Raw genomic sequence first — 102500 nt, 5'->3', positions numbered from 1 at the left:
ATAGATAGATAGATAGATAGATAGATAGATAGATAGATAGATAGATAGATAGATAGATAGATAGATAAATAGATAGATAGATAGATAGATTGATAGATAGATAGATAGATAGATAGATCGATTAATAGATCAAAAGATAGATTGATTAATAGATCGATAGTTAGATAGATAGATAGATAGATAGATAGTTAGATAGACAGATAGATAGATAGATAGATAGATAGATAGATAGATAGATAGATAGATAGACAAAAGATAGACAGACAAAAGATAGACAGACAAAAGATAGACAGACAAAAGATAGACAGACAAAAGATAGACAGACAAAAGATAGACAGACAAAAGATAGACAGACAAAAGATAGACAGACAAAAGATAGACAGACAAAAGATAGACAGACAAAAGATAGACAGACAAAAGATAGACAGATAGATTAAAAAGACGTACCTACCTATGTAATGTACTTAACACTAATAGTTAGAGTAGGGGAAAAGCCTTGGCCCTAAAACATGCACAACCCATTACCATATGCATAGTAAGGACTTCAAGACAAAGGTCGAGTGCAATCAAAGAGTTTTACACTGGTCCACAAAGTTTTCTTATTCATTGGCTTAAAAACTCTACACACTTTATTGAATTTGCATAGGTTGGCTCATTAAGTTTAAGTGACCAAATGTTTGAATCACTAATTTTGATTTACAGAAGGGATAATTTTGTGTATCATCAGAGGTGATGTACATTTTATGGGCCATTGTCTTATCCCTGATGAAAGACAAATTCAGTGCTTTTACTTAAACCTATTTTGTTACAAAACTGGAATTAATTTTATGATTTTTATTTTATTATTAGTGGAAAATTGTCCGTACCACGATGCTATACATGGTGTTTCAGTATGGCTGAGAACTGGTTCTAATCCAGCGGATATTAATCGATTTGGAAGCCATACTGGAAATTTCTTTTAAGTTTTATACTATCGTATTATAGACAGCTATCCACGGACATTAAATGGATAGTATGGCTGAGAACAGGTTCTAATCCAGCGGATATTAATCGGTTTCATAACCATACTGGAAAATAAATATCTACCTCCAAGTAACATCATATCAATTTATAGGCCATTGTCTTATCCCTTTAGATCCCTGAGTTTTATATATCTATTTATAGCATCGTATTATAGACAGCTATCCGCGGACATTATGCGGATAGTATAGCTGAGAACAGGTTCTAATCCAGCAGATATTAATCGGTTTTACAAGACTGTTGTTTGAACCTAGAGTTTTCAAATTCATTGTGCAGCTCATTTCTTGAAGGTCCGGCCATTTTAATTTAATAATCTGAAATAAATACAAATCCGCTTACAATCCGCTGGATTAGGACCGGTTCTTAGTCATACAATCCGCGGATAATGTCAGCGGAAAGTTGTCTATGATACTAATTTAATAATCTGAAATAGACAGGGTTCTCACGGGATAAGACAATTGGCGATAAATTGATGTACATCCCCGATCATGATACACATAATTATCTCTTCTGTATTTTAAAATTAATGTTTGAAATGTTTAAACACTCAACTTTAAGAAACAATCATTTAAAATTTACTAAAGTCCCCAAAGTTTTTAAGCTAATGAATAAAATAACGTTATCATAAAACTTTGGGGACTATTGTAATAAACAGCCCATTGTCCCCTCCCTCCCTACTTTTTAATATCGTTTTTGTATCCGTTGGGACTTTGGGGACTTTTTAATTAATTTTGATTGGTTTATTAAATTGACTGTTCATACGTTTCAACCACTAATTGTAATCTAAATAAGGGGTAGTTTTGTGTATAAACATTGGGGATGGACTTCAATTAGTTGGCAATTGTCTTATCCCTTTAGATCCCTGTATTCAACTAACTCGTTTTAAGGTTAGTCTGTCTTACGTTACAGTTAGCTCTAAACATTAATTTATTTAGGCATGTTAGAATTGTTCTAACAGTTTCAAACTTTGCATTTAAACATTTGATTTAGCACCTCTATAATTGTTATAAAAAAAACTTTTTTAGATTTACTTCTTTTTTGGATTTGATAACGATACTTTTTTTTGATTACCACCTTCATGGCGACTTCCATAAAAGCTCTGAAACAGTAGGACGAACACAGTAATAGTGTCTGACTGATTATGACGTAACAAAAAAAAATAGCCAATGAGAGGCCACTATAAATTTTACCATTGGTCAATAGCGGCCTCTCATTAGCTAATTTTTTTTTTGTTACGTCATAATCAGTCAGACACTATTACTGTGTTCAGTAGGACAAACAAACATTAATAGAGTGTCAGAACTTAGTAAGCTGAACATTTATTTGTAAGTCTTTATAAAATTGTATATAAATTAGGTGCAACATTGCTTGAATACAGGATACAGTAAAAGGACATAATATCATTTTTAGAATTTTATTATAGAGATGTCTCGATTATAATATTGTTCTTGGAATATTATTTCAAAAACAAATGAATAGGATAATTGAAGGAGGATTTAATAGAAAAAGTTTTTGTCAAGAAAGTAAAAAATACAGAATTTTTTAAATGGACGTACAGACTTTCTGCAAACGATCGTAGAGTTGCTACGCTTCCTAAATCTAACTGTGATTAGAAATCATCATGCAAAGTTTGAAATCGATAGGACAATTATAATATGTCTAAACAAACTGTTTCGGACGGACGTACGGAGCGACCCTAATTATAGGAAAGATTTTAATGTTATTTTGATTACAGTTTAATTAAACATTAATTGAATTTCTTATTTTTTAGACAGAAAAAAAATATTCCAAAACTTCAACTAAAAAAAAATTAGAAGATTTTTTTTACAAATTGATAATGAACAGACAAGACCAAAAACAGTTATGGATGCGTAAATGTATTATACTTTGTTAAACTTTTTAAGCCAACAAATAAGAAAAAGCTTTTATAAAACTTTGGGGGATAGTGTAATAAACAGCCCAAAATGTCCCCTCCCTTACTGAATTATTCATAAATTATCTTTCGAAAATGCCCAAAGGCGTTACGACGAACAGGCAATAATTATATCAAAGCTCTGTTTAAACAAGAATGAAAATATCCATAAAAGCAAACCTGTTAAACGGTAGGAAAACGAACATAAACACTTGTATAATGTCAGAACTGAATAATGATAAAAATGTATAAAAGTCGAAACAAAATTGTAAGTAAATTTGTTAAAAACTGCTTTGATACATGATTTAAGGACATACTCACATTTTTAAAAGCTGATTATAGGAATGATTCGCTTACAACATTGTACTTTGTTGTCCTAGGAATCAGTATTTCAAAAATCTGATCAATCAGAAAATTGTAACTTATAAAAATTTGTTGTTAAAGTCAGCATGTTTAAATGGACGTGTGGGTATTCTGGTAATTAACGATGAAAGCTATCCGTTCCAGACGGACGGATGTACGGACCGACCCTGATTATAGAAAAGCTTCGCTAAAAAAAGAACATTATAATTAACACAAAAGAACACTTGTTCTCTGAATGAACAAACTTTAAAACTTTAAAAATTCAAAAAATTTCTCCTTTGCTCTTTTACATTTTTATTCTTTCTCTCTCTCTCGCTCGCTCTCTCTCTCTTTCTCTCTCTCTATCTCTCCCTCTCTCTCTCTCTTTATTTAACTCTTTTTCTATATTTTTTTTTAATTTTCTCTTTCCCTTTCCCCCTCTCTCTCTCTCTCTCTCTCTCTCTCTCTCTCTCTCTCTCTCTCTCTCTCTCTCTCTCTCTCTCTCTCTCTTTCTTTCTCTATAAATCGTTATAAACCTAAGAGACTAATGAGCTTCACTAAATAAGAAGAACCATATTGGTTCAGCATTTACCGAGATCCTTCAGTACACACACACTCACACACACACACACACATGCACAAACACACACAGTCTAACAGACAGCCTATTACCTTTTTAAAAGGATAAAAAAAATTTACTGACCCACCTTTGATTTATTTATTTTAAAGCATTTAAACAAAGGGCTCGGCAGCTGCCCATGTTAGCAGAGAGAGAGGGGGGACAATGCGCTGTTTATTAAACCAGTCCCCAAAGTTTTATAATTAAGTTTCCTTACTCGTTGACTCAGCAACTTTAGGGACTTTTGAAAAATTTTGATGGATCTTTGACAATGTAGCCTCCGGACAAAGCAGCCATTGGGACATTTACTTAAGAAAATTAGCCTCCTAAGGAAAGTAGCCTCCACAGATAATAAAGGTAATGGCTGCAGCGCTCGGCCTCCTGGCCTGGCTAGCCGTAGATGCTCGGCCCCCTAACCTATCCCTTTAGATCCCTGGTGAAATTGTCATATTATTAAACTTAAAAATTTTAATCTAAACCTGTTCCAAACGCGGCGGCCAAGCCCTGTTTTAAACATCCGAGCATTGTTTTGTTTTTTCCTGTTTTAGCACGCATAACTTGTTTTACAAAGCTTTCATTTTTGGGGGGCAATTAAATTAGGGATCTAAAGGGATAAGACAATGGTCAATTCATTAATGTACAATTACATCCCCGCTGATGATACACAAAGTCATCCCTTCTGTTGATTAAGATTATTGGTTGAAGCGTTTGAACACTTAACTTAATGAGCCATCCAATCAAAATTCACTAAAGTCCTCAAAGTTGTTAAGAAAGCCAACAAATAATAAAACATTATTACAAAACTTTAGGGACTAGTGTAATAAGCAGCTCATTGTCCCCTCTCTCTCTCCGCATTTGTTCAACTTTTAAGTATATATCTAACAATATCTATCTATCTATCTATCTATCTATCTATCTATCTATCTATCTGTCTATCTATCTATCTATCTATCTATCTATCTATCTATCTATCTATCTATCTATCTATCTATCTGTCTAACTATCTATCTATCTATCTATTTATCCATCTATCTATCTATCTATCTATCCATCTATCTGTCTATCTATCTATCTATCTATCTATCTATCCATCTATCTGTCTATCTATCTATCTATCTATCTATCTATCTATATATATATATATATATATATATATATATATCTATCTATCTATCTATCTATCTATCTATCTATCTATCTATCTATCTATCTATCTATCTAACTATTTCTCTCTCTCTCTCTCTCTCTCTCTCTCTCCCTCTCTCTCTCTCTCTCTCTCTCTCTCTCTCTCTCTCTCTCTCTCTCTCTCTCTCTCTCTCTCTCTCTCTCTTAACTCTCTCTCTCTCTTTAAATGTGTTAAACATAACTTTCTTAGTTTCTTACAATTTCTTATCTTTTAAATAAGAACCATTTACCCCCCCCCCCCTCCCCCCCCCCCCCCACCTCTTGACATACCGGCAAAAAACCAGGGTTAATCTTACCATCATATCCTATTATATAAAGAAGTAAGTTTTTTTTGTCTTTAGCAAAGGATCTCGTTGACCGCTGAACCGATATAATTCTTCTTTATAACGTTTAAATATATTTTTGGGGAGGGTACTACCACTCTCCCAAAAAAATCATTCAATAACCCAATTTGGGGATAATTTTTTTAGGGGCGATTTCTCTTGGAAGGGTGGCGATACACTCCCTCAATGTTTATAGTTATAAACCTTCCCAGAACCTATGCGAAGCGACCCTGTAAAGGAGAACCTTATCGGTCTAGCGGTTAGCGAGATCCTTTGGTACAGACAAACATCCTGTTACTTTATTATAAGGATTTCTTATAAATTGGAGGATATAAAAGGTGGGGGGGGGGGGGGGGGGTTAGTTAAAGTCTTACAAAGTTATAAGATAATATAGGAAAATGTTTTTAATCTATTTTTGACATTTTTAAGAAAACAAACATTTGAAGTATAAATAAGTTCATTGCATATAACAACAGAAAAATTAACAGTTTTAAAAAGTCTATAATAATAAAACATCAAATATAGAAATATTAAAATTCTCAAAATGCAATTTTTTTTCCTTTTTTAGAAGCGAAGCTACTCTATAATTTGAAATGTCCGTCTGTCTGTCTGAAACGTTTAAGGGAAAACGTGATTTTCTCAGCTCCTACAAAAGATACACGGCTGAAACTTCTTGTCAACATTCCCTTCTTTATGCTCCATATGCATTTTTGCAGAGTTTAGTTGCATTTTTTAAGGTTTCGTGATTTGAATTTTTTTTTGCATATTTATTTGCACATTGTCTCTCTTTCTTTTCTTTGTTATGATAACAGTTAATCTGCTTTATAACTCACTTTGTCCGTTTGTCTATTTCATTATAGATTTTGTGCTTCGCTACTTATGGATGTTGTTTGATTAGATTCTAATGATAATGAAACTTGAAAATGAGGTAAAAAATTAAAATTATGCTCAAATATCAAAATCCAACCATTTTAATCAGAGATCTAAAGGGATAAGACAATGGCCTATAAATTAATGTACACTAGGGTGGGTCGATTTTAGAATTTCACATTAGTACACATTAGCAAGGGTTACTGGGCCAATATAAAACGCTGTGAAACTTGAAAGAGGTTTTTTAATCCAAAAACAACGGGCGCGCGGGGGGTATAAAATGTGCCCGCCCCCTTATAAAACCAAAATTTGAAATTCCTTCAAACACAGGCATGTTGCATATCAAAATGACCGCATTGAAATGCTGATTGCAGATCTGAAAACCGTTTTGAAAAATATTGATTCAGTCTGAAATAATTTCCAAATAACCTACCAAAATGAACAATTTTGACTAAATTAGCTGTTTTTTGGTACTTTTTTGTTTTATAAGGGGGTGGGCACTTTTTATACCCCCCGCGCGCCGGCAGCCATAAGTGCCAAGTCACTTTTGAAACTTGAATGGGGCTTATCATACATATATATGACTTCCACTGATAACAGTAAAATCTAAAAAAAGGGAGAAATGGACCCACCCTAATGTACATCCCCGATGATTATACACAAAATGCTCCTTCTACAGATTACAGTTAGTGGTTGAAAAGTTCGGAAACTTAATATAATGAAATATATTTAAAATAGTCCCCAAAGTTATTAAGCCAACGAATAAGAAAACGTATTATAAAACTTTGGGGACTAGTGTAATAAACAGCCCATTGTCCCCTCCCTCCCTGCCTTTATTACTAAATTTAACTATGCGAAACAAAAAAATGACATAGATAGATAGATAGAAACTGGTTCTTTCTTACGTCTTGAAATTTATAGATAGATAGATACTAAGATACATAGATAGATATATGTATAAATAGATAGATTGATAGAAATACGTATAGATAGATAGATAGATAGAAACTGGTTCTTTCTTACGATTTATAAATAGACTAGAGGCCTCTAGTGGCACTTTAAATGTTGTTGTTTGTTAAAGTTAATTTTTTATGTACGATACCACCTTATTTGACGTTGAAGTCTCCCCTAAATTTAAATTTTTTTGTTTTTTTTGTCATTTCTCTTGGGAGGGTGGTGGTACCCTCCCCCAAAATAGTTATAAACCTTCCCGGGACTTATGAGAAGCTACCCTGTTAAGGAGAACCCGATCGGTTCAGCGGTTAGCGAGATCCTTGTGTACACACAGACAGACACACAGACAAACATCCTGTTACTTTAGTATAAGGATAGATAGATACTAAGATTAACAATAAGGTATAAATATAAGTGTAGCAACTCTTTCTCCGTTACCAGAAAGTCTGTACGTTCATTTGAAACTTTTTTTACATCATTTTCTGTATGATATATTCATCTGAGTTTTGAAATAGCGATTTCTAGGACTACAAGGTACAATATGATAAGAGAAGCATCTCTATAAATAAGTCCAAAAAATGTAAGTATGTCCTTAAACAGTATCCTGTATTTAAGCAACTATTTCTATCACATTAATATTTAATTTTCCTTGCATATACTAATTAATAATTTATGTTTGTTTGTTTATTCTAAAGCTTTTATGGATTTTGTCATCCTTGTTTTTAAAAATGTGTATTTGAAAAAAGAAAGTCAAAACAAAATTGTAAGTAAATTTATTGAAAAACTGCTTAAATACAGGGGAATGTTTAAGTGTTTAGGGACATACTTACATTTTCAGACTTAATTATAGAGAAGCTTCTCTTATAACATTGTACTTTGTTGTCATAGGAATCAGTATTCAAAAAAATCAGATCAATCGGATGATTATATCACATAATTTTTCTTAAGTTAAAAATTCAACATGTTTAATATGGACGTATGGACATTCTGGTAATGATTATAGAGTTGCTATGCTTCCTAATCGTACCTAACTGTTCAAGGAATCATCATGCAAAGTTTGAAATCAATAGGACAGTTCTAACATGCCTAATCAACGAAAAAAGCGCTATCCACTACGGACTACTTATAGAAAAGCTTCGCTTTAAAAATGTGTTCTTAAAACAAGAAAGCATTGTTAAACATATTTTCGAAACCGATTATTATCCGATGCATTTGAACCGGTTTTAATCTTATAATTGTACATTTCATATCCGCGGAAAGCTGTTTATAATACGGTTTAAAACAAGAAAGCATTGTTAAATTGAATGCAAAACATTTTTTTGTCTTTTCTTTTTCTCCTGGATTCTCCTTTTTATCTTTAGTTTTTAAGGAGCGCGGCCATTCTATAATTAGGGTCGGTCTGTACGTCCGTCCTCACGTTCGTACGTAACGGATAGCTTTTTTCTGTAATTTAGGCATGTTAGAATTGTCCTATCGATTTCAAACTTTGCATGGTGATTGCTGTAGTAGTTAGGTACGATTTAGAAAATGTAGCAAGCAACTCTATAATCGTTACCAGAATGTCCGTACGTCCATTTTAAACATGTTTTTCTTTTTCTTTTTTAATAGCAATCTTTTATGTGATAAAATCATCTGATTGGTCTGATTTTTGGATTAATGATTCCAATTACAATAAGGTACAATATTATAAGTAAATCATCTCTATAATCAAGATCTAAAACTGTTAGTATGTCCTTAAACAGATTTCTGTAATTAAAAAGTTTTGCAACAAATTTATATATTTGTCAAAACTTATATATATTTATATTTTGTATATTCTGTTCTGACACTCTACAAGAGTTAATGTTCGTCTGTCAATTCGTTTCAGAGCTTCGCTTTTATGGATGTTGTCATAAAAAAAATAACTATTGAGGAAGCGGACATTGGGCTGTATATTAAACTCTAGTCCACAAAGTTTTATAAAAACGTTTTCTTATTTGTTGGTAGTTTAACAACTTTGGGGAGTTTAGTGAATTTTGTTTGGTTGGTCATTAAGTTTGGTGTTCAAACGTTTCAACCACTAATCTTAATCTACATAAGGAGTTATTTTGTGTATCATCATTTGGGATGTACATCAATTTATCGGCCATTCTAGAATTAACAAGGGAGGGAGGGGACATTGGGCTGTTCATTACACTCTAGTCCCCAAAGTTTTATAATAACGTTTTCTTATTTGTTTGCTTAACAATTTTGAGGACTTTTATTGAACTTTCGTTTGAGTGTCCAAACGTTTCCACCAATAATCTTAATTTTATAAAGGGTTATTTTGTGAATCATCATTTGGGATGTACATCAATTTATCGGCCATTATCTTATCCCTTTAGAGCGGCTATTCAAGAATTATCAAGGGATGGAGGGGACATTGGGCTGTATATTACTCTCTAGTCCCCAAAGTTTTATGATAACGTTTCCCTAATTGTTGGCTTGGTTCATGGAAAGAAAACAAAGTAGCGGGTTTATTAGTATTTTTCACAATTGCCTCTTTCCTAACCCCGCGGAGCAATCATTAACATTTACCTAACCTAACCTAATATATACTAACATGTAAAAAGGTACTGTGAAAACACGACAAATCCCGCTACTTCGTTTTCTTTCCATGATCCGTTAGCTTAACAACTTTGGGAACTTTTATTTAGTTTTTATTGTTTGGTTCATTAAGTTGAGTATCCAAATGGTTCAACCACAAATTATAATCTACAGAGGGGGCCGGGTATTTATTGGGTATGTAAATCAGTTTATATCATCCATTGTCTTATCCCTTAGGTCCTTGAGAATAAACAGAGATATACATATTGGTTAAGCAAGGACGTCCAAGCTTTTATTTTTATTGGAGGAGGGGGGAATGGTAAAAATGTGGATAAGTCAGTACTGTAGATTTGTGGTTGAAACGTTTGAACGCTCAACTTAATGATTCAACCAATGAAAATTTATTAAAAGTTCCCAAAGTTGCTAAGCCAACAAATAAGGAAACGTTATTTAAAACTTTGGAGACTGGTGTAATAAACATTCCATTGTCCCCTTTCTTCCTGATTTTTATACAAAATATTAGTACATAATAATTTTATGTTGTTTTCCAACTAGTTTTGCCCTTAGTCTCTAGGGGTGGCAGGATATGGATATGGAAAATAGCTTGAAACCATCTCAGGGTCTAGTTAAAGCTTCCCCAAAAAGAAGAACTCAATCAGTTCAGTAGTTATTGAAATCTTATACTTCAAACGAAAAAAAACCTTACTATTTTATATAATAGCTCATGTTTTTATGTCTTTTTACTACATTAATATCAAACTTTGTCTTTTTTATCTTTTCTAGCAGCTACGCTCCTAGAGGCCTTAAGGGGCACTTGTGGTAAGGGGTTGGGGGGAAATTGAACCCCATTTTTGATTTTAGTTTTTAAAAGAAAAAAAATTGGAGGGATGGGTTGATTTGTTTTAGGGTCGATATATATTTCCAATAGTTATAAACCTTCCCAGGATCTATGAGAAGCTACATTGTAAAGGAGAACAATATCGGTTCAGTGGTTGGCGAGACAGACAGACAGACAGACAGACAGACATCCTGTTATTTTTGTACAAGGACACTAAAGTAATCTATCGGTCTATATTTTTATGAACATAGAGTAAGATCTGGCAGGTTTTTTTATCTGATTCCTCACCCCTCCCAAAATTCTGTTTATTCTAACAAAAACAAGGATGACAACATCCATAAAAGCGAAGCACTGAAACGGTAGGACAAACGGACATTAACACTTGTATAATGTCAGGACTGAATAATCAAAATATAAATGTATAAGAGTCGATGCAAAATTGTAGGTAAATTTGTTGAAAAACTGCTTGATACAGGATAATGTTTATGGACATTTTTAGGACTTGATTATAGAGTTGCTTCGCTTAATCTATTGTACTTTGTTGTCCCAGGAATCAAAATTAAAAAATCAGATCAATCAGATAATCAAATCACATAAAAATTTGTTGTTAAAAAATTTAAAAAATCAACTTGTTTAAAATAGACGTACGGACATTTTGGTGTTGATTATAGTGTTGCTACGCTTTCTAAATCGTACCTAACTACTACAGGAATCACTATGCAAATTTTGAAATCGATAGGACAATTCTAACTTGCCTAAATTAACGAAAAAAGTCTCGGACGGACGGACATAAGGACTGACTGTAATTATAGAAAAGCTTCGCTTTTAAAAAAGAGATGACATTGGACTGTAAATTAAATTAATTACTAAAAGTTTTAAATCGATATCTTTCTTGTTAGCTTAAAACCTTTGGCAGGTTTTTTAAAAAATTATGATTGGTTGGTTTACACTCGAATTGTCTAAGTTTGTCATCTAAAATGTTATTTTTAAAAGCGAAGCTTTTCTATAATTAGGGTCGGTTCGTACGTCCGAACAGATAGCTTTTTTCTTTAATTTAGGCAAGTTAAATTGTCCTATCGATGTCCAATTTTGCATACTGATTCCTGGGACAACAAAGTACAAAATTATAAGCGAAGCAACTCTATAATCAAGTCCTATAAATGTTAGTATGTCCATAAACATTAACCTGTATTAAGCAGTTTTCAAACAAATTTACTTATAATTTTGCATCGACTCTAATACATTTAAATATTGATTATTCAGTCCTGACATTATACAAGTGATAATTTCCGTTTGTCTTACCGTTTCAGTACTTCGCTTTTATGGATGTTGTCATCCTTGTTTTTTTATGAATAATTTAAGGTAATTCTTCTGATCTTCTTTTTCTAAGACAATAAGGTACAATGTTATCAGCAAAGCATCTCTGCAAAGAGTTCTGAAAATGTATTTTTTTTAGAGGGGGGGGGAATTTCATTTTTGGGGGGGTTGGGGGTGTCCCACCTTCCAAGAAAATAGCTTAAAACAACCACAGGACCAATAGGTATATACCTTAAAGAGTAGAATCCAATCAGTTAAGTGGTTACCGAGATCTTAAGGGACAGACGGACTGACAGACATCAAGCTACTTTATTATAAGGATATATGTAGGTTAGTTTACATATCTGTTATAATAAATATGTTGGAATAGCTTGGGGGGGAGGTGGTGATTATTCCATTAAATTTTAATTTGAGTTTTGAAAAATAAGAACATAAGATCTTAATAATCGATTTCGAAGGGTAAGCTTCATATAGTCTTGTGATGGTTTTAGGCTATTTAATTTTCAGATTTATCGTTTCAGATATTCGCAATTATGGGTGTTGTCATCCTTGTTTTTAATGCATTTTTTCTGCAAGGTCACTTTTCTCTCACTACAATAGTAATACTCTTACACTAGTGTCCAGAAAATTACTAGAAAAAGACAGCACTAAAATACACCAGGAATCTAAAGGGATAAGACAATGGCCGATAAAAATTTATGTACATCCCCAATAATGATGATATATGTAAACAAAATTATCCCGTGTTTAGCGTAAAATAAAAAAGTTTAAACACTCAATTTTAATGAAACAACGAATCATCATTCACTGTTAAGACAACGAATAAGAAATCGTTAAAATAAAACTTTTGGGACTAGTGTAATAAACAGTCCATTGCCCCCTCTCTCTGAAAACACATTGTATTTATGTATATGTATATTAGTAGTACGTAGAATTGGATCATTTTCAATTACAAAAACCTGTTTCAAAGATTTTTACAAAAATCATTGGAGGATTTTTCATGGCATAATTTAAATATAATATAAGTTTGCTTATTTGTTGGCTTTACAACTTTGGGGACGCATTGAACTTCCTTGATGGTCAGGTTACAAGGAACCTAAAGGGATAAGACAATGAACATTAAAATGATCAATATCCCCAATGATGATACACAAAATTCTCTCTTCTATTGATTACAATTATTAGTTGAAATGTTTGGACACTCAACTTAACTAAACAACCAATCAAAATTCATCAAAAGGGCCTAAAGTTGTTAAGCCAAAAAATAAGAAAACGCTATTAAAAACGTTGAGAACTGGTGTAATAAACAACCCATTGTCCCCTTCCTTCCTGTCAGGTTTGTGTACTTTAGCAAGACACAATCAGAGGGACCTCTATTACATATTACATGAATATATATAAATGTACATACATACAGACTTTCCCATCACAACAATTTCAATTTACTAAAATGTAATTTTTGTGCTCTGCGAGTTTTTAGTAGTGAATCTACTTTATGATTTACTTTGTCTGTTCATGTGTCAGTTAGTCTATCAGTCTGTCAGTCAGTCAGTCTGTCAGTCAGTCTGTCAGTCAGTCTGTCAGTCAGTCTGTCTGTCAGTCAGTCTGTCAGTCAGTCTGTCAGTCATTTTTCAGTCAGTCTGTCAATCAGTCTGTCAGTCAGTCTGTCAGTCAGTCTGTCTGTTAGTCTGTCAGTTTATCTATCTGTAAGCCTGTCTGTCAATCCATTTATAAATGTGTAATTGTGATTTTCTCTGCTGCTATTTGAGATAGAAAGCTTTAATATTTGGTAAAGATTTTCTAACTGTATCAATGAGCGTCCAGTATACAATTTATTTGGGATATTAGTCCAAAAGACAAAATAATTATTCATTTAAATAGATTTCATGATTTTCTATGAATAAAAACTTTGTAATCTGTCTATCCATGATTTTGTGTTTGGCTACTTATGGATGTTGTCATCCTTGTTTTACACATGTTGGTAAAAGATAAATGGTTATGTAAGTTAATTAACATTTTAGGATTTATTATAATTTATTGTACACAGTGTAAAATCTCGACAAATATTGTACACAGTTTAAAATATCAATGTTCATGCATCCATAGGATGCCATCAAAACTTGCTGGATAGTTTGCTGAATATTTTTGTATTAAAACCTCCATCAAAGTACCCTCTACAAGATCTTGTCTTACTACTAAACTTTTTTTTGTGTGTTCAGATAGAAAAGGAGACACAGCACCTGGTTGAAATGGATATAATTATCCTTGTCAAATAGTCTTTCATTTCTGTTAGAATAGTAGAAATAAGTAAATTGCACATTGATCAAATTATTTGATTAGCTTTTCATCTATCTATTCTAGTAGGACACTCTAAGTGTTATCTTATTCTTAAAAAAATTAAAATTTAAATTCTAAATTGTAAGAAAATAGGCACTTTCTCTTAAACCAGTTCAAGCACAAAAAAATCACCCTGCATCTCTTATTTAAAATAAGATGAAAATAAATGCGGTGAGTTTTACTTTTATGGTATTTTGCTTTAAGTACAGGTTTTTGTCTAGTTGCAAAAGTAGTAATTGTGTTATAAATATGAAATGTATGCATAATTTTTCCTGTTTGAAATATAATAAATATATATTTGTTATGAAAATATTTAATTATTCTTATTCAAATGACTCTATTTACTTTCCTCTTTTTTTTTAAGCAGCTCTTTCAAGATAGTATCTCTATGACTACACAAATACTTTGGTAATTCATTAATCTGAACAATACTTTTTTTTGCAATTGTTAGCATTTTAAATTCTTTAATGTTGATACACAAAATTACCCTTTATGTAGATTACAATTATTAGATGAAATGTTTGAACAATGAACCAACCAATCAAAATTCAAATAATGTCCTCAAAGTTGTCAATGGTCAATGGTCAAGAAAACCTTACTATAAAACTTTGGGTCTAGCGTAGAAAACAGTCAAATAGCCCCGTCCCTCCCCTCCCTGCTTTTAATAGAGATATAGGCTTAGAATATTGGCTCTGAAAAACTGATTAATATCAGCTGGATTAAAACTTGTTCTCATCAAAACTGAAAAATCAAATATAGTATCATAAAATATCCAGTTTTTACAGATCTTGGACAAAGTAGCTTCAAACAAAGTAGCTTCAGGACATATACTTAAGGAAAGTAGCTTCCTAAGAAAAATAGTATCTAATAGTAATAAAGGTCATAGCCACAGCGCTCGGCCCCCTGGCCTGCCTTCAGTTAGTAATGATTGTGTGTGAAAATACTCCCAAAGTCATGCTTATTATATAAAGGGGGGTAATTCTGTGTATCATTAGTGGGGAAGTACATCAATTTATTGACCATTGTCCTATCCCTTTGTCAAATGTAAATCTTAGTAAAGGATATGTACCCGACTAAACCAACTTTTGTTCACGAAATTATTACTTTGTCAGAATTCTAAAATAAATGTTGTACAAATGGGTTGGATACATTTTAGGAAAGCCTGAGTATATTAACCAGTTAGTAACGATTGTGTGTGAAAATACTCCCAAGGTCATGCTTATAACTTACAATAACACCAAAGTTATAAAGGGGACAATGGGTTGTTAATTACACTAGTCCCCAAAGGTTTACAACAACATTTTCTTATTCATTGGCTTAAAAACCTTGGGAAATTTTACTAAATTTTTATTTGTTGATTCTTTGATTGTTAAAACGTTTAAACCATTAATTATAATCTACAAAAGGGATAATTTTGTGTATGATAATTGGGGATATACATTAATTTATCGGGGAAGCCCAACAAAAAATCTACAGTATAAATAAAGTTTAACTTTAGAAATCGCTAAAAAAAAAGGAAAGCTAAAGAATTTTAGCGACAAAGGATAGATTATCTATACATTTATCTAATTTTATGTCTATCTATCTGTCTATCTGTCTATCTATCTATCTATCTATCTAGATATATATTTATCTATCTATCTATTTATCTATATGTTTATCATATAATTTCAAATAAATAAGTTTATTTGTAATTTTAATTTTTAAAGAAATCCGCTAAATTTTTTGGATAAATCTGTAAATGCTATTGTTTCTATCTATCTATCGGTATTGTTAGATAAATTTTGGGTTTTACATTTAATATTTTGTAATTAATTCTATCTACATATCTATGTTTCTATTAAATTTCAAATTATAATTAATTCCCCCATATTTAAAGAGTATAGAAGACTTTAACAAAGTTTTGATAACTAAATTACAAGGAATACTGAAATATCCTCAACTAGAGGCACTTGAGGAGGGGGTTGTTGAATACCAAAACTCATTTATTTTTTAAAAATTTGGGGGAATCGATTAATCCCCCCCCCCCCCACCCAAATCTTTTATTTTATTTATTTATTTTTTTTTTTTTTGGGGGGGGGGGTTGGTAATATTTTCTAATTTTCTAGGGACGATTTCTATTGAGAGGGTGGTAATATCCTTCCCCAAAATAGTTTTAATCCTTCCTGTGACTCATACGAAGCTACCCTGTTAAGGAGAACCCGATCGGTTAAGCGGTTAGTGAGATCCTTCGGTACAAAACAGACAAACAAACAAACATCCTTTTACTTAATTATAAGGATATGAATTTAGAAGTGTATGCTGATCAAAGATTCCAGGTATAATCCTGCAGGTCCAGACCCTCCAGGCCCCCAGCAAACTTAGTTCCTTTGATATAAAATAACAACACTTCTAAAGACAATGGCCGATAAAATTATGTACATCCTCATTAATTATACACAATATTAATCATTTTGTAGATTAAAATTAAAACTTAAATTAAAACAAATTAAAACAAACATCCCAATTTCAAAGTTTATGTCTACATGACGTTTTTAAAAAGTAATTAATCCTTTGCTTTTAATTAAACAAAAAAATATATAACTTAAATTTTACAAAACAAGGATGACAATATCCATAAAATCAGAAGGTAGGAAAAACGAACATTAACACATTCAATAATTCGAATATAAACAAATACGTCTAAACAGAATTGCTTAAATATTATATAAGGACATACTTACATTTTTAGGTATTAATTGTATAGATGCTTCGCTTATTATATTGTACATTGTTCTAGGAATCATTATTCCAAAAAATAGATCGCATATTTATATCATACAAAATATTTTCCAGTATGGCTTTGAGACCGATCAATATCCACTGGATTCGAACCGATTCTTCGCGATACTGAAAAATCATGTATAACATCGTATTAAAGACAATTTTCCACCAATATTAAAATAAGAATCATAACATTAAGGCCCAGGCTAACAAAACTAGTTTTAATCCTATAATATTTCAATTTAATATCAGCGGAAAGCTGTCTATAATACGATCCCTTTATGAAATAAAAAAAAGAGATAAAACTAAAGTTTATTTTTAACAGTTAACAAAAAAAAACTATAACATTAAATAAACTATTTAGATTAAAATTAAGATTAGATTAATTTAACATTAAAGTTCAGAACTCATAGGGTAGATTTTTTAATCATCAAGAATTACCAGGGATCTAAAGGGTTAAGACAATGGCCGATATATTGATGTACATCTATAAAGATGCTACACAAATGTCACTCTTATATGGATTCCTATTAGTGGTTGAAACATTTGAACACTCAATTTAATGGATCAACCAATCACAATTCACTTAGGTACCATATAACTTTGGGGACTAGTGTAATAAACAGCCCATTGTCCCCTCTCTCTCTCTAGTACATTATACTGGTACCCAAAGCTTTATAATCATTTTATCTTATTCATTAGCTCAGAACCTTTTTGCAAATTTACTGAATTTAGTGTCCAAATGTTTCAACCAATGAATTTAATCTACAGAAGGGGTATGTATTGTTTATTATCATTGGGGATGTGTATCAATTTATTGTCCATTTACTTATCTCTTAAGATTATTGGTAAAACTATAAAACTTTGGGGACTAGTGTAATAAACAGCGACACACAGAAAACTGTCCCGAATTTGTATTAATTTTGAGGAACAAGACTCCAGTTACGTCATATTTTTCTTTCCCGAAAAAGGGAAGGGGGAAAGAAAAAAAAGGGAAGGGGGGAAGAAAAAAGAGATGGGAGAAAAGGGGGTTTTCCCCATCTCTTTTGAAGAGATTTTCTTCCCCCCTTCCCTTTTTCGGGAAAGAAAAATATGACGTCACTGGAGTCTTGTTCCTCAAAATTAATACAAATTCGGGACAATTTTTTGTGTGTCTAAACAGCCCATTGTGCCCTATCCCTCTCTCTCTCTTTAATTATTGTGACTTCTTTTCAGCGGGCTGTTCGTTTGTGCCAATGACTAGGGGGGCAACACCACGCTCCAGGGGGGTGAAGATATCCACGGGGACCCCCAGCAGTGGACCAACCTAGATAGATAGATAGATAGATAGATAGATAGATAGATAGATAGATAGATAGATAGATAGATAGATAGATAGATAGATAGATAGATAGATGTATTTCAACATAAGCATACAAAATGATAATAATATTTCTTACACATATTTACAAAATTTTATGCATAGTTTGGTACTTTCATAACCTGGGTTGGCCGTTGCAAAAGCTGGAAGTACCGATTTAAGACAAACATATTCAAATGATTTTTTAATGTTTCTAGCTACATAGAAATTTTAATCAGATAATTAAATTGGATATATACATATAACATATAAATAGGTTTAAATAGTATAAATAAATAGTAAGGTATTAATGATGCTATTTACACTATGATACAATGGGGTTAGAGAAATTCAAATTTTGATAGTAAATTAAGGCAAATTTTAATTATTTTTACAGACAAAACATTTTTGCTTATTACAATTAAAACTCTTATATTTATCTAAAGCTTTCTTTTTGATGAGATTTTTAGTGGAATTTTTAGTTTCAGCACACCTTATAGCAGTGTCTAGGTTGTTCCATATTTTAACAAAGCAAACATTAGGAAAAGTTTCTAGAGCTTTATGTTTAGGTAAAGGTACTTTTAATTTCATTACTCTGTTGGATAACATTGGTTCAAAAATATTATTGAATGAGTCTGGCATTTGTCCTGCAAGGAAACTTTTTACAAAGCTACCTATGTTAACAGTCATAATATCTTCAAGTTTAAGTAAATCAAGTTTTTCAAGTAATGGATCTACATGAGCATTGTACTTTGCATTAGCGACATATCTCACAGATTGCTTTTGTTTTAATAATAATCTACTCATTCCCTCACATTTAGCATTACCCCATGTTATAATAGAAAATTCCAAGTGCGATTTTACAAGGGAATTATATATAGATTTACGAATTTTAGTTGGTGCAAACTTTTTCAATTGATTTAATACAAAATTAGCACTAGATACTTTGTTAATAACTGAGTTTATATGGTGTTCCCACGTTATAAACTCATCTAGATGAACACCTACAAATTTAAATGATTTAATACTACAATCATTTCCAATTCTTTCAATCTTTTCACCACCAATTTTTATGACTAGAGAATCTTGGACACACTGCATTTTTTTGGTTCTAAAAACCATAAACTTAGTTTTGGCAACATTAAGTGAAAGTTTATTTGCTTGAAACCAAAGTTTAGCTTTTTCTAGTTCAATATTAACCCTTTCCTCTAATCTTTTTAAATTGCTATCACTGTGTGCAAAAATTGTGTCATCAGCAAAAAGTGAAGAAAATATATCAATTGCATTTGGCAAGTCATTTATATATAATAAAAACAGTATAGGACCCAGAACACTACCCTGTGGGACTCCATGGGTTATGTTTTGAATAGATGATTTGACACCATTAATTTCTACATATTGAGAACGATTATTTAAATAAGAATGAAACCATTTATTTGATAAACCTTTAAAACCATAATGGTTTAGCTTGGTTAAAAGAATTTGGACATTGCAAGTATCAAATGCCTTTTTTAAGTCAATGAAGCACCCCAGTGTGTATTCTGGTGTTTGAGAATCAAGACCTTGGTATATTTTATTCAATAATTGAATTAAGGGCTGTGTTGTGTTGTGCTTGGGTCTAAATCCATACTGATGTTTATAAAGAATATTGAACTTATTTAAGTATTTAAACATTTGACAGGCAACTATTTTTTCCAGTAGTTTAGAAAAGGCATTTAATATACTAATAGGTCTATAGTTATCAAATGAATTATTCCTTCCTGATTTAAAGATTGGCAAAATTTTAGCGCATTTATAATTGTTTGGAACAAAGCCATGTTTAAATGAAAGATTAAATAGGTGAACAACAGGATCTATAATACTTGGCATAATTTCTTTTAAAAGTTTAGTAGAAATATTGTCAGGTCCACAACTTAGTTTAGGTTTTAGCTTATTGAGAGTAGAAAAAATTATTTGAGGGGTGATTTTTTGAAAGACAAAATTTTCATTGACTGGAACCCCAAGGTAGTCATTAAAATCATTTTCGCAAAATGGAATTTCATCTGCTAGGCTGGGACCAACATTAATAAAAAAATTGTTAAAACCCTCACAAATATCTTGAAAGTTTTCATAAGATCTGTTATCATCAGTAAAAAGATTTGGGATAGAATGCGTTTTTTTATTCTTGTTAATAAGTTGATTAATTGTAGACCAAGTTTTTTTCATGTTAGACGAAAATTCATTGAATTTAGAAAAATAATACTCTTTTTTGGCTTTCCTAACTGCAGATTTATAAACATTATTTGCAATGACAAATTTTCTATTGCTATCAACGGTTTTATCCTTAAATTTTTGTCTTAATAACATTTCTTTTTTCTTTCTTAGGTTTAATAAAGCTGGTGACATCCAGGGATTTTGGGGGATAACTCTTTTGTTGGGTTTTATAGTTTTAAAAGGGAAACATTTTTCAAAGTTTTCATTGATAACATTAGAAAAGTTTTCAAAAGCACTCTCTGGATTACAATCTGTAGTTATGTCAGACCAATCAAAAGAGGATAAGGATTGCTTAAATATTTCAGTATTTTCATTAGACATATTTCTTTTTTGTATAAAAGAATCTTTGTTTTGCTTAGGATTACTAACATTTAAGTAAAATATTGGGAGATGGTCAGATAGACTTGAGTAAATAAGTCCGGCATTGTAATTATCCATCCTTTTATTTGTAAAAATATTATCAATCAAAGTGGCACTTGTTGGTGTAATTCTGCTAGGTAATGTAATAACTGGTAAAAAAGAATGAGAGATTAACATATTTAAAAAGTCGTTGGTTGGAGAATGTTCATTATATTTAAGCAGATTAATATTTAAGTCAGAGCAAAGAATTATTTCTTCTGCATTCATAATTTTGAGAGAAGTTAGAGTTGTATTAAGCCAATCAGAAAAAAATTGTATATTGCTATTAGGTATTCTATAAATATTTGCGATTATCTTAAACTTGTTTCTTGAAATGTAAACTTTAATTATTAAAGATTCAAAATTGTCATTAAAGCACGAGAATTCTTTGATAATTTCATAGTTTTTTAAGTTAGATAAATAAATAGCCAAACCCCCTCCCCTCTTTACTTCCCTATCTTTTGAGATTAGATTATAATTATTTAGACAGACTAAATCTTGATTTTTGATTCCCCACGTCTCTTGGACACATAAACAAGAGAAATTAAAGTCTTTGTTTTTGGATTCCTCTATCAAGTCTCTAAGATCATTTGATTTATTTGAAATACTGCGAATATTTAAGCTTAAAACGGAAAAAATTTCACTTTTATTACTAACTAGCGATTTAAATTCATTTTGATCAACATACTTACAACTATGCCCAAAATCACTATTCAATACAAGCTCATTCTGACCATTACTTGAAATTAAATCTATATCATCATCAAAGCCCTATAATAACAGATAAGTTTAAATTTTACAATTAAAAAGTGCCAGTTTGGAAAATTAATTTTATAAGTTATACTATTAAACCCCAAAATAGTAAACTTGATTATCATATAGTAAGAGATTGGTGACATACAATAGAGATAAAGTGTAGAGTGGTGACGTTAGTTTAGACATATATTAGATTTGAGATCAGAGAATGATTTTTAAATTTAGAATCAATTTAATTCTTTTTCACGTATTTTGGCTTTGTATCAGATTTAACACCAACATGATTAGGCAGATAGCTGTCGATATCACTTATGGTGTAAGTAAACGAATTTTCACTTTTGGGATAGTAAGTTAGCCAAACGGGGTTTTCGCCTTCTTTGACAGTCATGTTAATGTCTCCATTTTGGTTTGTGTCAAATTTGTGAATGGATCCTTTTTTCTTTAGAAATTTGATATGACCTAAAATCTTATAACGATTTTTAGTTAGCTGGAAGTTTATGAAGAACCTTTGTCTGGGAATGGATGACTTTACCTTCGGCCCAGGATGTGAAGAGTCACATTTCTTGGTCATATCCTCCCCCTCCTTCTTGTCCCCCTCCCCCTCCTTCTGGTCCCCATACCCCTCATTCTTGACCCCCTCCCCACGCAGAGCCCCGCCTCCATTTTTCGGTATATCTGACTTCTTTACTCCTCCTCTTTTGACAGCGGAAACCAAATCAAAATAGGGTGACCCATTTTTTCTGTTCCAAATTTTTAGCAGGACTGAGTTGTTTTTTAGTTCATGTACTGCTGTTATGTCAGATTCATGAATTCTGACTCCATAGCACTCATGGACAAGATCTAATGTCCTATCTGTCAGAGTTCTTGTGTCCTGTTCATCATGGGGTTCAAAGAGACTTTTCCATCCTTTTTCAACATTAGGCGGGCTAGTAAGTATAAAGTTGCCCTTAAGATTACGTTGCAATGAGTAATCTGCCGTATTCAACGCTTCTTTAGCCTCAGCCTTAGCAGTCTTCACATCATCCTTCAGATTTGTGCATTTGCCATCTTTGCCAACAGTTTTCCACTCTGATCCACTAGTGGAAATTATGTGCTGGCAAACAATAAATAGGTAGTTTAAAAGTGCTTTGTTGTTATTAACATCGACTTCACACTTTTCTCTTCCTATTTTCTTCAATACATCTTTCACTACCTCGACATCAACTTTCTTGGCCATTTTTTTAGAAATAAAAATTTTGTGTCACCCTACTAGTTTAACTGTAATTCACATGAATAGGATTATAGCGGTCAAACTAATTATGTGTTGCTTGCTTGAGAACTAGATCACAACTGATAGATAGATAGATAGATAGATAGATAGATAGATAGATAAGATCTATCTATCTGTCTATCTATCTGTCTATCTCTCTGTCTATCTATCTGTCTAACTATCTGTCTATCTATCTGTATATATATCTGTCTATCTATTTGTCTATCTATCTGTCTATTTATAAATATATATCTATCTGAATATCAATCTATCTGTCTATCTATCTATCTAACTATCTATCTGTCTATCTATCTTTGTATCTATCTGTCTATTTATATATCTATCTATCTGTCTATCTATCTGTCTAACTATCTGTCTATTTATCAATCTGTCTATCTATCTGTCTATCTGTAGTCAAGCTGCAATAACATGAATCATTTTTATTAGTATGTCTGTCTATCTATCTCTCTGTCTATGCATCCGTCTACCTATCTGTCTATCTATTTGTCAATCTATCTATCTATCAACATAGCAATCTAACCTTCATTGAGAGTAGAAGACCAGCTACAATAACATAAGTCATAGGCCCAGGTAAAAGATGTAACATCAGACAACACATGATACAGTACTAAAACATAAACAAAGATCAGCTGATTGTTAAACGTGGTAAAGGTACGTGATTGCTGCGCACAATTATGAAAATTAAGATGTCGTCTTTTGTGTTGAAATAATGTTATAAATAAGAATAGTTATTTATCGCATCTTATTATATCCATTTTTCTTTGAATATAAAAATGAATGATCATAACATTAAAACCAGTTTTGTTAGCATTTGCTTCCGGCATCTCAGGTCTAACAAAATATAGTTAAACATTTTATATACGTGGAAAGCTGTTTATAATAGGATAAAATAAATAACTAGTATCTCATTAGCCCGGGTAAAAGATGTAACATTAGGCAATACATGATACAGTACTAAAATTGTAAAGTTAATTATCCTAGCGTATTATAAATAGCTTTCTGCAAACAAATGAACAATTATAAGATTAAAACCAGTTTTGTTATCCCCAAGATGCCAAAGGCACAGGCTTAGACTTAGACATGAACCTTACTATGCCTTCTAGTTTGTGTCTTGTAGTTACTGGACTCCTAATGCTAAGTTTTAAAATAAAAGGCAAAATTTATATTCTTAGCTTCACTTAAATAAAATTTCTTTTATTATTTCAAAATTTAATGTAAGTATTTTTGTAAATATTAGGTTAAGTAACAGACAACAGACAACCAAACCTTCTGAGAAGTCCTAACTGTGCATGATAATGGGTTGCGCCTGTTTTGAGCCAAAGCATTCCCCCTACTCTAACATACCAGTAGTAAGAACCATTTTTAACATCTTTAGTTATGATGCGGTTTCGGACCAAGATTCGAACCTAGCACCTCTCTGACGAAGAGCAATCTTATACCTTAGTTGTCACACTGGGAGCAAGGAACTCGGAGGACAAGGGTCTCCACACACCACGAACAAGTCTACACACAGGTTTAATCATTCCCGATCCGTTACCCTATAATCAGAAGATCTTTTTATTACAGAAATATCTCCAATTTATATTTGGAATACATGTGACACACTTTGAACCTAGTAAAAGTGTCTGACTCAAATTATGACGTCAAAAATGAATTAACCAATGAGAGGGCACTATAAATTTTACCATTGGTCAATTACAGTGTATACTGGCCTCTCATTGGTTATTTTTTTGACATCATAATCTATAATCTGCGTCAGCCACTTTTACTAGGTTCAATACTTTACCCCAAAATTAAAAGATATGCCTTAAAGAAGGTGTCCTAACTTTTTGATTTCTATTTTAAATAGCTAGTTGGGTAATTATTGAAAAATTCGAATTTTTGGAACCTCAGTTTTAACAAAACTTTAAACTTAAATATATCCTAAAACATACCAGCATAAAATATATGGGTTCATATAAACTTTTATAATCGGAAAAATATTACGAATCCATTGTGAGCAGTTTGTCTTGGAAGTGTGCATAGGCTTTCCCCCTACTCTAACTATTTATGTTGCACACCTGACATAGGAGCAAAAGGAACCTTTTTTGACATCTTTAGTAAGTTGCAGTGTTGGGCAGAGATTCGAACCTATCACCTCACCGATGACAAGTTTAAGTGCTACATGATGAGCAAAGGTTGCTGGTTACTTATTTACCTTACAAACAGCAATGATGACCATGGCCAGAATGTTGCCCGGCATCACATGACTAGCATGCTTCATACCTGAAAAAAAGAGTCGGTACATGGAAACAAAATGAAGTAGCGAGTTTGGTTGTATCTTCACAGTAGCTTTTCTCCTATTTCTAGCCCCATGTGGGGCAATCATTAAATTTACCTAACCTAACCTAACCTATCAAAAGCTACTGAGAAAATTTCATTCCATGACGCAGCAGTAGTAATCAATTTATATGTTTTAGCGGCTACGCCCATAGAGGCCTTTAGTGGCAATTTAAATTTTCTTTTTTATTTTAAATATCTAATTTGAGAAATAATTGTCTATGTTGCATTCAAGTCTCCACGAAAAAAAAACATTTTTTGATCTTTTTATTTTTCTTGGGAGGGTGATGATACCCTCCCACAAAATAGCTAAAAAACTTCCCAGGACCTATGAGAAGCTACCCTGGTAAGGAGAATCTGATCGGTTTAGCGGTTTGCAAGATTTTTTAGTACAAACATACAAACAGACAAATGGACAGATAGACATCCTGTTACTTTATTATAAGGATGGTTGAGATAGATATATAACTTTTAAAAGTGCATTAAGTAACTTAGTAGAGCAGATACTATATTACTATACTAGCGGCTACGCCCCTAGAGGCCTCTAGGTGCACTTGAGGAGGAGAGAGTCGAATTTAATAATTCAATTTCTTATTTTAGATTTTAAAAGAAAAAGTAAAAAAAATTTTTGGGGGGGGTCGAAAAATATTTTTATTTTTTTTTTTGGGGGGGGGGGGTGCTCCCCTCCCTCATTTAATTTTAGTTAAAAGAAATAAAAAAAAATTTTTGGGGGGGAGGTTGTTTTCATTTTTTGGGGGGGGGGGGGTTGGGGGTGTTCCAGCCCCCAAGAAAATAGTTATAATCCTTCACGGGACCTATGAGAAGCTACCCTGTTAAGGAGAACCCAATCGGTTCAGCAGTTAGCGAGATCCTACGGTACAGACACACAGACAAACATCCTATTACTTTAGTATAAGGATATTTTACAAGCGGCTATGCCCCTAGAGGCAGCTAGGCAGCGCTAGTTATATTTTTGTTTTTTTTGGCGATTTCTATATTGTTATTTTCAATGTAAATAATCTAAAGGGCAATGCCCGATAAATTGATGTACATCCCAAAATATTTCACACTGCTAGTTTGACCAATATATCCAGATAAGTACCCAAAGTTTCTAAGCCAGTCAGTTAATAACTTTGGACACCAGTTAAATTTACATTCCCATTACTAAAGGCCTCTAGAGGCACTTTGGGGACGGGGGGCAGGTGCAATTTCTCCCAAAATAGTTATAAACCTTTCCTTGACCTATAAGAAGATTCACTGTAAAGGAGTACAGGGGTCTAAAGAGATAAAACAATGGCTAAATAATTGATGTACATCCCCAATGATTTACACAAAATTATCCCTCTCTAGATTACAATTAGTGGTTGAAATGTTAAGACTCTCAACTTAATGAACCAACCAATCAAAATTTAATAAAAGTCCCCAAAGTTCTAAAAACACTATTATAAAACTTAGGGGACTGGTGTAGTAAACAGCCCAATGTCCCCTCCTCCTGAATAATACCTGCATATATCTTTTTGGGATAGTAGATGCCTTTGGTGATATACATCATCATCTTAACTGGAAACATCTTGGAGACCTGGAAAAAATAAATATTATTTGTATATTCCATCCCTGTGACATTTCCCCCATCTTAGCAGTTGATAGAAACTTTTTTTGAGGACATCATTTTCAACGAGGAGACAATGAGCAGATGCACAGTTAGATCTAGACAAAGGATTTGTTGAATGTTACTTAACCTAATATCCTAGTGTGTTTGAGTATCGCATTACATCACAAGCAGATCTGGCTTCACTTTAATACAAAGGAGAATCATGCCCCAATGAGGTAATTAAGGTACTACTTCCTATCATATCTCCGACGAAGAGCCATTGCGCTATGCGTTGACCTTATAAATTAACTGATTGTTTAGTATGAGTAGAACAAATAAAAATTACAAACAATTAAAAAATACATGAAATAGTGCACATGGACTACATGTTGAGCCACAGTTGCGGAATTATTATAAATTAGCCAATTGGGGTCCCCCAAGGTTACCTTCTAGGACCAATCCCTATTAACTTTACCATTACCTCCTAAGGGCTGGATTCTCCTTCGCTTATAGTGATCATCTAGAGAATCCAGAGCATCATCCACGAATAATGGGATGCGAACTCTAACACCAAAGGAAATTAAGTCAAGTAACATCCATCAGACAACCAACCTTTTGATTGCATGACCTTTGTCTGAGAAGTCCTAACTGTGCATGGCATTCCCCCTGCTCTTACTGTTTATGTCACACACCTGACATAGCAGCAGTAGGAACCATTTTTAACGTCTTTAATTATGATGAAATGTTGGCTCAAGATTCTAACTTATCACCTCCCTGGCAACATCCCTATTAACTAGGGTTGGGCCGGATACTTTTTTGGCCGGATACCGAATACCGGATATCCGGCTGATTTATAATGCCGGATATCTGGTTCCGGCCGGATTACCGGGTTAACGTTCGATATCCGGCGTCAAAAATCAGCCAGATATCATGTAACCGGATAGTTTTAATATCCGGTATCCGGCCGGATATTGAAAATGACCGGATATCCGGCCCAACCCAATTATTAACTTTACTACCTGATAACAAATATCTTGGGGAGAGTAGAAGAGTAGAAACCATAACACAGTTGCCAACAAAACTTTATTCAATATCATTAAAATTTAGGATAGGACAATGGCAGATTAATGAAGCTTTACAAAGTGTGTTAAAAATCAGCCATGTAACGTCGTAAAAAATGAGGATGAGAGGAGAAGTGGGAAAGAAAATCCCTCATTTTTATAACGTCACATGGCTGATTTGATTGTCTTTGTAAAGCTACCAGATTAATTGATTTACATCCACGATGATGATAGACAAAATCGAGACCTACTGTAAATTTAAAGTATTGGTCAAAATGTTAAGACACTACAAGTTTGAACCAATCAATTAAAGATTAATGAAAGTCCCAAAGATTTTGACCCAACAAGTGAGAAACCTTGTTTATAAAACTTTGAGTACAATATATTACTGTATAATATCCCACCCCCTCCCTAAATTTCAGTTTTATGATATTCCTTTTAGATTGTCATTCCATGCTCCCAAAACCGGTTCGCCACACAAAGGGCTGAAAAATAAAAACAATATCATGTATATTCAGAGAGAGAGGTTGTTGTTTATTACACTGGTCCTCAAAGTTTTGTAATGTTTTCTTATTCCTTGGATTTACAACTTTAGGGACTTTTATTAAATTATTATTGGTTGGCTCATTAAGTTGAGTGTAAAAAGAGGTAATTTTACATATTATCTTTTGGGATGTACATCAAATTATTGGCCATTGTCTTTTCCCTTTAGATCCATGAGTTTTATATATTTATAAATAGCATAGTATCATAGACAGCTTTCCGCGGACATCATTCTGGTATCATGACTGAGAACAGGTTCTAATCCAGCCGATATTAATCGGTTTCAAATTTGTACCTGACGAGAAGACCTCCAGCAAAGCAGGACATCATGGCAGACATCCAGCTGGCAAAAGGATTGGTCCTAGTTGCTGTTCCAAAACTGAAATAGTCATTTATCGCATTGTATTATAAACAGCTTTCTGCGGTTATAAAAATGGACAGTTATAGGATTAAACCCATGCCTTTGGCATCTCAGGGTTAACAAAACTGATTTTAATATTATAATAGAACATTTTTATATTTATAGAAAACTAGATATAATACGATACGATACATGTTTTTTCAGTGCGGCTGAGAACGACGAGTTCTTATCCACAAGATATTAATCAGTTTCATAGCCATACTGAAAATAATTCAACAGTCAGATGGACATACAGTGAGCAGGACGGACATATGTACATGAATTAAAGTTTCAGACATTTATACATCTATCATATATTGATATACAAACCTTTAGTGTCCAAACTTAATCACCAATGTTATAATTATACAAAAGGGATAATTGTTTGTTTTTTCTATTTCGGGGTATACATCAATACATTGTTTTTCTTATTGTGTTTAAATGGAAAGAATTTATATCCGGTTGATTAGACCGGTTCCAAGCCATACTGAAAAATTATGTATAGCATCATACTATATCCAGTTTTGTACAAATACATATAAAAATGTAGAACTAGAAGATTAAAACCATTTGTTTTACCCATGCATTAAACATCTTATGTTGTTATCTTATAATTGTACATTTTTATATATAGAGAGCTGTTTTTTAATGCAATACACTAATAGTTATTTCTTGCATCATATTATAAACAGCTTTCCGCAGATATAAAATGTAGAAAAATAAGATTAAAACCAGTTTTTTTTAAAGATGCCAAAAACACTGGCTAAAAAATTGTTATAATCATATGATTGTACATTTTTATATTCCTAGAAAACTGGATATAATACAATGCTAGACATAATTTCTTTGTATGGATTGAGAACCGGTTCTAATCCACCGGATATTATACACTTTCAAATGAATATGAGAACTAAATATTATTTAACTTACCTATCACCATAATCATCTCTATCACCTTGGATACAGAGTATGAAATGAACAGTGTCAAATATGTAATGGAAATCCTAAACAGATAAAATTAATTAATACCTATATTTGTGACAACTCTTTCAAAAATTACAAAGATACAACTTGTAGGTAAAGTATTCAAAGTTCTAAGGGTGAGATCTGAGAGGTACCAAGTCTCAAATTATAAGCAAAAAGAGATAGCATAAACCCTTATACGTCCCTATTAACTTGAATGCATAGAATGAAATTAACAGTATTAAATATGTAATGGAAATCCTAAACAGAATTAATTAATACCTATATTTGCGACAACTTTTACTGCATAGGAGCTGTCAATTTCCAAAAATTACAAACTTACAACTTATGGGTAAAGTTTTCGGTATTGTATGGGTGAGCTTTGGAAGACATAAAGTATCGAATCATAAGGAAAAAAGACAGGGTAGACTCCTAAACAGATAGAATTAATTAATACCTATATTTGCAACAACTTTTACTACAAAGAAACTGGTAATTTTCAAAAATAACAAACTTCAACTTATAGGTAAAGTACCTAAAGTTCTATAGGTGAGCTATGAAAGACATAAAAGTATTGTATTGTAAGGAATAATGACAGGGAAGACTCCTAAACAGATAGAATAAATTAATACCTATATTTGCGACAACTTTTACTACATACAAACTGCCAATTTTCAAAAAGAGAAATGGTTTAGTAGACAGAAATAGAGAGAGAGAGATAGAGATAGAGAGAGCAGAGAGAGAGGGGACAATGGGTATTTCATTATTCTGGTCCCCAAAGTTTTATTATAACGTTTACTTTTTCGTTGGATTAACAACTTTGGGGACTTCAGTGAATTTTGATTGGTTGCTTCATTAAGTTGAGTGTTCACACGTTTCAACCACTAATTTCAATTTACCGACGGGGTAATTTTGTGTATCATTACAAGGTATATACATCCATTTATCGGCAATTGTCTTATCCCTTTAGATCCATGTTGACTGAGGCGCGGCTGCCCTGCTTTCATTAAGTTGAGTGTTTACACGTTTCAACCACTAATTTTAATACCTTTGGTAGATCTTGTAGCAATTCAGCGGCTGCGTCCATTCTATCTTAAATCATAAATAATTTGGGTATAGTTTTATAATAACCTTTTTTTATTCGTTTGCTTAAAAACTTTGGGGACTTTTATTGATTTTTTTTGGTTGAGTGTACAAACGCTTCAATTGTAATGTACAGAGGGAGTAATTTTATGTATCATCATTGGGGATGAATGTCAATTTATCGGCCATTGTCTTATCCCTTTAGATCCCTGATACCATATAATGACAAATGATAAGACAATGACAGAACGGATTGCTCTTTTCATTAATTTAGGCATGTCCTTTCGATTTCAAACTTTGCATGGTGATTCCTGTAGTAGTTAGGAACAATTTCGAAAGCGTAATAACTCTATAATCAATAACAGAATATCCGTACGTCCATTTTAAACATGTCGATTTTTTACTTTTTTAACAACAAATTTGTATGTGATATTATTATTAGATTGATCTGATTCCTATGACAACAAAGTACAAGCATCTTTACAATCCTAACAAGCCCTAACAATGTAAGTATGTCCATAAACATTATCCTCTATTTCAGCAGTTTATAACAAATTTACTTAAATTTTTTTCAACTTTTTATACGAAATGATGCGTAAATTTGTTGCAAAACTTTTTAAATACAGAATACTGTTAAAGAACATACTGCCATTTTTAGGACTTGATTATAGAGATGCTTTGCTTGTAACATTGTACCTTATTGTAATAGTAATCAGTACTCCAAAAATCAGATCAATCTGATGATTATATTACAGAAAAAAATGCTTTTAAAAAAGTTAAAAATCATCATGTTTAAAATGGACAAACGGACATTTTGGTAATGATTATAGAGTTACTGCACTTGCTAAGTGGTACCTAACTACTACAGGAATCATCATGCAAAGTTTGAAATTTGAGAAAATTATAACATGCCTTAATTAACAAAAAGAGCTAATTGTTACGGACTGACGGACGGACCTACCCTAATTATAGAAAAGCGTCGCTTTAAAAAAATATATTCACATTCTAATAAAAAAACAAATAACAAACTAAACAGCTGATCCGAATATTTAAATTTTCTAAATGGCAATTTTTTTTGGCCACTTTCCAAGATTTTCTGAAATGCAGCTTCTTTGACAGGGATCTAAAGGGATAAGACAATGGCCGATAAATTGAAGTAAATAAAATAACCCCTTCTGTAGATTATAATAAGTGGTTGAAACGTTTGGACACTCAACTAAATGAACCAAGCAATCAATATCCAATGAAAGTCCCCAAGGTTGTTATGCAAACGAATAAGAAACGTTATTTTAAATCTTTTGGGACCATTGTAATAAACAGTCCAATGTCCCCTCCCTCCCTTCTTTCTCTCTCTCTCTATCTCTCTCACCTTCTCTCTCTCTGTCTCATCCTCCTTTTCTCTCTCTCTCTCTCATCCTCCTTTTCTCTCTCTCCTTCTCTCTCTCTCTCCTTCTCACTCTCTGTCTCATACTCTATCTCTCTCTCTCTCTCTCTCTATCTATCTATCTATCTATCTATCTCTCTATCTCTTTCTCTTTCTCTCTCTCTCTCTCTCTCCCTATCTCTCTCTGTCTAACCCTCTCTCTCTCCCTCTCTCTTTCTGACTAATTCTGTCTTTCTCTATCTCTATCTCTCTTTCTCTCTCTCTCTCTCTCTCTCTCTCTCTCTCTCCTTATCTCTTTCTGTCTAACCCTCTCTCTTTCTGACTAATTCTGTCTTTCTCTATCTCTATCTATATATCTATCTCTCTCTCTCTCTCTCTCTCTCTCTCTCTGTCTCTCTCTTTCTATCTATCTATCTATCTCTCTCTCTCTCTCTCTCTTTGTCTCTCTCTCTCGTTTTCTCTCTCTCTCTTTCTCTCCCTCTCTCTCTCTTACACACATTCTCTCTCTCTCTGTCTAACTCTGTCTTTTTCTCTCTTACGCACTCTCTCTCTCTCTCTTTCTCTCTCTCTCTCTCTCCCTCACTCTGTCTAATTCTGTCTTTCTCTCTTTAATTCTCTCTTAAATTCTCTCTCTCTCTTTCTCGCTTGCCCTACATATGCATATGATCATTTTTGTTTTAGCTTTCCTATTTTTCAATAATGGATGTAGAATATACATGGATATTATGACAGGGGAAAAATTGTCGTCAATTTAGCCTGCTAACATGAAACTCGTTTACTGGTCAGTTCGTTCATCCAGTAGGAGGGTTAAAGGGGGCAAATCTTTATTTTAGCCCCCTGCAAGCTTTACTTTATTAGTGAACATGAATATCTGGTGTAACTTCCAGGTAATAAATCCATTGTTAAAAGCGAAGCTTTTCTATGATTAGGGTCAGTCCGTCCGTCCGTCACAGAGAGTTAGCTCTTTTCATTAATTTAGGCATGTTAGAATTGTCCTATCGATTTCAAACTTTGCATGGTGATTCCTGAAGTAGTTAGGTACGATTTAGAAAGCGTAGCAACTCTATAATCATTACCAGAATGTCCGTACGTCCATTTTAAACATGTTGATTTTTCTACTTTTTTAACAACAAATTTTTATGTGATCCAATTATCCGTTTGATCCGATTTTTTGTATATTGATTCCTAGAACAACAAAAAACAATATTATAAGCGAAGCAACTCTATAATCAAGTCCTAAAAATGTAAGTATGTCCATAAACATTAACCTGTATCAAGCAGTTTTTCATCAAATTTACTTATAATTTTGCTTCGACTCTTATTCATTTATATTCTGCTTATTCAGTTCTGACAAAATACAAGTGGTAATGTCCGTTTGACTTAACCGTTTCAGTGCTTCGCTTTTATGGATGTTGTCATCCTTGTTACAATTAAAAGCGCAACTCTATTCTACATTCTAGACATATGTAAGTACATCAAATCAGAGAGAGAAGGGACAATGGTCTGTTTATTACACTAGTCCCCAAAGTTTTATAATAACGTTTTTCTTAAACGTTGGCTTGCCAACTTTGGGGACTTAAAGTGAATTATGATTGGTTAGTTTATGAAGTTGAGTGTTAAAACGTTTCAACCACTAACTTTAACCTACAGAAGGGGTAATTTTGTGTATCATAATTGGGGATGTACATCTAGTTATCGGCAATTGTCTTATCCCTTTAGATCCCTGACATCATATGAAATTCTAAGAATCATTAAGAATCATTCCTTGAATGATTAGGCACACAACTGGTAAAGATCTTTTGGTACAGATAGACATCCTATCACTTTATAAAAAAAATAGCGGCTACGCCCCTAGAGGCCTCTAGTGACATTTAAATGTTTTTTTTTTATATTTAAATATTTAATATGAGAAATAATTTGTCTATGTTATGATTAGCTGTTAAATTCATGTCTCTACGCAGCGCCACTACGCTAGCGACACTATGCGGCGGGAATATTTCAATTTTATTGTTATTTCTCTTGGGAGGGTGGTGGTACCCTCCCCTAAAATAGTTATTAATCTTCCCGGGACCTATGAGAAGCTACCCTGTAAAGGAGAACCAGATCGGTTCAGCGGTTAGCGAGATCCTTTGGTACAAACATACAAACACACAAACTTCCTGTTACTTTATTATAAGAAAACAAGCGGCTTCGCCCCAAGAGATTTGATCACCTAATTTTTCATATTTTAGATTTAAAATAAAAATGATCTATTTTTTATTTTGGGAGGGGGGAGGTTAGTCGACCCCCCCCCCCTATTTTAATGTTAGTTTTATAAAGAAAATTGTTTTTTTTTTATAGGGGGGGGGGTATTTTTAATTTTTATTTTTTTTTGAGGGGGGAAGATATCCCATCCCCAAAGAAAACCTTCCCGGGACCTATGAGAAGCTACCCTGTAAAGGAGAACCAGTTCGGTTAGCGAGATCCTTTGGTACAAACAAACAGACAGACAGACATCGTTCTACTTTGTATTATAGATAGCCTATCGCATCTAGGGATCTCTATTCGAAGGGGAAGCAACGGAAAAAATAGTATAAAACTGTTCCGAGCCTCAAGTCTAAAAATAGCCTTAAACCGTTCCAAGGCTTATGTAAAGCTTTTCTAAAATGGAGTACTCAATCGATGCAGTAGTTATTGAAATCTCAAGAAACAGACAAAAAAAACACCTTACTACTTTATAAATTAGGTTAAGTACCAGGGATCTAAAGGGATTAGACAATGGCTGGTATATAGATGTACATCCCCAATATGATACACAAAATTCCCAAGCTATACTGTAAAGGTACGATTCTTCGTATTTTTAAAATGGCTTTTAATAGGTTGGTTATTTTAGGTTATATTGGCCTGGCCCCGCAGGTTTAGAGCCCCCCGCAGGGGATAGAAACAGGAGAAAAGCTTCTATGAAAAATACGAAGAATCGCCCCTTAAGGAGCGTTGCCACGAAAGGGACTATACCCAAAATGTTTTCTTCATAGAATACCTACTTTGGTTTGTTTTTTCTTGTGGTAGCTTGGATACTTTTCTTGTGGTAGCTTGGATACTTTTCTTGTGGTAGCTTGGATACTTTTCTTGTGGTATCTTGGATACTTTTCTTGTGGTAGCTTGGATACTTTTCGATACTCTGGGATACTATTGAAAAGGTTAGAATTGTCCTATCTAGGGATGGCAATCCGTCAAATTTTTGGACCGGATACGGATTCTTACAAGAATCCGTCAAAAAATGGCGGATTCCGGATTTTTATTTTTGGCGTTTTCTGGATTCTAGCAATATTTAAAAGCCTTTTTTTAAATTAAAAAATTTAAGTGCTATATATGTCCTTAAAATTATTGTTCTTGGTGTTCTCTATAATTCACTTTCGAGAATCGAACTAGATTTTGAAAGATATTATATATAATTATGATAATCTTTGCCTTCAAAAAGGGGGAGAAAAAAACTCAAGACGCTGGGTTTAGCCTACCAATTAAGAATCCGAATCCGCTATTAAAAAACGGATTCCGGATTTCAAAATTGTCCAAAAATTGGGCGGATTCCGGATTCGGATTGTCAACCCTAGTCCTATCAAACTTTGCATGCTGATTCCTTTAACAATAAGGTACAACAAGGAAAGCGTAGCACCTCTATAATCAGTAACAGAAAGTCTGTACGTCCATTAAGAACATGCTTATGTTTTCTTTCGACTCCAATCTTTTGGGTTGTATAACTATATCCTATTAGTATTCATCTAATTGTTGGAAAACTGATTTCTATTACAACAAGGTACAATATTATAAATAAGGCATCTCTACAATCCTAGGCAAATCCTAAATATCGAAGTATGTCCTTTTACTGAATCTACGCAACTTTACAACAAATTTAAGTACAGTTTTGTTTAGACTAACAAAAAGTTCTGTCACCCTACAAGAGTTATTGTTCGTTTGTCCTTCCTGCTGATTTTAAAGTTTATTTTATGGATGTTGTCATCCTTGTTTTATTGAATTACAAGCGGATTCGCTCCTAGCCTCTAGGAGGTTCGCCCCAAGAGGTAATAGGAATTTCCCCTCCCTTTTAAATTAATTTTTGGCAAAATTTTAGATTCCAAAAAGAGGGAGGGGGGATATTTTTCTTTTTCGGGAGGATTTGGATTGTCCCACCCCAAACAAACAATAGCTTAAAAGCATCACAGGACCAGTAGGTATATTCCCTGAAGAGTATAGCCAAATCGGTTCAGTAGTTACTGAGCTCTTAAGCTTCAAACAGACAGATATACACACGGACAGACAGACATAAAGACAGACAGACAGATAGACAGACAGACAGATAGACAGACAAATAGACAGAAAGAGACAGACAGAGACAGACGGACAGACAGATAGACAGACAAATTGACAGACAGAAAGACAGACAGAGACAGACGGACAGACAGACGGACAGACAGATAGACAGACAGATAGACAGACAGACAGATAGACAGATAGACAGACAGACAGATAGACAGATAGACAGATAGACAGACAGACAGATAGACAGACAGACAGACATCGTTCTACTTTGTATTATAGATACTAAATAGTAATATTTCACATAGAATTTATTTTAATTTGCCAACATGTTTTTTACATTAAATAATTATAAGATATTAGGTGTTTCCCCTCAAAGTGCCTATCGAGCACAGGAATCCCCCTTTTTAATGCCTTTGGTGCTCCTAACATAACCCAAGTAAAAAACAAACAAGAAATTATTTTCAGTATGGCTATGAAACCGATTAATATCCGCTATTTTGGAACCGGTTCTCAGCCATACTAAAAAATCATGTTTAGCATCGTATTAAAGACAATTTTCCACGAATATTGAAATAAAATTTTATAATCAAAGACAGTTTTGTTGGCCTGGACCGTCGGGCCCTCGGCGCTAATTAATTTTTCATTTAAATATCCGCGGAAAGCTGTCTGTGAAACGATGCGATAAATAATTATTTATTAATATTTATTTAATAAGTGGAAAGGCAGGGGGGGGGGGGAGAAAATTGCCGTTAATTATAAAAAGGGATCTAAAGGGATAAGACAATGGCCGATAAATTAATGTACATCCCTAATGATACACAAAATTTCCCCTTCTGTAGATTAAAAGTGGTTAATGAATCAATAAATTATAAGTCCCAAAAGTTGTTAAGCCCACAAATATGAAAATTATTAGGTATTATAAAACTTTGTGGACTAGTTTATTAACACTCTATGGTTGTGTACCCCAATTATAATAAACATAATAATACCTTTTGTTTGGAGATAATTTGATCTAAAATTTTAACCAAAAATAATTAAAAACTACATAAAAGAGTAGGTACTTAATGACTAATTATGTTTATCATATTGGGGGATGTAGAGTCTATTATTTTCAATTGTCTTATCCCTTTAGATCCCTGTAAAAACAAAAAAATAATTATCTAAAATTTGACCTAAGATTAATAACAGAAATAGACTTTTTGAAGAAGAAAAAATCAGAAAGAAAAAAATCGTCCAACTTTTTATTAAAAAATCTTTGTAAATTGAAATTTGACACTTCTATCCACAGTAAGGCTTCGAAATCGATTAATATCCGTTGAATTAGAACAGGTTCTCAGCCATACTGTATCATACTGTGTCGTATTATAGACAAATTTCCACGAAATCCGCGGAAAGCTGTCTATAATACGATGCGATAAATAACTATTTGAAAAATTAAAGGGTTGAGGCGGATGGGACACTTTTTGGAATTTTAAGACAAAGGCCAATAAATTAAAATACATCCCCCAATGATTATACACAAAATAACCCCTTCTATATAATATATTGCAATTAGTTGTTGAAACGTTCGGACACTCAACTAAATTCAATAAGTCCCCAAAGTTATTGAGTCAACGAATAAGAAAACATTATTATAAAACTTTGGGGACTAGTGTAATAAACAGCCCCTTGTACCCTCCCTCCCTAAGTCTCAACTGCCTCCACCCTTTGAACACTTTTTAAAAGCGAAGCTTTTCTATAATAAGAGTAGGTCCGTCCGTACGTCCGTCACAGAGAGATAGCTTTTTAGGCTTAATTTAGGCATGTTAGAATTATCCCATCGATTTCAAACTTTGCATAGTGATTCCTGTAGTAGTTAGGTACGATTTAGAAAGACACTATACAAGTGTTAATGTCCGTTTGTACTACAATTTAAGTGCTTCGCTTTTATGGATGTTGTCATCCTTGTTTTTTTTTTATAAAAATAATCCGTTTAATGCCAATTTCTGAAAAATTTGAAACTTTGTGACTTGCAGGTTTTTTCTTTCTTTCTTCTTATTTGATATCCTAAAAATAAATAAATAGTTAAAAATGTAATAAGAAAAAAATCCTTTAAATATGTATTGCATCGTATTATAGACAGCTTTCCGCGGATATTAAATTGAAAAATTATATGATTTTTACCAGTTTTTTTATTCGTGGAAAATTGTCTGTAATACGATATGATACATGATTTTTCAGTATGGCTGAGAACCGGTCCTAATCCAACGGATATCAATCGGTTTCGAAGCCATACTTGAAAATCCAATATTATAGACAGCTTTCCCCGGGTATAAAACAAAAAAAAAATTAATTTTAATTTTCGTGGAAAATTGTCTGTAATACGAGTGGGAGATTTGCCTTGGCTAAGAACAGGCGCAACCATTCATAGTTAGGAAATCCAGACAAAGATGATGCAATCAAAGAGTTGGTTGTCTGAAGGACGTTTGACCATATAATCATAAACATCATTAAAGGAAGCCAGCAAGAAATACACCGCTTTAACTGCTAAAAGACTGCCACAGTAGACCCAATAACCCAAATTTGAAGTCTCTAGCTTCAATAAAAAAAAGTTATAAGCATTTCAAATTGACATTTTAGAAATTTCAATATTAAATTACGTCGCATAGAAAGAAAATTATTAGCTTATTTTTGACAATAAGTTAGGTTGCCAGTAAAAGATTATATCAAAAACTCTAAAAAAAAATCTGTTTACTTGTGGCAGTCTTTCAGCAATTATATTGGTGTATATCTTGCAGGCTTCCTTTAAGCTAAGCAGAATTAAGTTCACAGATACATTAAAATAAGATCTCATCTTCTATCCTTATAATTAAAAGGATGTTTGTCTGTCTATTTGTCTGTGCCAAAGGATCCCGCTATCCGCTGAACCGATCGGGTTCTCCTTAACAGGGAAGCTTTTCATAGGTCCTGTGAAAGTTTATAGCTATTTTGGGGGAGGGGATCACCACCCTCCCAAGAGAAATAGCCCCTAGAAAAAAATCTCCCCCCCCCTCAATAAAAAAAAAATCCCATCCCAAGTTTTTTTTTCTTTTAAAATCTAACATAAGAAATTGGGTTATCCAATTTAACTTTCACCTCCTCAGGTGTCCCTAGAGGCCTCTAGGGGCGTAGCCGCTAGTAGGTTACACAGTACGTACAGCCCTAATTAAAGAGTAGCTGCGCTACTAAAAGTTCCTCACCTAAAAAGACAGGGGTAGATAGATAGATATATTGTTTCTAAAACTATAGGTTTGATAATTTTTATGATACTGTGTCTACGCCCCCGGCCCTAGAGGTCTCTAGTGGCACTTTATTTTGTTTTTAAACATCTAATTTGTGTATGTTTAGATCATCTGTTTTTTAATCATGTTTGTATGTTTTTTTTTCGGCGATTTCTCATGGGAGGGTGGTGGGACCCTCCCCCCCCCCTCCACCTCATTCTAATGAGAAGCTACCCTGTCATGGAGAACCGTATCGGTTCAGTGGTTGGCGAGATCCTTTGGTAAAGATAGACAGACAGACATCCTTTACTTTATTATAGAGAAAAACAAGCATTGTCTGTTTCATATACTACCCCCCAATTTTTATAAAAAAAATTTCTTACTCGTTGTCTTAACAAGTTTAGGGGACTTTTATTGAATTTTGATTGGTTGGTTCATTATTTGAGTGTCCAAACGTTTCAACTACTAATTGAAATCTACATAAGGGGAAAATTTGTGTATTATCTTTGGGGATGTGCATCAATGTACGTTTGGACACTCAACTCAATGAACCAACCTATGAGAATTCATTAAAAGCCCCCAAGATTGTTAAGCCAATGAATAAGAAAACGTTTTTATAAACTTTGGAGACTAGTGTAATAAACAGTCCAAAATCCACTCTCTCTCTCTCTGATAAGATAATGGCCGATAAATTGTTACACATCCCCAATTATGATACACAAAATCACCCCTTCTGAAGATGAAAATTATAGGTTGAAACGTATGAAAACTCAACTTAATGAACCAACCAATCAAAATTCACTAAAGTCCCAAAAGCAAACAGATAAGAAAATTATAAAACTTTGGGGACAAGTGTAATAAACAGCCAATTGTACCCTCTCTCTCGCTTAGCACTCGCAAAAAAGGTTGTGCAATCAAAATATTATCATACCATTCCTTGTTGATAGCTGTAGCGGAGCTACTATAGACCAAAGTTGATGTCTTGCTTAATAATTCCCTCTGTCGAGCTTTCTTTGTCCGAATCTCCCAGCAGGCTATCTGTTGTACCTGAAGGTCACGTAACACAGCTGTTTTTAAAACCGTTTTTTAACGATGTTTTAAACGTTTGCGAGAGATCTTTTGGAAAGCAAAGTTGTAGTTTATTGCCAATAATTTCATTTGATACTTCGACAGATTTTTGTCAGATCACCCCTTCTATGATTTTTTTGCCTTCAAAAATGGACCACCAAAAAAAATTGGTTGTACCTGGAGGTCACGTGACACACAGCTATTTAACAGGCACTTTTGCGGAAACAGTGAGTATAGTAAATATCTTTGGACTGAGAGGACAGGTTATTAGTCATAAAATCATTCTTATATCAGATAAATTTTCCCAAGTTTTAAGATTTTTTGGATAGGTCTACAAGTTCAGGAGCTGCAGGCCTCCCAGGAGGTCCATCCAAAAAATCTTAAAACTTAGGAAAAATTATCATATAAAAATGATTTTATTTAAGTTAAGCTTCACAGAGGACCCATGGTGGTTTTAGGCTATTTTTAAAATTCCTTGATGCTAGGGGCGACGCAATAGTTGATGATATACAGCTATTAATGATCCGAGAGAAAGGGGACCATGAGCTGTTTATTACACTAGTCACCAAAGTTTTATAATAACGTTTTCTTATTCGTTGGTGGTGGGTGAATTGTAATTGGTTGGCTCATTAAGTCGAGCGATCAAACTTTAAATTTTTAATTCAGAAGGGGTAATTTTGAATATTATCATTGGGGATGTACATCAATTTATCGGCCATTGTCTTATCCCTTTAGATCCCTGAGTATTAATGATAAACTGCTGTGTTTCCTGATGATAGCATGCTCGAACTAGGTTTTATCTATGGAAAACAAAAACAATCTAATTTTTTGAGTTTTCTTTTCCACTTTATATTGTTAACTTAACAATAGAGTAAAACACTAGATAGGGAAGGGGTTAAATAACTTCATTTCCCTTTCCCAATGACTATGTGCCGACTCTTAATTAGTTCTTTGAAAATCAACCTATTGCGGCCAAGTAGCAGAAAATAATTTGCTAGCAGACGAAAAGGGGGAAAAATAAAGGGGAGGTAGTTATCTGTATATACGTAACATCTATACTATAGGGGCCTTTAAAAAAAAATTAGTACTAAAAAAAGGCGAGATGTCAGTCTGTATGTTTTTTTTTGTTTGGAAGGAGTGTACGCCCCCCCCAAAAAAAATTTATCTTAAAATTGTTAAAATCTTTTTGTTAGAGATCGTTTTCATATATTTGGGGGAATGTACCTACCTTACTTAGTCCTCAAAATGAAGTCTATATAAATTACCTGATTTTTATTCTAATGTTTGTGGAAAACTGTTTGTAATTCGATGCTAAACATGATTTTTTAGCATGACAGAAAACCAGTTCTTATCCAGCGGATATCAATCAGTTTCGAAGCCATACTAGAATAGTTATTTATATCTCTTTGTATTATAGACAGCTTTCCGTGAATATTAAAATTGTTTTCCTGGTTAATTTGATTAAGTTGACTTCTTAGCTGCGCCACTTCAAGCTTAAATAAAAAAAGGATAAGACAATGGCCGATAAATCAGTGTTTATCCCAAATTATGACACATAATGACCCCTTCCGTAAATTACATTATGATTTAGTGGTTGAGACTCGACCTAATGGAACAGCTAGTCAAAATTCATTAAAAGTCCCCAAAGTTGTAAAGCCAAAGAATAAACAAACGTGATTGTAAAACTTTGGGGACTAGTGCAATAGACAGCCCAATGTCCCCTCCTTCCCTGGTTCATACTACCACTGTCCGTCTGTCCGTCAGGCAGTTTTTCAACAAATTTACTTACAATTTTTCTTTGACTCTTATACATTTATATTCTGATTATTCAGTTCTGACATTATACAAGTGTTAGGTAATGTCCGTTTGTCCTAACATTTGAGAGCTCCACTTTTATGGATGTTGTCATCCTTGTTGAAATACTGATTCCTTGGTCAACAAAGTAAAATATTTTATACGAAGCATGTTCTCTATAATCAAGTTCTAAAAATTTAAGTGTTTCCTTTAAACAGTATCCTATATTTAACAGTTTTGCAACAAATTTACGTACAATTTTGTTAAAACTTTTAAATTCAGTTCTGACACCCTACAAGAGTTAATGTTCGTTATTCCTAAACCGTTTCAGAGCTTCGCTTTTATGAATGTTGTCATTCTTGTTCATTGTAAAAACAATGGGGGTCAATATTCTATCGAAAAAGAGGATTATAAACAGCTTTCCGCGGATAATATGCGGATAGCATGGCCGAGAACCGGTTCTAATCCAGCGGATTACCTGCAGTTTATTATTTTCAGAATGTTATCTTTCATTGTTTACGGGAAAAAAGAGGATTATAGTCAGCTTTCCGCGGTTATTATGCGGATAGCATGGGCGAGAACCGGTTATAATCCAGCGGATTACCTGCAGCTTATTATTTTCAGAATGTAATCTCTCATTGTCTGCCAAGATTTCCTCCTTCTCCGCCAGCGATTCTCGCAAATAGTTGTTGGTTTCTCTAAATATATGTTGAAATTAGTGGTTGAAACGTTTGAACACTCAACTTAATTGAGCACTCAAAGTATAAATTAACCCCTACTTCTAAAAAAATCTAAATTGTTTTCAATCCAATTAGATTTGCCAGGTAAAAGGAGGAAAAACGGTTTAATAGCAAGAATCAGACAATAAAATAACAAACATCTAAAGCCATTTTCAATATCAATTTCTGATTCCAGATATCCGGTTATCCGGCAAGATACCCGGTACTTTTCCGTATATACGGTGTTGGCCAGATATCCGGTATCCGGCCCAACCCTATCTACCCTAATCTACAGAAGGGTTTATTTTATGCGTTATTAATTGGGTTATACATCAAATAATCGGCCATTGTCTTATCCCTTTAGATCCCTGCTACCTACCTCATTTCAGTAAGATACTCGCAAACACACAGACAGATAGACAGACAGACAGACAGACAGACAGACAGACAGACAGACAGACAGACAGACAGACAGACAGACAGACAGACAGATAGATAGAGATAGATAGATAGATAGATAGATATACAGATAGACAGGCAGACAGATAGATAGAAAGATAGATAGATATATACCTCATTTCAGTAAGATACTCGCACGCCTTCGCCAATATTCCACCTTTGGACAGCGCTTGCTTGTTCCCATTCTACAAATAGTTATTAATAAACAGCTTTCCGCGGATATGAAAATGTATATTTATAAAATTAAAACCAGTTTTGATAGACCTGACGGGCTCAAGGCCCGGGAAACCAAAACTGGTAATAATTTTATACTTTTTATTTAAAATCTTTTGTAATTATCTGCTATATACATGATTTTTCAGTATGGCTGAGAACCGGTTGCTATCCACTGGATATGAATCGTTTTCAAGCTGTACTGGAAATAAATATTCAAGATGAGTTTTGTTTGATTGACTAGCCATAGTTTCGTTTGACAACTCAATCTTTTTTGACCTATTGAAAAAAAGTGAAAAATAAATATTTCGTCCGACTTTCGTGAGACCTTAGGTCGGTCCGTCCGTCCGACAGATAGCTTTTTTTCTTTAATTTAGGCAGGCATGTTAGAATTGTCCTATCGATTTTAAACTTTGCATGGTGATTCCTGTAGTAGTTAGGTACGATTTAGAAAGTGTAGCAACTCTATAATCATTACCAAAAATCATTATCCGGTTTATCTGATTTTTGGTATATTGATTCCAGTGACAACAAAGTACAATCTTATAAGCGAAGCAACTCTATAATCAAGTCTAAAAAATGTAAGTATGTCCAATCCATAAACATTATCCTGTATCAAGCAGCTTTTCAACAAATTTACTTACAATTTTGCTTCGACTCTTATACTTTTATATTCTGATTATTCAGTTATGACACTATACAAGTGTTAATGTCCGTTTGTCCTACCGTTTCAGTGCTTCGCTTTTATGGATGTTGTCATCCTTGTTTAAACATTATTGAAGCGAAGGTAATAATCAACAACTTTGCTTATATGTTTTTTTTCTGTCATTCGATACGAACATGGAGATAAAGGTCATTTTATGAAGGTAGGTCGAAATTACCGAGAATAGCCCCTTACCAAAAACAGAACGCCTTACATCTGGAAAAAACGAGCAGAACGAACAATTAACTAAAGTAAGTCATGAAAGATTTTAAATTCAAATGTGAAAATCTAAGAATCGATCTAGCACCCCAATGAATATGCAAATCTCAATGAAACTCAATGATAAAAGTTGCAGAATTTGAACTTTTTCAAACCCCGAAAATTTTAGCAGTCTATCTTGATTAGGAATCGATCTAGCACCCCTAATTATTTGACAAATCCTAATGAAACTTGGTGAAAATATGACAAATTTTTACATATTTAATCCCTGAAAATTTCAGGTGTCTATTTCGGGTGTCTTAAAAAGGGGCCGAGAAAACTACATTCCCCCCACCTTGTCTCTTTTGTCTCTTACAGACAGACAGACTGACTGACATTTGAAATTATAAGGTAGCTTCGCAACTAATTAATATGTATCTATAATACAAAGTAGAACGATGTCTGTCTGTCCGTCTGTCTGTCTGTCCCTTAAGATCTCGGTAACCACTGAACCGATCGGATTCTACTCTTCAGGGTATCTGCCTATTGTTCCTGTGGTGGTTTTAAGCTATTTTCTTGGGGGGTGGGACACCCCCAACCCCCCCAAAAACCAAAAAATCCCCCCCCCATTTTTTTTTTTTTTTTTTTTTTTTGAAGGAGATTTCCATGGTCCTTTACGATTTTCGCCATAATTTTTTTTTTATCACCTCTTGGGGCAAAGCCCCTAGAGGCTAGGGGCGAAGCCGCTAGTATAATACAAAGTAGCTTGATGTCTGTCTGTCAGTCTGTCTGTCTGTCAGTCTGTCCCTTAAGATCTCGGTAACCACTGAACCGATCGGATTCTACTCTTCAGGGAATATACCTACTGGTCCTGTGGTGGTTTTAGACTATTTTTTGGGGAGGTGGGACACCCACAACCCGCCCAAAAACAAAAATCCCCCCCCCCCATTTTTTTTGTTTAAATTTTGAATTTGATACTGGGAAATATCCAATTTTTTCCCCCCGAAAATTTTGAAATTGATACTGGGGCAGCTCCAATTTTTTTTTAATTACCTCTTGGAGAAAAGCACCTAGAGGCTAGGGGCGAAGCCGCTATTATATATAACAAAGTTATATAATAATAACTAGGTACCTACCATAGTTAAAGGATCCTCTTCAGGCTCTTGTGGAATAAGTTTTCCTACCAACATCAGATTCAGATTTCATGGGTTTAATAACAGATCTATAATATGGATGTATTTACAGACAATTACCTCCCTTCCTTTTTCAAAGGCCTCTTTCGTCTGCTTCCAAATTATTTTCTGCTACTGAGTTAATATAAGCAACACCATTGGTTTATTTTCAATGACCCAATAGAAAGGCTGCACAAGGTTGATGCGATGGGGAGATAAAGTTATTTAACCCTTTCTCCCTCTAGTGTTTTACTCTAATGATTTAATAAAACTAAGATGACAACATCCATTAAGCACAGTTTCACAAATAAGTAAGGAAAGAAAGACATAGGAAAAATCCCCTTGTAAAATTAATAGGATGTCTGTCTGTCTATCTGTCTTTTCCTAAGGATTTCAACTGACATGTTTCTCCTTTACAAAAGAGCTTCTTAAAGGTTCAGAGAAGGTTTATGACTATTTTGGGGGAGGGTTTTCATATACCTACTCTGAGGAAAGTGATGCTAACAGCTGGCTAAAACGATATCCCTATTCTCCCCTTTTACACCATTACCTCCCCTCCTAATGGATGAACAAACTGACCAATCAATGAGGTTCATATTAACAAGCTAAATCGACAATCCCCTAACAATATATCCATGTATATCTATCAATAAATCTTTTAATAAGGGAGTGGACATTGGGCTGTGTATTATACTAGTCCCAAAATCATCAATTAGTGTCCAAACTCATTGTAATCTACAGAAGGGGTAATTTTGTAGATCATCATTAGGGATGTACACAATTTTTTTATCGGCCATTGTCTTATCCCTTTAGATCCCAGAGTTTTATACATTTTTTTTATAGCATCGTATTATAGACAGCTTTCCGCGGACATTATGCGGATATTATGACTGAGAACAGGTTCTAATCCAGCGGATATTAAACGGTTTCATGAAATCTGTTCCTAGTTTCATGATCCAATGATTAATATTGTCTCTTCTTCTTCGCTCCACCTCATTGTGTGTCGCCCGGCGGTTCCTAGGTAATAAGTTAGGTATTTTAAAAATATTGGTTGAAACGTTTGAACACTTAACTTAATGATCCAACCAATCAAATTTAATTAAAGTCCCTAAAGTTTTTAAGCCGACGAATATATAATGTTTCTATAAAACTTTGGGGACTAGTGTAATAAACAGCCCATTGTTTCCTCCCTCCTGACGACTTACCCTAATTTTTCTTCTCGTGCCAGTTTGTCTGTAATGCTGCCAACTCCTGCCCGGGTCAGCTCCTTCAAGTCCAACTAAAATACAAGTCCGCTGATTATTTGCTGGATTAGAACTGGTTCTAATCGGCTTGTGGATTGTGCCTGAGGTGGATTCTTAAAATAAAATTAGGGTCACTTAGTGAGGCAAAATTATTTTGTGAAAAATCCTCCAAAATCGCATAAAAAATCTACAAAAATTAATAAGGGTAGGTAGGTATTAACAAAAGATTTTGTTTAATTTTTGTAGAGTTTTAGGTATGTGATTTTGGAGGATTTTTTTTTACAAAAACAATTTTGCTTCACTGGATTCGAACTAAACACATCCCCTACGACAAGCGGATGCGCTATGTGTTACGCTACAGTCTTTGGTTACTTCATAGAACGACTGGAAATTTAATTATTTTCCAGAATGGCTTCGAAACCAATTATTATTCGCTGGTTATAATTATTTCTCAGCCATACTGAAAAATCATGTATAGCCTCACATTTTTCTACGAATATCAAAATAAAAATCATAAAAGGGGGGGGGGTTAATGCAACCATCTCGTAATCAGTGAGCAAATGGCACTTAGAATTCGAATTTTGATCTGGAATTTTGCATGAGTAATCCTTGGTAGGTCTATTTTCCCTAAATTGAACAAAAAGTTGGAAAAGTAACGGCTAACGGCTGGCGGCTCAGCAGTTTAGCCATTTTTATAACTATTTTCAAGGGAAATCATCACGAAACCTATCTCCACATAATACTCTATGCTGCTCCAAAACGTTTTCAAAAGGTTCTAGCCGCTAGTTGCTGGTACTAGAAATATAAAAATGTTTTTTAGTAGCGAAGCTACTCTATAATTCACTTTGTCCGTCCGTCCGTCAGTCCGTAACGCTATGGGGGAAATAGGATTTACTCAGCTCCTATAAAAGATAGAAAGCTGAAATTTTTTGACAACATTCCCATCGTTAAGGAGCACAATTAAGTATAAAACATCGATGGCAGTAGGACCGCTTTTTAGCAGGTTTTATGCTATTTTTGTATTTTTCTCATTTTTCTCCATATCTTCAGTGTTTATGGTGCGATTTTCAAAATTTTTTCAGTTATATATATCTAAATTAAATTTCCAGTCGTTTAAAGAAAACATCTAAACGGTCAAACTGCCTTTAAGCAGGTTTTAGGCTATTTTTTGTATTTTTCACATTTTTCTCCATATCTTTGGTGTTTATGGTCCGATTTTCAAAATTTTTTTAGTTATACATATCAAAATTAAATTTCCTGTCCTTTAAAGAAAACAACTATGACGGTCAGACTGCCTTTCAGCAGGTTTTAGGCTATTTTTGTATTTTTTCACATTTTTCTCCATATCTTTGGTTTTTATGGTACGATTTCTAAATTTTTTTCAGTTATACATATCAAAATTAAATTTCTTTTTGTTTAAAGAAAACAACCATGACGGTCAGACTTCCTTTTTGCAGGTTTTTGGCTATTTTTATATTTTTTTACATTTCCCCCCATATCTTTGGTGTTTTTGGTCCAGTTTTAAAACTTTTTTGGGATATCATTATCAAAATAATTTTTCCCATTGTTATGAGCATCTTTTATGTAATTTCCTTGACCGTCATCATTATACAAATAAAACAGGGTTTCTTGTTTATTTTCTCCAATAAATCAATTAATAAATACACTTCAAATCTTCTTGTACATATTTTTTTTTATGTTTCGCTACTTATGGATGTTGTCATCCTTGTTTTGTATCATCTCACAAGATTTAAAGCAAAAATATGTTTCAAAAAGTTGATTCCTACATAATTTATGGCATATTTGCCCTAAAAATAGCCAAAAAACGGCTAAACGGCTGAGCCGTTAGCCGTTACTTTTTCAACTTTTTGTTCGATTTAGGGAAAATAGACCTACCAAGGATTACTCATGAAAAATTTCAGATCTAGATACGAATTGTAAGTGCCATTTGCTCACTGATTACGAGATGGTTGCATTAACCCCCCCCCCCCCTAATACCTACCAGTTTTGTTTGCAATTTTGTTGTAATCTTATATTTTTTTATTTTAATATCCACGGAAAACTGTCTATAATACGATGCGAAAAATAGCTATTCTGATATTTGAATAAAACATTTGATTAAAGATCCATCTAAAAATGGCAAAGGGGGACGTAACTGAAGCTTTTTTGATGCTGGGGGGGGGGTTTTCTCCGGAACCACTTGATGAACCGTGCAAATTTTTTGGACTTAAGCTTTTAGGGGTATGAACATCTTATGGTTTCAAAGTCAACCCCCTATCCCCACCCCCTAGCCCCCCGGGGCTCCAAACCCCCCTAAAAATGAACCTAACCTTAATTTTCTCAGAAACCATTTGACCAATAGGGATGATTTATTAAACTTAAGCTTTTATGGTTATAAACTAACTTCTAATTTAGAAGTCACCCCCCTGCCGCCAACTCCTAGCCCTCCGGGGCTCAATAAAACCCTAAAAATGAACCTAACCTTAATTTTCTCAGAAACCATTCGACCAATAGAGATGATTTCTTAAAGTTGAGCCTTTATGGTTATAAACTAACTTTTGGTATAGAAGTCACCCCCCTGCCGCTAACCTCTAGCCCTCCGGGGATCAAAAAAACCCATTAAAATGAACCTAACCTCAATTTTCTCAGAAACCATTTGACCAATAGAGATGATTTCTTAAACTTAAGCCTTTATGGTTATAAACTAACTCCTAGTTTAGAAGTCACCCCCCTGCCACCAACCCAATAGAGATGATTTCTTAAACTTAAGCTTTTATGGTTATAAACTAACTCCTACTTTAATGAATATTAAAGGGGGACGTAACTGAAGCTTTTTTGATGCAGGGTGGGGGGTTTTCTCAGGAACCACTTGATGAACCGTGTAAATTTTTTGGACTTAAGCTTTTATGGGTATGAACATCTTATGGTTTCAAAGTCAACCCCCACCCCCTAGCCCCCCAGGGCTCAAAAACCCCCTAAAAATGAACCTAACCTTAATTTTCTCAGAAACCATTTGACCAATAGAGATGATTTCTTAAACTTAAGCTTTTATGGTTATAAACTAACTCCTACTTTAGAAGTCACCCCCCTGCCACCAACCCCCCCTAGCCCTCTGGGGCTCCAAAAAACCCTAAAAATGAACCTAACCTTAATATCCTCACAAACCATTCGACCAATAGAGATGATTTCTTGAGCTTAAGATTTTATGGTTATAAACTAAATTTTGGTTTATAAGTCACCCCCCTGCCGCCAACCCCTAGCCCTCCGGGGCTTCAAAAACCCTAAAAATGAACCTAACCTTAATTTTCTCAGAAACCATTCCACCAATAGAGATGATTTCTTAAACTTAAGCCTTTATGGTTATAAACTAGCTTTTGGTATAGAAGTCACCCCCCTGCCGCTAACCTCTAGCCCTCCGGGGATCAAAAAAACCCATAAAAATGAACCTAACCTTTATTTTCTCAGGAACCATTTAACCAATAGATGATTTCTTAAACTTAAGCTTTTATGGTTATAAACTAACTCCTAGTTTAGAAGTCACCCCCCTGCCACCAACCCCTAGCCCTCTGGGGCTCAAAAAACCCTAAAAATGTACCTAACCTTAATTTTCTCACAAACCAATCGACCAATAGGGATGATTTCTTAAACTTAAGCTTTTATGGTTATAAACTAACTTCTAGATTATGAGTCACCCCCCTGCCGCCAACCCCTAGCCCTCCGGGGTTCAAAAAAATCCTAAAAATGAACCTAACCTTAATTTTTTCTTAAACTTAAGCTTTTATGGTTATAAACTAACTCCTAGTTTAGAAGTCACCCCCCTGCCACCAACCCCTAGCCCTCTGGGGCTCAAAAAACCCTAAAAATGTACCTAACCTTAATTTCCTCACAAACCAATCGACCAATAGGGATGATTTCTTAAACTTATGCTTTTATGATTATAAACTAACTCCTAGATTATAAGTCACCCCCCTGCTGCCAACCCAATAGAGATGATTTCTTAAACTTAAGCCTTTATGGTTATAAACTAGCTTTTGGTATAGAAGTCACCCCCCTGCCGCTAACCTCTAGCCCTCCGGGGCTCCGAAAAACCCTAAAAATGAACCTAACTTTAATTTTCTCAGAAACCATTCGACCAATAGAGATGATTTCTTAAACTTAAGCTTTTATGGTTATAAACTAAATTTGGATTTTGAAGTCACCCTCCTGCCGCCAACCCCTAGCCCTCCGGGGCTCCAAAAAACCCTAAAAATGAACCTAACTTTAATTTTCTCAGGAACTATTTGACCAATAGGGATGATTTCTTAAACTTATACTTTTAAGCTTATAAACTAACTATAGTTTAGAAGTCACCCCCCTGCCGCAAACAAAGTATAGAGTCCCAACTCTTACAAAATTGATTGACATCCTTCTTCTCCTAAAATAGTAAAATAAATCTTTAATTATTAATTCATTAACGAAAAGTTAATTTTTTCCCATAACAGCTGAAGTCCAAAATATCTGCACATTTAATAATGCCAGGGTGGCCACAAGGTTTTTAAAAAAAATCCGTACATTTCCGTGCATGCTAAAAAAAAATCCGTACATTTTTCCGTACATTTCCGCACATTTCCGTACATTTTTCTACTATGTAGTAAATATATTATTTAGTAAAATTGGTTTCATACTAGGTACTGATCAAGATCAATTTTTCTATTAAAGTTAGAACAAAACTTATTTAACAAAAGTTGATACTTTATGGATGGTATTAACTAATCTAAAGAAAATTTTGAAATTGGGCTCCAGGTTCAGGTACTTCAGGCCTCCAGGTAGATCCTAGACAGGTAAAAATTGAAATTTTTTACTTAAAAAGTTAGAACAAAACTTATTTAACTAAAGTAGCTTCTTTATAGATGGTATTAACTAATTTGAAGAAAATTTTGAAATCGGGCTCCAGGTTCAGGTACTGCAGGCCTCCAGAACAAAACTTATTTAACAAAAGTTGTTTCTTTATGGATGGTAGGAACAAATTTGGAGAAAATTTTGAAATAGGGCTCCAGGTCCAGGTACTGCAGGTCTCCAGGTGGATCCCAGACAGGTAAAAAATGAAAATTTTTTCTATTAGAGTTAGAACAAAACTTATTAACCAAAAGTTGATAATTCATAGATGGTATTAACTAATTTAAAGAAAATTTTGAAATTGGGCTCCATGTTCAGGTACTGCAGGCCTCCAGGTGGATCCTGGACAGGTAAAAATTGAATTTTTTTACTTTAAAAGTTAGAACAAAACTTATTTAACAAAAGTTGATACTTTATGGATGGTATTAACTAATTTAAAGCAAATTTTGAAATTGGGCTCCAGGTTTAGGTACTACAGGCCTCCAGGTAGATCCTGGACAGGTAAAAATTGAAATTTTTTAGTTTAAAAGTTAGAACAAAACTTATTTAACAAAAGTTGATACTTTATGGATGGTAGGAACTAATTTGAAGAAAATTTTAAAATCGGGCTTCAGGTTCAGGTACTGCAGGCCTCCAGGTGGATCCTGAACAGATAAAAACTGAAAATTTTTCCTAATAAAGTTAGAACAAAACTTGATTTCGTCTTTTTCTATAAATTAGGTAATACTAGCTAAAAAGTAACAACTTTTGTTAAATAAATTTTTTCCTAACTTAAATAGTAAATAATTTCCGTTTTTACCTGTTCAGGATCCACCTTGATCCTACCAGTACCTTGACCTGGGGCCCGATTTTAAAATTTTCTTCAAATTAGTTAATAGCATCTATAAAGAAACCACTTTTGTTAAATAAGTTTTGTTCTAACTTTTAAAGTAAAAAATTCAATTTTTACCTGTCCTGGATTTACCTGGAGGCCTGCAGAACCTGAACCTGGAGCCCAATTTTAAAATTTTCTTTAAATTAGTTAATACCATCCATAAAGTATCAACTTTTGTTAAATAAGTTTTGTTCTAACTTTAATAGAAAAAATTTCAGTTTTTACCTGTCCAGGATCCATCTGGAGGCCTGCAGTACCTTGACCTGGAAGCCCGATTTCAAAATTTTCTTCAAATTAGTTCCTACCATCCATAAAGAAGCCACTTTTGTTAAATAAGTTTTGTTCTAACTTTGAATAGAAACTTTGAAGACAAATCTTGAATAGTTTGAATAATTCAACTTCTGGTACACCATTCTTGTCCAAACTGGTTCCCGTGAAATCTAAATGTAACTTACAGTTACAAATATTATAATGATACAGAACAAAAAAAGGATCATGAAAAGAAAAAGAAGTTGCCGGTTTCATCGTATTTTTTCACAGCAGCTTTTGAAGGGTTATTTTAGGTTAGGTTAATTAAATGTCAATGATTGCCCCGCAGGCAGGGTTAGAAAATATGCCCCGCAGGGCTAGAGCCCCCCACAGGGGCTAGAAATAGGAGAAAGGCTACTGTGAAAAAACGACGAAACCGGAAACTTCATTCTCTTCAATGATCCCAACAAATGATACATTTTACTTAATTTTTAAAGATAATACACTAATTATAACACCATGCTCGAAAATTCCATACACCAAAATGAAAAATCCGTACAATCCGTACATTTTTTTAGCACTTTTTAAAAAATCCGTACATTTCCGTACATTTCCGTACATCCGTACATTGTGGCCACCCTGTAATGCTGTTACTGAGACAACTGAGGTTAGGTTATTCCTCTGAAAGCATGTTTTAAAAAAAATATTTTTTAGGGGGTTTTTGAGCCAAGGGGGGCTATGGGGTGGGTGACTTCTAAACCCCGAGCAAACATATTATGCAAATCTGAATTTTCAAAATAGCAGCTTTATTATTCATTTAGGATGATTTTACAATAAATATGAAATGTAGATGCCTCTTTTGGTTAAAAAATTCCACTGTTATTTTTTAATTAATAAGCACCAATAAAGCACAAGATCTCAAAAACAGCATTTGGGGGAAATAGTGGTGAACAAACATATTATGCAAATCCAAAACAAAGCAAATAAAAAAGGCTTTTTTGGCACTTTTCTCCTCTTTTAAAGATTGATTATGATAAAATGATAATTTCTTAAGGGATTTATGCATTAATTATTATGAAATATAGTATAAGGTAGAAATTAATGAATTTTCTAAATAAGAAATGTTTGAAAAAATTAATTCGATCCCTATCACTTTAGAGGACAGCTGCTGACCCCCAGTCTTATGGATGAACCTAAATACATGTTAAAGATAAAAATTACCTTGAAAATTATACAAAAATGTTTTTTGGTGTGTTGAAAAAATCTATTTTAAAATCTTGATTTTGAGGATGATGACCTTTAAGATGCCCCTATTGGTGGTGATGGTGAGCCAAATGTTATCAAAGTGCGTGTCTATGATGACAACTTATATATTAAACTATGATCCAATTTTTGTAGTTATAGCATCCTCCAGCCCAGCATTATTAAAAAAGAAAAGAATTGCAATTTTATTTACTTCAATTCATAAGGTGAATACTGTAGTTTTTAGAAGATGGTTATATTTATTGTCGGAAGGCTCCATTGGAGGCTGCTATGACTACAAAAAATGGTACATAGGTTCATAGACAAGTTGTTGTAATGGGCATGTACTTAGATAACATTTGGCTCACCATCACCACCAACAGGAGCATCTGAAAGGTCATCATCCTCAAAATCAAGATTTTAAAATGAATTTTTTTAACATATAAAAAAACATTTTTGTATACTTTTCAGGGTAATTTTTATCTTTAACATGTATTTAGGTTCATCCATAAGACTGGGGATCAGCAACTGTCCTCTAAAGTGATAGGGATCGAATTTATTTTTTTCAATCATTTCTTATTTAGAAAAATCATTAATTTCTACCTTATACTATATTTCATAATAATTAATGCATAAATCCCTTAAAAAAATATTATTTTATCATAATCAATCTTTAAAAGAGGAGAAAAGTGCCAAAAAACCTTTTTTTTGTTGCTTTGTTTTGGATTTGCATAATATGTTTGTTCACCAGTATTACCCCCAAATGCTGTTTTTGAGATCTTGTGCTTTATTGGTGCTTGTTAATTAAAAAATAACAGTGGAATTTTGTAACCAAAAGAGGCATCTACATTTCATATTTATTGTAAAATCATCCTAAATGAATACCTAATAAAGCTGCTATTTTGAAAATTCAGATTTGCAGAATATGTTTGTTCGGGGTTTAAAATAAAATTTAGTTTATAACCATATATCTGCCAAACAAAAAAGTAGTTTATACACATAAAAAACCATCTCTATTATTGATCAAATGGATTCTGAGAAAATTAAAGTTAGGTTCATTTTTAAGATTTTTTTAAGCCCAGGAGAGCTAGGGGTTGGCGGCAGGGGTGGGAAGACTTCTAAAGTTAGAAGTTAGTTTATTAGCATTATAGCTTAAGTTTAAGCAATCATCTCTATTGATCAAATGGTTTCTGAGAAAATTAAGGTTAGGTTTATTTTGGGGATTTTTGGAGTCCTGGAGGGCCAGGGGTTGGCGGCAGGGGGGTGACTTATAAACTATAAGTTAGTTTATATGCATAAAAGCTTAAGTTTAAGAAATCATCTCTATTGGTCAAATGGTTCCTGAGAAAATAAAGGTTAGGTTAATTTTTAGGATTTTTGAAGCCCTGGAGGGCTAGGGGTTGGCGGCAGGGGGGTGACTTATAAACCAAAATTTAGTTTATAACCTTAAAAGCTTAAGTTTAAGAAATCATTTCTATTGGTCAAATGGTTTGTAAGGAAATTAAGGATAGGTTAATTTTTAGGGTTTTTTGGAGCCCCAGAGGGTTAGGGGTTGGTGGCAGGGGGGTGACTTCTAGACTAGGAGTTAGTTTATAAGCATAAAAGCTTAAGTTTAAGAAATCATCTCTATTAGTCAAATGGTTTCTGAGAAAATAAAGGTTAGGTTCATTTTAATGTTTTTTTTTGATCCCCGGAGGGCTAGAGGTTAGCGGCAGGGGGGTGACTTCTATACCAAAAGCTAGTTTATAACCATAAAGGCTTAAGTTTAAGAAATCATCTCTATTGGTCGAATGGTTTCTGAGAAAATTAAGGTTAGGTTCATTTTTAGGGTTTTTTTGAGCCCCGGAGGGCTAGGAGTTGGCGGCAGGGGGGTGACTTCTAAACTAGAAGTTAGTTTATAACCATATAAGCTTAAGTTTAATAAATCATCCCTATTGGTCAAATAGTTTCTGAGAAAATTAAGGTTAGGTTCATTTTTAGGGGGGTTTGGAGCCCCGGGGGGCTAGGGGGTGGGGGTAGGGGGTTGACTTTGAAACCATAAGATGTTCATACCCCTAAAAGCTTAAGTCCAAAAAATTTGCACGGTTCATCAAGTGGTTCCGGAGAAAACCCCCCCCCCCCCCAGCATCAAAAAAGCTTCAGTTACGTCCCCCTTTTAGACAGTTTGAAAAAAAAGACATCCTGCTACTTTAACATGTGTGACTAAAACCATTGTTTCAAGGGTCCTTACAGCCATAAAAAGGACAATAAAGCATCAAAAATATTTTAATTGGTGAAAAAAATACATTAACACCTAATTTTTCCAAAAAGATATTTTTTAGCAGGACGGAGTGACGTACAGGCGTACAAATATAGTTTTCTACAAATTTTTATATTTATTGACCGACAGACAATGTAAATTACAAACTGTATGCTTGCTCATTAATAGGATAGACAATTTACACCCAAAACAAGGATGACAACATCCATAAGTAGCGAAGCACTAAAAATCGTAGATGGGAATACGTACAGGTAGATTTAAAAGGTTTTTACTAAAATCAAGAATAGATTTATTGGATAAAATAAACATGAAACCTTGTTTTATTTTGTATGTTGACGATGGTCAAAATTATATTAAAGATGCTCATAACAATGGGAAAAATTATTTTGATACTGATATCACATAAAAGTTTGAAAATTGGATCAAAATAGACAAAGATATGGGGAAATATGTAAAACATATAAAAATAGCCAAAAACCTGATAAAAGGTAGTCTGGCCGTCATGGTTGTTTACTTAAAACGACAAAAAAATTAATTTTTAAATCCTTAACTTAAAAAATTGGGAAAATCGGACCATATATACTGAAGATATGGAAAAAAAGTGTAAAATATATAAAAATAGCCTAAAACCTGCCAAAAAAAGGCAGTCTGGCCGTCATGGTTATTTTCTTTAAAAGACAGGAAATTTAATTTTGATATCTATAACTGAAAAAATTTTGAAAAGCGGACTATAAACACTGAAGATATGGAGAAAAATGTTAAAAATATAAAAAAAACAGCCTAAAACCTGCTAAAAAGGCAGTCCGGCCATCATGGTTGTTTTCTTTAAAAGACGGGAAATTTAATTTTGATATCTATAACTAAAAAAATTTTGAAAATCGGACCATAAACACTGAAGATATGGAGAAAAATGTGAAAAATATTAAAATAGCCTAAAACCTGCTAAAAAAAAGGCAGTCTGACCTTCATGGTTGTGTCTTTAAACGACGGGAAATTTAATTTTGATATCTGTAACTGAAAAAATTTTGAAAATCGGACCATAAACACTGGAGATATGGAGAAAAATGTAAAAAATATAAAAATAGCCTAAAACCTGCTAAAAATCGGTCCGACCGCCAATGATGTTTTATAGTTAATTGTGCTCCTTAATGGTGGGAATGTTGTCAAAAAATTTTAGCATTCTATCTTTTATAGGAGCTGAGTAAATCCCATTTCCCCCATAGCGTTACGGACTGACGGACTGACTGACGGACTGACTGACGGACTGACGGACGGACAAAGTGAATTATAGAGTAGCTTCGCTACTAAAAAACCAACCCTAGAATAGTAGGTGAGAAAATCAGACTTGCAGACAAAGCTAATTATATGAGTAGCTTCGCTACTAATAAAATCTGTTTGTTGGGCCAGATACCGGATATCCGGCAGATTTCTAATACCGGATATCTGGTATTTATATATCCGTTCCAATCCTACCTGTTTATTGGCGGCTAATTGGGCGGCTGCAGCCTCAAGGGTGAGGGTTCTCGGCGCTATGGAACGCTGTAGAGAACTAATTGTGACACAATTAATAGGATTGTTTATCATAATTGGGGTACACAACCAGAGAGAAAGAGAGAGGGGACAATGGGTTGTTTATTACACTAGTCCCCAAAGATTTATAATATATAATTTATTCGTTGAATCAACAACTTTGGAATCTTTAATTCATTTTGATTGGTTGATTGCTTAATGTCCAAACGTATTAAACACTAATTGTAATCTATAGATTGGGGGTTATTTTGTGAATCATCATTGGGCGTAGACATTAATTTATCAGCTATGTAGCGCTGTATAGAACTATTTATGGCACAATTAATAGGATTGTCCCCTATTGGGGGGAGGGGTAATTGGGCTGTTTATTTCACCAGTCCCCAAAGTATTACGTATCGAGTACCTATTTTTTTTGTACTTATAAATTATTGGAGAAATTAGGTTATATCAGAATTATCTAGGTATTGATCCTAAAGGATAAGACAATTGAAAATAATTTAATGTACACCCCCAATTATGATCATCATAATCAGGTATTAAGAAGGTAGTCTAGAATTATTGGTGAAAAAGTATGAAAATTTTAAATCAAATTATCTCCAAACGAAAGGAATTATTATGTTTATCATTATTGGGGTACACAACCAGAGAGGGAGGGAACATTGGGATGTTTATTACACTAGTCCCCAAAGTTTTATGATAACGTTTTTTATTCATTGGCTTGGTTTGGAGAAGGTTTTTTTTTATACAATTCTCAATTTATATCTACAATACCTACAAAGAAGAATGATGTCTGTCTGTCCGTCTGTCCCTTAAGATCTCGGTAACCACTGAACCGATAGGATTCTACTCTTCAGGGAATGTACCTACTGTTCATGTGGTGGTTTTAGGTAATTTTCTTGGGGGCTGGGAAACCCCCAACAACCTTAATTTTTTTATATTTTTTTTAATTACCTCTAGGGGCGAAGCCGCTAGTCCTTTTAAATATAGTAGTAGGTAAGGTTTTAATTTGTTTGATGCTTAGATCTCAATAACTGCTGAACCGATTGATAAGCTGCGGTAATCCATACACCTTCCTTAAATAATGTTATCTTATTTAAGGAATCTGATGACTGATCTAAACACCTGGAAAAACAAACTGTTAAATTACCTAGCCCAAGATGATGACTTTGAGTTGTTTACTGAAAATGGAATATATAAATCCTGGGAAGCATCTGAAAATAATAGAGACAGATTAACAGCTGTAACTTCACCTGATACATCAGCAGATCTTAAGAAGAGAAGGAGACAGCTTAACAATTTTCTTACCATAATAGCAGGATGCTGTTATAAGGACCAGTATATGGTTATTATTGAACAGGCCACTTGCCTTGAATGGATATGGAACGAGTTGAAAAATGTTTATCAGATTACACATGTTGGCAAAGATTTCTTAAACATAGTTGATATCAAATATGATCCAGAAACTATGAATGCTACCAGCATCTATAATGCTTATAGAGCAAAAATTCTGGAAAACCTTAAGCCGAAGAATACCATCATCAAATGGAAAAATAACATGTTGCTGAAAACTAATGAATCTCTTACTCCTACTTTCGAAGATCACATCTTACTATCTGTCATTCAACTCATAGATCCCAGACTACCCAGCAAAGTCAGAGAAATCTATGGACCAAGGATGGATAATGAGAAATTCCTCATGGATTTCAAACAAGACATCCTCAGTAATGTACCAAAAATGATAGAGGATCTAGAAAATCAGGACAATCAGATAAATGCTCTAAAAATACAGTTGCAACAAGCAAATCTTGCACCATTTAGGTTCAACAACAGAAGATCAAGACCTGATAGGAAAAACTTCAACAATTCCAGGGGTGATAAATTCTGCCGACTATGTCACTTGGCCCAAAAGCCAAGGTCAATCATTACAAGCCATGAGATTGGTGATTTAACTTGCCCTTCACTATCTGCTAGAGACAAAACAGCATTGCATCAAAAATGTGGTATGGTTGCTGCTATGGCTTCTACTACAGATGATGACTTAGCTACACTAGCTAAAGCTCATGGATATGATGACCAAGACATCTCTGAAGAAGAGACTGCTGCTGAATATCAACAGGTAGAATCAACTTCTCTTGTTAATTTCATAAGCCCAGTCCCTTCCCAAATTTTAACCCTTTTTCAAAATGACAAAATTGTGCATGTGGATATAGACTCTGGATGTTGGGTGTCATGTGTAAAGGCTGAATTTGTAAAATCAATGTCATGGAAAATTCAATCTAACTCTCAGTTAGCCAAACTAGCTGATGACAAAACAATTCTTAAATCTATTGGTGAAGTTGATGAAATACTTACAAGAAATAACTGGAAAGTTCATTTCAAAGCTCTTGTCCTTACTGAATTGCACACTAATGTGATAGGTGGAAACAACTTTCTTAAAGACAACCAGATTGAGCAAAGTATACACAACAAGACTATCACTGTACATGGTAAATATGTTGTCCCTGAAACAAATAGGCATGTACAGCTTCCCACACAGTTGAATCAGATGATCTTCAAAACTAATCTACCTAAAGCATTGCTTCCCCAGCAATCTGTTATGGTTAAAGTTCCAGTAAATGATCATGAAATAGTACTTGTTGAACCAAGAATTGAGAACAGCAATAAACTTTTCCCTCAACCACAACTCTGCACAGTTACTAATGGAGAAATTGAGATTACTAACAATACTGAAGAACCAGCGATTTTAAAGTCAAAAAATCATCACATTCAGCTTAAGATCACTGAGAAAATACCTACAAATGATAAACTTAATGATGACTACAAATACAACAAACACAAGTACAAATGTAACAAAATCAGTATGGAGGAAATAAATATTAACTATGACAAGCTAGACCATAAACAAAAAATGAAGATTGATCAAGCAATACAGAAGCATCATAGAATATTTGACAAGGATCTAACTGAAGGCTACAATCACTTTTCTGGAGACCACAACTGTTACCTTAATTGGGCGAATGATCAGAGACCTTTGTCTAAAAAAGTAATATGTCCTAATTATAACAGTCAGCTTAATAACTTTCTTCAAGAGGTTTGTGATGACCTCACTGACCAAGGTGTTCTGGCAATTCCACAGAATGACAGAGTAATTGTTCAGCATGTAAGTCCTTGTTTTCTCAGGAAAAAGCAAAAAGCCAAGGATAAGCCAAACAATGAATTAGTAAAGGAAGATGTAAGGCTTGTTGTCAACACTGTTGGACTCAGTCAATATCTGAAAAACATACCAACTAAAATTACTAAACCACAAGAAGTCTATTCATCATTATCCAAGTGGAATTATATAATAAAAACAGATTTATATCAAGGTTTTTTCCAAAACAAGCTACACTCATCTGCTTACCAATGGTGTGCCATTCAGACACCTTTTGGAGGAATGCGATACTTTAAACGAAGTATTCAAGGTTTGGTAGGACAAACTGAAGAGCAGGATGAGCTTTTGGCAAGAATCCTTCATCAAGAACTGAAAGATGGAATCTGTGTAAAGATAGCTGATGATATCTTTGCTGGTGGCAAAACAATTGATGAGGCTATTGATAATTGGATCAGAATTATGCAAGTTCTTGACAACAATAACCTTAAAATTAGGGTTGGGCCGGATATCCGGTGTGGCCGGATATCCGGCCGTATATCCGGCCATTTTCAATATCCGGCCGGATACCGGATATTAAAACTATCCAGCCGGATATCCGGCTCTATAATTTTTTATACTTTACACCAAAAATCTCTGCTTTTTAAATCTTAAATGGCTATAATTTTCTTATTATTGAAGCTAGAAGAACATTTTTTCTGAATAAGTTTAACTTTATGTAAATTTATATAAGATTTCTGAAGAAATTTTTTTTTTACTACTTTAATATCTGGTAATTTGGCCGGTTATCCGGCCGGATATCCGGTAATTTGGCCGGATAACCGGATATTTGCCGGATATCCGGCGTTGGCCGGATATCCGGCCGGTTACCGGATATCCGGCTTTTGAAATCAGCCGGATATCCGGTATCCGGTATCCGGCCAAAAAAGTATCCGGCCCAACCCTACTTAAAATATCACCAGCTTAAACTGTCTTGTTTCCTAAACAAGTGGATGTTCTAGCATGGGTTTGGAAAGAAGGTGGATATTTATCACCCTCTCCACACAGAAAGTTGGCTCTACAAAAAGTTGAACATGAGACCATCAAAACTGTAAAAGATCTTAGATCTTACCTAGGACTTTACAAGACTTTTATAGATTGCACTCCAAATTTAACTAAGGGGGGGGTTTTTAATGCAACCATCTTGTAATCAGTGAGTAAATGGCACTTAGAATTCGAATTTCGAGCTGAAATTTTGCATGGGTAATCCTTGGTAGGTCTATTTTCCCTAAATCGAACAAAAAGTTGGAAAAGTAACGGCTGGCGGCTGGCAGCTCAGCCGTTTAGCCGTTTTTGGCCTATTTTTATGGCAAATTCATCATTATTTACGTAGGAATCAACTTTTTAAAACATAGTTTTGGTTTAATTCATATTAAATGACAGCAATAATCATTTTTTAAAATTTCTAGTACCAGCTGCTAAACGGCTAGAACCGGCTGAAAACGGCTGGGAGCGGCCAAGAGTTTGAAGAGTAGATAGGGCTTGTGACATGTCTAGGGGTAGGTTTCTATGGGTGCTGAGCTCAAAAATGCTACTAAAAATACTGACGGCCAATCCATATGGCAGCTGGGTAACAGCTGCAGCTCAGCTGCGAGCGGCACAGAGTAGAATGAGTAGATAGGGCTTGTGACGTGTCTAGGGGTAGCTTTTTATAGGTGCTGAGCTCAAAAATGCTAACAAAAATAGTGGAGGCCCATCCACATGGCAGCTGGGTAATGGACGCAGCTGGCAGTTAAGTAATAGCTGCTGCTCAGCTGAGAGCGGCTAAGAGTAGAATGATTAGATAGGGCTTGTGACGTGTATATAGGTAGGTTTTTATGGGTGCTGAGCTCAAAAATGCTACCAAAAATAGTGGCGACCCATCCATATGGCAGCTGAGTAACAGCTGCAGCTCAGCTGCGAGTGGCCAAGAGTAGAATGAGTAGATAAGGCTTGTGATGTGTCTAGGGGTAGGTTTTCATGGGTGCTGAGCTCAAAAATGGTACCAAAAATAGTGGCTACCCATCCATATTGCAGCTGGGTAACAGCTGCAGCTCAGCTGCGCGCCACCAAGAGTATAATGAGTAGATAGAGCTTGTGACGTGTCTCGGGGTAGGTTTTTAAGGGTGTTGAGCTCAAATATGCTACTAAAAATTGTGGCGACCAATCCATATATGGCAGCTGAGTAACAGCTACAGCTCATCTAGGAGCGGCCAAGAGTAGAATGAGTAGATAGGGCTTGTGATGTGTCTTAGGGTAGGTTTTTATGAGTTCTGAGCTCAAAATGCTACTAAAAATAGTGGTGACCCATCCATGTTGCAGCTGGGTAACGGCGGCAGCTCAGCTGGGAGCGGCCGAAAGTAGAATGAGTACATAGGGCTTGTGACGTGTCCAGGGGTAGGTATTTATGAGTGCTGAGCTCAAAAATACTAACAATAATAGTGGCGGCTCATCCATATGGCAGCTGGGTAACAGCTACAGCCCACAAGCCCTATCTACTCATTCTACTTTTAGCCTCCCTCAGCTGAGCTGCAGCCGTCACCAAGCTGCCATATGGATGGGTCGCCACTATTTTTGGGAGCATTTTTGAGCTCAGTACCCATAAAAACTTACCCCAAGACACGTCACAAGCCCTATGTACTTATTTTACTCTTGGCCGCTCCCATCTGAGCTGCAGCTGTGGCTCAGATGCCATATAGATTGGCCGCCACTATTTTTAGTACCATTTTTGAGCTCAGCACTCATAAAAACCTACCCCTAGACACGTCATAAGCCCTATCTACTTATTCTACTCTTGGCCTCTCACAGCTGAGCTGCGGCCGTTACTCAGCTGCCATATGGATGGACCGCCACTATTTTTGGTAGCATTTTTGAGCTCAGCACCCATAAAAACCTACCCCTAGACACGTCATAAGCCCCATCTACTTATCTTGACCGCTTGCAGCTGAGCAGCAGCTGTTACCCAGCTGCCATATGTATTGGCCGCCACTATTTTTGGTACCATTATTGAGCTCAGCACCCATAAAAATCTACCCCTAGACATGTCACAAGCCCTATCTACTCATTCTACTCTTGGCCGCTCGCAGCTGAGCAGCAGCTATTACTCAACTGCCACATGGATTGGCCATCACTATTTTTGGTAGTATTTTTGAGCTCAGCACCCATTAAAACCTAACCCTGGACATGTCACATGCCCTATAATGTACTCATTCTACTCTTGGCCTCTCGAAGCTGAGCTGCCGCCGTTACCCAGCTGCCACATGGATGGGCCGCCACTATTTTTGGTAGCATTTTTGAGCTCAGCACCCATAAAAACCTACCCCTAGACACGTCACAAGCCCTATCTACTCATTCTACTCTTGGCTGCTCACAGCTGAGCTGCAGCTGTTACCCAGCTGCCATATGGATTGGCAGTCACTATTTTTAGTAGTATTTTCGAGCTCAGCACCCATAAAAACCTACCCCTAGACATGTCACAAGCCTTATCTACTCTTCATACTCTTGGCCGCTCCCAGCCGTTTTCAGCCGGTTCTAGCCGTTTAGCAGCTGGTACTAGAAATTTAAAAAATGATTATTTCTGTCATTTAATATGAATTAAACCAAAACTATGTTTTAAAAAGTTGATTCCTACGTAAATAATGATGAATTTGCCCTAAAAATAGGCCAAAAACGGCTAAACTGCTGAGCTGCCAGCCGCCAGCCGTTACTTTTCCAACTTTTTGTTCGATTTAGGGAAAATAGACCTACCAAGGATTACCCATGCAAAATTTCAGCTCGAAATTCGAATTCTAAGTGCCATTTGCTCACTGATTACGAGATGGTTGCATTAAAAACCCCCCCCCTTATCTGGACTGCTTTGATCAACTGGTTGGATCAAAACAAAGCAATGATAACATTACATGGACTCCTGACCTCATACAGGCCTTTAACAGAGCAAAGGAGCATATGAAGAACATGACAGATCTCTACTTGCCCCGACCTGATGATGAGCTTATTATTACATGTGATGGTGCTAGGACTCCTCCAGCTGTTGGAATGATTCTTCAAGCTAAATGCACTGATGGTAAAATTAGAATTGTTAAATACTTTTCTGTTAAACTGAAACCTCATATGATCAAATGGAATCCCTGTGAGATTGAAGCATGTGCACTTGGAACAGCAATTGAATCATTTTATGATTACATCAAGCAATCAAATAATCCTGTAATCATATGCCCAGACAGCAAAGCCGTAGTTGATGCAGCAAAAAAGTTAGCTAAGGGTCTTTTCAGCTTATCTCCTAAAATTCAGACCTTTCTCAACAATCTAAGCAAAATTAGATATGATATTTAGCATATTTCTGGGAAATATGGACACAATGCAGCAAGTGATTACCAGTCCAGAAAAGCTTCAGAATGCAAATCAGACATTTGTCAGATCTGCAATTATGTTCAAGATACATCTGATACCATAATAGATGTCAAACTTAACTCTGTAAGTAGCTTGAATAACACTTTTGGTATGCCATTTCTCAATAAAGAAGTATGGAAAGATCTGCAAAACAAAGATCATGCTTGTAGACAAGCTAAAGTATGTTTAAGCACTGGCCAACAACCTACCAAGAAATCAGGCAACACCAACAATGATATTAGAAGATATATCACAAAAGCAAACATTTCAAAAGAAGGATTGCTAGTTGTTAATGATACAATACCAATGTCAACAACAAAACTAGAAAAAATTGTCATACCCAGCAACTTTGTAGAGGCTATCATAACTCAATTGCATGTAAAATATCAACATCATGCAAAATCTCAACTTGTACACCTCTTCAACAGATATTTTTTTGCTACTGGTTCCAATAAAATCATAGATAATACATATGATAAAGGCCAAATATGCCAAGCAAATAAAAAGTTACCATCAGTTTTAACTACCTTTTCAAGTTCAACTATTGCCCAACACCCTGGAACACATTTTGGCATAGACATAATGAGAAGATCCAAGCAAAAAATTATGGTTGCTAGGGATCAATTTTCCTTATACATCACTGCCTTTTTCATATCTGATGAAACCAAGAATACTCTCAGAGATGCTATTATTCTCTCAATTGATCCTGTCAGAAGTAAAGGACCAGTGACAGTAAGAACTGACAATGCTGCTGCATTCAAATCATTGTCCAAAGGTGATGATTCTCTCAACAAACTTGGCATAACTTTAGAATTATCTGACCCATCAAACAAGAACGGAAATGCATGTGTTGACAGAGCCATAAGTGAGATCATTGATGAAATCAAGAAAATAGTTCCACCTGAACAAGCTTTAGACCAATGTTCTCTTTCACAAGCAATTTTACAAGTTAACACTAAACTCAGAAGAAATGGAAAGTTATCTGCATCTGAAATCCTGTTCTCAAGAGACCAATTAAGCAACCAAAATTTGTCTATCAAAGATGAAAATCTTCAAGAGCAACAAAAAAAAAGCTAGACAAGATGCAAATAACAGAAATAATTCTAAAACTAAACCAGATAATGTTCAAATCCAGCAAGGTGATTTTGTACAACTAAAGGAAAATCCAAAGAAACACCACAGCAGAGACACATACCTAGTAGTTGATATAAATAATGACCAAATAAGCACCAAAAGAATACTTAATGTTCATAATGATAAAAGAGCAATGTTAAGAAATAGAAATTATGATTTCATATTGGAAAAGATACAGAAATTACAAAAGTCTACACTATCATTCAGTTCTTTTCAATCAAAAAAAACCTTTAAACAGTCAGCATTAGATTGGAACCCAATTAAACACAATTCATCAACAGACAATGAATCATCTGAAGAGAATGATAGTCATGATTCTACTGAAATTAATGATGCTACTGAAAATAATGATCCTACTGAAAACATTGATACAGCTGAAATGAATGATAATGATTTGGATGAAAACATTGAAGATCATGACTTAACTTTACAGAACAATTCATCATCCAATGAAATGTCAATTAGTGATGAAATACCAGTAAATGATGATATTTCAAACAATGATCTTATAACTGATCAAGGAATTGATACTACTGAAGATAATTATACTACTGATGATGATTGGCAAGATGCCAATGATGGAGATGATGAATTTGATGAAAGAATATCTGAAATAGGACATTTACAGGGAGCTATTCCTAAATCTACAATAGGAAAGATAAAAAATGAAATATGGTCAACTAAAGATAGCTACAGTCTAAGAATCACACCATACAGAAAACAAAAAATACAACAAAAAATTACTGATAATGAAACACTCAGAAATTTAACTGTAACAGATTCTAATGTACCACTATCTACTGAAACAACAAGGACCAGAATAATCTCTTCTGATAATAATAGCATTGTTGAACCTTCTATTGAATGGGATAATTATGAACATTCTCCAACATATTTTGAAGATACTGTATTTCATGAAGACTGTAGTGAACCTTGGAAAAATTATCCAGAAACTGTAGAACATGGTCGTGTCTATGATTTTTCCAACCTCCCACCTCTAAAACTATATCCTGAAAGAGTTGAACCTGGCAAAGTATATAACTTATCAGAATATCCGCCTTACCCAATAAATCTTGACAGTGATTTCCTGCCTGCTGATAATGAATCAGAAGCTGCTGAAAAACCTAAGAAGAAAAAAAATGTACTGAAGAAAATTCAGAAAAAGTTCTTCTAACACTAGGAAATGCACAATTTGTCAAAATGTATATATAGTACAATTAAAGGGCTAGGGCATCCTATCAAGGGGGGCTTTACAATAAAAAAAGGGGCACGTTAATCCATACACCTTCCATAAATAATGTTATCTTATTTAAGGAATCTGATGACTAATCTTCACCCTCACAAACGCCTTCCATCACTCAGTTTTCCCCAAGTAACTCCACTACAGAACTATTACCTAACTACAGAAAACCATACCTACCTCCACTACTGAAATATGGATTCATACATTGCTAATCTACATCTTCACTCCATTACCAAGAACATGAATCCTACCCTAATTATATCAGCCCATTGTAGCCCTGGGGTGCCCTATAATTGTATATTTGTTGTTAAGCTCTCTTTAATCTAACATAAGCCCTAGCATTATCCTAGTAGTTGTTAAGCATATATTTGATGACTCCAATGACAATAATAATAATGATAACTTTTCTACCAATGTCAATGAAAAGATAAATAACTATTTCTTTGATGTCAATAATCTACCCCGCAGAATAGATATGGATTAAGGAGAACTTAACATGATGTTACAAACGGCATTCCGGGAGCTATCCAACGCAAGAATAAAATACTTGCAGATGTCGAGATGGCTGAGGGCTTGTGACGTAGTACTAGCTCCAGACAATCATCATTAGCAGCAGCAGCAGGAGAGAAGAAACGGATATACCTTAGAGGTGAGCCATTAGACGCTGTACATAGGTCTTGTGATGGTTTTAAGCTATTTTACTTTCAGATTTAAGTCTTGGCATATGTGCAAGAGGCTTTGCCGCCAATAATTCAAACTTGATTGGGTTGTACAGTATCTTTTCAACGAATAAGTATCTATAATCTACAGATTGGTCAATTTTGTTTATCATCACTGAGAATGTATATAATTTAACACCCTTTGTTTTATTCTGTTATCCTCAGTAATCTCAAGATAAATTTATGTACATCCCCTATGATGATACAAAAAATTACCCCTTTTATAGATTATAACTATTGGTTGAAACAATTAAACATTCAACTCAATGAATCAACCAATCAAAATTAACTGGTTGATAAAACAACTAATAAGAAAACATTATCATAAAGCTTTGGGGAGCAGTGTAATAAAAAGCCCATTGTCCCCTCTCTCTGAAAAAGCCAATGATGAAAATGTAGATTAAAATTATCGGTTAAATTAGGGTTGGCAATCCGGATCCGGAATCCGCCCAATTTTTGGCCAATTTTCGAATCCGAATCCGGAAACCTTTTTTTAGTAGCGGATTCCGGTTTTTATTTGGTAGGCTAAAATTAGCGTCTTGAGTTTGGGAACTATAATCCTAAAAATTCCTAGATGTGGTGGTGGCTGGGCCAAGCAGGTCGCTAGGAGATCCAATCACATAGAACTGACCGTTCAGCGGGCTCGCAAGGGTAACAGTCTAAAACAGGGTTGGTAAAAATTCGCAGACAATTGAAAAGTCCGGTTTTAACCAGTTAAATCACTGAAAAAAACAAAGAATTCTCAAAATACATAGTACACACATTAGAATTGACCGTTCAGCAAGCTCACAAATGTAACAGTCTTGATAGATAGATAGACAGACAGACATACATACATACATAGACAGTCAGACAAACATACAGACATATATACATAGACAGACAGACAGACATACACAGACAGAAAGACAGACATAGCAGGTCGCTAAGGAGATCCAATCACGTAAAACTGGCCGTTCAGTGGTCTAGCAAGGGTAACAGTCTTAAACAGGGTTAGCTAAAATCCAGGGTTTTTCTAAAAAAAGTCCGCGAACCATTGAAAATTACGGTTTTAACCAGTTAAATCACTGAAAAAACAAAGAATTCTCAAAATACATAGTACACACATTAGAATTGACCGTTCAGCAAGCTCACAAATGTAACAGTCTTGATAGATAGATAGACAGACAGACATACATACATACATAGACAGTCAGACAAACATACAGACATATATACATAGACAGACAGACAGACAGACATACACAGACAGAAAGACAGAAATAGCAGGTCACTAGGAGATCCAATCACATAGAACTGGTTGTTCAGCGGGCTTGCAAGGGTAACAGTCTAAAACAGGGTTAGCTAAAATCCAGGGTTTTTCTAAAAAAAAGTCCGCGAACCATTGAAAATTACGGTTTTAACCTGTTAAATTGTGGAGAAAAAAAAGTATTGTCAAAAAACAACTTTCTATGACTAATTTGAAGCTTTATATAAAGAATAACCATACCTATATGTTTATGTGTTGAATCTTTTGGTACAAACAGACAGACATTCTGATACTTTTACAAATCTACTGAACTAATGGGGACTATATGCACGAACGAGAGTAAGTGATTTAAAAGGAACTTCCAGCAGTAAATCTGAGTAGGTATTTTTTTTTTTGATTAACTATTATAAAACATAAACCTAGTAGGTAAATTCACCAAAAAAATACTAAAATTCTCTTCTGGCAGGGGCTTAAAATCACTTACTCTCGTTCGTGCTTAGTCACCTTTAGATAAGCAACTTGTTTAAAGGGCGAATATAGGTTCGATATGATATGAGCTTATATCAAAGGTGCCATTACATACTTTTAGAATATCTATGCCAAATTTAAAAATTCAAAAAAATCCTTAAGTAGATTTTGCAATTTTCTGTTTCAATTGAACATATAATAAATGAGATTGCCGACAAAATCGTTTATTTTAGCCCTTTACAAGATTTTTTTTTCGAGATTGACGGGTTTTAAGCTATAAATAGACTTATACAATTGAATATGTCAATATTTTTAAGTTATTTATAATCTATGGAATTGCACCTTTGATTTAAGCTCATATCATATCGAACCTATATTCGCCCTTTAAAAGTAAAAGAATGTCTTGTTCTTGTGTGTGTGTGTCTGTTTGTACTGAAGGATCTCGCTATCAGCTGAACCGATTCCGATAGGGTTCTTCTTTACAGTGAAGCTTTGCATTTTTTTTTTGCTATTATGGGCGAGGGTAAAATAAAAAATATCCCCCTCTCCAAACTGTTTTTCTGTTTAAAACTAACATTAAAAAAGAAGGGTTGACTCCCCACCCCCTTTTTTCAAGAGGCCTCAAAAGGCGAAGCCGTTAGAAGTTACCTATTACAGGGGTGAATATTCTGCAAAATTGACCTTGCTAAAAAACTGTGAACATTTTTCCTTGGTCAATAAAATCTAAAAATTTAATTTTTCTAGAATCATTTCTCTTAGGACGGGGGTGGTACCTTCCCCAAAAATGGTTAAGAACCATCCCTGGATCTATAATAAGCTTCACTATAAAGGAGAACCATATCAGTTCAGTGGTTAGAGAGCCTTCGCTACAGACAAAAAAAGCTTAATACTACTTTATTTAATACTAGCGGCTTCGCCTCTAGCCTCTAGGGGCTTTGCCCCAAGAGGTATAATTAAATCTTCTATTACTTAACCAGCAGAACGGATTGCAAATTTTCGCACCTACCCAGCAGGAAAACATTTTCTCGATTAAATAACGAATTCGCAAAATTCGTAAAAAAATAGTCTAATGTGTTCTCAAGAAAATTACTACTGGTGCTGCTCATAGTCTAATGTGTTCTCAAGAATTTTTTTTTTTGTTTTTTGGGGGGGGGGTAAATTTTCATTTTTGGGGGGTTGGGGGTGTCCCACCCCCCAAGAAAATAGCTTAAAACCAATACAGGACCGATAGGTATATACCCTGAAGAGTAGAATCCATTCGGTTCAGTGGTTACCGAGATCATAAGCTTCAGACGGACGGACGGATGGACAGACAGACATTAAGCTACTTTGTATTATAGATTTTGTTTTAAGACTTTCAAGTAAGAGGATGTCCATTATGAAATATTAAAAAGTTGGGCTTGATTAGTTGATCAACAATGCTTAAAGAAGTAATTTGACTAAGGGAGGTTTTAGGCCATTTGGTAACATTTTTGGATATTTTTCAAAAAGGTTCGCTAAGGTTACGGACGAACGGACGGACAGACTCTTTATGTACCTAGAGAAACTTTTCTTTTCAAAAGATTTTGATTGATTGATTGTATAGATAGACATATTTATTGACAGATGTTGTAGGGAAGGACAGACATACAGGACAAATGGACAGACAGGCAGATACACAGTCAGACAGACAGATAGACAAATAGACAGACAGATAGATAGATATAAAGATAGGTAGATGTATAGACAGACAGACAGATATATAGATAGATGGATGTTTTATACAGGTACCCAAAGTTTTATACTGGTACCCAAAGTTTTATACTGGTACCCAAAGTTTTATACTAGTACCCAAAGTTTTATGCTGGTACCCAAAGTTTTATAATGGTACCCAAAGTTTTATACTGGTACCCAAAGTTTTATACTGGTACCCAAAGTTTTATACTGGGCCCCAAAGTTTTATACTGGTACCCAAAGTTTTATACTGGTACCCAAAGTTTTATACTAGTACCCAAAGTTTTATGAACCTGTACGTTTGTGTCTGTGTTTGAGTTGCCCTGATCAGAATCTGTCATCAGCCGTGGCACCAAGGATCCCTGAAAAAGAAAGGATTATTGGTTGAAAAGTTTGAACACTGCCAGATTTGAACCAATTAATCGCCGTTAAATAAAGGTACCAAATTATTTTGAGCCAAAAATGATTAGAATAAAACTTTGGGTACCAGTGTAATGTAGTCCATTGTACCCTCCCTGCGGTTCTGCCTGATAAAAACTATTTTCCAGTATGCCTTCGAAACCTTAATAGGACCAGTTCTCAGCCATACTGGAAAATAATGTATAGCATCGTATTACAGACAATTTTCCACGAATATCAAAATAAAAATCATAATATTAAAAACAGTTTTTTTAGCCCGTGCCTTTAGCCTTAGGCATCTCGGGGCTAAAAAACTGTTTATAATCTTATAATTCTACATTTTATATCCGCGGAAAGCTGTTAATAATACAATGCAAGAAATAACTAGGTACCTATTAAATTACGTCTTCTAATGCTTAATTTTGCTCGGTAAATAGCTCCACATGGATAGTAATAAAACAAGGATGACAACATCCATATAAGTGAAGCTCTAAAATCAGTAGGCGAACTCTTGTAGAGAACATTAATTTCTAATTCTAAGCGAAAGGCAAAAAATATTCGACGGGAAACGGCGGTTTTCGGCGGGAGCGGCGATTCCGACGCCGTTTCTTCACAGTTTCATATTGTACCTCTTTAAAGCAACTGCCATATTAAACTGTAACTGTAACTCTTTGTTTAGTTGAGTTTCTTTGACTTCTAGTTTTGGTTTTAAAAAGTGTCACTTCCGCCTCCCCCCTTTGTAGCAAAATTGCATAAATTTAGGATACAGTAAAAGGACATTCTTTTATTTTTAGGATTTAGTTATAGAGTTGTATCGCTTATAATACTTAACCTTGTTGTCCTAGGAATCATTAAACCGAAAATCATATGAATATGACAATCAAATCATACAAGAATCTTGTCAAAATGTTGAAAAATTAGCACGTTTTAAATGAACGTACGAAATTTCTTGTAACGATTATAGGTAGACTTGTTACGCTTTCTAATTTGTACCGAACTGTTAAGGGAATAATCATGCAAAGTTTGAAATCGATATGACAATTCTAACATGCCTAAATTAACGAAAAGAGCTATACGTTACAGACAGACAGAAATACAGACTGACGGACCCTATTATAATTATAATTTGCAATGGCCTTAATAAATAATAACCCAAAAGATTTTATTCAATTATCTCTAAAACTAAGGGAGTAGCGCCCAAAATAAAATTGCTGGTATGGCGTGGCAATAGTCACCACATTTTACCCCCCCCCCCCCTTTTATACTGGTACCCAAAGTTTAATACTAGTACCAAAAGTATCGTACTTACCTCAACCCCTCTGTAGTTGAAATTTGCCTCCATTTTCACAATTTCACAATTTTAACCTGAACAATAAAAACAATTGTGTCAGCAATCCGCTTACAATCCGCTGGATTAGGACCGGTTCCCAGTCATACTATCCGCATACTACCCGCGGAAAGCTGTTTATAATACGATTTATTAATAAATAAATAAATAATACTCAGGTATCTAAAGGGATCAAAAGACAATGGCAGATAAATTGATGTACATACCCAATGATAAAACACCAAACTACCCCTTCTGTAGATTATTATTAGTGGTAGAAACATTTGAACACTCAACTTAATAAATCAACAAATCAAAATTCACCAAAGTCTCCATAGTTGTTGGACTAACGAATAAATAAACGTTATTATAAAACTTTGGGGACTAAACAACTCATTGTCCCCCCTCTCTCTTCTATTGATATCGAAGCAGGGGGGGGGGGGGCATTGGGCTATTTGTTACGCTAGTCCCCAATAGGTTATGACGTTTTCTTATTCGTTTGCTTAACAACGTTGGGAACTTTAGTGAATTTTGATAAAGTTTAGGTAGTGTTCAAACGATTCAACTACTAATTTTAACTTACAGAAGGGGTAATTTTGTGCATCATTATTGAGAGTTGACATCAATTTATTAGGCAATTGTCTTATCCCTTTAGATCCATGATTTAAACAAAATCCTTCAGATCAGGATCTCGCTAACCGCTGAACCGATATGGTTCCCATTTACTTTGAAGCCTCTTATAGGTCATAATTATATAAAGTAGCAAGATTTTGGTCTGTAGCTAAGGATCTCGCTACTAACCACTGAACCGATATGGTTCTCCTTTACAGTGGAGCCTCTTATAGGTCATACTTATATAAAGTATCAAGATTTTGGTCTGTAGCTAAGGATCTTGCTACTAACCACTGAACCGATATGGTTCTCCTTTACAGTGAAGCCTTTTATAGGTCCAGATTATATAAAGTAGCAAGCTTTTTGTCTTTAGCTAAGGATCTCGCTAACCGCTAAACCGATATGGTTCCCCTTTACTTTGAAGCCCCTCATAGGTCAAAATTATATAAAGTAGCAAGCTTTTGGTCTATAGCTAAGGATCTCGCTACTAACCACTGAACCGATATGGTTCTCCTTTACAGTGGAACCTCTTATAGGTCCAGATCAAATATAGTACCTAGTAACCTTTTTTTCTGAATCTTGCTAAGCTAAACCGATATAGTTCTCCTTTACAGTGGAGCCTCTTATTGGTTCAGGAAAGTTTTTTTTAGCATTTTTGGGGCATGGTATCTCCACTCACTATGAAAGCTCCTCTCCTAATTTTTTTCTTTATGAAACTTAACCTTAAACCAAACAGACAACGAACTCTCTAATTGTACAACCTTTGTCTGGAAGTCCTAACTGTACATGGTAAGGAGTTGCACCTTTTATGAGGGCCAAGCCATTCCCCCTACTCTAACTATTAATATCGCGCATCTGACATAGCAGCAGTGGGAACCATTTTTAACGTTTTAGTTTGATAGAGAGATATTTAGATAGTTAGTTGGATAGATAGATAGATAAATATTTAGATAGTTAGTTGGATAGATAGATAGATAGTTAGTTGGATAGATAGATAGATAGTTAGTTGGATAGTTAGATAGTTAGCCAGATAGATAGATAAATAGTTAGATAGATAGATAGTTAGTTGGATAGATAGATATAGAGTTAGATAGACAGATAGATAGTTAGTTGGATAGATAGATAGATAGTTCATTAGTAGATAGATAGATAGATAGATAGATAGATAGTTAGTTAGATAGATAGATAGATGCATAGATAGGCATAGAGTTAGAAGATAGATAGATAGATAAACAAAAAAAACTTACCTTCTACGAATTCAGAATCTGCGTTTTTTCATAGTCAAATCAGAAAAACTAAAATAGTTCTGAAATTAAAACAAGGATATTATTTGAAATCACCCACTGGCCTGCTTGGGACCAATATGTTTCAAGGAGGTTGGGGATTTCCCGCATTTTGACTAGTGATCATCACACGTATTAGATTCACTTTTACATGTAGTGAATTTCAATATATTCAAAAGGTGTAATTTAATCATTTCAGAATAATGACCCATACCCGCCCACCCTATATAGGCCTATTAGTGGGATTAAAGAATTAGATCAGGGAGGAAAAAATTTAAAGAAATTTTAGATTAAATACCATTAATAATGGTATAGACAATTGAACTAATTTATATGCGACAAGGGCGTCGCACTTTTTTCCTTCCTAATCCATAAGTTAGTTTAGGTTATTTCTTATTCGTTTTCGAAGCAAGTAACATTTCCTTTTCAGCCAAATTGTATCAGCTAGGGTTAGGAGACTGCCAGTGAACCTTAGAAGTACGAAGAACAGTCAAAATTCAGGTCCAACCTCCATTTTACGATTTGAAATCTTTAAATTTGAGGGAGAATTTTAAGCTTTTTTTCTGTACGTAGGTAGCAAATATTGCGCGCGTTTGGTAGCAACTTTACTTAGGTAATACCAGAATGGTTTTAGGCTATTTTTTGCTCTGTCGCAGCCACTAGTCCTTATATTAAAGCAACAGGATGTCTGTCTCTGTCTTTTGTGTCTTGCTTGTACCACAAGATCTCGCTAACCGCTGAACCGATATGGTTCTTCATAACCAATTACTTATAATCCAGGGCCAGGAAGGGGGGAAATAGGATTGTTTATTACACTAGTTCCCAATGTTTTATAATAACGTTTTCTTATTCGTTGACTTAGTGATCGATTAACTGTTAAAAGAAAAAGAGACAGAGACGTCTAGACGTACAGACAAAAGGCGGGCAAATTTATAAATTTTACAAGATTGTCACTGAGATACAAATGAACATCTTTCTACTAAATGATCATGGAGGAGGGGACATTGGGTTGTTTATTACACTAGTCATCAAAGTTTAAATTATAAAAACGTTTACTTATATTTGTAGGCTTAACAATTAACTGTTTCAACCACTAATTGCAATCTAAAGAGGGGGTAATTTTGTGCATCATATCTGGGGAATAAGCAACATATTTAAGTTGAGTGTTCAAACGTTTAAACCACTAATTTTGTGTATCTCCATGGGGATGCACATCAATTTATCTGCCATTGTCTTATCCCAATAGATTTCTTTAAAAAATTCTATAAGTTTTGTTGATAAATTGAACGATTATTTTTTTTTCTTCTATTATGGCTTTAAAACCGATTTATACCCGCTGGATTAGAACCGGTTCTCAGCCTTACTGAAAAATCATGCATAGCATCGTATTACAGAGATAATTTTAATTCCACGAATATATAATAAGATAAAAAAACACAAAAGGGGGGGGGAAGTTCTGACACTTTTGCGTAAACGGTGAGTATAGGCTTTATCTTTGGACTGAGAGGATAGGTTATTAGGGATAAAATCATTCTTATATGATGAATTTCCCCCAGATTTAAGATTTTTTGGATAGGCCTCCAGGTTCCGGAGCTCCAGGCCTCCTGGTGGTCTCTGTACAGGTAAAATTGAAGAAAAAATTTTTTTTTTTTTTAAGTTACAGGTCAACTTATAAAACAAAATATGCATCTTTTTTAATATTATTCACATATTTGAAGAAAAAATATGCATATTTTGTTTTATAAGTTGATTTTTAACTTTTAAAAAAAAATTTTTTTTTTCATTTTTACCTGTACAGAGACCACCTGGAGGCCTGGAGCTCCGGAACCTGGAGGCCTATCCAAAAAATCTTAAATCTGGGGGAAATTCATCATATAAGAATGATTTTATCCCTAATAACCTATCCTCTCAGTCCAAAGATGAAGCCTATACTCACCGTTTACGCAAATGTGTCAGAACTTCCCCCCCCCTTAATACCTAGGCTACCAGTTTGTTAGCCGGGGCTTTCAGTCCCTCAGGGCTTACAAAATTGGTTTTAATTTTATATTATTTTTAATATTACTATCTGCGGAAAACTGTCTATAATACGATTCGATAAAATATAACTATTCTTTTTTTTTGTTTTGTTTTGGATTTGCAGAATATTATAATTCATATGACCGAGGTTTGGTTTGGTGAGTCAAAAGTCGGGTTTTTAAAAATAATTTTCCAGAGAGAGAGAAAGAGAGAGAAAGAAACAGAGAGAGATAGAAAGAGAGAGAGAGAGAGAGAAAGAAAACGAGAGAGAGAGAAAGATAGAGAGAGAGAGAGAGAAAAAAAAGAGAGAGAGGGAAAATGGGCTGTTTATTACACTAGTCTATTTACCTATCTATCTATCTAACTTTCCATCTAACTTTCTTTCTTTCTATCTATCTATCTAAAATAATTTCCTCATCTGTTTATTGGGTATTTTATAGAGAAAGAGAGACGGGACAATTAAGTATGTTTTAGTACTAGTCCCCAAAGTTCTTATTCCTTGCCTAATTAACAACTTTGGGGACCCTAGTGAATTTTGATTGGTTGATCTATTTAGTTTTGTGTTCAAATGTTTAAAACACTAATTTCAATACGCAGAAGAAGTAATTTTGTGTATCATCATTGGGGATCACAACAATTTATCGACCATTGTCTTATATTAAATATTTTCTTTTAAAAACTGTTCCATTACTCATTATTCTGGACGAAACCTTTTTGACAAAAATTCCCCCAGAAAGAAATTTTGAATTTAAAATTTTTAGAATTTCAAGGAGGGAAATGACTTTAAATTATAAATTAATATGCTTTATAAACTTTAAGAAACATGTTTATTTATTTATTGCTTTAAAACAGTGTTTTGCTGTCTCGTTGGCTTAAAAACTTTTCGTACGTTTATTTCAAACTAATAATTGGTTCTTAAAATCATTATCAATCTTTTCATCTACCGAAGGGCTTTTTTGTTTATCATCATAACAAGTGTATATCAATTTATCGTCCATTGTCTTTTCCCTTAGTTGTCCGTAATTTGTAGGGAAAAATATAATAGAGAAAAAATATGTTTTTAATAATAAAAAAATAAACGCGGCAAATCTAACTCTTTTCGCGCATTCCTCCCTCCTTCCCCCCTTTCCCTGATTTTTTCTTCCCTCCTAGCTATAAAGATCTAGATGGTCAATTTGGCCCAAAAAATCCGTCAAAAAATGGATTTCAAGCAGACGGACCCAATAGTTTATTTATATTTTTACACGATACAATTTAACCAAGAAAAGCAGAGAGAGAGAAAAATGGGCTGTTTAATACACTGGTCCCCAAAGTTTTTTATAATAAAGTTTTCTTATTCATTGGCTTAACAACTTTGGGGACTTCTAATTATATAATATCTATTATCGATTCCCTTTTTTCAGCACTTTCCCCTTTTCCTGTATAAGACAAAAACAAAATAAGAAAGAGAGAAAGAAATTTTTTATATGTATTAATGTAACGCAATAATTATTATTTTAACATATTGTTTTTAATATGCTGGCACTCAAAGTTTTATTAATACTTTGGGGACTTTTATTAATTGTTAATTGATTAGTCATGAACGTAATAATTATTATGTTAACGTATTGTTGTTTTTTTTGGACACTGGTACCCAAAGTTTTAATATTCATATCCTTATACTAAAGTAACAGGATGTCTGTGTGTCTGTCTGTCTGTGTGTACCGAAGGATCTCGCTAACCGCTAAACCGATCGGGTTCTCCTTAACAGGGTAGATTCTCATATGTCCTGGGAAGGTTTTTAACTATTTTGGGGGAGGGTACTACCACCCTCCCAAAAGAAATGACAAAAAAATTGAAAATTTTCTTAAAATCTGGGAGACTTCAGCGTCAAATAAGGTGGTATCGTACATAAAAAATTAACTTTAACAAACAAAAACATTTAAAGTGCCACTAGAGGCCTCTAGGGGCGTAGTCGCTAGTTCTTTTATAAAATGATGTTAATACTTTGAGGACTTCTATTAATTGTTAATTTATTTTGGTACCCAACGTTTTATTAAAAACATTTTTTTGGGAACTTTTATTTAATGTTGATATATTAATTTAAGGGAGGGGAGGGAACATTGCATATTGGTCTGTAAATTATACTGCATGCATGGTACCCAAAGTTTTAATAAACTCATATTCTTATAAGAAGACTTACTTTGTGTCTGTCCGCACGTCCGTTACGATAATTGAGGAAAAACGTGAATTTAAAAGAAAAACGAAGAGAAAGAGGGGACAACGGGCTGTTTATTACACTAGTCCCCAAAGTTTTATAACTATGTTGTCTTATTCGCTAGTACTTAATTAACAACTTTGGGGACTTCAGTGAATTTTGATTGGTTGTTAAGTTGAGTTAAGTGTTCAAACGTTTTAACCACTAATTGTAATCTACTGTAGGGGTAATTCTGTGTATCATCATTGAGGATATATATATGTACATCAATTTATTGTGGTTGAACCATCCAATAATAATTAGGTAGGTAATTAAAAGTCCCCAAAGTTGTTGAACCAACGAATATTTACCTAAGTAAAACGTTATTTAAAACTTTGGGGACTAGTGTAATAAACAGTGTCAAGGAAAGTAATTGATAGCTTTATCAAAAGCGAAGCTTTTCTATAATTAGGGTCGGTCCGTACGTCCGTCCGTACGTCTGAGATGGATAGGTTTTTTCATTAATTTAGGCATGTTAGAATTGTCCTATCGATTTCAAACTTTGCATGGTGATTCCTGTAGTAGTTAGGTACGATTTAGAAAGCGTAGCAACTCTATAATCATTACCAGAATGTCCGTACGTCCATAAACATTATCCTATATCCAGAAGTTTTTCAACAAATTTACTCACAATTTTGCTTTGACTCTTATTCATTTATATTCTGATTTTTCAGTTTCGACACTATACAAGTGTTAATGTCCGTTTGTCCTACCGTTTCAGAGCTTCACTTTTATGGATATTGTCATCCTTGTTGTAATAATAATTACACTGGTACCCAAAGCTTTATTATTTTATCATCTTCTATTAATAATTTATTATATATTTGTTTCAGATTTTGAAGAAAAATTCAACAACTTAGGGAATAATTAATTAAAAATTTAATAATGAAATGAAATAGGATGTATGTGTGTTTGCAGAGAGAGAGAGAGAGGGGGGGGGGGACATTGGGCTGTTTATTACACTAGTCTCCAATTACGTCTTCTGATTAGTTGGCTGAACATCTTTGGGGACTTTTAATGAAGTTTGATTAGTTAGTTGGTTTACCTACTAATTTTAGTAAAATTCCCCCTTTTGCAGGTTAAAATTAGTCGTTGAAACACTTCATAAATTCACTTAGTACCCAACATTGTTAAGCCAACGCATAAGAAAACGTTGCGGACTAGTGTAATAAATTTAGATCTCTGTTTTTTAGATGTTATATCATCTTTGTCATCTTTCTATCTATCTTTTTGTCCATCTTTCTGTCCATCTTTCTGTCCATCTTTCTTTCTATCTATATTTCTGTCTATCTTTCTTTATTTCTTTCCTGCTCAATGCTATCTACCTTTTATCAATCTTTCTGTCTATCTATCTAGGTATCTTTCTATCATTTTTAATTAACTTTTCGACCAATAAGAATAGAAGAGAAAACTGTGAAATTTTTTAACTCGAAACAAAATGGCGTCGGGCCCGTACAACTATTCATACATATTCAAGGCACACAATTGTTCAATCCGATTACAATCCGCCGGATTAGAACCGGTTCTCGGCCATACTATCCGCATAATATCCGCGGACAACTGTCTATAATCTTTTTCCGTACAACCATGATTTTAATTGTTTTTACAATAAATAAGGATGATAACATCCATAAAAGTGAAGCTCATAAATGGCAGGACAAACGAACATTAACAATTTTAGAGTGTCAGAACTAAATAATCAGAAACAGTACCTAGTTATAAATGCGAAAGTCTCAAAAATTGTAAGATAAATTTGTTGCTAAACTGCTGAAATACAGGATACTGTATAAGGACATGCTTACATTTTAAATGCGTGATTATACAGATATTTCGGTTATAACATTATACTCTGTTGTACTAGGAATCAGTATTTCAAAAATCAGATAATTAAATCACATAAAGATTTGTTGTTAAAAGGGGTAGTTTCACGAAAGGCATTTGAACTTAATTTAGTGAACAGCATATAGTTCTCCGGTTAATTGATTAAACTACATTTATATGTCATGTATTTGAAAGAATTTCAATTTTCTACCACGTAGTTTTTAAAATATCATCTTTTTAAATTGCATAGGATATCACAAAAAAAGACGATTTTCAAGTCTTGATATTTTCAAAACTACGTGGTAGAAAATTAAAATTCTTTTAAATATATGCCATATAAATATAGTTTAACCCATTAATTAGCCAAAAATATGCGGTTCACTAAATTAAGTTCAATATACAAAAAATCAGATTAATCGGATAATTAGATCACATATAAATTTGTTCTTAAAAAAGTAAAAAAAAAACATGTTTGAAGTGGACGTACGGACATTCTGGTTATAGAGTTGCTACGCTTTGTCAATCTTACCAAATTACTACAGAAATCACCGTGAAAAGTTTAAAATCGATAGGACAGTTCTAAAATGTTGTCAAGAATAAAGTACGGACATTCTATTTCTACCCCTTCTAGAACGTACCTAGCTACTACAGAAATCAGCATGTAAAGTTTGAAATCGATAGGACAATTCTAACATGCCTAAATTAACTAAAACAAGTTTTCCGTACCGACGGACATACGTAGTACGTACGGAATGACCCTAATTATAGAAGAGCTTCGAATTAAGAAACAAAACAAAGTTTGAAATGGATAGGACAATTCTAACAATTGTGAAACCAATTCAGTATATTATTATTGGCGATATGGGCGTCGGAAAATCATGTTTGCTTCATCAGTTCACAGAGAAAAAATGTAAGTATTTGAAACCGATCAATATCCGCTGGATTAGAACCGGTTCTTGGCTATACTATCCGCATATTATCCGCGGAAAGCTGTCTATAATACGAAATTTATGAAACATCAAATAACCCTTTTTATTAGGGAGGGGACTGTTTATTATTACACTAGTCCCCAAAGTTTATTAATAAACGTTTTTTAATTCGTTGGCTTAACAACCTTGGGGACTTTTATTGAAGATTTTAATAGGTTAGTACATTTAGTTGAGTGTCCAAACGTTTCAACCACGGTTGTTACAAAATGGGCTATACTCAAAATCTTTAATAATTTAACTAGGTACCTAATAGCATTAGCAACTTTATTATATAACATAAATTGTTTTCTCGTATTCATTCGAATCCGGTGGATAGGAACCGGTTCTCATCCATACGAAAAAACTATGTCTAGCATCGTATTATATCCAGCTTTCTATGAATATAAATATGTACAATCATAAGATTAAAACAAGTTTTTATAATTGTACATTCTATATCCGCGGAAAGCCGTTTATAATACGATGAAAGAAATAACTATTATATATTTATGAGCTTTACTAGGTACTTTCCTAAGGACGCTGTAAGACATGAAAGAATAGTTATTTCATGCATCTTATAATAAACAGCTTTCCGCGGATATAAAACTGGTTTTAATGTTATGATTGTACATTTATATATTCGTAGAAAACTGAATATAATACGATGCTAGACATAGTTTTTTTCGTATGAATGAGAACCGGTTCTTATCCACTGGATTCGAAAACTTTTTCCATCATTGCTTTGAAAATGAATAATATCCGCTGGATTAGATTTGGTTCTCAGCCATACTTACTGGAAAATCATTTTTTTTTTATCGTATTACAGAAATTTTCCACGTATATTTATATAAAAAAATTTAATATCTGAGGAAAGCTGTCTATAATACGATGCGAGATGAAGAACAAAAAAGACAGACAGACGGACAGACAGACAGACAGGCAAATATACAGACAGACAGATAGACTTACGTAAGACATTCAGATAGATAAACAGACAGACTGACGGACAGGCAGATAGAAAGATAGATAGAAAGATAGATAGACAGATAGAAAGATAGATAGACAGATAGAAAGATAGATAGAAAGATAGATAGACAGATAGAAAGATAGATAGACAGATAGAAAGATAGATAGACAGAAAGGCAAATATACAGACAGACCGACCGACAGATAGATAGACAGATAGACTTACGTAAGACTTACAGATAGATAAACAGACAGGCGGACAGACAGACGAATAGAAAGATAGATAGACAGATAGAAAGATAGATAGACAGATAGATAGACAGATAGAAAGATAGATAGACAGATATAAAGTTAGACAGAAAGGCAAATATACAGACAGACCGACCGACAGATAGATAGACAGATAGACTTACGTAAGACAATCAGATAGATAAACAGACAGGCGGACAGACAGACGAATAGAAAGATAGATAGACAGATAGAAAGATAGATAGACAGGCAAATATACAGACAGACAGATAGACTTACGTATGACAGACAGATAGATAAACAGACAGACAGATAGAAAGATAGATAGACAAACAGACAGACGGACGGACAGACAGATAGAAAGATAGATAGACAGATAGAAAGATAGATAGACAGACAGGCAAATATACAGACAGATAGACAGACAGATAGATAGACAGATAGACTTTCGTAAGACAGATAGACAGATAGATATCCTGCCACTTAAATGATTTTATTATTTCAGTTATGGCAGATTGTCCTCACACAATAGGAGTTGAATTTGGCACCAGAATTATTGAGGTACGGATCCATATATTAACCGCTGGATTAGAACCGGTTTTCAGCCATACTATCCGCACAATATCCGTGGATAGCTGTTTATAATACGATGCGATAAAAATGCGATAAAACTGTAAAAAAAGCAAAGGGATCTAAAGGGATAAGACATTGGCCAATAAATTCATGATGAATTCAAAAATATTTACTAGAGTAATAAACAGTCCATTTTCCTTATCCTTATATTCCTTCAATTGAAAAAAAGAATTTAGGTACTTACCTAAAAATGGGAAGAAGAATAAAAATAGCTTAAAACCACCACTGGATCAGTAGATATATTCCCTGAAGAGTAGAATCCAATCGGTTCTGTGGTTACCGAGATATTAAGCATCAGACGGACGGAAAGACATCAAGCTACTTAGACTAGCCTCTAGCCTTTAGGGGAGAACCGAGTCGCAGGGGTGTATATTCTGCACAAGAATAATTTATTTCCCCTGCTGCAATTTTTTTCTTTTTTTTCCCCTTCTAGTTTTCCAGCAAGGAAGGGGAAATAATGGAGAAAAAAAATTTCAGACCTCTTTAGTTTATTCATAACTAGCGGCTTCGCCCCTAGCCTCTAGGGGCTTCGCCCTATGAAGTAATGGGAAGTCAACCCTCCTAAATAGAAATATTCAAAAAAAATTATTCTTTGTTTAATTACTCTCTGGTAAAATTAAACCCAGGTTGTGCGTTTTATGCACAAAAATTTTAATTTGTACAAATTAAACCCAGGTTGTGCGTTTTATGCACAAAAATTTTAATTTGTACAAATTAAACCCAGGTTGTTTGCCGTATACACAAAAGTTTCAATTTGTAAAAATTAAACCTAGGTTGTTCGCATACACAAAAATTAAAATTTAAAAAAAAATATTTAAATTTTTTTTTGGGGGGGAAGATTCATGGGGTCTTCGCCCCATGTTGCATTTGGGTTTCCCAACCCCAATTACTGGTTTTTGTTTACAAAAATTTTAGAAAATTAAAAATTTTGGAAGTGGGTTTTTTTTTATTTTTGGGGGGGTTGGGGTGTCCCATCCCCCAAGAAAATAGCTTAAAACCACCAGAGGACCAGTAGGTATATTCCCAGAAGGGTAGAGCCCAATTTGATCTGCAGTTACTGAGATTTTACAAAAAATGTAAAAAAAAAATTTTTTGGGGGTGGTTTTTTTTATTTTTGGGGGGGTTGGGGGTGTCCCACCCCCTAAGAAAATAGCCTAAAACCACCACAGGACCAGTAGGTATATTCCCTGAAGAGTAGAATCCGATCGGTTCAGTGGTTACCGAGATCTTAAGGGACGGACGGATAGACGGACAGACATCAAGCTACTTTGTATTATAGATGATATTATCCCCCCCTCCTCCATATTCTTTTAGTTTTCACCAAGGAGGGGAGAAAAATGGATAAAAATGTTTACAGTTTTCTTAATTTTTACATTTTTTTCCCCCAATCACATATTTTTTTACCCCCCCCCCCCCTTTTTAGCAGCGTCAAATTTGCAAATATACACCTCTGCCGAGTCAGTAAAGAAAATAGCTTAAAACCACCCTAAGACATTCTTAAAGCCTCCTTGAAAAGTGCAACCAATTTAGGCCACCAATTTCCGATATGTTTAGCTTCAGACAAAAAAAACTTTTTTATTAGGTATAGGATAATCATTTTACTTTTTTAGGTTTCTGGACAGAAAATCAAACTTCAAATTTGGGACACAGCCGGACAAGAAAGGTAAGAACGCGCAGTGCTGGTAAATACGCGAAAAAAGACAAATTCTTTATTATAAAATTATTTAAACACGCATTTACACTTTAAGGTATCCCGTAAAATCCGTTTATTTATGAATTTATAGTTACCTAAATATCCCTGAAAAATAAAAGATTATAGTTAGGTATTACAATGTAATATACACTAGCGGCTACGCCCCTAGCCTCTAGGGGCTTGGGCCCCAAGAGGTTTGATCAAACCAAATTTTTGTATTTTAGATTTAAAATAAGAACGTAAAAAAAATTCTTTTTTTTTGGGGGGGAGATTCTTTTTTTTTGGGGGGGGGGGGTAGTTCACCCCACTATTTTAATTTTAGTTTTAAAACAAAACAAAAAAATTTCATTTTTTAGGGGGGTTGGGGGTGTCCCACTCCCCAAGAAAATAGTTATAAACCTTCCCGGGACCTATGAGAAGCTAACCGATCGGTTCAGCGGTTAGCGAGATCCTTCGCTACAAACAAACAGACAGACAGACAAACAAGCATCGTTCTACTTTGTATTATAGATAGCTTCCTAAAAACAACTATGTATGGTTGGCAATCAGAATTTATAGACCTATTTGGAAATTGAAATAGTGGATTCGGATTGTTAATTTTTATGACTGTTGTAGCACTTAACAATAGGAGGGGGCGGAAGTGACACTGTTTGAAACCAAAACTAAAACTAAAAGTCAAAGGAACTCAACTAAACAAAGAGTTACAGCTCTCATATTTGGCATGGCAGTTGCTTTAAAGGGTTACAAAATGGAACTGTGAAGAAACGGCGGCGGAACCTCCGCTCCCGCCAAAAACCGCAAATTCCCGCCGAAATTTTTTTGCTTTTTCTTGCGATGAAAAAAAGTTTATCCCAGATGATTTAAAATTGTCTAATTTGGCGAGAAAAGACTAAAACAAATTTGGCAGAAAACGGCGTTTTTCGGTTTCGCCGCTGTTACTTCACAGTTCCATATTGTAACCCTTTAAAGCAACCACTTTGAAGCAACTGCCAGGCCAAATCTCAGAGTTGTAACTCTTTATTTAGTTGTAGGTATAACCAACAAGTAAAGCAAATCTTAAATAATATTTGGGGGGGGGGGGGCAATTGGAGATGTCGTCAATTTTACTATATGTTGCCCCCTAACAACATTAGAAAACCACGTATAGGTTTTGTGATTGTTTCCAAATTAATTTCGTAATTGGTATAAGCTGATTTAGTTGAGTTTCTTTGACTTTTAGTTTTGGTTTCACAAAGTATCATTTTTGCGTCCTGCCTTTTTCCTTTAAAATGTGGCAGGAAACAAAGTATTTTATTTTATAGGTATTTTATTTTCACAGTAGCTTTTCATGCTTATTTTAGGCTAGGTTAAGTAAGGTTAAAAAATCTACGAATATGTCTGCTATTTTTTGGACGGATTTTTGTAAGAATTGGGCGGATTCCCAACCCTAAAAACAACGGTCATTTATTGAATTTTATCTTTAACTTAAATGCTCAACCTACCTGAAAGATTTTTACAAAGCAATTTAGTACCTAGAGGATTGTTTTACCTAAAATGTTTTACAAGATTTTTTTCTTATTTAATCGAATTTAGAGAATAATATCAGTTTTCGCAGTAAGCGAGATCCTTAACTACATAAACAGAAAGTCAGACAGACAGACAGTAAGATAAACAAACATATAGGACAAACAGACAGAAATACATACAGACAGATAGACAGACAAACAATCAAAACAAACAGACAGACAGACAGACACACACACAGCTAGATAGTCAGATAAACAGACAGATAAAGACATACAGACATAAAGAAAAACAGTCACGTCTGATAGACAGACATGCATACATATATACAGACAGATAAACAGACAGACTTACAGACAAACATACATACAGACAGCCATACAGGCAGACAGTCAGACAGATTGACAGACAGCTAGATAGACAGACAAAGATATAGATAAATACATAGGAAGACATATCAACAGACAGATAGATAGATAAACAGACAGACAGACAAACAATCAAAACAGACAGCTAGATAGACGGACAGATAAACACTAAACAGACATACATACATACAGACAGATAAACATACAGACAGACAGATATACAGACAGACAGATAGATATACAGACAGACAGATATACAGACAGACAGATAGATATACAGACAGATAGATATACAGACAGACAGATATACAGACAGACAGATAGATATACAGACAGATAGATATACAGACAGGCAGACATACAGACAGATAGACACACATGCAGACAGATAGATATTGGTAGTGCAAATGGGGCGCTTGTCCAATATTGTGGCATGGAGATCGCTCTTCTATGAGTACTACTAAAAATCCTACTTTTACTGCAATACACATTGACATTCTCATCGTCGGTTCGTCAATTTAGAATGCTTATCCCTCTATTCCCACAAGTATAATACGAATTTGGTTGAGCCCGTGGTAGCTCAACAAAGACCCACGCGAGGTATTATATTGCTTTAAACTAAGAATAAATGGTTGGTTATGGTATTTGATCTATATCATTTAAGTATATTAAGCACTCAAGAAGGAAGATGGTTTTATAAAGTGTATTTACATTACAAGTGAATAAGTTAAGTATGAAAATATTTACAGGATAAGTGATAATAATCATAAGTAGTGTAGGACAGAAAAGTGCCCCAAGTCCTAAGCATTGAATTGTGCTAAGTGTTAGATCTCTAACATAAGGCCTAAGCTCAATTCAAGCTAAGTACTGAGGGTCCTAAATTTAAACTACAATGCATGCCAAACAACTAAGTCATTACCTTTAAAGCCAGAAGAACTTGATGGTTAGAGAGTCAATAAATAACTGAGATATTTTAGGAAGTGCAAGCTATAACATCAACTACTAATAAGGATCTAAGCCCTTGTCTGTTTAATAAAGTGTTTGTATGTTAAACTTGTGACGTAAATCAAACTATGGTTGTAGGCATACATACTAGAACTAAGTGGTTACATGATTACTTTAATAATAAACATAATGTTTTAATAAGCATATAACAATAATCAATCACATACAGTTTACCATGATTAGGCTAGCATTACCCATATATTGTATTATATTGGTAAAGATAGGCTAATAAATACTTAAAAGCATATAAAAAGTGCCTTAGGGCTAGCTAGAGTAATTGTATCTCGTGCCTGAGTTGCACTCGATAATTGCCATGGCACGTCAATCAAATATTTAGATTCTACTTTTATATGGTGTAAAATTTATAGTAAACATAGGTAAGTGGACTAGATGCGAAGCATTTCTGTAAAAGTCTCATTCGTACGTTCAAAGAATTTTGAAATTTGGGGATCGCATCTCCAATATACAGACATATCAACAGACAGATAGATAGATATACAGACAGCTAGCTAGACAGACAATTAAGCAGACGGACAGACGGACATACAAACAGACAGATAAAGACATACAGACAAAAAGAAAAACAGTCAGATAGACAGACATGCAGACAGATATACAGACAAATACCTAGACATACATCCTGTTACAAATATCTATTTATTTAGATTTCGAGCAGTAACACGAAGTTATTACCGCGGTGCAGCCGGGGCCTTATTAGTTTATGATGTTACTCGCAGGTAAATCCGATTAATATCCGCTGGATTAGAACCTGTTCTCAGTCATACTATCCGCATAATGTCCGCAGAAAGCTGTCTATAATACGATGCTATAAAATAATGTATATAAAACGCAGGGATCTAAAGGTATAAGACAATGGCCGACAAATTGATGTTTTATTCTTGTACCTTTACTGGTGCCCAAATGATTCTCAATTGCCTAATTCGGCGAGAAATGCAATAAAAAAAATTGGGTGGCGGCGGATAATGGCGAAGAACGGCAGCAGCGGCGGTCCCGCCGCCGTTTTTTTTAATATACTAAAACTTGGGGTAATAAGTGACACAACCAAAAAGATTTTACCCAATTATCTCTAAAACTAAGGGAGTAGCACCCATAATGAAATTGCACGAGTCACCACATCCCCCCCCCCCCTATTTGATTAAATACAGGATAATGTTTAAGGACATACTTACGTTTTTAGGACTTGATTATAAAGATGCTTTGCTTATAACATTGTACTTCGTTGTCCTAGGAATTAGTATTCCAAAAATCAGATCAATCGGATAATTTTATCACATAAAAATTTGTTGATACAAAAGTTAAAAATCAAGTTAAAATGGACGCACCGACATTCTGGTAACGATTACAGAGTTGCTACGATTTCGTACCTAACTATTACAAGAATCACCATTCAAAGTTTGAAATCGATAGGACAATTCTAACATGCCTAAATTAACAAAAAAAAAGCTATCCGTTCCTTACAGACGTACGATCCGACCCTATAATAGAAAAGCTTCGCTTTTAAAATTCTCTATAATTAATTTCAGATCAACCTACAACCACTTATCGTCATGGCTGACAGATGCTAGAAATCTAACCAACCCCAATACTGTAAGTAATTTAATGAAACCGATTAATATCCGCTGGATTAGAACCTGTTCTCAGCCCTACTATCCGCATAATGTCCGCGGAAAGCTGTCTATAATACGATGCTATAAATAGATATTTAAAACTCAGGGATCTAAAGGGATAAGGCAATGGCTGATAAATTGATGTACTGTACATCCCGGATGATAATACACAAAATTACAATGATATTGTATTTCATAAGTTGCATGTTTTTAAGAGGCTCAGTCCCCTGAGGCCTCTAGGGACACTTGAGGGGGGGAGGGGGGTTGAACCATCTACCTAAAACTCTCTTTAGTTTTAATAAGGATGACAATATCAATAAAAGCAAATCTCTGAAACGGTTGGACAAACGAACATTAACACTTGTAGAGTGTCAGAACTTATGAAGCAAAATATAAATGTATAAGTTTAAACAAATTGTAAGTAAAGGCCCCTAGCATTTAGGGGCTGTGTTATTTGAAGAGCTAAGAAAGGGCAAAAAATAGTCTAAAACTATCCCAGGACATATGTGAAGCTTCCCTTTATTAGGGAACTCAATCAGTACAGTAGTGACGAAATCCTAAGCTTTCGACAAAAAAACTTAAATAGGATTTGAATGTTCAGTTTTTTAGATAGTTTCTAAATAAATAGGTACCTACTTAAGTTTCCATCCCCCAAGAAAATAGCTGAAACTCACCGCATGACTAGTAGTAGAGCATAAGGCACTCACTTCAGTAGTTTACCGAGATCTAAAGCTTCATACAAACAGACAGAAAGACATCATTCTATTTTGTATTACTAGTTCTTAGGGGCCCTGTGATCTAGGGTTTATTAGTTATTATTAAGCTACAGACAAGAAAAGGAATTTAATGTTCAGATTTCTATAGATTTCTAAATAGATAGGCACCTACTTAAATTATAAGATAATACCTAACCTTTTTCTTCTTCTCTATGTACTTTTTTTGCTTCTAGTGTTTTCGTCTCTAATTACATTTTTCGGGTGGAAGGGTATTTTCTTATGGGAGTGGGGGAGGGATTCTTATCCCCCATGAAGATAGCTGAAAACCAACGCATGACTAGTAGCTATATTTCTCTTAAGATGAGAGCATAATCAGCTCAGCAGTTTACCGAGATCTAAAGATTAAGACAAACTGACATCATTCTATTTTGTATTACTAGTGTTACTAGCTTCTAGGGGCCTTGTGCTCTAGGGTTTATTAGTTATTGAGATCTTAAGCTACAGACAAAAAAAAGGGATTGAATGTTCAGATTTCTGGGGAGTTTCTGAATAGATAGGTACCTATATAAATTAAAAGATGGTACCTAACCATTTTCTAGTACCTTTTTCTCTATTCTCTATATAGTTCTTAGTCTACTAGCTGTTTCACCCCAATCATTTTTTGACGGTGGTTGGGGACATTTTTTTCTATTCTTTTGGAATGGGGGGTTCCCATCCACACAAGAAAATAGCTGTAAATCACCCCAGTACCAGTAACTATATTTTCTTAAAAATTTAAGCATAATTGGCTTAGACCTGAAGCCTAAGACAAACAGAGAGGCATTCAGAAAGACATTGTTCTATTTCGTATTGTAGATCAATGATGTAAAATATTTAAGGTGATTTTTTTGATCGGCAACAAGTCTGATTTGGACAGTCAGCGAGATGTCACCTACGAAGAGGCAAAACAGTTTGCTGATGAAAACGGACTCATGTTTGTAGAGGCAAGGTGCGTCCATTATATTTTTAGATTTTTCCCTAACAGCCTAAAAGTTTGTTATATTTTTCAAAATTTTGGAGGGTTATGTCAAATTCGTTTGGGGGGGAAGGGAGGAATGTCAACTCTTTAGTTTCTATGCCTATTGGAAAAGTTCGTTTTTCCGTTTAGAATTTTAGTTTCATTAAAAATAATTTTGGGGTAAGGGGGGGGTTTTTAATGCAACCATCTCGTAATCAGTGAGCAAATGACACTTAGAATTCGAATTTCGATCTGAACTTTTGCATGAGTAATCCTTGGTAGGTCTATTTTCCCTAAATCGAACAAAAAGTTGGAAAAGTAACGGCTAGCGGCTCAGCCGTTCAGCCGTTTTTAGCCTATTTTCAGGGTGAATCCATCATCAATTACGTAGGAATCAACTTTTTAAAACATATTTTTGGTTTAATTCATGTTAAATGATAGCAATAACCATTTTTAAAACTTCTAGCACCAACAGCTACCGTGTAGAACCGTTTGATAGCATTTTGGAGTAGAAAAGAGTATTATGTTGAGAGAGGTTTCGTGACTAATTTGCAATATAGATATCAAAAAAATGACAAAACAGCTGAGCCGCCAGCCGTTAGCCGTTACTTTTCCAACTTTTTGTTCGATTTAGGGAAAAAAGACCTACCAAGGATTACTCATGCAAAATTTTAAATGGAAATTCGAATTCTAAGTGCCATTTGCTCACTGATTACGAGATGGTTGCATTAAAAACCCCCTCCCTTTTTTCTAGGGGCGATTTCTCTTTGGAGGATTAAAGTGCCTTACCTCAAAATAGTTACAAACCTTCTCAGGACCTATGAGAAGCTACCCTGTAAAGGAGAACTTTATCGGGTTAGCAGTTAGCGAGATTGACAGACATACAAACATCCTGTTATTTTGCTATAAGGATTATCCTATTCACTTGATTATTGGGGATGATTCCAGGGTTGATTAGGCATAATCCTTGTTTATTTTTATTTGGAGAGCTTCTCTTTTATGCATTTTGTCATCCTTCTTACTTAATGTAATATAATTATTAAGGGGAGGGGGAAGTTTTGACACATTTGCGTAAACCTGGCACCTAGTCTTTATCTTTAGACTGAGAGGATAGGTTATTAATGATAAAATCATTCTTATATGATGAATTTCACGAAGTTTTAAGATTTTTTGGATAGTCCTACAGGTTCCAGAGCTCCAGGCCTCCAGATGGTCTCTGTACAGGTAAAAATGAAAAAAAAAATTTAAAGTTACAGGTCAACTTATAAAACAAAATATGCATCTTTTTTAATATTATTCACATATTTGAAAAAAAAGATGCATAGGGTAAGGGGGGGGAAATTTCGGTTTTTTTTCGGTTTTTTTGAAAAAAAATGGGGTAAATATTAATATTTTCAAATGAAACCAAGACCAGTAGAAAGCTTACGGAAAGGACTATCAGGTCCTAAAAGGACATTATCCTAGGACTTTTAGAAGTTGGCCGAAATTGACCGCAAAAAAGTTACCGATATTTCCCCACCACCGGGGGAAATATCGGTAATTTTTTTCAACCTAAAAAAAATCAATGAAAAACGGCCAAACGGCCAGTCGAACATAAATAATCATAATTAGTATAGGTTATAGGGATTATCCACAAAAAGTTTCATAATGATCGGACTATTCCTTCTATGTTAAAAATGAATTTTTTTGAAAGACGCGAATTTTCGATTTTTTTTTTCGAAAATTTTTTTTTAAAAAACTTAAAATTAATATAAGAAAAAAACGTATTTTATTACTTTTTAGGCCTGATCCTAAAAAAGCTCACATTGAACTATAGATTTAGCCCAAACAACATGAAAATTGATTAAAATTGACCTCAAAAATTGAATTTGAAGCAAAAGTGTCATCTTTGCAAAAAATCTTGACTACATTTTAACCTTAAAAAAATCGATGAAAAAAGGCCAAACGACCAAACAAGCATAATAAATCATAATTAGTATAGGTGATTGGGATTAACCACAAAAAAATTCATAAAGATCGGACTATTCCTCCTATGTCAAAAATATTTTTTTTTCAAAGGACCAGAAATTTTGATTTTTTCCTCGCAAAATTTTGATTCAAAAAATAAAATTAATTTTTTTTTTGTTTTTTATCTGTTCTATTCATTTTTAGGCCTAATTCTTAAAAAGTCCATATGGAATAATAGATTTGACAAAAGAAAACATGAAAACATGACCTTAAAAGTTGAATTTTAATTTCTTTTGAAATTACCGATTTTTCCCCCGGCGCCAACTTTGGTCATTTTTGAAAAAAATATTAACTCGATTTTAAAGCTCTCAACGGATTTGGAAAAAGCGGGCAATTTCTAGTTCAAAAAGTTTTTCAGATCAGCTTTCGGTCTTACCAATTTTTGTGTAGGTCGATCTTTACACACCTACTAAAAAATTTTTGAAAAAAAAAAAATTTTCGTCCGACTTTGAGACCCAATAAGTACCCTTAATATTCATCTCACAAAAAATTCATTTTATACTTTTTTGTAGGCAATTTAATAAGGAACAAATTTGCTTTTATGTTTTTTTCTGTCATTTGAAAGGAACATGGAGAAAAAGGTCATTTAATGAAGGTAGGTCGAAATTACCGAGAATAGCCCCTTACCGAAACTTCCCCCCCCTTACCCTATTTTATTTTATAAGTTGATTTGTAACTTAAAAAATTTTTTTTTTTTTCAATTTTACCTGTACAGAGACAGTGCCAGGTTTACGCAAATGTGTCAACCCCCCCCCCCCCCCTATCATATTCACTTGATTATTGGGAATGATTCCAGTGGTTATTAGGCATAATCCCTGTTTATATATTTAGTGCAAAAACCGGTGAAAACGTTGAGGATGCATTTCTAGAAACTGCAAGAAAAATTTTCCAAAATATCCAGGTAAATGATGATAAACAAAATCACCCCTTTTTTAGATTAAATCATTAGCTACCTAAATAGTTTGGCTACCGCCAGTTGGTAACAAATCAATAAAAATTCAATAAAAGTACCAAAGTTTACAAGATAGCGTGATTAGAGAATTCTTTGGGTACTGGTATAATTTACAGTCCAATATTCCCTTCCTCTCTGGGTAATCCATAATTCAAAGTAGAACGATGTCTATCTGTCCGTCTGTCTGTCTGTAAATCATGGGGACATGTTTTAATAAAAGTACCCAAAGTTTATAAAATAACGTGGTTATAGAAAAGAGTACCTACCCAAAGTTTTTCCAAAATATCCAGGTAAATTCAATAAAGGGGGACATTCAATAAAAGTACCCAAAGTTTTAAGTTTCTCACACTAGTCCCCAAAGTTATATGATACTGTTTTCTTATTGGATGACTTAGCAACTTTGGGGACTTTAACTGAATCTTGATTGGTTGCTTCATTTAGTTTAAATCTATAATAGGTCTGTTTTTGTGGATCATCATTGGGGATGTACATCAATTTATCGGCCAAATTGTCTTATCCTTTTAGATTCCTGGTTTTCATGGTTGTTGTCTTTCTTCTCTTTTTGATCAGGGATCTAAAGGGATAAGACAATTGGCAATAAATGGCCCAATGATGATACACAAAATTACCCTTTTTGTAGATTAGAATAATTGGTTGAAACTTCAGAACACACTACTTAACGAATCTACCAATCAAATTTCACCCCAAAGTTGTTACCTAAAGAAAACATTATAAAACTTTGGGGACTAGTTGAATAAACAGCCCGAGCCCATTGTCCCCTCTCTCTCTGCTTTTTGATACCTAATATACTTAAAAGTAATTTTTTTCTTAGGTCGGAATTTTGATTCATTGGTTCATAAAATTGAGTGTCCAAATGTTTCAACCACTAACAAATACAATTTATCCAAGGACGGAATTTTTCATTCTTTGGATCATAAAATTTAGTGTCCTAATGTTTCAACCACTAACAAATTAATTTATCCTAGGATGGAAGTTTAGATTTGAATGCTGCTGAGAGTGGGGTACAACACAAGCCCAGCCAGGCTGGGGGGGCTAAACCCTCCATAACCCCTGGACAAGGTAGAGATAGATAGATAGAGAATTGGATATATAGTTAGATAGATAGATTTCCTGTTAGATAAAGGTCAGAAAAAGCTGTATTTAAAAAGATTTTCCTATGTGAAGAATGGAAAAGCTATTTTTTGCAAGAATTTTCTATTAGAAGGACAGAAAAGCCAGATTTAGCAAGATTTTGCTATGTTACAAGTTCAAACAGTACATTTAACTCTAAATAATTGATAATCTGAATGAACTATGTAAACACTCTTGTAAGGTGTGTTCTGATATCCTGTTAGATAAAGGACAGTAAAGTACTGAAAAAGCTATATTTAGCAATATTTTGGTATTTGAAGGACAGAAAAGCTACATTTAGCAAGATTTTGCTATGTGAAGGACATTTAAGCTACATTAGCAAGATTTTGATATGTTTAGGACAGAAAAGCTACACTTTGTAAGATTTTGCTATGTGAAGGACAGAAAAGCTATGTTTTGCAAGTTTTTGCTATGTGAAGGACAGAAAAACTAGGTTTTGTAAGGTGAAGGGAGGCTACTTATGTCCTCCATCTTCCAAAAATTTGTTAAGGGAGGAGGCAAGTTATGCCCTTCATCTAACAAATTCTTACTTAAGAGAGGCTACTTTTGTCCTTCATAGGAAGGTGACTTCTGTCCTAATTAAAGAATAACATTGTTTTCCTTCCATGATCCGTAGATAGATGTAGATCGATAGTCAGACAGACATATATACAGACATACATACAGACAGACATACATACAGACATACTGTACAGACAGACAGACAGACATAAAGACAGACATACAGACATAAAGACAGACATACAGACAGACAGACATACAAACTGACATACAAACTGACAAACTAACTGACAAACTAACTGACAAACTAACTGACAAACTAACTGACAAACTAACTGACAAACTAACTGACAAACTAACTGACAAACTAACTGACAAACTAACTGACAAACTAACTGACAAACTAACTGACAAACTAACTGACAAACTAACTGACAAACTAACTGACAAACTAACTGACAAACTAACTGACATACAAACTGACAAATAAGCAGGCAAACAGACAGACAGACCAACCAAAAAACTTGCATTAAAACTAAAAAGCCATGATAAGTTATTATTGTCGTAGGAGAAAAAACCAGCAAAGAGTCGTGTTCCTGCTGAGAGAAAACAAACACCACCAACACATCCTAAATTATAGAGTAGCTTCGCTACGAGGAAAAAAACAAACAGCTGATTTATTTTTTATGTATTTTATAGTATAATGTTTTATAATAAGGGGGGTGATTCCACATAAAGCAATTCATTAAAAATAAGGGGGGAATTCTAGTAGTGGGACCCTCTCCCAGGACCCATGAGAAGCAACTATATAAAAGAGAACCATATCGGTTTGGTGGTTCAGCAAGATTCTTTAGTTCCTATACACAGTCAGAGATCTTTTTACTTTATTATTAGTGTGTTAATCAAAATTCTGCAATCTAAGTTTGAATGCTTTTTTTTGGAAATACCCCCTTCAAAGTTTTTATTCATAAAATTCTGATAGTTATGAATTTACAGTCCCCCCCCCCTTTTTTATGAAACAAAGAGACCAAGATGGTATTAAACTCCTGGAGGGGACATTGGACTGTCAAATATACTGGTTCCCAAAGTTTCATAGTTCGTTGGATTAAAAACTTTAGATACTTTCAACAAAGAGGACTATCCACGAACCAGAGCAAGTAATTCTAAGCATCTTCCAGCATTGGCCCAAAGTATTGTTTTAGTAAATATGCTAGGTTTATGTTTAATATTTGCTTTATCGACTAAAAAGTTAGGTTTCACCATGGTTTTATATGAAAAAATTTTGAATTGTTTGGTTCAATATCATCGAATGTTTTGATGAGTTCAAACTGTTGTTTAAAAGCTTTGACATAAAATAAATTATTGTGATTAAAAATGTATATTTAGAAAAAGTTTTTTTCATATAAAACCATGGTGAAACCCAACTTTTTAGTCAATAAAGCAAATATTAGACATAAGACTAGTATATTCACTAAAAAAATACAATGGATCAATGCTGGAAGATGCTTAGAATCACTTGCTCTGGTTCGTGGATAGTTCCCTTTTGAGTGGTCGGTTATTTAGCTGATTATATTTTGTATTATCATTTTATTTGTTTTATTTTTTACATTTCTAGAGAGGAAAAGATATTTTTACTTTAAAATAAATATTTGCTACCTAAGACTTTCAAGCTTTTTTAGGGTTGGGGGGGGGGGGGTGAAATGATGGGTTTCAAAGGTTTGAGGTTATTTTTTATTTTGAGGGGTTAAAAAAGTTTCAAAGTTAGAGGGGGATAAACCACCCCCCCCCTTTCACCTTGGACGTTTCCCTCACATTTTAAGTTACATAAATCATTGTGGAGAAATTTTCCCCGAAAATTTTAGTGGCAAAATGATTTTTCATAAGGTAAAATATCTTGGCCCCAAAAAATTGATAGAATACCATGTACAAGTCGGAAATCTAAAGAGGTAAAGTTTCATTCATTGCCTAGTAAGGCAGGGGAAAACGGCCAAACGGTAGTGTAACTTTTTTTCTTTGTATTTGCGACTTTTATCAAGAATTATAGTTATTTATCACATCGTATTATAGATTATTAGGGGCGCAGCCGCTAATTTTAGATTATTTTTATGTATGATTATATTTTGTGATACAAGCATTTGTACAGGACAAGCTACTCTACAAGTAATACGTCTCCGTTAGTCTGTCTGTTTTACTGAGAGTGAGGGGACAATGGGCTATTTATTGCACTAGTCCCCAAACGTTTCAACCAGTAATTTTAATCTACAGAATTTTGTAATTTTGTGCATCATCCCTTCAGATCCCTGGTTTATTTTTTGCTATTATTGAATCGTATTGTCTTATTATTTACATTTCATTAAAAAGTTATAGAAATTTTTCATAAACAAGGATGACAACATCCATAAAGGCGAAGCTCTGAAACGGCAGGACAAACGAACATTAACACTTGTAGAGTATCACATACAAATTTGTTGTTTAAAAAAAGTTAAAAATTGACATGTTTAAAATGGACGTACGGTCATTCTGGTTTTGATTATAGAGTTGCTGCGCTTTCTAGTTGTACATAACTACTACAGGAATCACCATGCACAGTTTGAAATCGATAGGACAAGTCTAACATGCCTAAATTAACAAATAAACGACCCTCATTATAGAAAAGCTTCGCTTTTAAAAAACTTAAAAAATATAAAGTTAGGTTAGAATAGTTATTTATCATATTATAGACAGCTTTCCGCGGAAAGTAAAAGTAAAAATTATATGGTTAATTCCAGTTTTGTTAGCCCTGAGGGGCCAAAGGCCCGTGGTGAAAAATTTTATGATTTTAGTTTGATATTCGTGGAAAATTGTCTATAATTAAATGTTTCAGTATAGCTCACTGTACCGGTTCTAATCCAGCGGATATTGATCGGTTTCGAGGCCATACTGGAAGGATAAACTGTGGTATTATTTTATTTCTTATTATTTAAGGTGAAATTTTTCTATAATTAGGATCAGTCCGTACGTAATATACAGATTTTTTCGTTAATTTAGGCTTGTAAGAATTGTCTTATCGATTTCAAACTATGCATGGTGATTCCTGTAGTAGATAGGTACGATTTAGAAAGCTTAGCAACTCTATAATCATTACCAGAATGTCTTTACGTCCATTTTAAACATGTTGATTTTTTTTTTTTAAACAACAATTTTTTGTGTGATATTATCATTCGATTGATCTGATTTTTGGTGTACTGATTCCTTATACAATAAGGTACAATGTTATAAGCGAAGCATCTCTATAATCAAGTCCTAAAAAAGTCAATATGTCCTTAAACAGTATTCAGTATATCAGTAGTTTTGTAACAAATATACGTATTATTTTGTCAACTCTTATATGTATATATATATTATTATATATATTTTGTATATGAGTTAATGTTCGTCTGTCCTACCGTTTTAGAGCTTCGCTTTTATGGATGTTGTCATCCTTGTTTGAGCATGGTTTTAATTTCTCATGTAATTATATAATATTAATATATGCCTAATTTTAAAAAATTTAATATGTAAGATAAAAAATAAATTTAAAAATTGATGTTGGTTTCTCTAAATTATTTTAAAGTAAGTATGTAGTGGAAACGTTCTGACACTCAACTCAATGAACCAACCAATGAGAATCCAATAAAAGTTTTACCTTAATTTCTTCATCAATTCCTTCATGGAGATAATTGCAGTATTTGGATCCAGGGAAAAGTGCGGGTACCTGGAGGCATCCTGCCAATATAATAATTATAATAGTATCATAGACAACTTTTGTGTTTTATTACCTATATAAAACAAGGATATGAATATGAGAATGTTATCATATAAATTCAAATTGTCACCAATTGTCTTATCCCTTTAGATCCAGGGAAGGAGGGGACATTGGACAGATATAACGTGTTTTTGGGACAATATATGATAAAGACATATCCAAATTAGTGGTCAGTCTATAAAATGTGCCAACATGGTCTAATGGATTTCAGACTGGTGCATACGATAGGCATTAGATGGACTTATATATATTTGTGTGAAATTCTATGTATGGTATAGAATATGTTTGCAATGGCCGCAGTCTACATGTCTATTTTGGTAAAAATGTCTTGTGTATTATATAAAATACACTTAAATGCATTTAGGGTCTTGAATTGAATATAATGTAACCTAATATTGTGTGTAAGATGATAAATTTGACTTTTGTATGGATAAAATATAGCGGATTCTAGCGGCAATTTTTTTTACTAATATATAGAGGTGGAAATTTGGTCTTGGTTAGCTGAGAGTAAATCCTCAATAGATATTGTAGAGTATTAGACTGCTACAAAATGTGATTTTATTTATTTAGACAATTTTTTTTTTATTGGCTTAAAATGATAAGCTATATGAAGTATATACGAAAAAAACTTTATTTAATTTTTTTTTAAATTTTCAATTTCAATTCTCTCTCTTTCTTTTTTTATTCTCTTTCTTTCTCTCTCAGACTGTCTCTTTTCTTCCCTACCTCCCCCTTATTCATTTTATTAACTGATTTCAAAAATTCTATGTTTACCTTAAAAATATTAATAATTAAAAGGAGAGGTTGCGTGATTTTTATACGAATTTTTACCCCTCTGCTTACAGATAAAATAATTCTTGCCCTGTTAAAGTTGTATTTATAAAACTTGACACCCAGCTAATAAACTCTTGGGAGAAGCCATGCTGAAAAGTACAACGCTCAGAATTGAAAAACATGGCATTTAATTCATTGCAAAGTCGATCCAGTTTTAAATGAGTTGTTTGCTTAAATAACATTCTATTGCAACAAAAAGGTGATGTTAGCAAATAATTTCTTGAA

General features: G+C 34.1%; 4 protein-coding genes across 13 annotated transcripts in view; 1 reads left to right on the top strand and 3 right to left on the bottom strand.

The window, feature by feature from the left end:
- Positions 1 to 1330, bottom strand: part of LOC145307234 (uncharacterized) — a 37276-nt gene extending 35946 nt beyond the window's left edge. For all 3 annotated transcript variants that reach the window (XM_080149609.1, XM_080149608.1, XM_080149607.1), the window contains exon 1: positions 1271 to 1330. In XM_080149609.1, coding sequence (XP_080005735.1) covers positions 1271 to 1301 — 31 coding nt within the window. In that variant the 5' untranslated portion in view covers positions 1302 to 1330. The remainder of the gene's footprint in view (positions 1 to 1270) is intronic.
- A 16015-nt stretch (positions 1331 to 17345) lies between these two features.
- On the bottom strand, positions 17346 to 31056 carry LOC145307389 (trimeric intracellular cation channel type 1B.1-like). Its single transcript, XM_080149807.1, has 10 exons — positions 30988 to 31056; positions 29907 to 29980; positions 28872 to 28955; positions 28473 to 28518; positions 27992 to 28057; positions 26885 to 26960; positions 25260 to 25327; positions 24502 to 24600; positions 23583 to 23669; positions 17346 to 18351 (listed from the first exon to the last, which is right to left on the bottom strand). The coding sequence occupies exons 1-10, from the start codon at positions 31024 to 31026 to the stop codon at positions 18241 to 18243; spliced, it is 750 nt and encodes a 249-aa protein (XP_080005933.1). The 5' UTR covers positions 31027 to 31056; the 3' UTR covers positions 17346 to 18240.
- A 5942-nt stretch (positions 31057 to 36998) lies between these two features.
- Positions 36999 to 76272, bottom strand: Usf (upstream transcription factor usf). 7 transcript variants are annotated; one of them, XR_013875434.1, is made up of 16 exons: positions 76211 to 76272; positions 74334 to 74389; positions 72919 to 72987; positions 69769 to 69854; positions 58488 to 58566; positions 47476 to 47549; positions 47217 to 47287; positions 46235 to 46281; positions 44099 to 44169; positions 43411 to 43504; positions 42463 to 42505; positions 41786 to 41814; positions 40883 to 40995; positions 39924 to 39968; positions 38685 to 38751; positions 36999 to 38057 (listed from the first exon to the last, which is right to left on the bottom strand). XR_013875434.1 is itself a non-coding variant. In XM_080149805.1 (14 exons), exons 2-13 carry the CDS (start codon positions 74364 to 74366, stop codon positions 40906 to 40908), a joined length of 786 nt encoding a protein of 261 aa, XP_080005931.1. In that variant the 5' UTR covers positions 74367 to 74389; positions 76211 to 76272; the 3' UTR covers positions 36999 to 38751; positions 40876 to 40905. The 7 variants fall into 7 exon arrangements, 1 of the variants encoding a protein (XP_080005931.1); XR_013875433.1 differs by having other exon boundaries at positions 36999 to 38751; positions 39924 to 39960; positions 40876 to 40995; XR_013875435.1 differs by lacking the exon at positions 39924 to 39968 and having other exon boundaries at positions 40876 to 40995.
- A 5052-nt stretch (positions 76273 to 81324) lies between these two features.
- Rab14 (RAS oncogene family member Rab14) lies at positions 81325 to 101222 on the top strand. 2 transcript variants are annotated; one of them, XR_013875437.1, is made up of 12 exons: positions 81325 to 81358; positions 81901 to 81975; positions 83163 to 83229; positions 85008 to 85063; positions 86746 to 86798; positions 90370 to 90441; positions 91249 to 91312; positions 92927 to 93036; positions 95884 to 95953; positions 96991 to 97084; positions 98226 to 98814; positions 99194 to 101222. XR_013875437.1 is itself a non-coding variant. In XM_080149806.1 (11 exons), the coding sequence occupies exons 2-11, from the start codon at positions 81937 to 81939 to the stop codon at positions 98258 to 98260; spliced, it is 660 nt and encodes a 219-aa protein (XP_080005932.1). In that variant the 5' UTR covers positions 81325 to 81358; positions 81901 to 81936; the 3' UTR covers positions 98261 to 99080. The 2 variants fall into 2 exon arrangements, 1 of the variants encoding a protein (XP_080005932.1); XM_080149806.1 differs by lacking the exon at positions 99194 to 101222 and having other exon boundaries at positions 98226 to 99080.
- The last annotated feature ends 1278 nt before the right edge of the window (positions 101223 to 102500 follow it).

Source organism: Acartia tonsa, chromosome 15, assembly GCF_053477335.1.
Source record: "Acartia tonsa isolate MP-2025a chromosome 15, ASM5347733v1, whole genome shotgun sequence".
NCBI lineage: Eukaryota > Metazoa > Arthropoda > Copepoda > Calanoida > Acartiidae > Acartia > Acartia tonsa.
This window is presented reverse-complemented; position numbering and strand designations above follow the sequence as displayed.

Coding starts and splice junctions, on each gene's coding strand:
- LOC145307389 (XM_080149807.1), bottom strand. CDS start 31,026: ATGGACGCAGCCGCTGAATTGCTACAAGATCTACCAAAG. Junction 24,601..25,259: donor TCATCATTGCTGTTTGTAAG/GTAAATAAGTAA, acceptor TTCTGATTATAG/GGTAACGGATCGGGAATGAT. Junction 23,670..24,501: donor CTCCCAGTGTGACAACTAAG/GTATAAGATTGC, acceptor TTTATGTTTTAG/TACTGTATCATGTGTTGTCT.
- Usf (XM_080149805.1), bottom strand. CDS start 74,366: ATGGAGGCAAATTTCAACTACAGAGGGGTTGAG. Junction 69,855..72,918: donor ACACAGACACAAACGTACAG/GTTCATAAAACT, acceptor ACCCTGTTTTAG/ACTGTTACCCTTGCGAGCCC. Junction 47,550..58,487: donor AATTAGCCGCCAATAAACAG/GTAGGATTGGAA, acceptor CTTGTATTTTAG/TTGGACTTGAAGGAGCTGAC.
- Rab14 (XM_080149806.1), top strand. CDS start 81,937: ATGGCGTCGGGCCCGTACAACTATTCATACATATTCAAG. Junction 85,064..86,745: donor TTGGCACCAGAATTATTGAG/GTACGGATCCAT, acceptor TTACTTTTTTAG/GTTTCTGGACAGAAAATCAA. Junction 90,442..91,248: donor GTTTATGATGTTACTCGCAG/GTAAATCCGATT, acceptor AATTAATTTCAG/ATCAACCTACAACCACTTAT.